The sequence below is a fragment of the Coregonus lavaretus genome (assembly GCF_964263955.1).
Source record: "Coregonus lavaretus genome assembly, chromosome: 15".
NCBI lineage: Eukaryota > Metazoa > Chordata > Actinopteri > Salmoniformes > Salmonidae > Coregonus > Coregonus lavaretus.
Genome location: NC_140002.1, coordinates 29032252 through 29176430, shown reverse-complemented (window position 1 = coordinate 29176430; position 144179 = coordinate 29032252). Strand labels below are relative to the sequence as shown.

General features: G+C 44.9%; 4 protein-coding genes and 2 pseudogenes across 11 annotated transcripts; 2 read left to right on the top strand and 4 right to left on the bottom strand.

Annotated features, from left to right (window-relative positions):
- The first annotated feature begins 8121 nt into the window (after positions 1 to 8121).
- Positions 8122 to 8669, top strand: LOC311143096 (olfactory receptor 13H1-like; annotated as a pseudogene). The gene has a single exon. The product of its transcript is annotated as an olfactory receptor 13H1-like (transcript).
- A 1009-nt stretch (positions 8670 to 9678) lies between these two features.
- On the bottom strand, positions 9679 to 15253 carry LOC311143095 (olfactory receptor 5J3-like; the record flags this gene model as incomplete). The annotated part of the gene is made up of 4 exons (XM_084178900.1): positions 9679 to 9843; positions 10522 to 11184; positions 11498 to 11717; positions 15192 to 15253. The coding sequence occupies 4 exons, from the start codon at positions 15251 to 15253 to the stop codon at positions 9679 to 9681; spliced, it is 1110 nt and encodes a 369-aa protein (XP_084035026.1).
- An 11522-nt stretch (positions 15254 to 26775) lies between these two features.
- Positions 26776 to 27359, top strand: LOC311143094 (olfactory receptor 52N5-like; annotated as a pseudogene). Its single transcript has one exon. The product of its transcript is annotated as an olfactory receptor 52N5-like (transcript).
- Positions 27360 to 28344: 985 nt separating this feature from the next.
- LOC311143093 (olfactory receptor 5J3-like) lies at positions 28345 to 31522 on the bottom strand (the record flags this gene model as incomplete). The annotated part of the gene is made up of 4 exons (XM_084178899.1): positions 28345 to 28509; positions 29202 to 29864; positions 30178 to 30397; positions 31461 to 31522. 4 exons carry the CDS (start codon positions 31520 to 31522, stop codon positions 28345 to 28347), a joined length of 1110 nt encoding a protein of 369 aa, XP_084035025.1.
- Positions 31523 to 66764: 35242 nt separating this feature from the next.
- On the bottom strand, positions 66765 to 84187 carry LOC311142508 (neuronal acetylcholine receptor subunit alpha-10-like; the record flags this gene model as incomplete). Its single annotated transcript, XM_084178168.1, has 6 exons — positions 66765 to 67531; positions 68416 to 68701; positions 70682 to 70928; positions 72382 to 72536; positions 72643 to 72788; positions 84127 to 84187. The coding sequence occupies 6 exons, from the start codon at positions 84185 to 84187 to the stop codon at positions 66765 to 66767; spliced, it is 1662 nt and encodes a 553-aa protein (XP_084034294.1).
- A 2776-nt stretch (positions 84188 to 86963) lies between these two features.
- LOC311142505 (nuclear pore complex protein Nup98-Nup96-like) lies at positions 86964 to 128692 on the bottom strand. 6 transcript variants are annotated; one of them, XR_014614330.1, is made up of 33 exons: positions 128522 to 128692; positions 127152 to 127258; positions 126877 to 126975; positions 125881 to 125928; positions 125132 to 125314; positions 124366 to 124508; positions 123279 to 123386; positions 122933 to 123119; positions 122671 to 122846; positions 122450 to 122593; positions 119110 to 119245; positions 112395 to 112487; positions 112000 to 112137; positions 111118 to 111439; positions 110761 to 110880; positions 110483 to 110666; positions 110125 to 110317; positions 109898 to 110036; positions 109444 to 109621; positions 109193 to 109348; positions 107428 to 107658; positions 107175 to 107301; positions 104698 to 104951; positions 102370 to 102551; positions 101440 to 101672; positions 100954 to 101226; positions 100569 to 100726; positions 100119 to 100402; positions 99646 to 99890; positions 89573 to 89814; positions 89328 to 89482; positions 88669 to 88780; positions 86964 to 88487 (listed from the first exon to the last, which is right to left on the bottom strand). XR_014614330.1 is itself a non-coding variant. In XM_084178162.1 (33 exons), exons 2-33 carry the CDS (start codon positions 127228 to 127230, stop codon positions 88300 to 88302), a joined length of 5487 nt encoding a protein of 1828 aa, XP_084034288.1. In that variant the 5' UTR covers positions 127231 to 127258; positions 128522 to 128692; the 3' UTR covers positions 86964 to 88299. The 6 variants fall into 6 exon arrangements, 5 of the variants coding, with proteins under 5 accessions (XP_084034288.1, XP_084034290.1, XP_084034289.1 ...); XM_084178162.1 differs by having other exon boundaries at positions 99669 to 99890; XM_084178164.1 differs by having other exon boundaries at positions 99669 to 99890; positions 100954 to 101223.
- Positions 128693 to 144179: the final 15487 nt, after the last annotated feature.

The following is a 144179-nucleotide window of genomic DNA, read 5'->3' as shown; positions in this document are numbered from 1 at the left end:
GGGACTAATCCACAACGTTAGACACGGACACGAACGATCTGCTTGCATGTTGATACACTGGTGGTTGTTGTGGCTGAGTATTGGCGCTAAACCCTGCTGTTGGAGACCGGCATGCTAGCTGGCTGTGGCGTCTTATGACGAGGTGACCGGACGTTTTTCACGGAATAATACTGCACCTAGTTAGCTAGCTGAATAAACTAGGTTAGTCTATTCCTAGAAAACATTGAACCGCTGTAGTTTACAACAATTATAGTTTCTGAGGTGGAAGTTGGGAGAGTTATATTTGGGAGTTGTGGTGAGGGAGGCCCCGCTCTCTCCTTTCCCAGATGTTTAGTTCATTTTATTCCGATCTCCTCTGCATTATTGTAGCCATCTGCTGCAGCCTGTCAACTATGCCTCTGCCTATCCCTGTTCTCTCCTCTCCGCACAGGCTACACAAACGCCTCACACCGCGTGGCTGCTGCCTCTCTAACCTGGTGGTCCCTGCACGCACGACCCACATGGAGTTCCAGGTCTCAGGCAGCCTCTGGAACTGCCGTTCTGCTGCCAACAAGGCAGACTTCATCCCAGCCTATGCTACCCTCCAGTCCCTCGACTTCTTGGCGCTGACGGAAACATGGATTACCACTGAAAACACTGCTACTCCTGCTGCTCTCTCCTCGTCTGACCATGTGTTCTCGCATACCCCGAGAGCATCTGGTCAGCGGGGTGGTGGCACAGGAATCCTCATCTCTCCCAAGTGGACATTCTCAATTTTTCCCCTAACCCATCTGTCTATCTCCTCATTTGAATTCCATGCTGTCACAGTCACTAGCCCATTTAAGCTTAATATCCTTGTCATCTATCGCCCTCCAGGTTCCCTTGGAGAGTTCATCAATGAGCTTGACGCCTTGATAAGTTCCTTTCCTGAGGATGGCTCACCCCTCACAGTTCTGGGGGATTTCAACCTCCCTACGTCTACATTTGACTCATTTCTCTCTGCCTCCTTCTTTCCACTCCTCTCCTCTTTTGACCTCACCCTCTCACCGTCCCCCCCTACTCACAAGGCAGGCAATACGCTTGACCTCATCTTTACTAGATGCTGTTCTTCTACTAATCTCACTGCAACTCCCCTCCAAGTCTCCGACCACTACTTTGTATCCTTTTCTCTCTCCCTCTCCTCCAACACTACTCACTCTGCCCCTACACAGATGGTAATGCGCCGCCGCAACCTTCGCTCTCTCTCTCCCGCTACTCTCTCCTCTTCCATCCTATCATCTCTTCCCTCTGCTCAATCCTTCTCCCTCCAATCTCCTGATTCTGCCTCCTCAACCCTCCTCTCCTCCCTTTCTGCATCCTTTGACTCTCTATGTCCCCTATCCTCCCGGCCGGCCCGGTCCTCCCCTCCAGCTCCGTGGCTTGATGAATCATTGCGAGCTCACAGAACAGAGCTCCGGGCAGCTGAGCGGAAATGGAAGAAAACTAGACTCCCTGCAGACCTGGCATCTTTTCACTCCCTCCTCTCTACATTTTCTTCATCTGTTTCTGCTGCTAAGGCCACTTTCTACCACTCTAAATTCCAAGCATCCGCCTCTAACCCTAGGAAGCTCTTTGCCACATTCTCCTCCCTGCTGAATTCCCCCCCCCCCTCCCTCTCTGTGGATGACTTCGTCAACCATTTTGAAAAGAAGGTTGACGACATCCGATCCTCGTTTGTTAAGTCAAATGACACTGCTGGTCCTGCTCACACTGCCCTACCCTATGCTTTGACTTCTTTCTCCCCTCTCTCTCCAGATAAAATCTTGCGACTTGTGACGGCAGGCCGCCCAACAACCTGCCCGCTTGACCCTATCCCCTCCTCTCTTCTCCAGACCATCTCCGGTGAACTTCTCCCTTACCTCACCTCGCTGATCAACTCATCCTTGACCGCTGGCTATGTCCCTTCCATCTTCAAGAGAGCGAGAGTTGCACCCCTTCTCAAAAAACCAACACTCGATCCCTCTGATGTCAACAACTACAGACCAGTATCCCTTCTTTCTTTTCTCTCCAAAACTATTGAGCGTGCCGTCTTTAGCCAACTCTCAGAGCTATCTCTCTCAGAAGTTTCCCCTAACCCATCTGTCTATCTCCTCATTTGAATTCCATGCTGTCACAGTCACTAACCCATTTAAGCTTAATATCCTTGTCATCTATCGCCCTCCAGGTTCCCTTGGAGAGTTCATCAACGAGCTTGACGCCTTGATAAGTTCCTTTCCTGAGGATGGCTCACCCCTCACAGTTTTGGGGGATTTCAACCTCCCTATGTCCACGTTTGACTCATTTCTCTCTGCCTCCTTCTTTCCACTCCTCTCCTCTTTTGACCTCACCCTCTCACCGTCCCCCCCTACTCACAAGGCAGGCAATACGCTTGACCTCATCTTCACTAGATGCTGCTCCTCTACTAATCTCACTGCAACTCCCCTCCAAGTCTCCGACCACTACTTTGTTTCCTTTTCTCTCTCGCTCTCCTCCCACACTACTCACTCTGCCCCTACACAGATGGTAATGCGCCGCCGCAACCTTCGCTCTCTCTCTCCCACTACTCTCTCCTCTTCCATCCTATCATCTCTTCCCTCTGCTCAATCCTTCTCCCTCCAATCTCCTGATTCTGCCTCCTCAACCCTCCTCTCCTCCCTTTCTGCATCCTTTGACTCTCTGTGTCCCCTATCCTCCCGGCCGGCTCGGTCCTCCCCCCCAGCTCCGTGGCTTGATGACTCACTGCGAGCTCACAGAACAGAGCTCCGGGCAGCGGAGCGGAAATGGAAGAAAACTAAACTCCCTACCGACCTGGCATCTTTTCACTCCCTCCTCTCTACATTTTCTTCATCTGTTTCTGCTGCTAAGGCCACCTTCTACCACTCTAAATTCCAAGCATCTGCCTCTAACCCTAGGAAGCTCTTTGCCACATTTTCCTCCCTCCTGAATCCTCCTCCCCCCCCCCCCCACCTCCTCTCTCTCTGTGGATGACTTCGTCAACCACTTTGAAAAGAAGGTTGACGACATCCGATCCTCGTTTGTTAAGTCTAATAACACTGCTGGTCCTGCTCACACTGCCCTACCCTATGCTTTGACTTCTTTCTCCCCTCTCTCTCCAGATAAAATCCTGCGACTTGTGACTGCAGGCCGCCCAACAACCTGCCCGCTTGACCCCATCCCCTCCTCCCTTCTCCAGACCATCTCCGGTGACCTTCTCCCCTACCTCACCTCGCTGATCAACTCATCCTTGACCGCTGGCCATGTCCCTTCCGTCTTCAAGAGAGCGAGAGTTGCTCCCCTCCTCAAAAAACCAACACTCGACCCCACTGATGTCAACAACTACAGACCAGTATCCCTTCTTTCTTTTCTTTCCAAAACTATTGAGCGTGCCGTCTTTAGCCAACTCTCTTGCTATCTCTCTCAGAATGACCTTCTTGATCCAAACCAATCAGGTTTCAGGACTGGTCATTCAACTGAGACTGCTCTTCTCTGTGTCACGGAGACTCTCCGCACTGCTAAAGCTAACTCTCTCTCCTCTGCTCTTGTCCTTCTAGACCTGTCTGCTGCCTTTGATACTGTGAACCATCAGATCCTCCTCTCCACCCTCTCCGAGATGGGCATCTCCGGCGCGGCTCACTCCTGGATTGCGTCCTACCTGACCGGTCGCTCCTACCAAGTGGCGTGGCGGGAAGCTGTCTCCGCACCACGTGCTCTCACCACTGGTGTCCCCCAGGGATCGGTTCTGGGCCCTCTCCTTTTCTCCCTATACACCAAGTCACTTGGCTCTGTCATATCCTCACATGGTCTCTCCTATCATTGCTACGCTGACGATACACAACTAATCTTCTCCTTTCCCCCTTCTGATAACCAGGTGGCGAATCGCATCTCTGCATGTCTGGCAGACATATCAGTATGGATGACGGATCACCACCTCAAGCTGAACCCTGGCAAGACGGAGCTGCTCTTCCTCCCGGGGAAGGACTGCCCGTTCCATGATCTCGCCATCACGGTTGACAACTCCGCTGTGTCCTCCTCCCAGAGTGCGAAGAGCCTAGGCGTGACCCTGGACAACACCCTGTCGTTCTCCGCCAACATCAAGGCGGTGACCCGCTCCTGCAGGTTCATGCTCTACAACATTCGGAGAGTGCGACCCTGCCTTACACAGGAAGCGGCGCAGGTCCTGGTCCAGGCACTTGTCATCTCCCGTCTGGACTACTGCAACTCGCTGTTGGCTGGGCTCCCTGCCTGTGCCATTAAACCCCTACAACTCATCCAGAATGCCGCAGCCCGTCTGGTGTTCAACCTTCCCAAGTTCTCTCACGTCACCCCCCTCCTCCGCACACTCCACTGGCTTCCAGTTGAAGCTCGCATCCGCTACAAGACCATGGTGCTTGCCTATGGAGCAGTGAGGGGAACGGCACCTCTGTACCTTCAGGCTCTGATCAGTCCCTACACCCAAACGAGGACATTGCGTTCATCCACCTCTGGCCTGCTGGCTCCCCTTCCTCTGCGGAAGCACAGCTCCCGCTCAGCCCAGTCAAAACTGTTCGCTGCTCTGGCACCCCAATGGTGGAACAAGCTCCCTCACGACGCCAGGACAGCGGAGTCACTCACCACCTTCCGGAGACATTTGAAACCCCACCTCTTTAAGGAATACCTGGGATAGGATAAAGTATTCCTTCTAACCCCCCCCCCCCCCCCCCCCCCCCCCCCAAATTGTAAAGTGGTTATCCCACTGGCTATAGGGTGAACGCACCAATTTGTGAGTCGCTCTGGCTAAGAGCGTCTGCTAAATGACGTTAATGTGCCCTTGAGCAAGGCACTTAACCCTAATTGCTCCTGTAAGTCGCTCTGGTTAAGAGCGTCTGCTAAATGACTAAAATGTAAATGTAAAATGTAAAATGTAAATGTAGAATGACCTTCTTGATCCAAACCAGTCAGGTTTCAAGACTGGTCATTCAACTGAGACTGCTCTTCTCTGTGTCACAGAGGCTCTCCGCACTGCTAAAGCTAACTCTCTCTCCTCTGCTCTTGTCCTTCTAGACCTGTCTGCTGCCTTTGATACTGTGAACCATCAGATCCTCCTCTCCACCCTCTCCAAGCTGGGCATCTCCGGCGCGGCTTACTCTTGGATTGCGTCCTACCTGACCGGTCGCTCCTACCAAGTGGCGTGGCGAGAAGCTGTCTCCGCACCACGTGCTCTCACCACTGGTGTCCCCCAGGGCTCAGTTCTAGGCCCTCTCCTATTCTCGCTATACACCAAGTCACTTGGCTCTGTCATATCCTCACATGGCCTCTCCTATCATTGCTACGCTGACGACACACACCTAATCTTCTCCTTTCCCCCTTCTGATAACCAGGTGGCGAATCGCATCTCTGCATGTCTGGCAGACATATCAGTATGGATGACGGATCACCACCTCAAGCTGAACCTCGGCAAGACGGAGCTGCTCTTCCTCCCGGGGAAGGACTGCCCGTTCCATGATCTCGCCATCACGGTTGACAACTCCGTTGTGTCCTCCTCCCAGAGTGCGAAGAGCCTTGGCGTGACCCTGGACAACACCCTGTCGTTCTCCGCTAACATCAAGGCGGTGACCCGATCCTGTAGGTTCATGCTCTACAACATTCGGAGAGTACGACCCTGCCTTACACAGGAAGCGGCACAGGTCCTAATCCAGGCACTTGTCATCTCCCGTCTGGATTACTGCAACTCGCTGTTGGCTGGGCTCCCTGCCTGTGCCATTAAACCCCTACAACTCATCCAGAATGCCGCAGCCCGTCTGGTGTTCAACCTTCCCAAGTTCTCTCACGTCACCCCGCTCCTCCGCACACTCCACTGGCTTCCAGTGGATCTGCTACAAGCATCTGCTACAAGACCATGGTGCTTGCCTACGGAGCTGTGAGGGGAACGGCACCTCCGTACCTTCAGGCTCTGATCAGTCCCTACACCCAAACGAGGGCACTGCGTTCATCCACCTCTGGCCTGCTGGCTCCCCTACCTCTGCGGAAGCATAGTTCCCGCTCAGCCCAGTCAAAACTGTTCGCTGCTCTGGCACCCCAATAGTGGAGCAAGCTCCCTCACGACGCCAGGACAGCGGAGTCACTCACCACCTTCCGGAGACATTTGAAACCCCACCTCTTTAAGGAATACCTGGGATAGGATAAAGTAATCCTTCTACCCCCCCCCCCCCTTTACTCCAACCCCCCCCCCCCCCAAAAAAGTGGTTTTCCCACTGGCTATAAGGTGAATGCACCTATTTGGTGAATGCACCTATTTGTAAGTCGCTCTGGATAAGAGCGTCTGCTAAATGACGTAAATGTAAATGTAAATGATTCTAAAATTGATTAAATTAATTTTTTCCTCATCTATCTACCCACAAAGCGAAAACAGGTTTTTAGAAATGTTTGCAAACGTATTAAAAATACAAAACAGAAATACCTTATTTACATAAGTATTCAGACCCTTTGCTATGAGACTCAAAATTGAGCTCAGGTGCATCATGTTCCCATTTGATTATCCTTGAGATGTTTCTACAACTTGATTTGAGTCCACCTGAGGTAAATTCTATTGATTGGACATGATTTGGAAAGGCACACACCTGTCTATATAAGGTCCCACAGTTGACAGTGCATGTCAGAGCAAATACCAAGTTGTGAGGTCGAATTGTCCGTAGAGCTCCGAGACAGGATTGTGTCGAGGCACAGATCTGGGGAAGGGTACCAAGAACCCAATGGTCACTCTGACAGAACTCCAGAGTTCCTCTGTGGAGATGGGAGAGCCTTCCAGAAGGACAACCATCTCTTCAGCACTCCACCTATTCATGTCTTTATGGTAGAGTGGCCAGACGGAAGCCACTCCTCAGTAAAAGGCACATGCCAGCCAGCTTGGAGTTTGCCAAAAGGCACCTAAAGGACTCTCAGACCATGAGAAACAAGATTCTCTGGTCTGATGAAACTAAGATTGAACTCTTTGGCCTGAATGCCAAGCGTCACGTCTGGAGGAAACCTGGCCCCATCCCTACGGTGAAGCATGGTGGTGGCAGCATCATGCTGTGAGGATGTTTTTCAGAGGCAGGGACTGGGAGACTAGTCAGGATCGAGGGAAAGATTAACGGAGCATAGTACAGAGAGATCCTTGATGAAAACCTGCTCCAGAGCAATCAGGACCTCAGACTGGGGCGAAGGTTCACCTTCCAACAGGACAACAACCCTAAGCACATAGCCAAGACAACTTAGGAGTGGCTTCAGGACAAGTCTCTGAATGTCCTTGAATGGCCCAGCCAGAGCACGGACTTGAACCCGACTGAACATCTCTGGAGAGACCTGAAAATAGCTGTGCAGAGCTTGAGAGGATCTGCAGAGAAGATTGGGAGAAACTCCCCAAATACAGATGTGCCAAGCTTGTAGCGTCATACCCAAGAAGACTTGAGGCTGTAATCGCTGCCAAAGGTGCTTCATCAAAGTACTGAGTAAAGGGTCTGAATACTTATGTAAATGTGATATTTCTGTTTTTTTATTGGTTATACATTTGGTAAAATTTATAGAAACCAGTTTTTGCTTTGTCATTATAGGGTATTGTGTGTAGATTGATGAAGGGAAAAAACAATTTTATCAATTTTAGAAAATGGCTGTAACGTAACAAAATGTGGAAAAAGTCAGGGGTCTGAAAACTTCGAATGCACTGTATGTAGAATATATAGCAAGCTAGCTAAATAGCTGATACAATCTGTGTAATGTAAACCCTTCCATAACAATATATAGCTTTCTTTGCTAGCTTGCTCTCACCTGACTGATGATAGCTATACAGCTGCCAGCTGGAGTTAGATAGAAGCTAATCAAACAATGACCCACCCCTCAACTGTTTACCAAAGGAAGTGGTAAAATTGTTTATCTGCTACTGTTACCAAAATAATCAGTAGATTGCTTTTTTAAGCACACAAACTTTGTGTTTTTAAACTGATTCCCCATGTTTTCCTACAAGTATTTTCAAATTCAGCGAAGATACCTTGTCTGTTAGGGGACATTTTGACCGCAGCTCCTAAGCGATATATCACTTACATAGAGTGTGCCATTCAGGCTTTCTATACTTATGTTTATGCTACGACATCACACACCGTTCTCATGATCATGGCCTTTGACAGGTATGTGGCCATCTGCAACCCCCTGCGGTACACTACCATCATGAACAGCAAAATTGTAATCAGGTTGTCTGTGACTGCCTGGGAGGTGGCCATAGTCTTAGTGGGATTCTGCTGGGCCTCACCATCCGCCTGTCACCCTGCAGGTCTAACATATTTAACCCGTACTGCGACAACGCCTCCTTACTCAAGCTCTCCTGCAACGGCGTGATTATAAATAACATATATGGCTTAACCTTTACTGTTGTGCTGTTTGTCTCGTCCATAGGCAGCATCAGTCTCGCCTATCTGAAGATTGCCATTGTGTGTCTGAGTAGTAGAAACAGCTCTTTAAACAGCAAGGCCCTGACAACCTGTAGCACACACTTACTGGTCTACCTTAACGTGCTGGGATGTGGGTTCACCATTATCATCTTCCATCGCTTCCCAGCCTATGCAGACCTGCGCAAACTGAGTAGTGTGCTGGGTAGTGTGGTCCCTACCTGTCTCAACCCCATAATATATGGTTTACAGACTAAAGAGACAGAGGATAGTTAGAGTGTTTCACACCGTGGCCGCATGATTTTGTGTTAAATCTGACAGGAAAATAAATCATATATCATGTGATGAGAACTGCAGTGTATGTGTGTGGCATTCATAAAACAAGGGTGGAGTTTCTTCTCAACCACCACCTGAGTGACTTGGTTCTGTTGAATTGGACCTAAACATTAGTTGAGAGCCATTATTTCATTAATGGAATGCACATTCAAAGCACGTTGTAACATTTTAAACATTCAGCTGCCCCGGTTTGTGTTAGTACTGCTGTAAAAACAAAATCCTAATTCCTGCCATAAAGCAAATCTACTGTAAAAGACGTAACTAGGAAGAACACCATGTTTTCAAACTGACATTTATTTTTAGGTGGTGCAAAGTTTTGGGGGGTGTTCTGTGAATCATTTATAGATTTAATTTCCACATGCAAACCATCATAGAGTTTTACTTCCAATTATTCCATCAAGATAAATAATTTATTGTGCAAAGTTTTATTTTAATTTGTGTCGCTTACAGAGAAGGCAGAGGCACAAAAACAAAATGTGTGGGTACACTTTATTTTACAATGTGCTATTTCCCTGATATAAAGAAATAATATTGCGAGATTGTAATTATACAATAATCACCTAACAATTACTCCTCTTTCTTTGTGATTGATTAAAAACAAGTATAATTACATACCATTTAGTACTGTATCTGGTAGTTTGTACAATGCGATTGAACAGGACTGTACAGTTGTTCTTTTCATTTTTGTGGTTCTTATCAATAAACTTAAAACTATTAAATCAGATGTATACAGTTGTGCAACTACACCATCAACCAAATGGTAAACAAGAATGTTGTTCGGTTTAGTTTCTAAGAGCATGATAAGTAAACATTAAGCTGTTCTGCCTTCTGAACAGCAAACAATAATTGGAAACAGTGACTTGGCATCATTTTGGAATCTCTGAAAATTATCACACTTTTTAGCCCATACTAAACTATTTTAAAGGAGATTGTATTGAATGTTTTGCGGTCAGGACAGTGTGTTGAGTGTTTTGCGGCCCTGCGGTGAGACGGCTCTATGTCGGCAGAAGACCCTCTTGATGGCCTCTCTCAGCTCCTTGTTCCTCAGGCTGTAGATCATTGGGTTCAGGAAAGGAGTCAGAGCCGAGTACAACACCGACACAATGATACGCACCTACAACAATAACACAACATGAATACAACATTAAGACAACTACAATGCAACAGTGATACATACCCCCCACCACATTATAATAAACGCAAAGATACCCATTATTATACAACAATGATACGCACCTACAATATCAACACATTGTTATCCAACCTTATCACAACAATATTAACAGCATGACCTTGATCATATTCACCCATAAACATATACATAGCATTATTAGGGATGGTTCTATTCCATTTAAATTCCAATCAATTCAGGAAGTACTCTGAAATTCCAATTATCTTCAATGCTTTTCAATTAGGAAAATGGAATTACAATTGGAATTTGGTTTACTTTCTTAATTGACTGGAATATAAATGGAATTGACCCCAACAGCCCTGGCATCATGACACAAACCTACAACAACTGAAGAGCATCAGTACAATATGTTACACACAATTAATACAACACTGCCATCTCCTGGTGGGAACGCCTTTTGCATACCAGTGGACATCAACAGTGAAATGACAAATCAGAGGACATTGGTAACCAGAGTAATGGCACAAATATCAGTCAAACTTTTCAACTGGTGAATGTAGAATTCCCAGTGTTGACTGAAGGTTGTCTGATGGCAGAGTTAAACAGTCATTAGAACAGAGAAAGGGGGAGGGGGAGAAAGAGGATGAAGAGGAGGGTCACCTCTGGAGAGAAGTTTCCCACACGGTAGGAGATGTAGACGAATGAGGCAGAGCTGTAAGAAATGGACACAACCGTCAGGTGGGCGGCACAGGTGGTGAACGCCTTCAGTCGCTGGGCGGCGCTCATTTTAGCTATTGTCACACCGATGAGGATGTAGGAAGTGAGGATGAGCACACCCGTGGTGAGCAGCGCTACGAGGGCAAAGGACAGTGACACGATACTGTCCACCTGAGTGTCCCCACACACCAGCAGCCTCACTGAGGATGGGTCGCACCAGCAGTGGCGCACCACGTTGGGTCCGCAGTATGAACGCCGCATTGACATGATAGTGGGCGGGAAGGTGCAGATGGCGCCGAATGTCCACGCCCCAATGATGAGGAGCAGGCAGACGGGGCGGGTCATCACAGCGGCATAGCGGAGAGGATTACAGATGGCCACATAGCGGTCGTAGGCCATGACGGTCAGCAGGGCGCGGCCGGTGACAGCCATGTGGATGAAGCAGTACATCTGGAGGAAGCAGCCGGGGACGGACACAGTCTTGACCTCAGTCAGGAAGCCTGACAACATGTTGGGGATTGTGACCGTGGTGTAGACCATATCCACGAAGGACAGGTTGTGGAGGAAGAAGTACATGGGGGAGCCCAGCTTCGGGTCGGTCCGCACCTGTAGGATGAGACAAAGAGAGGGATTAGACAGTGATGTCATAAATAGGCGAAGAGGAGAGTTTTTCCTGACAACATGACTCGACCAGGGGAAACTCTGGGCCCTAGCCGTAAATCTCAAGAGTTCAAGAGTCCTGACTCCTGAGGAGTATAGTGTAGTCTACGGGCCCTTAGAACAAATTCTCAGTGAGAGGACCTGAATGAAACCTTTTGATTACTTACACTTGCTACAACTCATGGTCTCTCTTATAACACAATCTCTATCTAATGTTGTTGTGATCTGGTTCTGGCTGTGCGTGTACAATGTACAGTACCAGGTAGATGATCATGATGTTTCCTCCTAGGATGATGGTGTAGGCCAGCAGGAAGATGATAAACAGGACCATCTTCTTCTCAGCCAGACTGGCCAGGCCCTGGATGATGAAGAAGGCGACAGGGCTGGGCTGGGTGCTGTTCATACCTCTGGGCCAGTGGGCCTGATAGGATCTCAGACAAACCTGGTGCAGACAGAAAGATACATTGATTCCGTGTAGCCTACACATAGAAGAAGCACATTCTAAATAAACATGGCTTAGTACAGTTAAATTCTGGTTACTAAAGTAGCTACATTAATACATGGTGTAAGGATAATTTATATGAAAAGTGTTGCCTATAGAAACAAAAAAGATCATTCGTATTATTTCAGATTCTCAACCTTGGTGGTGTCAGAGTGGGGACATATGATACATTCAATGTGATATGATATAACACAAACATGTATAATAATTTATAGCAAGTGGTTCTCAATTATGTTTAGCCCCAATGGAGTCAAAAATCTAGTTTTCATGTGTTTTGTATCATATTGTACAACAGCTGATGAAACGAAGACTGTAAAAGTGTGAAGAAATTTGATCAGTGTTATTTCCTGATAGTTGCTGGTTGAAAATACAATCTACACAGGACCTTCTAATCAGGAGGTTTTGCATGGGTGGAGTTTTGGCTTATATAATGTATAATGCCGCAATCCAAACAACTGGGAACTTGGAACTCGGAAATCTCCATCTTCCGTCTTCAATGTGTTCAAGTCAACTGGGAACTTGGGAAAAACTAGCTCTGACTGGGAAACAGTGTTTTGAACGGTCATCCAACTTGGAATTCCAGGTTGAAAACTCTGGCATCTTTCTAGCCCTCCGACTTTGCGACCTGAAGATCACTGACATCATGATTTTACCTTGTTTTTTTCAGAGTTCCCAGTTGTCTTGAAAGTAACATTATTATTATTATTATTAGGGGGTATATCAGCTTTAATATTGCAGATAGATTGTAACTTCCATCAACGTAATTGTCTGCATCATTTCCAATCCCCCGTATATATTTTTTGTAAATATATATATATATATATATATATATATATATATATATATATACACACATACACATACATACATACCCACATATACACAAATATACATACACATACATACATATACATATACACGTACATATACACATACATACATACATACATACATGTACATACATACATACATAAATACATACATACATATAAATACACACACATATACAGTTGAAGTCGGAAGTTTACATACACTTAGTTTGGAGTCATTAAAACTTGTTTTTCAACCACTCCACAAATTTCTTGTTAACAAACTATAGTTTTGGCAAGTCGGTTAGGACATCTACTTTGTGCATGACACAAGTAATTTGTCCATCAATTGTTTACAGACAGATTATTTCACTTATAATTCACTGTATCACAATTCCAGTGGGTCAGAAGTTTGCATACACTAAGTTGACTGTGCCTTTAAACAGCTTGGAAAATTCCAAGCTTGGCTTTAGAAGCTAATTGACATTATTTGAGTCAATTGGAGGTGTACCTGTGGATGTATTTCAAGGCCTACCTTCAAACTCAGTGCCTCTTTGCTTGACATCATGGGAAAATCAAAAGGAATCAGCCAAGACCTCAGAAAAAACTTGTAGGCCTCCACAAGTCTGGTTCATCCTTGGGAGCAATTTCCAAATGCCTGAAGGTACCACGTTCATCTGTACAAACAATAGTACGCAAGTATAAACACCATGGGACCACGCACCCGTCATACCGCTCAGGAAGGAGACGCGTTCTGTCTCCTAGAGATGAACGTACTTTGGTGCAAAAAGTTCAAATCAATCCCAGAACAACAGCAAAGTACCTTGTGAAGATGCTGGAGGAAACAGGTACAAAAGTATCTATATCCACAGTAAAACGAGTCCTATATCGACATAACCTGAAAGGCCGTTCAGCAAGGAAGAAGCCACTGCTCCAAAACCGCCATAAAAAAGCCAGACTACGGTTTGCAACTGCACATGGGGACAAAGATCGTACTTTTTGGAGAAATGTCCTCTGGTCTGATGAAACAAAAATAGAACTGTTTGGCCATAATGACCATCGTTATGTTTGGAGGAAAAAGGGGGATGCTTGCAAGCCGAAGAACACCATCCCAACCGTGAAGCACAGGGGGTGGCAGCATCATGCTGTGGGGGTGCTTTGCTGCAGGAAGGACTGGTGCACTTCACAAAATAGATGGCATCATGAGGAAGGAAAAGAATGTGGATATATTGAAACAACATCTCAAGACATCAGTCAGGAAGTTAAAGCTTGGTCGCAAATGGGTCTTCCAAATGGACAATGACCCCAAGCGTACTTCCAAAGTTGTGCCAAAATGGCTTAAGGACAACAAAGTCAAGGTATTGGAGTGGCCATCACAAAGCCCTGACCTCAATCCTATAGAAAATGTGTGGGCAGAACTGAAAAAGAGTGTGCGAGCAAGGAGGCCTACAAACCTGACTCAGTTACACCACCTCCCGAGTGACGCAGTGGTCTAAGGCGCTGCATCGCAGTGCTAGCTGTGCCACTAGAGATCCTGGTTCGAATCCGGCCATGACCGGGAGTCCCATGGGGTGGCGCACAATTGGCCCGGCGTCATCCAGGGAAGGGGAGGGAATGGCCGGCAGGGATGTAGCTCAGTTGGTAGAGCATGGCGGTTGCAACACAAGGGTTGTGGGTTAAAAAAATAATGTATGCACTCACTAACTGTAAGTCGCTCTGGATAAGAGTGTCTGCTAAATGAGGAATGGGCCAAAATGTACCCAACTTATTGTGGAAGGCTACCCGAAACGTTTGACCCAAGTTAAACAATTTAAAGGCAATGCTACCAAATACTAATTGAGTGCATTTACACTTCTGACCCACTGGGAAAACATTTCACATTCTTAAAATAAAGTGGTGATCCTAACCGACCTAAGACAGGGAATCTTTACTAGGATTAAATGTCAGGAATTGTGAAAAACTGAGTTTAAATGTATTTGGCTAAGGTGTATGGACACTTCCGACTTCAACTGTATAATTTATATAGTAAAATGTGTGAATATAGACCAACAACAAACAGTTTCAAACCTTTTTGCCAATAACAGATTACCTTTCAGATTACATATCCCTCCCCCTCCCCACTCAAACCACTCCCAGACAGTCCTAGCAAAAAAAGTATGCCTGCATTGGGCCTTTACCAACTCCAGCCAAAAGATTGAAGACTGAATTCAAATTTTTTTTGTGAATGCAAGTATTTTGCAGTAATCTGTTGAAATCAATCAATCAATCAATTTTATTTTATATAGCCCTTCTTACATCAGCTAATATCTCGAAGTGCTGTACAGAAACCCAGCCTAAAACCCCAAACAGCTAGTAATGCAGGTGTAGAAGCACGGTGGCTAGGAAAAACTCCCTAGAAAGGCGAAAACCTAGGAAGAAACCTAGAGAGGAACCAGGCTATGAGGGGAAATCTGAATACTATAACATAAAGGTCTGCAAACAAAACACACATTTACACTTAATGCTAATTTATAAAACATATCTCTATGAGTTCTCTATACAAATTCACATAGTGTTTCCTATGGAAATATTTTCAGACAAATCCACAAATCCAACTGTTAAAAAACAAAATCTATATGATAAGTGGAGGGTTAACCTCTTACCTGAGTGAGTGCAGGTCACACTCAGGGATCTTGAAGCTGAGCAGCACCTTAAATACAACCATTTTACCAGCGTCCCATAGTCCCTGTTTTTCCACAGGATGATGTGAGAGGCCGAAGGGACTTGTTATTTAACTAGTTTGTACATCTACATTCATTAAGAACTTTCCCTGGATTAATTAAACAAGAGAAAACGCCAATGCAACGTATGTTTACATTAAACTCCAGGTAAGTTGCATCATTACAGAATATGAATCATAAAAAGTCATTTAGCTACTGTATTTAACTCTAATTGGTGGTGTTTGTATGTGTTTACTTCTCTTGTGAGTAATTAGGTATGGCTCATTAGTTGCAAACAGGTGTTAAATTGGGATTTCGTTACTGGTGGATCTGTCCGCAAAATCATGTTTACTGCGCACTGACTTCTATTCCTACTATGATTGAACAAAGGCCAGAATTAAACTGTAACACATGGCCAGAATTAAACTGTACTTGTGATTCTGAGAATATACCATTTTTACTTAGTGAACAAAAAACAAATAACTACACAACTGGTCATAAGCAGTAAAAAAAGAGACCTCAAGGCAAATCTCAAATGACGCCCTCCACATTCAGTGTACAAGTTTTGGGCCTCATTTGTTCTCTTGTCAAAAGTTAGGAATAAGGGTTCATTTGAGACACAGACCTTCAGATAAAACAACAGGTTTTACTCTCCCACAGCCTTGTACAATATCAGTATTAGAATACCCTGCTGTAAGGTCATCTTCCTTTATGTTCTCTGGTTTATCATAGTTCTTGACTGTATTCCACTGAAGTCAAGTGTTAGATTCTCATGTATTGGTCACCTAAGAATATAAGGACACAGACAGAACGACAGAGAGTACATTTCTGAACAGGATTAGTTTCAGAATAAGGGGTGCTGTATGGGTCTGCTGGTTTTGCTGTTATGTCTGTTCGGGACATGGGCTCAGGGAGAGTGTGGAGGGGTCACAGAGAATGACATCACTCCACAGGGCTACAGCAGAGTGGGGTCAAGGAACTGAGGCTGAGGAGACAACTCACAAACAGACGAAAGGTCAGACCTCTGCTGACATCTGGGCTGAACTGAGAGTGCTGAGAGATATGATGGTGGAACAGAGAGTGGAGCTGAGGAACATGGAGGATTGGGGAGCTGCAGAGAGAGACTACAGGCAATACCCTGTTGGGATTTGAAGTACTGTTTAATTTTGTAACCTATTTAGTCATGATGAAGATTCACATACTGATCCATGTCATTGATTTTGTTTTCCAGCTCAGGTAGCAGCCTTGGAGGCCAGAGTGACCACCACTGAGAGAGAAAATGCGGGTAAGAATATGTGATATAATAATAATATGCAATTTAGCAGACGCTTTTATCCAAAGCAACTTACAGTCATGCGTGCATACATTTTTTTTGTGTATGGGTGGTCCCAGGGATCGAACCCACTACCTTGGCGTTACAAGCGCCGTGCTCTACCAGCTGAGCTACAGAGGACCACTATGTGTTAAGTAATATGTTTATGATAGGCTAACATATTTTGAGGGTGGGAAAGGTGCTCTACAAATTAATAATAATAATAACTATTATTACTATTATTATATTTTGATTAAGATGGTTAGGTTTGTCCATGTTTCTCTCCATTGCAGCATTAGCGGTCAGACTGAGTGCCAGTAAGAACCAGGTAGATGAGCTGAAGAGAGAGAATGCAGGAAAAATTACACAAACTTGAGTTAGGCCTATATAAATCACTTCAACAGTGTAATTGATTGTTATTCCAGCCCAAGAAGCAGAACTGTCAGCCTTGGAGGACAGAATGACAGAGTAAGAGTGAGACTGCAGGTAAAGCATTGCTAAACTTTGTTTTAATCTAATATTTGTGATGGGCTTAGAGAAAGAATCTTAGCTAACTATGCATTCAGTGTCAAGATTTCATAAATGTTTCTTTATTCTTGTGATTTTAGCCTTGGAAGGCTGCCAGTGAGAGTGAAGTGGAGATACAAAATAAAGAATGAAGGTATATTTATGCAATAAGGCCAGAGTAGGTGTCACGCCCTGGCTCTGAGGACTCTAGTATGTTGAGCCAGGGTGTGAGTTTTCATTTGTTTTTCAGTCTAGTTTAGTATTTCTATGTTGGCCAGTGTGGTTCTCAATCAGAGGCAACGTGTATCAGCTGTGGCTTGTTGTCTCTGATTGGGAACCATACTTAAGCAGCCAGTTTTCCCACAGTGTTTGTGGGATCTTGTTCCTGTATAGGTTTGTGTTTTGCACCTTTGGACGTCACTTATCGTTTTTGTTCGTGTTATCATTCAAATTAATAAAATATGTTCACCTTCCACGCTGCGCCTTGGTCCTCTGTACCCGACGATCGTGACAGATCGTGACACCTCCCACCAAAACTGGACCAAGCAGCGTGTCCAGGAGCCATCGCCAGGGGAATCTCTAGCGGATCTCCTTTGCAATCTCGACTGGGCCAAGCCAAGTGAAGAGCAGAAGGGTTGGACTTTGGAGCAGTGGAGTAAGAGTCTCGACTGGGCCAAGCCAAGTGAAGAGCAGAGAGGTTGGACTTTGGAGCAGTGGGGTGAGAGTCTGGCGAGAGATATGGAGGCCTGGTCCACGGGGAGGAGAGACACCCAGAAATTTTTTAGGGGGGGGGGCTCACGCCGTGGACGACGGGGCAGCAGGAGGCCGCGATAGAGCGGTCCAGCGGGTTGGCAGAGGAGGCCGCCAGGTTAAGGGGGCCACTGGACACAAAGGGGAAGGAAAGTGTAGAGGCACGGCGAGAGGTACTGGGGTGTGTTACCAGTCTGGTCCGGCCCGTTCCTGATCCCCGCGTAGGGCCAGTGGTGTGTGTCCCCAGTACGGTCCGGCCTGTTCCTGTTCCTCGCATCAAGTCCGTGGTGCGCTTCGTCAGCCCGGTCCGGCCCGTTCCTGCTCCCCGCACCAAGTCAGTGTTGCGCTTCATCAGCCCGGTCCGGCCCGCTTCTGCTCCCCGCACCAAGTCAGTGGTGCGCTTCGTCAGCCCGGTCCGGCCCGCTCCTGCTCCCCGCACCAAGTCAGTGGTGCGTGTCGTCAGCCTGGCTCGGTCCGTTCCTGCTCCCCGCACCAAGTCAGTGGTGCGCTTCGTCAGCCCGGTCCGGCCCGCTCCTGCTCCCCGCACCAAGTCAGTGGTGCGTTTCGTCAGCCCGGCTCGGCCCGTTCCTGCTCCCCACACCAAGCCAGTGGTGTGCGTCGTCAGTCCGGCACAGCCCGTGCCTGTTACACCGGTGCCTGGTTCGGCGCGGGTCAGCTGCTTCACGCCGGAGCTAGAGCAATCCGCTCCACCAGTGTGCAGTCCAGCTCCGGTCAGCAGGGCCAGACCGGACCAGGGGTTCTTTGGGGGGTTAGAGAGGGAGTGGGGATAATGCACGGAGCCGGATCCGCCGCCAAGGCGGAGTGCCCACCCGGTCCCTCCCCTGTGGTGTTTGGTTGACGCGGTCGGAGTCCGCGCCTTTGGGGGGGGGGGGGGTACTGTCACGCCCTGGCTCTGGGGACTCTAGTATGTTGAGCCAGGGTGTGAGTTTTCATTTGTTTTTCAGTCTAGTTTAGTATTTCTATGTTGGCCAGTGTGGTTCTCAATCAGAGGCAACGTGTATCAGCTGTGGCTTGTTGTCTCTGATTGGGAACCATACTTAAGCAGCCAGTTTTCCCACAGTGTTTGTGGGATCTTGTTCCTGTATAGGTTTGTGTTTTGCACCTTTGGACGTCTCGTTATCGTTTTTGTTCGTGTTATCATTCAAATTAATAAAATATGTTCACCTTCCACGCTGCGCCTTGGTCCTCTGTACCCGACGATCGTAACAGTAGGTGTGGTATATGGCCAATATACCATGTTGTCTAAGGGCTGTTCTTAGGCAAAATGCAACAAGGAGTGCCTGGAAACAGCCCTGAGCCGTGGTACATTGGCCATAAACCCCAGAGGTGCCTTATTGCAATTATAAACTGGTTACCAACATAATTAGAAAAGTAAAAAAGTAATTTTGCCTCATACCACTGGTATATTGTCTGATATGCCACAGCTTTCAGCCAATCAGCATTCAGGACCCAAACTACCTGGTTTATAAATTAAAATACAGTGCCTTCAGAAAGTATTCATACCCATTTACTTATTCCACATTTTGTTGTGTTACAGCCTGAATTCAAAATTGATTAAATTGCTTTTTTTCTCACCCATCTACACACAATACCCCATAATGACGAAGTAAAAACTAGTTTTTAAACATTTCTGCAAATGTATTGAAAATGAAATAAAGAAATAGCTCATTTACATAAGTATTCACACCCCTGAGCTCGGGGATTCAAACCAGCAACCTTTCGATTACTGGCCCAACGCTCTTAACCACTAAGCTACCTGCCGCCCAAATTGGTGTGCCTGGCACCTACATTGGTCAACCAGTTCAGTGTGGGAGGAGGTCGTCGGGTAAGTTTGGCTTTATACATAGCTTGGGCTTTGTCGAGTAAGGCTTAAACTATGTATTTAGATTGTAGTTAGGTATTGTAGGTAGGTATTGTGGGTTGTTGTAGGTAGTTGTTGTATGTAATTATTGTAGGTTAGTATTGTATTCGGCGGTGCCGGGTGTAGCACGAAGCTAGCTAGCTAGCTAACTCACCACCTGGACTAGCTGGTGAGTAGCTATTAGCAACGGTATAGTTGTTTCACGCCTGAGAGTGCCTGTAATTACGCCAGCTGGCTGCCTACAATGGTTACATACAATAACTGCCTACCATTCAGCTGTTTTCTAACCTCATTGTCTGAACCGTTAACGTTAGGTAGCAAGTGGCTACTGTGCTTGAAAATTAGCAAGCTTGTTGCAACCTGGATGGCTACTTGTAAACAATAGCTGGAACGACCGAGCGAACAGACGCGAACTGGCTGAGTCAATTCAGTGGCTAGCTTTGCACTTGGCTAGCTAACAGTAGCTGCTAGGGGTAAGTCATAACCTACACTTGTGTTTTGTTTTTTACATATTGATAGCCCGAGTCGCTCAAGGAATTCGGGACATGGGTGACTAGTCAACGTTAGTTTGGCTCTCTCTGTGTGTTCGTGCCGTGAAAGGAGGGGTTCTTCTTTGTCTGAAAGCAATGGCTAGCTAGTTTGCTAACTATTCTAGCTAACTAACTGGCTGAATAAGTTGACGACGGACTCGCTCAAGCTGTCGGGACTAACCCACAACGTTAGACACGGACACGAACGATCTGCTTGCATGTTGATACACTGGTGGTTGTTGTGGCTGAGTATTGGCGCTAAACCCTGCTGCTGGAGACCGGCATGCTAGCTGGCTGTGGCGTCTTATGACGAGGTGCCCGGACGTTTTTCACGGAATAATACTGCACCTAGTTAGCTAGCTGAATAAACTAGGTTAGTCTATTCCTAGAAAACATTGAACCGCTGTAGTTTACAACAATTATAGTTTCTGAGGTGGAAGTTGGGAGAGTTATATTTGGGAGTTGTGGTGAGGGAGGCCCCGCTCTCTCCTTTCCCAGATGTTTAGTTCATTTTATTCCGATCTTCTCTGCATTATTGTAGCCATCTGCTGCAGCCTGTCAACTATGCCTCTGCCTATCCCTGTTCTCTCCTCTCCGCACAGGCTACACAAACGCCTCACACCGCGTTGCTGCTGCCTCTCTAACCTGGTGGTCCCTGCACGCACGACCCACGTGGAGTTCCAGGTCTCAGGCAGCCTCTGGAACTGCCGTTCTGCTGCCAACAAGGCAGACTTTATCCCAGCCTATGCTACCCTCCAGTCCCTCAACTTCTTGGCGCTGACGGAAACATGGATTACCACTGAAAACACTGCTACTCCTGCTGCTCTCTCCTCGTCTGACCATGTGTTCTCGCATACCCCGAGAGCATCTGGTCAGCGGGGTGGTGGCACAGGAATCCTCATCTCTCCCAAGTGGACATTCTCTCTTTTTCCCCTGACCCATCTGTCTATCTCCTCATTTGAATTCCATGCTGTCACAGTCACTAGCCCATTTAAGCTTAATATCCTTGTCATCTATCGCCCTCCAGGTTCCCTTGGAGAGTTCATCAATGAGCTTGACACCTTGATAAGTTCCTTTCCTGAGGATGGCTCACCCCTCACAGTTCTGGGGGATTTCAACCTCCCTACGTCTACATTTGACTCATTTCTCTCTGCCTCCTTCTTTCCACTCCTCTCCTCTTTTGACCTCACCCTCTCACCGTCCCCCCCTACTCACAAGGCAGGCAATACGCTTGACCTCATCTTTACTAGATGCTGTTCTTCTACTAATCTCACTGCAACTCCCCTCCAAGTCTCCGACCACTACTTTGTATCCTTTTCTCTCTCCCTCTCCTCCAACACTACTCACTCTGCCCCTACACAGATGGTAATGCGCCGTCGCAACCTTCGCTCTCTCTTTCCCGCTACTCTCTCCTCTTCCATCCTATCATCTCTTCCCTCTGCTCAATCCTTCTCCCTCCAATCTCCTGATTCTGCCTCCTCAACCCTCCTCTCCTCCCTTTCTGCATCCTTTGACTCTCTATGTCCCCTATCCTCCCGGCTGGCTCGGTCCTCCCCTCCAGCTCCGTGGCTTGATGACTCATTGCGAGCTCACAGAACAGAGCTCCGGGCAGCTGAGCGGAAATGGAAGAAAACTAGACTCCCTGCGGACCTGGCATCTTTTCACTCCCTCCTCTCTACATTTTCTTCATCTGTTTCTGCTTCTAAGGCCACTTTCTACCACTCTAAATTCCAAGCATCCGCCTCTAACCCTAGGAAGCTCTTTGCCACATTATCCTCCCTGCTGAATCCCCCCCCCCCCCCCCCCCCCCCTCTCCCTCTCTGTGGATGACTTCGTCAACCATTTTGAAAAGAAGGTTGACGACATCCGATCCTCGTTTGTTAAGTCAAATGACACTGCTGGTCCTGCTCACACTGCCCTACCCTATGCTTTGACTTCTTTCTCCCCTCTCTCTCCAGATAAAATCTTGCGACTTGTAACGGCAGGCCGCCCAACAACCTGCCCGCTTGACCCTATCCCCTCCTCTCTTCTCCAGACCATCTCCGGTGACCTTCTCCCTTACCTCACCTCGCTGATCAACTCATCCTTGTCCGCTGGCTATGTCCCTTCTGTCTTCAAGAGAGCGAGAGTTGCACCCCTTCTCAAAAAACCAACACTCGATCCCTCCGATGTCAACAACTACAGACCAGTATCCCTTCTTTCTTTTCTCTCCAAAACTATTGAGCGTGCCGTCTTTAGCCAACTCTCTTGCTATCTCTCTCAGAATGACCTTCTTGATCCAAACCAGTCAGGTTTCAAGACTGGTCATTCAACTGAGACTGCTCTTCTCTGTGTCACAGAGGCTCTCCGCACTGCTAAAGCTAACTCTCTCTCCTCTGCTCTTGTCCTTCTAGACCTGTCTGCTGCCTTTGATACTGTGAACCATCAGATCCTCCTCTCCACCCTCTCCGAGCTGGGCATCTCCGGCGCGGCTCACTCTTGGATTGCGTCCTACCTGACCGGTCGCTCCTACCAAGTGGCGTGGCGAGAAGCTGTCTCCGCACCACGTGCTCTCACCACTGGTGTCCCCCAGGGCTCAGTTCTAGGCCCTCTCCTATTCTCGCTATACACCAAGTCACTTGGCTCTGTCATATCCTCACATGGCCTCTCCTATCATTGCTACGCTGACGACACACAACTAATCTTCTCCTTTCCCCCTTCTGATAACCAGGTGGTGAATCGCATCTCTGCATGTCTGGCAGACATATCAGTATGGATGACGGATCACCACCTCAAGCTGAACCTCGGCAAGACGGAGCTGCTCTTCCTCCCGGGGAAGGACTGCCCGTTCCATGATCTCGCCATCACGGTTGACAACTCCGTTGTGTCCTCCTCCCAGAGTGCGAAGAGCCTTGGCGTGACCCTGGACAACACCCTGTCGTTCTCCGCTAACATCAAGGCGGCGACCCGATCCTGTAGGTTCATGCTCTACAACATTCGGAGAGTACGACCCTGCCTTACACAGGAAGCGGCACAGGTCCTAATCCAGGCACTTGTCATCTCCCGTCTGGATTACTGCAACTCGCTGTTGGCTGGGCTCCCTGCCTGTGCCATTAAACCCCGACAACTCATCCAGAATGCCGCAGCCCGTCTGGTGTTCAACCTTCCCAAGTTCTCTCACGTCACCCCGCTCCTCCGCACACTCCACTGGCTTCCAGTTGAAGCTCGCATCTGCTACAAGACCATGGTGCTTGCCTACGGAGCTGTGAGGGGAACGGCACCTCCGTACCTTCAGGCTCTGATCAGTCCCTACACCCAAACGAGGGCACTGCGTTCATCCACCTCTGGCCTGCTGGCTCCCCTACCTCTGCGGAAGCATAGTTCCCGCTCAGCCCAGTCAAAACTGTTCGCTGCTCTGGCACCCCAATGGTGGAACAAGCTCCCTCACGACGCCAGGACAGCGGAGTCACACCACCTTCCGGAGACATTTGAAACCCCACCTCTTTAAGGAATACCTGGGATAGGATAAAGTAATCCTTCTACCCCCCCCCCCCCTTTACTCCAACCCCCCCCCCCCCATTTAGCGTCTGCTAAATGACGTAAATGTAAATGTAAATGTACCTTCAAAGGCACTTAAATATTTTGTCTTGCCCATTCACCCACCCTCTGAATGGCACACATACACAATCCATGTCTCAATTGTTTCAAGGTTTAAAAATCCTTCTTTAACCTATATCCTCCCCTTCATCTACACTGATTAAAGTGGATTTAACAGGTGACATCAATAAGAGGATCATAGCTTTCCCATGGATTCACCGAGTCAGTCTATGTCATGGAAAGAGCAGGTGTTTCTAATATTTTGTACACTCAGTGTATGTATGTAATTACGTATGTACCTGTGTGCATATATAAGTATGATCATTTAATTTTTTGTATACAACAAATACAGTGTCTTATAAGCCCATGTGAGCTGGGCATCATCAAGATGCATGACACTATAATAAATCATACGGACGTCTTTTCAAACAGGTTTTGCCCACTGGACACCTTCACTGGCTTGCTGCTTTTCATTATGTGATTGGAAAACTGTTAGTGCTGTAATGACATAAAGGGTCCTCTTTATTTATTTATTTTGTTGCAACAGCATTTTGTTGTATTTCATAGATGACACATATACACTTAAGAATGTAGCTGTAGGAGAAAGGGTCAGTTTACCATACCCCAATTAACCTGTAGCAGCATGCAGTGTGTGCGTTCATTTGTTTGTGTGTGTGTTTGTTTTGTGTGTGTGATAATGAGGTCATAAGGGTCTATGATAGTTAATGGGATTTTAATTAGTAGGTAAAGTGTGTTTATGTTGACACTGCCCTATTAGTCTTCACTTCAGAGAACATTCAATGCGGACACCTGGGGCCATCACCTCTCTTAATGAGCTATTACATCAAACAGACTCACGCTCATGCACACGTACACCCTAAGGACTCCACACACTACATGCTGCCCCAGGTTAACACTCAAACACTTACTTGTGTGTAACACTTAAGCTTGATTCCTCCCTGACCTTTGACAGCCACATCAAACAACTGTGTAAAGTGTCATTCAATACCTCAAGAACATTGCCAAACTTCGTCCCACCCTCACTCAGTCTGACGCAGAGAAGCTCCTCCATGCTTTGATCTCCTCAAGGCTGGACTATTGAAACATACCCTTCATCGGGATGCCTGGCAGGAGTCTCCAGAAACTCCAATACGTCCAGAACAGCGCTGCCAGGATCCTGATGAGAGTGTGGAAACACCATCACATCACCCCCATCCTGGCATCTCTGCACTGGCTCCCCGTCTCATTCTGGATTGAATTCAAAACCCTCCTGCTGACTTTCCAGTGTATTCATTGCAATGCCCTTCCTTATCTTAAAGAACTGCTCTCCCTCCATAACCCCACCCACACTCCCAGGTCAAGCGATAGCCTGCTCCTCCACGCCCCCAGGACCAAGCACCGCTCCTTGGGATATCGACTGCCCCCAGCCTCTGGAATTCCCTCCCGGACCACCTGAAGGCACCACAGACTCTGGGCTCCTTTAAAACGTTTCTTAAAGACATTTCTCTTTAGGAAGGTTTTCTGTTGATAGCTGTGCTCCTTGGTGTCCTTGTATGTTGTAGCATCAGCTGTGTTCTTTGTGTCAGTTGCCCTGTCTAGTTGTGTCCCCAAATAAAATAAAACAATTCAGGTGGGGGGGTAATTCTTGTATTTTATGCACTTTAAGATTACTCTGTATAATGAAAAGCGCTTTACAAATGTAATAGATTATTATTATTCACAGTATATCCACCAACACAAAGACAGAAACTGTATTTTGTAATAAGCAAACAAACACAACCATGATGTTATTCTGTTATTCCCTGCTACAGAAGAGTGTGTTTTTGGTAACAAAGTTATAATGACTGTTGATATGAGCTCGGAGGTGATGAGACACCCGCAGGACTCATTAGGACCCTATCTGGAAGAGGGAGGGGGTGTCAGTAGGGGGCAGTGTGTGTGTGTGGGAGGCAGGTGAGGGTAATTAAAGAGCGACTGCCACTATAAACCCACTAATCCCTTTGTGGCATCGATATGAGTCAGAAACATTTGTTCTAGTGTCAAAATTGACTACAAAGTGTAAATAGGATAATTTTGGTCATAAAGTCAGTCTCATCTAAAACAGAGTTTGGAACCTCAGTGCTTCACAAAGAGTAAATAAAGTGATGGTTTGGATTACAATTATGTCAACAATTCATGCCCCACTATGCCAAGCTCCACGTGCAAATCGCCCCACCGTCCACTTCGCTTCCCTTCATTGAATGGGGCTCCGTTGTTTCATCATCCCCAACCAACGCGTTCAAAGGATCACGTTTGAGACTGACAAGCCCTAGATGGATTGACCATGCAATTCATGCTTCCAGCATTTTAGTGGGGCCTTTCAGAACAGGTGTGTATATACTGAGATCATGTGACAGATCATGTGACACTTAGATTGCACACAGGTGGACTTTATTTAACTAATTATGTGACTTCTGAAGGTAATTGGTTGCCCCAGATCTTATTTAGGGGCTTCATAGCAAAGGGGGTGAATACATATGCACGCACCACTTGTCCGTTAATTATTTATTATAATTTTTTTGAAACAAGTTTTTTTTTCATTTCACTTCACCAATTTGCACTATTTTGTGTATGTCCATTACATGAAATCCAAATAAAAATCCATTTAAATTACAGGTTGTAATGCAACAAAATAGGAAAAACATGAAGGGGGATGAAAACCTTTGCAAGGCACTGTACATCTTCACAATGGTGGCCAACATCTGCCTTATAGTACTGATCTCCATGGAGAGGAGCCTGCATCATTCCATGTACATCCTTTTCTGAAACTTGCCTCTTAATTACATAGTCGGGGCTACAGCAATGATACCTCGTCTGTTAGGGGACATTTTGACCGCAGCTCCTAAGCGATATATCACTTACATAGAGTGTGCCATTCAGGCTTTCTATACTTATGTTTATGCTACGACATCACACATCGTTCTCATGATCATGGCCTTTGACAGGTATGTGGCCATCTGCAACCCCCTGCGGTACACTACCATCATGAACAGCAAAATTGTAATCAGGTTGTCTGTGACTGCCTGGGAGGTGGCCATAGTCTTAGTGGGATTCTGCTGGGCCTCACCATCCGCCTGTCACCCTGCAGGTCTAACATATTTAACCCGTACTGCGACAACGCCTCCTTACTCAAGCTCTCCTGCAACGGCGTGATTATAAATAACATATATGGCTTAACCTTTACTGTTGTGCTGTTTGTCTCGTCCATAGGCAGCATCAGTCTCGCCTATCTGAAGATTGCCATTGTGTGTCTGAGTAGTAGAAACAGCTCTTTAAAAAGCAAGGCCCTGACAACCTGTAGCACACACTTACTGGTCTACCTTATCGTGCTGGGATGTGGGTTCACCATTATCATCTTCCATCGCTTCCCAGCCTATGCAGACCTGCGCAAACTGAGTAGTGTGCTGGGTAGTGTGGTCCCTACCTGTCTCAACCCCATAATATATGGTTTACAGACTAAAGAGATTAAACAGAGGATATTTAGAGTGTTTCACAGAGCCAAGGTGGCCGCATGATTTTGTGTTAAATCTGACAGGAAAATAAATAACATATTGTGTGATGAGAACTGCAGTGTATGTGTGTGGCATTCATAAAACAAGGGTGGAGTTTCTTCTCAACCACTACCTGAGGGACCTGTAAGGGTTCTGTTGAATTGGATCCTAACATTATTTGAGAGCCATTATTTCATTGATGGTATGCACATTCAAAGCATGTTGTAACATTTTAAACATTCAGCTGCCCCGGTTTGTGTTAGTACTGCTGTAAAAAAAATCCTAATTTCTGCCATAAAGCAAATCTACTGTAAAAGACATAACTAGGAAGAACACTATGTTTTCAAACTGACATTTATTTTTAGGTGGTGCAAAGTTTTGGGGGGTGTTCCATTAATCATTTATAGATTTAATTTCCACATGCAAACCATCATAGAGTATTAGTTCCAATTATTCCATCAAGAGGAAAAATTTATTGTGCAAAGTTTTATTTTAATTTGTGACGCTTACAGAGAAGGCAGAGGCACAAAAACAAAATGTGTGGGTACACTTTATTTTACAGTGTGCTATTTCCCTGATATAAAGAAATAATATTGCGAGATTGTAATTATACAATAATCACCTAACAATTACTCCTCTTTCTTTGTGATTGATTAAAAACAAGTATAATTACATACCATTTAGTACTGTATCTGGTAGTTTGTACAATGCGATTGAACAGGACTTTTGTTGTTCTTTTCATTTTTGTGGTACTTATCAATAAACTTAAAACTATTAAATCAGATGTATACAGTTGTGCAACTACACCATCAACCAAATGGTAAACAAGAATGTTGTTGGGTTTAGTTTCTAAGAGCATGATAAGTAAACATTAAGCTGTTCTGCCTTCTGAACAACAAACAATAATTGGAAACAGTGACTTGGCATCATTTTGGAATCTCTGAAAATTATCACACTTTTTAGCCCATACTAAACTATTTTAAAGGAGATTGTATTGAATGTTTTGCGGTCAGGACAGTGTGTTGAGTGTTTTGCGGCCCTGCGGTGAGACGGCTCTATGTCGGCAGAAGACCCTCTTGATGGCCTCTCTCAGCTCCTTGTTCCTCAGGCTGTAGATCATTGGGTTCAGGAAAGGAGTCAGAGCCGAGTACAACACCGACACAATGATACGCACCTACAACAATAACACAACATGAATACAACATTAAGACAACTACAATACAACAACGATACATACCCCCCACCCCATTATAATAAACGCAAAGATACCCATTATTATACAACAATGATACGCACCTACAACATCAACACAATGTTATCCAACCTTACCACAACAGTATTAACAGCATGACCTTGATCATATTCACCCATAAACATAGCATTATTAGGGATGGTTCTATTCCATTTAAATTCCAATCAATTCAGGAAGTACTCTGAAATTCCAATTATCTTCAATGCTTTTCAATTAGGAAAATGGAATTACAATTGGAATTTGGTTTACTTTCTTAATTGACTGAAAATTAAATGGAATTGACCCCAACCATGTTATTAGGATTATCACAGCCCTGGCATTATGACACAAACCTACAACAACTGAAGAGCATCAGTACAATATGTTACACACAATTGATACAACACTGCCATCTCCTGGTGGGAACACCTTTTGCATGCCAGTAGACATCAACAGTGAAATGACAAATCAGAGGACATGGGTAACCAGAGTAATGGCACAAATATCAGTCAAACTTTTCAACTGGTGAATGTAGAATTCCCAGTGTTGACTGAAGGTTGTCTGATGGCAGAGTTAAACAGTCATTAGAACAGAGAAAGGGGGAGGGGGAGAAAGAGGATGAAGAGGAGGGTCACCTCTGGAGAGAAGTTTCCCACACGGTAGGAGATGTAGACGAATGAGGCAGAGCTGTAAGAAATGGACACAACCGTCAGGTGGGCGGCACAGGTGGTGAACGCCTTCAGTCGCTGGGCGGCGCTCATTTTAGCTATCGTCACACCGATGAGGATGTAGGAAGTGAGGATGAGCACACCCGTGGTGAGCAGCGCTACGAGGGCAATGGACAGTGACACGATACTGTCCACCTGAGTGTCCCCACACACCAGCAGCCTCACTGAGGATGGGTCGCACCAGCAGTGGCGCACCACGTTGGGTCCGCAGTATGAACGCTGCATTGCCATGGTAGTGGACGGGAAGGTGCAGATGGCACCGAAGGTCCACGCCCCGATGATGAGGAGCAGGCAGACGGGGCGGGTCATCACAGCGGCATAGCGGAGAGGATTACATATGGCCACATAGCGGTCGTAGGCCATGACGGTCAGCAGGGCGCGGCCGGTGACAGCCATGTGGATGAAGCAGTACATCTGGAAGAAGCAGCCGGGGACGGACACAGTCTTGACCTCAGTCAGGAAGCCTGACAACATGTTGGGGATGGTGACCGTGGTGTAGACCATATCCACGAAGGACAGGTTGTGGAGGAAGAAGTACATGGGGGAGCCCAGCTTCGGGTCGGTCCGCACCTGTAGGATGAGACAAAGAGAGGGATTAGACAGTGATGTCATAAATAGGCCAAGCAGAGAGTTTTTCCCGACAACATGACTCGACCAGGGGAAACTCTGGGCCCTAGCCATAAATCTCAAGAGTTCAAGAGTCCTGACTCCTGAGGAGTATAGTGTAGTCTATGGGCCCTTAGAACAAATTCTCAGTGAGAGGACCTGAATGAAACCTTTTGATTACTTACACTTGCTACAACTCATGGTCTCTCTTATAACACAATCTCTATCTAATGTTGTTGTGATCTGGTTCTGGCTGTGCGTGTACAATGTACAGTACCAGGTAGATGATCATGATGTTTCCTCCTAGGATGATGGTGTAGGCCAGCAGGAAGATGATAAACAGGACCATCTTCTTCTCAGCCAGACTGGCCAGGCCCTGGATGATGAAGAAGGCGACAGGGCTGGGCTGGGTGCTGTTCATACCTCTGGGCCAGTGGGCCTGATAGGATCTCAGACAAACCTGGTGCAGACAGAAAGATACATTGATTCCGTGTAGCCTACACATAGAAGAAGCACATTCTAAATAAACATGGCTTAGTACAGTTATATTCTGGTTACTAAAGTAGCTACATTAATACATGGTGTAAGGATAATTTATATGAAAAGTGTTGCCTATAGAAGCAAAAAAGATCATTCGTATTGTTTCAGATTCTCAACCTTGGTGGTGTCAGAGTGGGGACATCTATGATACATTCAATGTGATATGATATAACACAAACATGTATAATAATTTATAGCAAGTGGTTCTCAATTATGTTTAGCCCCAATGCAGTCAAAATTCAGTTGTTCCTGTGTTTTGTATCATATTGTACAACAGCTGATGAAACGAAGACTGTAAAAGTGTGAAGAAATTTCCTGAAGTGTTATTTCCTGATAGTTGCTGGTTGAAAATACAATCTACACAGGACCTTCTAATCAGGAGGTTTTGCATGGGTGGAGTTTTGGCTTGCCTGGTGACATCACCAGGCAGTATAATGCCGCGATCCAAACAACTTGGAACTAGGAAATCTCCAACTTCCGTCTTCAATGTGTTCATGACAACTGGGAACTCTGGAAAAACAAGCTCTGACTGGGAAACAGTGTTTTGAACGGCCATCTAACTTGAAACACTGGCATCATTCTAGCCCTTCCGACTTTGCGACCTGAAAATCACTGACATCATGATTTGACCTTGTTCTTTTCAGAGTTGCCAGTTTTCTTGAACGTAACATTATTATTATTATTGTATTTTTTTAGGGGGTATATCAGCTTTAATATTGCAGATAGATTAAATTCCATCAATGTAATTGTCTGCATCATTTCCAATCCCCCATATATATTTTTTGTAAATATATATATTTATATATATAAACACATACACATACATACATACCCACATGTACACAAATATACATACATATCCACATACATTTACATATACACATACGTATAAAACATATCTCTATGAGTTCTCTATACAAATTCACATAGTGTTTCCTATGGAAATATTTTCAGACAAATCCACAAATCCAACTGTTAAAAAACAAAATCTATATGATAAGTGGAGGGTTAACCTCTTACCTGAGTGAGTGCAGGTCACACTCAGGGATCTTGAAGCTGAGCAGCACCTTAAATACAACCATTTTACCAGCGTCCCATAGTCCCTGTTTTTCCACAGGATGATGTGAGAGGCCGAAGGGACTTGCTATTTAACTAGTTTGTACATCTACATTCATTAAGAACTTTCCCTGGATTAATGAAACAAGAGAAAACGCCAATGCAACGTATGTTTACATTAAACTCCAGGTAAGTTGCATCATTACAGAATATGAATCATAAAAAGTCATTTAGCTACTGTATTTAACTCTAATTGGTGGTGTTTGTATGTGTTTACTTCTCTTGTGAGTAATTAGGTATGGCTCATTAGTTGCAAACAGGTGTTAAATTGGGATTTCGTTACTGGTGGATCTGTCCGCAAAATCATGTTTACTGTGCACTGACTTCTATTCCTACGGTGAATGAACAAAGGCCAGAATTAAACTGTAACACATGGCCAGAATTAAACTGTACTTGTGATTCTGAGAATATACCATTTTTACTTAGTGAACAAAAAACAAATAACTACACAACTGGTCATAAGCAGTAAAAAAAGAGACCTCAAGGCAAATCTCAAATGACGCCCTCCACATTCAGTGTACAAGTTTTGGGCCTCATTTGTTCTCTTGTCAAAAGTTAGGAATAAGGGTTAATTTGAGACACAGACCTTCAGATAAAACAACAGGTTTTACTCTCCCACAGCCTTGTACAATATCAGTATTAGAATACCCTGCTGTAAGGTCATCTTCCTTTATGTTCTCTGGTTTATCATAGTTCTTGACTGTATTCCACTGAAGTCAAGTGTTAGATTCTCATGTATTGGTCACCTAAGAATATAAGGACACAGACAGAACGACAGAGAGTACATTTCTGAACAGGATTAGTTTCAGAATGAGGGGTGCTGTATGGGTCTGCTGGTTTTGCCGTTATGTCTGTTCGGGACATGGGCTCAGGGAGAGTGTGGAGGGGTCACAGAGAATGACATCACTCCACAGGGCTACAGCAGAGTGGGGTCAAGGAACTGAGGCTGAGGAGACAACTCACAAACAGACGAAAGGTCAGACCTCTGCTGACATCTGGGCTGAACTGAGAGTGCTGAGAGATATGATGGTGGAACAGAGAGTGGAGCTGAGGAACATGGAGGATTGGGGAGCTGCAGAGAGAGACTACAGGCAATACCCTGTTGGGATTTGAAGTACTGTTTAATTTTGTAACCTATTTAGTCATGATGAAGATTCACATACTGATCCATGTCATTCATTTTGTTTTCCAGCTCAAGTAGCAGCCTTGGAGGCCAGAGTGACCACCACTGAGAGAGAAAATGCGGGTAAGAATATGTGATATGTGTTAAGTAATATGTTTATGACAGGCTAACATATTTTGAGGGTGGGAAAGGTGCTCTACAAATTAATAATAATAATAACTATTATTACTATTTGTCACGTTCGTTTAAGGGCGGGTCAGACCAAGGCGCAGCGTGAAATGCATTCATGTTTATTAAATGATAAACACGCGACAAAACAACAAACCAACGTAACGTGAAGTCCTAAGGCTACACACAAAACAAGCCTACTCACGGAACAAGATCCCACAACCCATAATGGCCAATAGGCTGCCTAACTATGCTCCCCAATCAGAGACAACGAGTGACAGCTGCCTCTGATTGGGAAACACACCCGGCCAAACATAGAACTACAAAACCTAGATAATACACATAGATATACACAACATAGAATATTCACACCCTGACTCAACATATAAGAGTCTCCTGAGTCAGGGCGTGACAGTACCCCCCCCCAAAGGTGCGGACTCCGACCGCACAACCTTTACATAACAGGGTAGGGGCCGAGTGGGGATCCGGCTCCGGGCGTGACGACCACATACTCTCCGCCTCCCTATTGCGCCCCTTGTCTGGTCTGGACCTCGGCGCGCTGCTTCCCCTCTCCTTCCTCCCACGAAGTACCAAGCCCTGTCTGGACCCTGGTGTGGGAGACCCCGAACCTGGAGAGGGGCTGACGTCTGGGTCTGGACTGGAGCCGCTGACCGGAGCTGGACTAGGCACCGGTGGAGCGGACTGCTCTGGCTCTGGACTGGAGCCGCTGACCGGAGCTGGACTAGTCACCGGTGGACCGGACTGCTCTGGCTCAGGAGTAGAGCTGCTGACCGGAGCTGGACTAGGCACCGGTGGAGCGGACTGCTCTGGCTCCAGAGTGGAGCCGCTGACCGGAGCTGGACTGGGCACCAGTGGAGCGGACCGCTCTGGCTCCGGAGTGGAGCCGCTGACCGGAGCTGGACTGGACCCCGGTGGAGCAGACTGCTCTGGCTCCGGAGCGGAACAGCTGACCGGAGCTGGACCAGGCACCGGTGGAGCGGACTGCTCTGGATCCGGAGTGGAGCCGCTGACCGGAGCTGGACTAGACCCCAATGGAGCAGACTGCTCTGGCTCCGCAGTGGAGCAGCTGACCGGTGCCGGACCAGGCACCGGTGGAACGGGTACGGGCCGTGCCGGACTGGACACACGCACCACTGGTCTGGTGCGAGGAGCAGGCACGGGCCGGACCGGACTAGGAACACGCACCACTGGCTTGGTGTGAGGAGCAGGAACAGGCCGGGCCGGACTGGGAACACGCACCACTGTCTTGGTGCGAGGCGCAGGAACGGGCCAGGCCGGACTGGCGACACGCACCACTGGCTTGGTGCGAGGGAAGGAACGGGCCGAACTGGGAACACGCACCACTGGCTTGGTGCGAGGAGCAGGAACGGGCCGGGCCGGACTGGCGACACGCACCACTGGCTTGGTGCGAGGAGCAGGAACAGGCCGGGCCGGACTGGCAACACGCACCACTGGCTTGGTGCGAGGAGCAGGAACGGGCCGGGCCGGACTGGGAACACGCACCACTGGTCTGGTGCGAGGAGCAGGAACGGGCCGGGCCGGACTGGGGACACGCACCACTGGCTTGGTGCGAGGGAAGGAACGGGCCGAACTGGGAACACGCACCACTGGCTTGGTGCGAGGAGCAGGAACAGGCCGGGCCGGACTGGCAACACGCACCACTGGCTTGGTGCGAGGAGCAGGAACGGGCCGGGCCGGACTGGGAACACGCACCACTGGCTTGGTGCGAGGAGCAGGAACGGGCCGGGCCGGACTGGGGACACGCACCACTGGCTTGGTGCGGGGAGCAGGCACGGGCCGTACCGGACTGGGAACACGCACCACTGGCCTGGTGGGAGGAGCAGGAACGGGCCGGGCCGGACTGGGGACACGCACCACTGGCTTGGTGCGGGGAGCAGGCACGGGCCGTACCGGACTGGGAACACGCACCACTGGCCTGGTGGGAGGAGCAGGAACGGGCCGGGCCGGACTGGGAACACGCACCACTGGTCTGGTGCGAGGAGCAGGAACGGGCCGGGCCGGACTGGGGACACACACCACTGGCTTGGTGCAAGGAACAGGAACGGGCCGGACCGGACTGTGGAGGCGGACTGGAGGTCTGGAGTGGAGAGCTGGCACAACCCGTCCTGGCTGGCTGCCCACTTTCGCACGACACGTGCGGGGCGCTGGCACAGAACGCACTGGGCTGTGCATGCGCACTGGCAATACAGTGCGTTTCTCCTTATACCTGGGTTCCTCTATTAACCCCCGCTGCTTATATTGCCTAACCAGCTCCTCTCTCCGTGCCTCTACTTCCTCCTTTTCCCTGCGAGCCTCCTGCAGTGCTTCCTCTTGAATGGATCTCTCTCGCTCTATTCTATCTATCAGCCCCCGTAATATGGTGGCCTCCTCTCTTACCCCGCAGATCCGATCATTCTCTCTCTCTCGGCACTCCTCCTCCAGTGAGGACTCCTCCGGGAGCCCCCACGAGTTAGGGAACAGAAACTCACGTCGTCGTCGTCATCCTCCGACTCCTCAGTATAATATTGTTCCCACTCTTCTTCCCATGGTCGTAGGGAATCAATCTGCAAACCCACCGGGTGCAGTGGTCGGGGCTCTTCTCTTTCGCTCCCCGACCACCCCTTTAGCCCCCCCACATTTTTTTATTGGGGCTGCTTATCGGGCTTCCTCCTCGGCCGGCTTCTGTGTTGCCGTTGCTCCTCTCCTGCCTGGGCTTCCTTCTTCGCCCAGGGTCCTTTTCCCACAAATATCTCCTCCCAAGACCAAATCTTCCCCACCTGTGTCCAGGGTGTTCGGTCCTCCTGGGCACGCTGCTTGGTCCGTGTTTGGTGGGATCTTCTGTCACGTTTGTTTAAGGGCGGGTCAGACCAAGGCGCAGCGTGAAATGCATTCATGTTTATTAAATGATAAACACGCGACAAAACAACAAACCAACGAAATGTGAGGTCCTAAGGCTACACACAAAACAAGCCTACAAACAAGCCTACCTACTATTATTATATTTTGATTAAGATGGTTAGATTTGTCCATGTTTCTCTCCATTGCAGCATTAGCGGTCAGACTGAGTGCCAGTGAGAACAAGGTAGATGAGCTGAAGAGAGAGAATGTAGGCAAAATTACACAAACTTGAGTTAGGCCTATATAAATCACTTCAACAGTGTAATTGATTGTTATTCCAGCCCAAGAAGCAGAACTGTCAGCCTTGGAGGACAGAATGACAGAGTAAGAGTGAGACTGCAGGTAAAACATTGCTAAATATTTGTGATGGGCTTAGAGAAAGAATGTTAGCTAACTATGCATTCAGTATGCAGTGTCAAGATTTCATAAATGTTTCTTTATTCTTGTGATTTTAGCCTTGGAAGGCTGCCAATGAGAGTGAAGTGGAGATACAAAATAAAGAATGAAGGTATATTTAAGCAATAAGGCCAGAGTAGGTGTGGTATATGGCCAATATACCATGTTGTCTAAGGGCTGTTCTTAGGCAAAATGCAACAAGGAGTGCCTGGAAACAGCCCTTAGCCGTGGTACATTGGCCATAAACCCCAGAGGTGCCTTATTGCAATTATAAACTGGTTACCAACATAATTAGAAAAGTAAAAAAGTAATTTTGCCTCATACCACTGGTATATTGTCTGATATGCCACAGTTTTCAGCCAATCAGCATTCAGGACCCAAACTACCTGGTTTATAAATTAAAATACAGTGCCTTCAGAAACTATTCATACCCATTTACTTGTTCCACATTTTGTTGTGTTACAGCCTGAATTCAAAATTGATTAAATTGCTTTTTTTCTCACCCATCTACACACAATACCCCATAATGACAAAGTAAAAACTAGTTTTTAAACATTTCTGCAAATTTATTGAAAATGAAATAAAGAAATTGCTCATTTACATAAGTATTCACACCCCTGAGTCACCTTTGGCAGCGATTTCAGCTGTGAGTAAGTTTCTAAGAGCTTTCCACACCTGGATTGTACAATATTTGCACATTATTCTTAAAAAAATTATTCAAGCTCCTTCAAGTTGGTTGTTGATCATTGCTAGACAGCCATTTTCAAGTCTTGCCATAGATTTTCAAGTAAATTTAAGTCTAAACTGTAACTAGGCCACACAGGGGCGTTCAATGTTGTCTCGGTAAGCAACTCCAGTGTGTATTTGGCCTTGTGTTTTAGGCTATTGTCCTGCTGAAAGGTGAAATTGTCAGCCAGTGTCTGTTGGAAAAAAGACTGAATCAGTGTTTCCTCTAGGATTTTGCCTGTGCTTATCTCTAATCCGTTTCTTTTTCTCCCCCCAAAAACTCCCTAGTCCTTAACGACAAGCATACTCATACCAAGATGCAGCCACCACCATGCTTGAAAATATTAAGAGTGGTACTCAGTGATGTGTTGTGTTGGATTTGCCCCCAAACATAACGCTTTGTATTCACGACACAAAGTTAAGTTCTTTGCCACATTTTTGGCAGTTTTACATTTACATTTTACATTTAAGTCATTTAGCAGACGCTCTTATCCAGAGCGACTTACAAATTGGTGCATTCACCCTATAGCCAGTGGGTTAACCACTTTACAACAAAAAAAAATTTTTGATCTTTTTTTTTCTTTTCTTTTTTTTTTGGGGGGGGGGGGCTAGACGGATTACTTCATCCTATCCCAGGTATTCCTTAAAGAGGTGGGGTTTCAAATGTCTCTGGAAGGTGGTGAGTGACTCCGCTGTCCTGGCGTCGTGAGGGAGCTTGTTCCACCATTGGGGTGCCAGAGCAGCGAACAGTTTTGACTGGGCTGAGCGGGAACTATGCTTCCGCAGAGGAAGGGGAGCCAGCAGGCCAGAGGTGGATGAACGCAATGCCCTCGTTTGGGTGTAGGGACTGATCAGAGCCTGAAGGTACGGAGGTGCCGTTCCCCTCACTGCTCCATAGGCAAGCACCATGGTCTTGTAACGGATGCGAGCTTCAACTGGAAGCCAGTGGAGTGTGCGGAGGAGGGGGGTGACGTGCGAGAACTTGGGAAGGTTGAACACCAGACGGGCTGCGGCATTCTGGATGAGTTGTAGGGGTTTAATGGCACAGGCAGGGAGCCCAGCCAACAGCGAGTTGCAGTAATCCAGACGGGAGATGACAAGTGCCTGGATTAGGACCTGTGCCGCTTCCTGTGTAAGGCAGGGTCGTACTCTCCGAATGTTGTAGAGCATGAACCTGCAGGATCGGGTCACCGCCTTGATGTTAGCAGAGAACGACAGGGTGTTGTCCAGGGTCACGCCAAGGCTCTTCGCACTCTGGGAGGAGGACACAACGGAGTTGTCAACCGTGATGGCGAGATCATGGAATGGGCAGTCCTTCCCCGGGAGGAAGAGCAGCTCCGTCTTGCCAGGGTTCAGCTTGAGGTGGTGATCCGTCATCCATACTGATATGTCGGCCAGACATGCAGAGATGCGATTCGCCACCTGGTTATCAGAAGGGGGAAAGGAGAAGATTAGTTGTGTATCGTCAGCGTAGCAATGATAGGAGAGGCCATGTGAGGATATGACAGAGCCAAGTGACTTGGTGTATAGGGAGAAAAGGAGAGGGCCTAGAACTGAGCCCTGGGGGACACCAGTGGTGAGAGCACGTGGTGCGGAGACAGCTTCTCGCCACGCCACTTGGTAGGAGCGACCGGTCAGGTAGGACGCAATCCAGGAGTGAGCCGCGCCGGAGATGCCCAGCTCGGAGAGGGTGGAGAGGAGGATCTGATGGTTCACAGTATCAAAGGCAGCAGACAGGTCTAGAAGGACAAGAGCAGAGGAGAGAGAGTTAGCTTTAGCAGTGCGGAGAGCCTCCGTGACACAGAGAAGAGCAGTCTCAGTTGAATGACCAGTCCTGAAACCTGACTGGTTTGGATCAAGAAGGTCATTCTGAGAGAGATAGCAAGAGAGTTGGCTAAAGACGGCACGCTCAATAGTTTTGGAAAGAAAAGAAAGAAGGGATACTGGTCTATAGTTGTTGACATCAGTGGGATCGAGTGTTGGTTTTTTGAGAAGGGGTGCAACTCTCGCTCTCTTGAAGACGGAAGGGACATGGCCAGCGGTCAAGGATGAGTTGATCAGCGAGGTGAGGTAGGGGAGAAGGTCACCGGAGATGGTCTGGAGAAGAGAGGAGGGGATGGCGTCAAGCGGGCAGGTTGTTGGGCGGCCTGCAGTCACTAGTCGCAAGATTTTATCTGGAGAGAGAGGGGAGAAAGAAGTCAAAGCATAGGGTAGGGCAGTGTGAGCAGGACCAGCAGTGTCATTAGACTTAACAAACGAGGATCGGATGTCGTCAACCTTCTTTTCAAAGTGGTTGACGAAGTCATCCACAGAGAGGGAGGGGGGGGGGGGGGGGGGGATTCAGCAGTGAGGAGAATGTGGCAAAGAGCTTCCTAGGGTTAGAGGCAGATGCTTGGAATTTAGAGTGGTAGAAAGTGGCCTTAGCAGCAGAAACAGATGAAGAAAATATAGAGAGGAGGGAGTGAAAAGATGCCAGGTCGGCAGGGAGTTTAGTTTTCTTCCATTTCCGCTCAGCTGCCCGGAGCTCTGTTCTGTGAGCTCGCAATGAGTCATCAAGCCACAGAGCTGGAGGGGAGGACCGAGCCGGCCGGGAGGATAGGGGACACAGGGAGTCAAAGGATGCAGAAAGGGAGGAGAGGAGGGTTGAGGAGGCAGAATCAGGAGATTGGAGGGAGAAGGATTTAGCAGAGGGAAGAGATGATAGGATGGAAGAGGAGAGAGTAGTGGGAGAGAGAGAGCGAAGGTTGCGGCGGCGCGTTACCATCTGTGTAGGGGCAGAGTGAGTAGTGTTGGAGGAGAGCGAGAGAGAAAAGGATACAAAGTAGTGGTCGGAGACATGGAGGAGAGTTGCAGTGAGATCAGTAGAAGAGCAACATCTAGTAAAGATGAAGTCAAGCGTATTGCCTGCCTTGTGAGTAGGGGGGGACGGTGAGAGGGTGAGGTCAAAAGAGGAGAGGAGTGGAAAGAAGGAGGCAGAGAGAAATTAGTCAAATGTAGACGTAGGGAGGTTGAAATCCCCCAAAACTGTGAAGGGTGAGCCATCCTCAGGAAAGGAACTTATCAAGGCGTCAAGCTCATTGATGAACTCTCCAAGGGAACCTGGAGGGCGATAGATGACAAGGATATTAAGCTTAAATGGGCTAGTGACTGTGACAGCGTGGAATTCAAATGAGGAGATAGACAGATGGGTTAGGGGAAAAATTTAGAATGACCACTTGGGAGAGATGAGGATTCCTGTGCCACCACCCCTCTGACCAGATGCTCTCGGGGTATGCGAGAACACATGGTCAGACGAGGAGAGAGCAGTAGGAGTAGCAGTGTTTTCAGTGGTAATCCATGTTTCCGTCAGCGCCAGGAAGTCGAGGGACTGGAGGGTAGCATAGGCTGGGATGAAGTCAGCCTTGTTGGCGGCAGAACGGCAGTTCCAGAGGCTGCCTGAGACCTGGAACTCCAGGTGTGTGGTGCGTGCAGGGACCACCAGGTTAGAGAGGCAGCAGCCACGCGGTGTGAGGCGTTTGTGTAGCCTGTGCGGAGAGGAGAGAACAGGGATAGGCAGAGGCATAGTTGACAGGCTGCAGCAGATGGCTACAATAATGCAGAGGAGATCGGAATGAAATGAACTAAACATCTGGGAAAGGAGAGAGCAGGCCTCCCTCACCAAAAAAAAATATAACTCTCCCAACTTCCACCTCAGAAACTATAATTGTTTCACTGAACCACCCGAATAAAACTCTCCCAACTTCCACTTTAGAAATTAGAATTGTTGTAAACTACAGCAGACTGTTATCAGTAGCTGTAATTAAGTACAGCAGCTACCAACCACCTAACGTTAATGCCTCGGATAATGAGGTTAGAAAAACAGCTGAATGGTGGCAGCTAGCTGGCTCAATCACAGGTACTCTTAAGCATGAAATAACATTGGAAACAACTAACCACAGTTGCTAAAAGTTACCAGTAGCTACCCGCTAGCTAGCTAGCTAGCTTTGTTGGTCCAAGTAGTGGGTAAGCTAGCCTCGTGCTTCGCCGGGGTCCGCCGAATACAATACTTACCTACAATAATTACCTACAATAACCTACAATAACTACCTGAGTAAGCTACCTATAATACCTAACTACAATACCTACCTACAATCTAAATACATGGTTTAAGCTTTACTCAACACCATATAAGAAGCCAAGCTTACCTTTCATAACGCAGCAATGATTAAACGTTGGGTAGCTAGCACAAAGATATTGTATTTAGCTACTACAGTACAGCCAGCTGGTAGTGTTGGCTAGCTAGCAATGGCTGCTGTGTTGACTTTGTTTGAAAAACGGCGTCGCTGCGAACGAATGTAGCTGGCTAAAAGGATATTGTTTTTAGTTGCTACCGTTGCTAATAGCTACTCGCCAGCTAATCCAGGAGGTGAGTTAGCTAGCTAGCTTCGTGCTACACCCGGCACCGCCGAATACAAAAGTAACCTACAATAACTACACAACAACTACCCACAACAGCCCACGATGCCTACCTATACTACTTAATAATATACAGCCCACGATGCCTACCTATAATACCTAACTACAATCTAAATACATAGTTTAAGCCTTACTCGACAAAGCCCAAGCTATGTATAAAGCCAAACTGGCAGACTGCAATCAGTAGCCGTAATTAAGTACAGCAGCTACCAACCACCTAACGTTAATGATAATGAGGTTAGAAAAACAGCTGAATGGTGGCAGCTAGCTGGCTCAATCACAGGTATTCTTAAGCGTGAAATAACATTGGAAACAACTAACCACAGTTGCTAAAAGTTACCAGTAGCTACCCGCTAGCTAGCTAGCTAGCTTTGTTGGTCCAAGTAGTGGGTAAGCTAGCCTCGTGCTTCGCCGGGGTCCGCCGAATACAGTCCTTACCTACAATAATTACCTACAATAACCTACAATAACTACCTGAGTAAACTACCTATAATACCTAACTACAATACCTACCTACAATCTAAATACATGGTTTAAGCTTTACTCAACACCATATAAGAAGCCAAGCTTACCTCCTGCTAGAGAAAACACAACCTCTCCCGTCTCTCCCTTTTCTACATACCTTTTCATGCACCTCACAGTCGACGAAAGGGAACCTCCTTCACTTCGGAAAACACGACTCAACAATAGCCATCTGCTATCTTACATTCGATCCAAATTAAAAACAGCATACAGTACATATCACCAGGGGTTAAAATACAAACGACTGTCCAGTCAGTGATGACGCACCCCTCCCAAAACACACACACACGGTGTGGTAAAGTTGCACCTAAATGCTGATCTTGGGTCAGTTCTGCTTTTCCCCCACTAATTGTTAAGGTTAGTATTGTGGGAGGGGAAGCTGGTGCTAGATCTGTATCTAAGGGGAAACTTCACCCCGGAACGGTCCTTACCTGAGGGGACCAGTCCAGACAGGTGATTTTACTTTAGTGCCAATTGCAAACAGGATGCATGTTTTGGAATATTTGTGTTCTGTACAGGCTTCCTTCTTTTCACACTGTCATTTAGGTTAATATTGTGGAGTAACTACAATGTTGTTGATCCATCCTTAGTTTTCTCCTATCACAGCCATTAAACTCTGTAACTGTTTTAAAGTCACCATTCGCTTCATGGTGAAATCTCTGAGCGGTTTCCTTCCTCTCCGGCAACTGAGTTCAGAAGGACTCCTATATCTCTGTAGTGACTGGGTGTATTGATACACCATCCAAAATGTAATTAATAACTTCACCATGCTCAAAGGGATATTCAATGTCTGCTTATTTTTTATTATCGTTTGCCCATCTACCAATAGGTGCCCTTCTTTGCGAGGCATTGGAAAACCTCCCTGGTCTTTGTGGTTGAATATGTGTTTGAAATTCACTGCTCGACAGAGGGACCTTACAGATAATTGTGTGTTTGGGATACAGAGATGAGGTAGTCATTCAAAAGTAATGAGTCCATGCAACTTTTTACTCCTGAAATTATTTAGGCTTGCCATAACAAAGGGTTTGAATACTTATTGACTCAAGACATTTCAGCTTTTCATTTTTTATTAATTTGTACAATTTTCTAAATACATAATTCCACTTTGTCATTATAGGGTATTGTGTGTAGGCCATATGACACACAATCTCAATGTAATCAATTTTAAATTCAGGCTGCAACACAACAAAATGTGGAATAAGTCAAGGCGTGTGAATATTCACTGTTTATATTTAGATGCAGGAACTCTGCAATACATTTTAGCTTATATTCAATAAGAGGTGAAGGAACAAAAGCAGTAGGAAAGCACTGACAATCCTGCATGTTTTAATAAAATGTTGAAGGAATATTCGAGCTTCAGCAAATGAGGATGATGTTTGTTAATTACAGCAATTCCGGTAGATGTCTCTCATTGTACTCTCTCTCCTGTCTTCACATACAGACCAAAGGTGGCATTTTCTGCTGCTCTGGCTGACTCGGGAAGTATAGGCCCCTACAGTTATGACCATACACTGAAATACCAAAAAGTCCTCACTAACATCTGCAGTGCTTACAGCACAGCTACAGGTACTGGCTAGTGTCTAAACCAACCTACATGGGCACATGTGTCCACAGAGGCACGCAACAAAGTCCAATAATACTAATAGTTTACATTCTCCTGCTTTTCCTGTGATGCAGGTATCTTCACAGCACCAGTGAAAGGAGCCATGGATGCCCACCAGTCTCAGCGGTCCTATACAGTAGCTATCAGAGATGGTCCCTAATTTAGAGATTCTCCGATGCTATAAATGCTTTTGATTTTACTACAGGCTGTCGTCAAGGCAAAGGGTGGCTATTTGAAGAATCTCAAATATAAAATATACACTGCTCAAAAAAATAAAGGGAACACTTAAACAACACATCCTAGATCTGAATGAATGAAACAATCTTATTAAATACTTTTTTCTTTACATAGTTGAATGTGCTGACAACAAAATCACACAAAAATTATCGATGGAAATCAAATTTATCAACCCATGGAGGTCTGGATTTGGAGTCAACCTCAAAATTAAAGTGGAAAACCACACTACAGGCTGATCCAACTTAAAACAAGTCAAAATGAGGCTCAGTAGTGTGTGTGGCCTCCACGTGCCTGTATGACCTCCCTACAACGCCTGGGCATGCTCCTGATGAGGTGGCGGATGGTCTCCTGAGGGATCTCCTCCCAGACCTGGACTAAAGCATCCGCCAACTCCTGGACAGTCTGTGGTGCAACGTGGCGTTGGTGGATGGAGCGAGACATGATGTCCCAGATGTGCTCAATTGGATTCAGGTCTGGGGAACGGGCGGGCCAGTCCATAGCATCAACCTCACTTGAGTGGGTTGAGTTACTGACGTGATCTTCCTGTCTGGGTTGGCGCCCCCCCTTGGTTTGTGCTGTGGTGGAGACCTCTGTGGGCTATACTCGGCCTTGTCTCAGGATTGTAAGTTGGTGGTTGAGGATATCCCTCTAGTGGTGCGGGGGCTGTGCTTTGGCAGAGTGGGTGGGGTTATATCCTTCCTGTTTGGCCCTGTCCGGGGGTTTCTTCGGATGGGGCCACAGTGTCTCCGGACCGCTCCTGTCTCAGCCTCCAGTATTTATGCTGCAGTAGTTTATGTGTCGGGGGGCTGGGGTTAGTTGGTTATACCTGGAGTACTTCTCCTGTCTTATCCAGTGTCCTGTGTGAATTTAAGTATGCTCTCTCTAATTCTCTCGTTCTCTCTTTCTCTCTGAGAACCTGAGCCCTAGGACCATACGTCAGGACTACCGGGCATGATGACACCTTGCTGTCCCCAGTCCGCCTGGCCTTGCTGCTATTCCAGTTTCAACTGTTCTGCCTGCGGTTACGAAACCCCTACCTGTCCCAGACCTGCTGTTTTCAACTCTTAATGATCGGCTATGAAAAGCCAACTGAGAGACCTGAGCCCTAGGACCATACGTCGGGACTACCGGCCGTGGTGACTCCTTGCTGTCCCCAGTCCGCCTGGCCTTGCTGCTATTCCAGTTTCAACTGTTCTGCCTGCGGTTATGGAACCCCTACCTGTCCCAGACCTGCTGTTTTCAACTCTTAATGATCGGCTATGAAAAGCCAACTGAGATTTATTCCTGATTATTATTTGACCATGCTTGTCACTTATGAACATTTTTGAACATCTTGGCATGGTTCTGTTATAATCTCCACCCGGCACAGCCAGAAGAGGACTGGCCACCCCTCATAGCCTGGTTCCTCTCTAGGTTTCTTCCTAGGTTTTGGCCTTTCTAGGGAGTTTTTCCTAGCCACCGTGCTTCTACACCTGCATTACTAGCTGTTTGGGGTTTTAGGCTGGGTTTCTGTACAGCACTTCGAGATATTAGCTGATGTAAGAAGGGCTATATAAAATAAAATTGATTGATTGAATGCCTTCCTCTTGCAGGAACTGGTCTAGCATTGTCTTGCATTAGGAGGAACCCAGGGCCAACCGCACCAGCATATGGTCTCACAAGGGGTCTGAGGATCTCATCTCGGTACCTAATGGCAGTCAGGCTACCTCTGGCGAGCACATGGAGGGCTGTGCGGCCCCCCAAAGAAATGCCACCCCACACCATGACTGACCCACCGCCAAACCGGTCATGCTGGAGGATGTTGCAGGCAGCAGAACGTTCTCCACGGCGTCTCCAGACTCTGTCACGTCTGTCACATGTGCTCAGTGTGAACCTGCTTTCATCTGTGAAGAGCACAGGGCGCCAGTGGCGAATTTGCCAATCTTGGTGTTCTCTGGCAAATGTCAAACGTCCTGCACGGTGTTGGGCTGTAAGCACAACCCCCACCTGTGGACGTCGGGCCCTCATACCACCCTCATGGAGTCTGTTTCTGACCGTTTGAGCAGACACATGCACATTTGTGGCCTGCTGGAAGTCATTTTGCAGGGCTCTGGCAGTGCTCCTCCTGCTCCTCCTTGCACAAAGGCGGAGGTAGCGGTCCTGCTGCTGGGTTGTTGCCCTCCTACGGCCTCCTCCACGTCTCCTGATGTACTGGCCTGTCTCCTGGTAGCGCCTCCATGCTCTGGACACTACGCTGACAGACACAGTAAACCTTCTTGCCACAGCTCGCATTGATGTGCCATCCTGGATGAGCTGCACTACCTGAGCCACTTGTGTGAGTTGTAGACTCCGTCTCATGCTACCACTAGAGTGAAAGCACCGCCAGCATTCAAAAGTGACCAAAACATCAGCCAAGAAGCATAGGAACTGAGAAGTGGTCTGTGGTCACCACCTGCAGAACCACTTTTATATTGGGGGTGTCTTGCTAATTGCCTATAATTTCCACCTGTTGTCTATTCCATTTGCACAACAGCATGTGACATTTATTGTCAATCAGTGTTGCTTCCTAAGTGGACAGTTTGAAAATAGTAAAAATAAAGAAAATCTCTTGAATGAGTAGGTGTTCTAAAACTTTTGACTGCTAGTGTATGTACGTAATACGTATGTAGGTATGTACACTAAGTATACCAAACATAAGGAACACCTTCCTAATATTGAGTTGCACCCACTCTTTTGCCCTCAGAACAGCCTCAATTCTATGCGGCATGGACTCTACAAGGTGTTGAAAGCATCCACAGGGATGCTGGCCCATGTTGACTCCAATGCTTCCCACAGTTGTGTCAAGTTGGCTGGATGTCCTTGGGTGGTGGACCATTCTTGATACACATGGGAAACTGTGGAGCGTGAAAAACCCAGCAGCGTTGCAGTTCTTGACACACTCAAATTGGTGCGCCTGGCACCTACCTTCAAAGGCACTTAAATATTTTGTCTTGCCCATTCACCCACCCTCTGAATGACACACGTACACAATCCATGTCTCAATTGTCTCAAGGTTTAAAAATCCTTCTTTAACCTGTCTCCTCCCCTTCATCAACACTGATTGAAGCGGATTTAACAGGTGACATCAATAAGAGGATCATAGCTTTCCCCTGGATTCACCTAGTCAGTCTATGTCATGGAAAGAGCAGGTGTTTCTAATATTTTGTACACTCAGCGTATGTATGTAATTACGTATGTACCTGTGTGCATATATAAGTATGATCATTTTATTTTTTGTATACAACAAATACAGTGTCTTATAAGCCCATGTGAGCTGGGCATCATCAAGATGCATGACACTATAATAAATCATACTGATGTCTTTTCAACCAGGATTTTGCTCACTGGACACTTTCACTGGCTTCCTGCTTTTCATTATGTGATTGGAATACTGTTAGTTCTGAAATGACATAAAGGGTCCTCTTTATTTATTTATTTATTTATTCATTTTATTTATTTATTTTGTTTAAAGCAACAGCATTTTGTTCTATTTCATAGATGACACATATACAGTCGTGGTCAAAAGTTTTGAGAATGACACAAATATTAATTTTAAAAAGTATGAAAAAATGTATGCACTCACTAACTGTAAGTCGCTCTGGATAAGAGTGTCCGCTAAATGACTAAAATGTAAATGTAAAATTAATTTTCACAAAGTCTGCTGCCTCAGTTTTTATGATGGCAATTTGCATATACTCCAGAATGTTATGAAGAGTGATCAGATTAATTGCAATTAATTGCAAACTCCCTATTTGCCATGAAAATGAACTTAATCCCCCAAAAATATTTATACTGCATTTCAGCCCTGCCACAAAAGGACCAGCTGACATCATGTCAGTGATTCTCTCGCTAACACAGGTGAGAGTGTTGACGAGGACAAGGCTGTAGATCAATCTGTCATGCTGATTGAGTTAGAATAACAGACTGGAAGCTTTAAAAGGAGGGTGGTGCTTGAAATCATTGTTCTTCCTCTGTTAACCATGGTTACCTGCAAGGAAACACATGCCGTCATTATTGCTTTGCACAAAAATGGCTTCACAGGCAAGGATATTGTTGCTAGTAAGATTGCACCTAAATCAACCATTTATCGGATCATCAAGAACTTCAAGGAGAGAGGTTTGATTGTTGTGAAGAATGTTTCAGGGCACCCAAGAAAGTCCAGCAAGCGCCAGGACCGTCTCCTAAAGTTGATTCAGCTGCGGGATCGGGGCACCACCAGTGCAGAGCTTGCTCAGGAACGGCAGCAGGCAGGTGTGAGTGCATCTGCACGCACAGTGAGGCGAAGACTTTTGGAGGATGGCCTGGTGTCAAGAAGGGCAGCGAGGAAGCCACTTCTCTCCAGGAAAAACATCAGGGACAGACTGATATTCTGCAAAAGGTACAGGGATTGGACTGGGGTAAAGTCATTTTCTCTGATGAATCCCCTTTCCGATTGTTTGGGGCATCCGGAAAAAAGCTTGTCCGGAGAAGACAAGGTGAGCGCTACCATCAGTCCTGTGTCATGCCAACAGTAAAGCATCCTGAGACCATTCATGTGTGGGGTTGCTTCTCAGCCAAGGGAGTGGGCTCACTCACAATTTTGCCTAAGAACACAGCCATGAATAAAGAATGGTACCAACACATCCTACGAGAGCAACTTCTCCCAACCATCCAAGAAGAGTTTGGTGACGAACAGTGCCTTTTCCAGCATGATGGAGCACCTTGCCATAAGGCAAAAGTGATAACTAAGTGGCTCGGGGAACAAAACATCGACATTTTGGGTCCATGGCCAGGAAACTCCCCAGACCTTAATCCCATTGAGAACTTGTGGTCAATCCTCAAGAGGTGGATGGACAAACAAAACCCCACAAATTCTGACAAACTCCAAGCATTGATTCTGCAAGAATGGGCTGCTATCAGTCAGGATGTGGCCCAGAAGTTAATTGACAGCACGCCAGGGCGGATTGCAGAGGTCTTGAAAAAGAAGGGTCAACACTGCAAATATTGACTCTTTGCATAAACTTAATGTAATTGTCAATAAAAGCCTTTGACACTTATGGAATGCTTGTAATTATACTTCAGTATACCATAGTAACATCTGACAAAAATATCTAAAAACACTGAAGCAGCAAACTTCGTGAAGACCAATACTTGTGTCATTCTCAAAACTTTTGACCACGACTGTACACTTAAGAATGTAGCTGTAGGAAAAAATGGTCAGTTTAGGAAGAAAGAGAGAACATAAGAGAAAGTATATAAAGAGGTAGAAAGAAGCAGACAGACAACCAGAGCGGGAAGGAGAGAGAGAGAGAGAGAGAGAGAGAGAGAGAGAGAGAGAGAGAGAGAGAGAGAGAGAGAGAGAGAGAGAGAGAGAGAGAGAGAGAGAGAGAGAGAGAGAGAGAGAGAGAGAGAGAGAGAGAGAGAGGGAGCAGGTTTCTGAGTCAGGGGATCAGGCTCTAGTGGTAATCAGGGCAGAAGTGCAGCATGGCTGTTTCTCCTCTTCTGGCACCCTCTGCTAAGACTGAATATTAGCAGAGATATTAAGGAGTAAGCAAGAAACGGTGAGAACCATCTCAAGGTCGAAATCCCCCCTCACTGATTTAAAACACCCATTCAATAGAACCACAGAGATTTAGACAACTTACAGGAGCACTGACCCTCTCTCAACACAATGACTGACTGATTTACCATGGTTATTCATTAGAGATATATAGATTTAAAGAACTTACTGAGGCAGTGACCCGTATCGGAGCTATATGACAGAATGATTTAGAAGGGTAGGTCTAGTTCTGGGAACACTTAGTGAATGTTAAACCTGTAGACTTCCATTTGGAAATGGTGGGGGAATTAATCTGAAGGGTAGTTCACTTGTAGGTACAGATGTAGGTACAGATGTAGGATCTTAATATGATCACTCTTTTGTTGCTGAGAATTTTCCTGCAAAACAGGAAATGCAAACTTCTAAAGTTTGTCATTTCCACTTTCAAATTTCAGACTTGATTTGCCCTAACAAAACATTTATCAACCCCTACATTTTTTCCCCATTAATTATAATCCACATAATAATTCACATTTCCTGTTGCTGCAGCATTATTTTCCTGCTGTAGCAAACTGGCTGAAAATAAGATCCTATATCTGTAACTATAGCTCTGTGCAGAATAGTGTGTCTGCCATGGGGAGGGCCAGACACATCAATAGCAGAGGGAACACTCACTGCACACAAAGCACAAATCAGTGTTTTAGTCAGTTTGTTATATACTGGAATTACAAGATAGATTTAAGGCTTTATTTGCATGATTTTCCAAAGAGACAGAGACAGAAAGATGGAGAGCGATAGAGAGATAAATAGACAGGGAGAGAGAGAGAGAGATTTAGCCAGCGAGAGAAGGGGTGCCAGAGATAAAGAGAAACAGAGAGAGGGGAGTTTGCCATACCCCAATTAACCTGTGGCAGCATGCAGTGTGTGCGTTCATTTGTTTGTGTGTGCATGTGTGTGTGTTTGTTTTGTGTGTGTGATAATGAGGTCATAAGGGTCTATGATAGTTGATGGGATTTTAATTAGTAGGTAAAGTGTGTTTATGTTGACACTGCCCTATTAGTCTTCACTTCAGAGAACGTTCAATGCGGACACCTGGGGCCATCACCTCTCTTAATGAGCTATTACATCAAACAGACTCACGCTCGTACGCACACACGTACACCCTAAGGACTCCACACACTACATGCTGCCCCAGGTTAACACTCAAACACTTACTTGTGTGTAACACTTAAGCTTGATTCCTCCCTGACCTTTGACAGCCACATCAAACAACTGTGTAAAGTGTCATTCAATACCTCAAGAACATTGCCAAACTTCGTCCCACCCTCACTCAGTCTGACGCAGAGAAGCTCCTCCATGCTTTGATCATCTCAAGGCTGGACTATTGAAACGTACCCTTCATCGGGATCCCTGGCAGGAGTCTCCAGAAGCTCCAATACGTCCAGAACAGCGCTGCCAGGATCCTGATGAGAGTGTGGAAACACCATCACATCACCCCCATCCTGGCATCTCTGCACTGGCTCCCCGTCTCATTCTGGATTGAATTCAAAACCCTCCTGCTGACTTTCCAGTGTATTCATTGCAATGCCCTTCCTTATCTTAAAGAACTGCTCTCCCTCCATAACCCCACCCACACCCTCAGGTCAAGCGATAGCCTGCTCCTCCACGCCCCCAGGACCAAGCACCGCTCCTTGGGATATCGACTGCCCCCAGCCTCTGGAATGCCCTCCCGGACCACCTGAAGGCACCACAGACTCTGGGCTCCTTTAAAACGTCTTAAAGACATTTCTCTTTAGGAAGGTTTTCTGTTGATAGCTGTGCTCCTTGGTGTCCTTGTATGTTGTAGCATCAGCTGTGTACTTTGTGTCAGTTGCCCTGTCTAGTTGTGTCCCCAAATAAAATAAAACAATTTGGGTGGGGGGGGGGGGTAATTTTTGTATTTTATGCACTTTGAGATTATTCTGCATAGTGAAAAGCGCTTTACAAATATAATAAATTAGTATTCACAGTATATCCACCGACACAAAGACAGAAACTGTATTTTGTAATAGGCAAACAAACACAACCATGATTTTATTATGTTATTCCCTGCTACAGAAGTCTGTGTTTTTGGTAACAAAGTTATAATGACTGTTGATATGAGCTCGGAGGTGATGAGACACCCGCAGGACTCATTAGGACCCTATCTGGAAGAGGGAGGGGGTGTCAGTAGGGGGCAGTGTGTGTGTGTGTGGGGGGGGGGGCAGGTGAGGGTAATTAAAGAGCCACTGCCCCTATAAACCAACTAATCCCTTTGTGGTATCGATATGAGTCAGAAACATTTATTCTAGTGTCAAAATTGACTACAAAGTGTAAATAGGATTATTTTGGTAAAAAGTCAGAGTTTGGAACCTCAGTGCTTCACAAAGAGTAAATAAAGGGAGGATTTGGATTACAAATATGTCAACAATTCATGCCCCACTATGCCAAGCTCCACGTGCAAATCGCCCCACCATCCACTTCGCTTCCCTTCATTGAATGGGGCTCCGTTCTTTCATCGCCCCCAACCAACACGTTCAAAGGATCACAGCCGCTTGACACTGAAAAGCCCTAAATGGATTGACCATGCAATGCATGCTTCCAGCAGGATGCACAGCCAACAACTATGGTTTGCATGTCCTGCCGAAGGACCCTGTCATCATGCGGATTAGGTGGTTGGTGTTTGTTGTTCCCCAGTGGTGGTGAGTATACCGGTAGCTAGACCATAGACAGCTGGTTATGTATATTTTGATCATCATTATCACTATCATCGCTGGCATAGCTGACGTTAGCTAGCTAGCTAACAACTGGCTAGCTAGATACCTAACTAGCAATCTAGATACCTAACTAGCTAGCTGGCTAGTGTTAGCCTACCTCAATACAACTCGGATTTGGCGTGGAAACACGATAACATTTCAAAATAAGGCAAATGATTAGTAGGAAACCCTTTTGTCATGATTGTGATGTCACTAGATTGACTTTAGATGCAGTCTAACTTTAGCCAGCTAACTAAGATTGAGGGGAACACAGTATTTTTGCTAGATAACATTAGCATTGCTAGCTATTTTTGACAAACTTTGCTAGTAACAGTAATGGCAACATTGCCATCTCTCTAAAGTAAATTTGACAACGTCATAATATGGCAAAGTTGTTTCCTACTAATTATTTGCCTACTTTAGCAATGTCATCGTATTTCCATGCCACTCTAAGTTAGGGGCGGCAGGTAGCTTAGTGGTTAAGAGCATTGTGCCAGTAACCGAAAGGTCGCTGGTTCTAATCCCCGAGCCGACTAGGTGAAAAATCTGTCGATGTGCCCTTGAGCAAGGCACTTAACCCTAGTTGCTCTGGATAAGAGCGTCTGCTAAATGACTAAAATGTAAATGTGTAATTTAGACTAAACAGTCAATAGCCTCCAAGGTGCAACCCATGTCTAGAGCACAAATAATTATTGGATGCAGTTATGGTGGTACTAGCTAACACATGTCTGACTCCACAACAGTGTACTAACTAGCAGTAACAAACTCAAACCAACCCAGGGCCATAGCAAAAAATGTCAGATGGTTGCATAGTGTAACGGCGGCCTGAATCTAATCCAATCTGGAGCCAGTCAGTCTGTAAAGCATAGAATTAGCTTCCAAACGAGATTACATTATTTCTCGAACTATGTTTATAATTGAGGGATGATGACACGTTTTTACCCCTGTTTTTGTGTTAGACAAAGTGCACATTTGGGTGCCAGACTGATCCCCTGGTTATGAAAGGATTCTGGGACCTACCAGAAGGAGCAAAGGTGGGAATCATAGCATGTCCAGCAATGTGATTGCAATGGTTTAGCAACCTCCCCCAAAGAAATTCACTTGCTATTGTCAGACAAGACCTCCCGAATAAAAGTGTGTCATGCGACACAAATACCCTTGTAACACCTCCTCCGTTGTTGCGAAAGTATCCTATAAAAAGGACATGCCCTCTTGAGGCCTCTGGTAGTGACCCAAGTTACTGCCCTGATGACACAAACCGCTTCATCAACAATGACAGGTAATGTGTGAAATGTGGAAAGTTGTATAAAAAAAATACCCGGCTTGATAAAATAGTAGGCTAATTCCCCAGCCAAGCAAATACAACTAGTAGAGTCATTTTGGTTGTGAAGTGCATTAGCAAAAAGCTTTGTCCTTTCTTTAGAACAAAATGCAATTTACCACTTGGCTGTCTATTATATCACCCAGTCACAGGCCCTCCCAGTCAACACCACCTCATAAGATTGCCTGCTGCAGTTGTTCGAGAGATGTCCAGTTTGCAGCCAAACATGCAGCATAGAGAAGACCAGCAAGGGGGCCCTCATCAGCATCATGCAGACATGGCCTGTTGTGAGCATTCCTATGAATGGAACGGTCAGTCACATGTTGGCAAGTATCCGGCCATAAACTGTCACCTGTCAGCGGCAACAGTTTTCACAGGCTCATAATTTGTACAAATACAGAAGGTAACCCACTTCATTACTTTGATACATTTGATAACCCAGTTGTGAAACATAATTTATGTAAACTGACATTATTTGTTGCTTATTTTCTACTTCTTAGATGCATATAATGTCCAGGGCATAACCTAGCCTGGTGGAACCAGCCTGGTCGCTGTGTTCACCATTCTATTTCACTTCACATTTTATGATATCTGAAGTGAAATAGAAAGGTGAACGCAGCGATCGGGTTAGTTCCACCAGGCTATACATAACCACCATTGATAATGTAACCAGTGTGTGTGTGTGTGTGTGTGTGTGTGTGTGTGTGTGTAGTGGGCAGTAATATTTGATGTGTTTATACAGTATATTATATATACCTCACATGTGACTCATAATAACACTAAGGAATTAGCCTATTAAAATGTTTAGTGGGCAGTAATATTTGATGTGTTTATACAGTATATTATATATACCTCACATGTGACTCATAATAAGACTAAGGAATTAGCCTATTAAAATGTTTATCTGACTCCATAAAGATAATTAAAACATACAAGGTCTGAGAATTGTCTATATAAAAGGCAGATATTTAGTTAACATTAATAATGAATTGATTCACATACAAGGCATACAGCTTAAGCTACAAGCATTAACAAGCATTACAATACATTATTCCATGCATATATATCCTAAAGGTGAACTTACAGGACAAAGCATGAACAAAGAGATGCTTACTAGGCCAGAGGCCTATAAGCCTATGAAATGAGAATTGATCATACAACCTTCTTCCATGGACTGGATACAGGATAAGAGAGAGAACAAAGGCACTTAATTATATTTATAACATCTGAAGGTGTAACCTTTCAACCCAAAACCAACCACCATTGGCCAATCAAACGATACCAAGTTTACAGTGTAACCTGACCACCAAGGCCCAATCGCCACAGGGTGTCACAGCATCGAAGAGCTTGTGATGGGGATGACACCAATGTAAATAAGACAGAATTCCTGAGAAGACAATAAAACCCCTTTCCATAGAGTAATTCAGAGTTCACCCTGTACAGATACAAGTAACCACAGAGATAATACAGTCGTGGTCAAACGTTTTGAGAATGACACAAATATTAATTTTCACAAAGTCTGCTGCCTCAGTTTTTATGATGGCAATTTGCATATACTCCAGAATGTTATGAAGAGTGATCAGATGAATTGCAAAGTCCCTCTTTGCCATGAAAATGAACTTAATCCCAAAAATAAACATTTCTACTGCATTTCAGCCCTGCCACAAAAGGACCAGCTGACATCATGTCAGTGATTCTCTCGCTAACACAGGTGAGAGTGTTGATGAGGACAAGGCTGGAGATCACGCTGTCATGCTGATTGAGTTAGAATAACAGACTGGAAGCTTTAAAAGGAGGGTGGTGCTTGAAATCATTGTTCTTCCTCTGTTAACCATGGTTACCTGCAAGGAAACACGTGCCGTCATCATTGCTTTGCACAAAAAGGGCTTCACAGGCAAGGATATTGCTGCTAGTAAGATTGCACCTAAATCAACCATTTATTGGATCATCAAGAACTTCAAGGAGAGAGGTTCAATTGTTGTGAAGAAGTCCTCAGGGCGCCCAAGAAAGTCCAGCAAGGGCCAGGACCGTCTGCTAAAGTTGATTCAGCTGCGGGATCGGGGCACCACCAGTGCAGAGCTTGCTCAGGAATGGCAGCAGGCAGGTGTGAGTGCATCTGCACGCACAGTGAGGCGAAGACTTTTGGAGGATGGCCTGGTGTCAAGAAGGGCAGCGAGGAAGCCACTTCTCTCAAGGAAAAACATCAGGGACAGACTGATATTCTGCAAAAGGTACAGGGATTGGACTGCTGAGGACTGGGGTAAAGTCATTTTCTCTGATGAATCCCCTTTCCGATTGTTTGGGGCATCCGGAAAAAAGCTTGTCCGGAGAAGACAAGGTGAGCGCTACCATCAGTCCTGTGTCATGCCAACAGTAAAGCATCCTGAGACCATTCATGTGTGGGGTTGCTTCTCAGCCAAGGGAGTGGGCTCACTCACAATTTTACCTAAGAACACAGCCATGAATAAAGAATGGTACCAACACATCCTCCGAGAGCAACTTCTCCCAACCATCCAAGAACAGTTTGGTGATGAACAATGCCTTTTCCAGCATGATGGAGCACCTTGCCATAAGGCAAAAGTGATAACTACGTGGCTCAGGGAACAAAACATCGACATTTTGGGTCCATGGCCAGGAAACTCCCCAGACCTTAATCCCATTGAGAACTTGTGGTCAATCCTCAAGAGGTGGGTGGACAAACAAAAACCCACAAATTCAGACAAACTACAAGCATTGATTCTGCAAGAATGGACTGCCATCAGTCAGGATGTGGCCCGGAAGTTAATTGACAGCATGCCAGGGCGGATTGCAAAGGTCTTGAAAAAGAAGGGTCAACACTGCAAATATTGACTCTTTGCATAAACTTAATGTAATTGTCAATAAAAAGCCTTTGACACTTATGGAATGCTTGTAATTATACTTCAGTATACCATAGTAACATCTGACAAAAATATCTAAAAACACTGAAGCAGCAAACTTTGTGAATACCAATACTTGTGTCATTGTCAGGGCGTGTTGTAGGTGTAGTGTAGGAATCAAACGCAGGACGCAGACTGAATGTTCCAAAGGCTGTATTACTGGCCCAACACAGGCAACAGGACAACTAAGCCCGACAGCAAAAACACGCACGAAGGCGAAAGGTAAATGCGCACTAACAGGTGCGACAAAATGTAACGGTGCACACACAGGTGCAAATAAGCTCCAGCACAGTGGAGAAATACGCTCAACCGAGCAAAACACAACACTGACGGAAACAATCACACACAACACTAGACAAACACAACGAGAAACTTATAGGACACTAATTACGTCAAAACAGAAACAGGTGTGGAAACAAACAGACAAAAGCAAACGAACATGAAACATATAGCGGTGGCAGCTAGAATTCCGGAGACGACGAACGCCGAAGCCTGCCCGAACAAGGGAGAGAGGCAGCCTCAGCCGAAACCGTGACAGTACCCCCCCCTTGACGTGCGGCTCCAGACGTGCGCCGACTCCGGCCTCGGGGACGACCAGGAGGACGCGGCGCAGGGCGCGTCGGATGCCTCCGATGGAACTCCGTCAGGAGCGACGGGTCCAACACGTCTCTCCTCGGCACCCAGCACCGCTCCTCCGGACCGTCAAAATGAGGAAAGGGTGTTGAGCCCCCTCAAGCCAGTGCCTCCACACCTTTAGAGCCTGTACCACGGCTAACAGCTCCCTGTCCCCTACGTCATAGTTCCGCTCCGCCGGACTGAGCTTCTTAGAATAAAAAGCACAGGGGCGGAGTTTAGGTGGCGCGCCAGACCGTTGTGAAAGCACGGCTCCTAAACCGGCCTCCGACGCGTCCACCTCTACTTGGAACGGCAAAGAGGGATCCGGATGCGCCAGCACCGGGGCCGAGGTAAACAGGTCCTTCAGCCTCCCAAACGCCCTGTCCGCCTCGGCCGACCACTGCAGACGCACCGGACCCCCCTTCAACAGAGACGTGATGGGAGCTGCCACCTGTCCAAAACCCCGGATAAACCTCCTGTAGTAATTTGCAAACCCCAAAAACTGCTGCACCTCCTTCACAGTGGTTGGTGTTTGCCAATTACGCACGGCCGACACCCGGTCTACCTCCATCTTCACCCCTGACGCAGACAACTGATAACCCAAAAAGGAGACCGACTCCTGGAAAAACAGACACTTCTCTGCCTTCACATACAGGTCGTGCTCCACCAGCCTCCGCAACACCCTGCGCACCAGGGCCACATGCTCGACACGGGTAGGTGAGTACACGAGAATGTCATCAATGTACACCACCACCCCCTGCCCCTGCATGTCCCTGAAGATCTCATCCACAAATGATTGGAAAACTGACGGAGCGTTCATCAACCCGTATGGCATGACCAGATACTCGTAATGGCCCGAGGTGGTACTAAAGGCTGTTTTCCATTCATCACCCTCCCTGATGCGCACCAAGTTGTACGCGCTCCTGAGATCTAATTTCGTGAAGAAACGCGCCCCATGCAACGACTCAGTCATGGTCGCAATCAGCGGGAGTGGATAACTATACTTCACCGTAATCTGATTGAGACCACGGTAATCGATGCACGGACGCAAACCACCATCCTTTTTCTTCACGAAAAAGAAACTCGAGGACGCGGGGGAAGTGGACGGCCGTATGTATCCTTGTCTCAGCGATTCGTCTATGTAAATCTCCATAGCTTTCTTCTCCTCCTGAGACAGAGGATACACATGGCTCCGTGGGAGCGCAGCTCCTGCCTGGAGGTTTATCGCACAATCCCCCTGCCTATGGGGTGGCAACCGCGTCGCCCTCGCCTTACTAAACGCAATAGCCAAATCCCCATACTCAGGTGGAACGTGCAATGCGGGCACCTGGTTTGGACTCTCCACCGAGGTAGCCCCTACGGAAACGCCCAAACATCTACCCACACACTGAGCAGACCACTCCATCAGAGCCCTCTCCTGCCACGAAATCGCTGGGTTATGGGTACTCAACCAGGGCATGCCCAGCACCACCGGATACGCAGGAGAGTCAATCAGGAACAGCTGAATCATCTCCTGATGATCCCCCTGCGCACACATCCTAAGTGGCGCCGTGACCTCCCTGATTAAGCCCGTACCCAACGGACGACTATCTAGGGCGTGAACGGGAAAAGGAACATCAACAGGAATGAGGGGAATCCCTAACGCTAAACAAAACTTTTTATCAATAAAATTCCCAGCCGCGCCTGAATCTACCAGCGCCTTATGCTGGGAATGAGGTGCTACCTGTGGAAAACGTACAGGCATACAAAAATGGGCAACAGTGAGCTCTGGGTGAGTGGGGCGCCTACTCACCTGGAGGGAATCCCCAGTGCGGGACCTGTCGTCATCTCCCCTAGGAGGCCATCCCCAGCACCTAGCCGCGGTGTGTCCTCCCCGACCACAGTTGGTGCAGTGGATGGACCCCCTAGCCTGCCGACTCCTCCTCTCTCTAGCGCCAGCGCCCCCGAGCTCCATAGGACACGGCTCGGAGGCGCTGGAGGGTGGAATGGACGGACCCTCCGCAGGACGTCCGCGGGTAGCCAGCAGGGTATCCAGCCTGATGGTCATATCAACCAGCTGGTCGAAAGTGAGGCTGGTGTCCCTACAAGCCAGCTCCCGACGGACGTCCTCTCGTAGGCTACATCGGTATAGATCGATGAGGGCCCGATCATTCCACCCTGCATCTGCCGCTAGAGTACGGAATTCGAGCGCGAATTCCTGGGCACTTCTCCTCCCCTGCCGGAGGAAGACCAGACGCTTCCCCGCCGCTTTCCCCTCCGGGGGATGGTCAAACACCGCCCTGAAGCGGCGGGAGAACTCGGTGTACGTAATCGTCGTGGCGTCGATCTTCCTCCACTCCGCGTTGGCCCACTCCAACGCTTTTCCGGCCAGGCAGGAGATCAGGGCGGACACGCTCTCATGCCCTGAAGGTGCCGGGTGCACTGTGGCCAGGTATAGCTCTACCTGGAGCAGGAATCCCTGACACCCAGCCGCGGTCCCGTCGTAGGCCCTCGGGAGAGATAGTCGGACTCCTCGAGGTTCCGGCGCTGGAATGGGCGGGCTGGCCGATGGTGCTGGCAGGGCGGGCGGCGGTGGAGGCGAACCCCAGCCTCGGAGTGTGGTAATCACCTCCTGCAGGGCGGTCCCCATCTGCAGGAGCTGCTCTTGCTGGTCCCGAACCTGGGCTTCCAGTCTCGTCTGGGCTGCTTCGGCTCCTGCTGATTCCATTGGTGGTGTGTGATTCTGTCAGGGCGTGTTGTAGGTGTAGTGTAGGAATCAAACGCAGGACGCAGACTGAATGTTCCAAAGGCTGTATTACTGGCCCAACACAGGCAACAGGACAACTAAGCCCGACAGCAAAAACACGCACGAAGGCGAAAGGTAAATGCGCACTAACAGGTGCGACAAAATGTAACGGTGCACACACAGGTGCAAATAAGCTCCAGCACAGTGGAGAAATACGCTCAACCGAGCAAAACACAACACTGACGGAAACAATCACACACAACACTAGACAAACACAACGAGAAACTTATAGGACACTAATTACGTCAAAACAGAAACAGGTGTGGAAACAAACAGACAAAAGCAAACGAACATGAAACATATAGCGGTGGCAGCTAGAATTCCGGAGACGACGAACGCCGAAGCCTGCCCGAACAAGGGAGAGAGGCAGCCTCGGCCGAAACCGTGACAGTCATTATCAAAAATGTTGACCACGACTGTACATCCATATAGATAGCATCAGAGTTATCCTCAGTGAACAACTTCAGATAGATACCAAACATGGATAATATAGTATTATTATATCACTCATTCAATAGTCAGTCCTCTGAACACTGTAACAGAGATATTTTGGCCCCTCAGAGGGGGAAGAGCTTACTAGTACTTGGGCATAGTCCTTTGTGCTTTCCTTGTGTTCCTGGACCATATTCCATGCAACTCCAGGTGACAGAGAGCACATAAATTAGAGCCTACATATGTGTTTGTGTGTGACCGACCACTATCTTTGATGAGGGGCCGGGAGCTGATCTATGCCCATCAATGGGGCTCTGGCAAAGACATCACCTCCAGCCTCACCGCTTGCCTGCTCACCAATGGTTGTCGATGGGGAGAACAAGAACTAGGTAGGTTTAGTCTGACCTGTTCAAACTTCAACATTGTACCTGTTTGTGTGTCAGATATTACCTATCGTAACTGCCATTGGTAATAGAACAGTGACTATGTGTGTATGTGTTCATAGAAACATGTATGGAGCCAGCACATGGAGACTTGCAAGATGATGTGATGAAGTCCAGACTGACAGACGGGCTTGATAGTGATGTCTCTGAATGGAGAGACCCAGCACTCGGCATTACAATTTTACTAGACACAACTTTTACTTGTATTGTCTTTTTTAAAATAATTGAATTGAATGGTATCAGTCAATATGGGGAGGGAGAAACCCTTTGTATTCTGCATCAGGATGAGGGCATACCAAACACTACACTGAGTATACCAAACATTAGGAACACCTTCCTAATATTGAGTTGCACCCCCCCTTTTGCCCTCAGAACAGCCTCAATTCGTCGGGGCATAGACAAGGTGCATTGACAAGGTGTCAAAAGTGTTCCACAGTGATGCTGGCTCCATGTTGACTCTAATGCCCCGTTCAAAGGCACTTAAATATTTTGTCTTGACCATTCACCCTCTGAATGGCACACATACACAATCCATGTCTCAATTGTCTCATGGCTTAAAATGCCTTCTTTAACCTGTCTCCGCCCATTCATCTACACTGATTGAAGTGGATTTAACAAGTGACATCAATAAGGGATCATAGCTTTCACTAAGCATTTTTAGGTCCACTATATAAGAGTTCTGTTTATCTCTGTATGTCAGAGCTCTCGGCCCAACACTCAAGAGTGTTGGGTCGACCAGCCTCATTATTGCAGAGCATTCACTCTATTCACTTGTGTGTGTGGTGTGACCTGCTCCCTTAATAATAAGTTTAGAATAAAGTAATATCCTGATTGGTGATTGACCTTGTCTCTCCTCATTGTTAAAGTAGAAATTCCACAACACTGACAAAATAATGGAAACACTTGAGTGACTGACAGATACAAAGTATATTGAAAACAGGTGCTTCCACGCGGGTGTGGTTCCTGAGTTAATTAAGCAATTAACATCCCATCATGGTTAAGCTCATGTATAAAAATGCTGGGCAGGCCATTATTTTGGCAACCATGTCTATGCCCCTATAGAATGACAATGCCCCTATCCACAGGGCATGAGCGGTCACTGAATGGTTTGATGACTATTAAAAGGATGTAAACCATATTCCATGGCCATCTCAGTCACCAGATCTAAACCCAATTGAACACTTATGGGAGATTCTGGAGCAGTGCCTGAGACAGCTGTCTTGTTTTGTATGCTTTATACAAAATAATAAAATGCAGGATGACAGGATCTTTATAAACGTAGTTCTTTATTAACTAGCTTTAAGTGGCATGTTCTTGTGTCTCTGGCCATGATCATCTTTAGAATGACCTCACCACCTGGGTAGTCTTAACCAATCATAGCGCAGTATGATATGACGGTAGAATGCTTCCAATTACAATTCAGTATGCTGACACATATGATTATTACATCCCCCTTCTTCATTTAAGCGTTTCTTTTGAATACATGCTCTGTAGTTTGAACTCGAGGTAAGTAACCATTTAAACTGCACCAACTGCATCAACATAACAGACAAACAATGATTCAGCATACTGTTACTTTTAGAACAAATATTTCTCAGCAACTCAGCTTTTCACTGTAGCAATGACATCTCAACATTTCAAACAAATACAATACCAAAGCATTTCAAGTTAACTTTTCAATAACAAGTTTACAGTCCAGAACTCTTTTAGGGCAGCGATCCGCCTACACCCTTTGACATTTCACAGGTCTAGGACAGCTCTAGGCTTGACCTCTCTTCCTGACCTTGTGTGATATGAAGCTGAGTATGCTTCTGTGTCAGTCAACAGTTGTTGTGGTGTTGCAGGTAAGTATGGTGTATGTTGTGTTGTGTGTGTGTGTTTAGTCCATCCCGTTCTCTTTCAGGGGAACAGTTCATCTCGTCAGTGTGTTGTTCTTTTGTGTTCAGTAGGTGACGACGATTGCACTCCTTCTGCGGTGCGAACGTGATATGAACGTTCAGTGTCAGCTGGTTGGATGACGACTGCTGGCTTCCAGTAGCCATGCTCCTGGATTCTAACTGACTCTCCGTCATTCAGTGGTGGCAGTGGTCTAGCTGACCTGTCGTAGTATCGCTTTTGGTGTTGTTGTCTCTGTGCATGTTTTGCATGCATTTCCTTGTAGCTGACGACCTCAGGTTGCAGCTGTTGGTTGGTGCTGGGAAGGAACGAGCGAAGTCTGCAGCTCATCAACAGCTGGGCTGGTGATGTGGAGTTGTCAACTGGAGTGTTTTCCACCACCATCAACAAAATACCAAATTATGGAATGTCTTGTGGAACAATGGTGTTGCATCCCTCCAATAGAGTTTCAGACACTTGTAGAATCTATGCCAAGGTGAATTGAAGCTGTTCTGGCTCATGGTGGCCCAAAGCGATATTAAGACACTTTATGTTGGTGTTTCCTTTATTTTGGCAGTTACCGTGAGCTCCAAAAGTATTGGGACAGTGTAACATATATGCCGGGAGTCAGGAAGCAGAAGGTGAGTTTAATGATGAACCGATACAGCTGAACAAACGTGAGCCGCATACTGAACGTGAGAGAAAACAATACTACCTAATAACTGACACTACTGAGGGCTAAATAAAGGGAGAGTAATCAGGGTGATGATGAAGTCCAGGTGTGCATAACGATGGGGAGCAGGTGTGCACAATGATGGTTGCCAGGTGTGCGTAATGTGGGTTGCCAAGCCTGGTGGTTAGTAGACAGGTGATGTCGAGCGCCGGAGAGAGGGAGCAGGAGTAGGCGTGACAGACAGTGACATTTCCTTTTGTTTTTTTGGCTCTGTACTCCAGCACTTTGGATTTAAAATGATACAATGACTATGAGGTTAAAGTGCAGACAGACAGCTTTAATTTGAGAGTATTTTCATCCTTAACAGATTAACTGTTTCGAAATTACAGCACTTTTTGTACATAGTCCCACCATTTTAGGGGACCAAAAGTATTGGGTACAAATTCACTTGTATTAAAGTAGTAAAAAGTTTCGTATTTGGTCCCATATTCATAGCACGCAATGATTACATCAAGCTTCTACAAACTTGTTGGATGCATTTGCTGATTGTTTTGGGTTGTTTCAGATTATTTTTGTGGCAAATAGAAATGAATGGTAAATAATGTATTGTGTCATTTTGGATATAACATAAGAATATAATGTTTCTAAACACTGCTACATTAATGTGGATGCTACCATGATTACGGATAGTCCTGAATGAATTGTGAATAATGATCAGTGTCTCCTGAAGTCCAAAATCAGCTCCTTCGTTTTGTTAACATTGAGGGAGAGGTTATTTTCCTGCCACCACTCCAGTAAGCAAGTTTAAGCGGTCCGGTTCATAGAGTCGTCATCTGAATTCAGTCTATGAAAATCCTGTTTTCTACAGTGTGTGTAGTTTGGGAGTGTATGTGAATGGTTGTCATCGTGAGCAGGATTAGTGTCTGGCAGTGGATGAGGGAGATTACCCTTGTACCGTCATTACAGGACTCTCCAATGTGTTTTAAAGTTAAATGGCTTTTCCAATTAATTCACGAAGCCCTAATGATGTTAAAGAGTTATTGGATTACACTACGACATGTCCTAATGTACCTTCCCCCTCATTCTCTCCCATGTATCCTGACCTATTCCTCACAACTGGAACGTATGAGTGTATTACAGTATTCCTTTTAATAATAATAATATGCCATTTAGCAGACGCTTTTATCCAAAGCGACTTACAGTCATGCGTGCATACATTTTTTATTTTTTTTTGTGTATGGGTGATCGAACCCACTACCTTGGCGTTACAAGCGCCGTGCTCTACCAGCTGAGCTACAGAGGACCACTTTTCATGGCTCACTCTGAAAGGTTTGCCTGGGGTTATAAAGTGAAAAACGTCAGAGGGATTTGAAAAGTATGAAATATTTAATTCATTTAATGGCGTAGTTGTACATATTCAATATTCTTTATGGTACAAGACAAGTGATAAACATTGGATACATTAGTCTTCTTAAGCATGGACCATACCTATTATTTTAGCATTGTCATACTATACCATATCTACACATCAAATCTTCAACAGTGTCAAGAGCACTCAAATAAAGTGTGCACTTCTCAGGTGTGCACTCAAAGTGCTGTGGTTCTCATGCAGTGACAGGCAGGCCTGAGAAGTACACTTAAAAATACAATTGTCCAATGGATTATTCGCATACAGTAAATCAGTAAAAGGACGAAGAGCGGTAAAAGTTACATTGATCTAAAAATGTAGACTTGCTCCTGTTAAACTGTTTGTGTATGTGTATGTGTGTGTTTATAATAGTCTCCAGGTGGCAGCAGAATTGGTTTGGCTCCATTTCACAGATTAAGTTAGTTCCTGTCTCCCCTACAAACACTAGACTCACATAGAAAACCACTTCTGTATGAAAAGAGATCAATTAAGTCTCTTCCTCACAGTGTTGAACATAAACAGCTAGTATACACTACCGGTCAAAAGTTTTAGAACACCAAGGGTTTTTCTTTATTTTTACTATTTTCTACATTGTAGAATAATAGTGAAGACATCAAAACTATGAAATAACACATATGGAATCATGTAGTAACCAAAAAAGTGTTAAACAAATCAAAATATATGTTATATTTGAGATTCTTCAAATAGCCACCCTTTGCCTTGATGACAGCTTTGTACACTTGGCATTCTCTCAACCAGCTTCATGAGGTAGTCACCTGGAATGAATTTCAATTAACAGGTGTGCCTTGAATTTCTTTCCTTCTTAATACGTTTGAGCCAATCAGTTGTGTTGGGACATGGTAGCGGGGGTATACAGAAGATAGCCCTATTTGGTAAAAGACCAAGTCAATATTATGGCAAGAACAGCTCAAATAAGCAAAGAGAAATGACAGTCCATCATTACTTTAAGACATGAAGGTCAGTCAATACGGAACATTTCAAGAACTTTGAAAGTTTCTTCAAGTGCAGTCGCAAAAACCATCAAGTGCTATGATGAAACTGACTCTCATGAGGACCGCCACAGGAATGGAAGAGCCAGAGTTACCTCTGCTGCATAGGATAAGTTCATTAGAGTTACCAGCCTCAGAAATTGCAGCCCAAATAAATGCTTCACAGAGTTCAAGTAACACACATATCTCAACATCAACTGTTCAGAGGAGACAGTGTGAATCAGGCTTTCATGGTCGAATTGCTGCAAAGAAACCACTACTAAAGGACACCAATAATAAGAAGAGACTTGCTTGGGCCAAGAAACACGAGCAAAGGACATTAGACAGGTGGAAATTTGTCCTTTGGTCTGGAGTCCAAATTGGAGATCTCTGGTTCTAACCGCCTTGTCTTTGTGAGACGCGGTGTGGGTGAACGGATGATCTCCGCATGTGTATTTCCCACCGTAAAGCATGGAGGAGGTGTTATGGTGTGGGGGTGCTTTGCTGGTGACACTGTCTGTGATTTATTTAGAATTCAAGGCACACTTAACCAGCATGGCTACCACAGCATTCTGCAGCGATACGCCATCCCATCTGGTTTGGGCTTAGTGGGACTATCATTTGATTTTCAACAGGACAATGACCCAACACACCTCTAGGCTGTGTATGGGCTATTTTACCAAGAAGGAGAGTGATGGAGTGCTGCATCAGATGACCTGGCCTCCACAATCCCCCGACCTCAACCAAATTGAGATGGTTTGGGATGAGTCGGACCGCAGAGTGAAGGAAAAGCAGCCAACAAGTGCTCAGCATATGTGGGAACTCCTCCAAGACTGTTGGAAAAGCATTCCAGGTGAAGCTGGTTGAGAGAATACCAAGAGTATGCAAAGCTGTCATCAAAGCAAAGGGTGGCTACTTTGAAGAATCTCAAATATAAAATATATTTTAATTTGTTTAACACTTCTTTGGTTACTACATGATTCCATGTGTTATTTCATAGTTTTGATGTTTTCACTATTATTCCACAATGTAGAAAATAGTAAAAATAAAGAAAAACCCTTAAATGAGTAGGTGTTCTAAAACTTTTGACCGGTAGTGTAAGTACAAAAACACACACAGAGTATCTCCTGTGGTGAACTCTGTGAATGGTTTAGTTGGCCTACTGCCCCTCGGAGTAGGATAAAGTTACCATTAGACACTGATCTAAGGTCCGTTTGGGATCCACCTTAATGGTTAAGGTCAGCATTTGGGAAGGGTAGGATCTGATCTCCCTCTTCTCTCTGCACGTGCTCAGACGGCCTTGCCCATGATGAGGAGGCTCATGAGGAAGACCATGATGAAGAAGAGCCACATGAAGAGTCGGTCCATGACCTTGGCCACCTTCCTCCACTCACCCGTACGTCTCTGGGTGGAGCGCTGGTCATGATAGCAGCTGGCGATGTACTCGATGTTCCTGCGGAGCGCCTGGTGCTGACACACACACTGGGCCCTCACCACCACCTCCCTCCTACCCCTAGCCTCTGCACCTCCTATTGATCCTTTTCTTCGTTCTCCACCTCCTCCCACACAGCCTCTCTCTCCTCCTCCTCCTGCTTCCTCCACCTCCTCTTCAGCATCTATACTTACAAAAAGGTTGTCTTTCCACCTACTGGGCTCAAACATTTGGTATGATCCTTTTTTCACATCCAGTCTATTCCCCTCCTCTTTCTCTTCCTGTGTCTTTACGCCCACCCCTCCCCCTTCTTCTCCACGCCTCTCTCCCATGCCTCGCCAGGCCTGCCCGTTCACATCCCAGTTGGTACCTCTAGTTTGGGGGTTGCTATTGTGGTCAGGTGGGTGCTCAGGCTCGGGCGGGGCCTGTTTCTTGGGGATGCCGGTGAAGCAGTTCTCTCCCACCTCGTAGACGAAGCAGATCCGTGCCAGGTAGTGCAGGATGAAGCGGCGGGCCCATTCAGGGACAGGACGCGCCTCCGGACCACAGTGATGGATATTCATGATGAAGATAGTCAGGGCGGTCGATGCGGTGATCATCGTCATGGTGGCAATGTAGTACTTCCCTGTGGAGAAGTAGTGATCAGCAATACAGTCTATTTAATGTATAACGACTCAAACATAATCATTCAATGTAATAGTGTACATTGGCTTACATAACATCACTGCCTTGCAGGATTCTAGACAGTGTTAAATAGCCAGACAAGCATAATTGCTCCAGAGTGAGTAGGCAGGGTATAGGTTATCAAGCTGTGACTGCAGCACATTAAATTAGCTGGACAGCCAATATCGACTTGCCTGTCCTCTGTACCATTGAATCAACATTATCCCACAAACACCAACACAATTTAGTACAGCAGCTCTCTAAGCCAAGCACACACAAATACTACAACTCAACTCATTCCTGAATTGAAACACAACTGCAAAAATGCCTACACTCTTGTTTTACGCTGCATGCATTTCAAAGTTGATTCAAATTTAATAAGCGCTCTTTGCTCTTCCCAATACTATCACAATAAAATATGGAATAATATATTGAATAAACATACAAAATATGCTTCTTCAGTATTCATAAGGTCTCCCTACTCTGTATCACATCTCATCTATAGCCAGGCAGTTAAATGGCGCAGCAGAGAGAGGCTGTATGAGGATGTTGTACTGAGCAAGACCCATTCAATATTTACTAAACATTTCTGCCTGAGTTTATTGGAGGAGAAGATCTATAAAAGTCTGAGGCGAGCTGGTCAGTCTCTGTTAGTGTTGGAGAAGGAGCTAAAATGACCACAAAAGCCCAGAGAAGAGCATATTTCTAATGTGTCTCTTTCTCTCTGATTGCTGTACTCATGGCAAGCAGTTTCTCTCTCCCTTTCTTGTTCTCTTGTTCTCCCTCCCTCCTCCATCACTCTCTCTCTCTCCCCCTCTCTCTCTCTAACATCCCCAAGCCACTCACCTATGAGTGGTACGTTCTCCGAGGGTGGCATGCTCTCTGCCACCAGCAGCTGAAACACAGTCAGGGCCAGCAGCACGGTGACCCCCAGGGACACTTTCTCCCCAGAGTCAGCCGGCAGGTAGAAGCCCAGCGGGGCCAGGAAGGAGATCATCATACAGGGGATAAGCAGGTTGAAGATGTAGAAGGAGGCCCTGCGTTTCAGGTGCAGGGTGTAGGTGATGTCTGGGTAGGGGTCTGAGCAGCAGCCATACAGGACCACGTTCTTCTTGGCTGGCATACCTAGAACCTGTTATTAGGATAGAATGGAATAGAAATGTGTGGCCTGGGGTGGTCTGGCAGTCTAAGAACACACGTACACTATAAATACAAAAGTATGTGGACACCCCTTCAAATTAGTGGATTCAGCTATTTCAGCAACACCCATTGCTGACAGGTGTATAAAATCGAGCACACGGCCATGCAATCGCCATAGACAAACATTGGCAGTAGAATGGCCTTACTGAATAGCTCAGTGACTTTCAACGTGGCACAGTCATAGGATGCCACCTTTCCAACAAGTCAGTTTGTAAAATTTCATCCCTGCCAGAGCTGCCCCAGTCAACTGTAAGTGCTGTTATTGTGAAGTGGAAAGGTCTAGGAGCAACAACGGCTCAGCCGCGAAGTGGTAGGCCACACAAGCTCACAGAACGGGACCGCCGAGTGCTGAAGCGCGTAGTGCGTAAAAAATAATCTGGCCTCAGTTGCAAAACTCACTACCGAGTTCCAAACTGCCTCTGGAAGCAACGTCAGCACAAGAACTCTTCGTCGGGAGCTTCCTGAAATGAGTTTCCATGGCCGAGCAGCCGCACACAAGCCTAAGAACACCATGCGCAATGCCAAGCGTATGCTGGAGTGGTGTAAAGCTCACCGACATTGGACTTTGGAGCAGTGGAAATGCTGAAGTTATGAATCATGCTTCACCATCTGGCAGTCCGACGGATGAATCTGGGTTTGGCGGATGCCAGGAGAACGCTACCTGCCCGAATGCATATTGCCAACTGTAAAGTTCAGTGGAGGAGGAATAATGGTCTGCGGCTGTCTTTCATGGTTCAGGCCCCTTAGTTCCAGTGAAGGGAAATCTTAACACTACAGCATAAAATGACATTCTAGACGATTCTGTGCTTCCAGCTTTGTGGCAACAGTTTGGGGAAGGCCCTTTCCCGTTTCAGCATGGCAATGCCACCGTGCACAAAGCAAGGTCCATACAGAAATGGTTTGTCGAGATCGGTGTGGAAGAACTTGACTGGCCTGCACAGAGCCCTGACCTCAATCCCATCGAACACCTTTGGGATGAATTGGAACACCGACCGTGAGCCAGGCCTAATCGACCAACATCAGTGCCCAACCTCACTAATGCTCTTGTGGCTGAATGGTAGCAAGTCCCCGCAGCAATGTTCCAACATCTAGTGGAAAGCCTTCCCAGAAGAGTGGAGGCTGTTATAGCAACAAAGGGAGGACCAACTCCATATTAATGCCCATGATTTTGGAATGAGATGCTCGACGAGCAGGTGTCCACATGCTTTTGGTCATGTAGTGTACTATGAACCTCTGCCAGCATGGGTTCAAATCCAACCCACTGCTCCTCGTTTCTCTCTATCCTATCCAATAAACATATACTGAATATAAATATAAACACAACATGTTGGAGGCAGCTTATGATAGAGAAATTAACATTCAATTCTCTGGCAACAGCTCTGGTGGACATTGCTGCAGTCAGCATGGCAATTGCATGCTCCCTCAAAACTTGAGACATCTGTGGCATTGTGTTGTGTAACAAAACTGCACATTTTAGAGTGCCATTTTATTGACCCCAGCACAAGGTGCACCTGTGTAATGATCATGCTGTTTAATCAGCTTATTGATATGCCACACCTGTCAGGTGGATGGATTATCTTGGCAAAGAAGAAATGCTCACTAACAGGGATGTAAACAAATTTGTGCACAAAATTAAGCATAATTTTGCAGAGAAATAAGCTTTTTGTGAGTATGGAAAATGTCTGGGATCTTTTATTTCAGCTCATGAAACATGGGACCAACACTTTACATGTTGCATTTATATTTTTGTTCAGTGTAAAAAAAAAAAAAGATAAGACAGTCTTATAAATGTGTTTTCAATCAATAAAGTGCAAAAAGGGAATAAAGATCAGGCTTTGCCGTATAAATAGCACCGAAAGCACTGCTATAAATAAAGGATAGAAAAATTGCAAAATAAACTAATCAATCTGACCTCCCACTCCACGTTGGCCACAAAGTCGGCCAGGTCAGCGCTGTCCAGGGCGTTGACCAGGTCCATCTGGTTGCCGTTGTGTGTCCAGGAGCCGAAGGTTAGGCGACACTGCTGGGCATCAAACGGGAAGAAGGACACGTCCACGGAGCACGAGCTCTTAGTGATGGCCGGCTGGTCCCACATGATCTGTCCGTCGTTACGGATCACCACGTTGGTCTCCATAGAGCTGGAGAACTGGTCATCAGCACTGAGAGGGGTGCGAAGGAGAAGGAGGAGTAGGGAGATAGGAAAGAGGGGGGAGTGTATGGGGGACAAGAAGCACAGGGATGGTGGGAGGAGGGGAGGCGGAGGGAGAGAGAGAGGGAGAAGAGGCAGGGGAAAGAGTGTGTGAGGAATTCATTGGCGAACAAAGGCGGCAATTAAAACCATAGAAAATGATTTCTTATCTACAATTGATATGAAAGAAAAAGAGAAAAGATATACTTACTGTCAAGTGACTAAAGACTCTTTAGAGGTGTGACTGGGAAAAGACAGACGGTGGAAATGTAGGGAAGGATGATAGGCATGGAGCGTCTAATACCCTAATGACAGACAGACAGACACAGTTAAAGACAGATGGAGTGGTTAAAGAGGCAGATGAGAGGGTTAACAACAGTTAAGGACAGGAAACCTGAATGACTCAGAGAGATAAAGGATGTCATGATGGTCAGGTAGGATGATTGAAAGGTGATTGTCGAGGCACAAAGAGAGTGGGGAGGGCAGGAGTGGAGCCCTCCTCTCAGAGCCAACTCCTACACTCAGCACTCTCACTACATTTCTGACCTTGATCACAGGGACTGGACTGAACATAGAACTTTAATAGTCACCACCCTCAAAGTTGGAATTTTCTCAGAAACCATATTTTAGGAACTGAATCTGCATTCTGTGGCATCCCCCTGATACCAACCATCCTCCAACAGGGATTAAATATTTAAACAGGTAGAGTGTTAGCTCAGGTAGGGGATTAATGTGAGTCTCATGTAACACACAACCCTCACACCTGTCCAGGTATAATCTCTGGAAAATGATATAGAAAAGGTTCAAGTCCATCCTAAAGGGATTACTGATTCAGTTGTGTGTTGTAATTACAACAAAGAGAGATTAAAACATAACAAAATAAATGGAGAATAAGATACTGTGAAAGAATAAATAGAAGGATTATTCCGCTTATACAGTGTTTACCAATGCAAAACCATGTGCACAGCAGTACGTCTAGAACCATGTCCTGGTTTTGGCAAGAACAACTAATTTAGTATCCAAAAACAAGTGTAAAAACCGCATACTAGAAAAGACAGGCGACCAACCTTGTCTTTAGTTCTATTTACTTTTCATTTCAGGTTGACATTGCCATAAATTATAACTAGTGCCAGGAAACCGTCCTGTCTACGTAACCTATCCAGGAAGAACCCCTGACACTAGTAAAAAAAACTACTGCTCCAATACACTGTGATGAGCATCAGAAGCACACCTGTTGCCTGGACACCCCCTGAGTAACGGAATCTAGTGTCCAGCTTGTGTCCATGGCAACATTACAGAAATTCAATGATGAGGGTGAGAAAGAGGAGGGTGAGGAAGAGGAGGGTGAGGAAAAGGAGTGTGAGGAAGAGGACAACAAACCCGTGCAGGAAGAACCGATGTGTCTCAATACCAGCCAGACCTACTTGTTATATAGGACAATATCAGGCCTCCATACATAACTACTAGGTATACGGATGGTATCGAGACCATCGTAGTCGTCCTTCTTCCAGGTAAGGTAGGCGTCCGTCCACACCATCCGGATCCACAGGTACGTGGTCAGGATCTGGTTACGCTCATCCTGCAGGGAAAACAGTATCAGAGGAGGCCTATACAGAGTATAAGTAGTGCATGTGGGGTCATCGTGGTGACCTTGTGTATGTATGTATTTGTGTGTGTGTATTTACCATGTCGATAATCTGTGAGAGGGTGATCTGCAGTGTGACGTTGATGATGTGGTCTGTGTCCTCCACCGGTCTCAGAGCGTTGGTGTAGTTAGCGAACAAATCAGTCAACAACTTCTGAGCATACCTCCCATGAGCACCCAGACACACTGTCAGAGAAAGAGAGAGAGAGAGAGAGAGAGAGAGAGAGAGAGAGAGAGAGAGAGAGAGAGAGAGAGAGAGAGAGAGAGAGAGAGAGAGAGAGTTGGACACACAGTAAGTAAAAGCCTAGCAGAATTTAAGGAACCACATTAAATCCACATCACTCACAACCTTCATTATTATTCAAATTAAAGTCTCAGTTCCTCAAAAGAATGGGGGAAATTGACTCAACAGCATCCCAAGCTTGATTAACCTAAGAGGCACCTTGTAATCCACTAAATGATGTCCAGTCAGTCTGGTCCTCCATGCATGACTCACTACAGCCATTACATTTGATAATGTTACAGTAACTTTTGGTTAGACCTCTTCCTATACTTAACAACACATTTTCCATACACTCAAAAAGCTTATTTCGCTCAAATTTTGTGCACAAATTTGTTTACATCCCTGTTAGTGAGCATTTCTCCTTTGCCAGGATAATCCATCCACCTGACAGGTGTGGCATAAGCTGATTAAACAGCATGATCATTACACAGGTGCACCTTGTGCTGGGGTCAATTTAAGGCCACTCTTAAATGTGCAGTTTTGTCACACAACACAATGCCACAGATGTCTCAAATTTGAGGGAGTGTGCAATTGGCATGCTGACTGCAGGAATGTCCACCAGAGCTGTTGCCAGATAATTGAATGTTCACTTCTCTAACATAAGCCGCCTCCAACGTCGTTTTAGAGAATTTGGCAGTACATCCAACCGGCCTCACAACCGCAGACCACGTGTAACCACGCCAGCCCAGCACTTCCACATCCGGCTTCTTCACCTGTGGGATCGTTTGAGACCAGCCACCCGGACAGCTGATGAAACTGTGGGTTTGCACAACCAAAGAATTTCTGCACAGACTATCAGAAATCATCTCAGGGAAGCTCATCTGCGTGCTCGTCGTCTTCACCAGGGTCTTGACCTGACTGCGGCGTAACCAACTTCAGTGGGCAAATGCTCACCTTCGATGGCCAGCTCACCTTCGATGGCCACTGGTACGCTGGAGAAGTGTGCTCTTCACAGATGAATCCCGGTTTCAACTGTACTTGGCAGATAGCAGACAGCGTAGCGTGTATGGTGTCGTGTGGGCGAGCAGTTTGCTGATGTCAACGTTGTGAATAGAGTGCCCCATGGTGGCGGTGGGGTTATGGTATGGGCAGGCATAAGCTACAGACAACGAACACAATTGCATTTTATCGATGGCAATTTGAATGCACAGAGATACCGTGACGAGATCCTGAGGCCCATTGTCGTGCCATTCATCCGCCGCCATCACCTCATGTTTCAGCATGATAATGCACAAGTCATGTCACAAGGATCTGTACACAATTCATGGAAGCTGAAAATGTCCCAGTTCTTCCAAGGCCTACATACTCATCAGACATGTCACCCATTGAGCATGTTTTGGATGCTCTGGTTCGACGTGTACGAAAGCATTTTCCAGTTACTGCCAATATCCAGCAACTTCGCACAGCCATTAAAGAGGAGTGGGACAACATTCCACAGGCCACAATCATCAGTCTGATCATCTCTATGTGAAGGAGATGGGTTGCGGCAAATGTCGTGTTGAGGCAAATGGTGGTCACACCACATACTGACAGGTTTTCTGATCCAATTCTGTGGGAATTTCAGTACATCAGCATAATGTTTCCTACAGGTTTCTTTAATGGTTTTATTTGAAGTCATGTTCTCAAATTGTTCAGAGAACGGTAAGAAAACATTCCATAAGAACACTTTAGTAACGTTCAGAGAACATTCTAAGAATAGCGTGTTCAGGTGTGTTGGCCTCCCACACTAATTGGCCACGCCTGATCTTAATGAGTGCTTGTTTCCTTTGAGATGGGGTCTGTTTGAACAGACTAAAATGAACAGCTTTGTATGAGTAAAAAAACATGTTGTGTTTACATTTTAGTCATTTAGCAGATGCTCTTATCCAGAGCGACTTATAGTTAGTGAATACATTTTTTTCTTTCATACTGGTCCCCTGTGGGAATCGAACCCACAACCCTGGCGTTGCAAACACCATGCTCTATCAACTGAGCTACATCCCTGCCGGCCATTCCCTCCCCTACCCTGGACAACTGTGCGCTGCCCATGAGTCTCCCGGTCACGGCCGGCTGCGACAGAGCCTGGATTCAAACCAGGATCTCTAGTGGCACAGCTAGCACTGCGATGCAGTGCCTTAGACCACTGCGCCACTCAGGAGACTGAGGCAAATGGTGGTCACACCACATACTGACTGGTTTTCTAATCCACGCCCCTACGCCCCTACCTTTTTTAAAGGTATCTGTGACCAACAGATGCATATCTGTATTCCCAGTCATGTGAAATCCATAGATTAGGGCCTAATGAATTTATTTCAATTGACCGATTTCCTTATATGAACTGTAACTCAGTAAAATCTTTTAAATTGTTGCATGTTGCGTTTATTATTTTAACTGCAGGGTCATTAATTCATTGATGGAAGTGGTGGGATAATCCTGCAGTCTCTCAAGCCTTTGTTGGAAGAGTTGCTGTTGGGGTTTGGGACAGCTTCTTGAGGCCCGTTATATTTGGAATTGGTTTGGCAACAAACAATACAATTGCACCCTCATGTGAATTTGAATTTAATTAGAAATTCAATTTGACAGAGAGAGAGAGAGAGAGAGAGAGAGAGAGAGAGAGAGAGAGAGAGAGAGAGAGAGAGAGAGAGAGAGAGAGAGAGAGAGAGAGAGAGAGAGAGAGAGAGAGAGAGAGAGAGAGAGAGAGAGAGAGAGAGAGAGAGAGAGAGAGAGAGAGAGAGAGAGAGAGAGAGAGAGAGAGAGAGAGAGAGAGAGAGAGAGTAATGAGGGAGATGGATGGAGACAGAGAAAGTGGGAATATTGGAATGATAAACATGGAGTAGTAAATTAGGAGTGAAAAGGACAAGAAGATTAGGGGTGACTTTAGGGTAAGGGGAGGAAAGACAGAGAGAAAGGGATGGAGGGAAGGAGGTCATTACTGAACGCTCTGGAGAGGGGAGGAGAGGGGGAGGGATGGATGGAGATAAGCAGGTAGGTAATTACAAACAGTAAATGAGAGTGTGTCCATCTAGAGCTGCTAAATGCCTGTCCATTCACTTCCTACTGCAGACAGCACAGTGCATCACAGCCACGCCCTGTGGCACTACACCATTGCAAAACGTTATCGACACACTCATTGCCTCTACACAAAGGGAAACCCAGCCAAGATCTGCCCAGTGACATGAGCCTACCAGACGAGCTAAATGCCTTCTATGCTCGCTTCGAAGCAAGCAACACTGAACAATGCGTGAGAGCACCAGCTGTGTGATCAAACTCTCCGTTGCCGATGTGAGTAAGACCTTTAAACAGGTTAACATTCACAAGGCCGCAGGGCCAGACGGATTACCAGGACGTGTCCTCAGAGCATGCGCTGACCAGCTGGCAAGTGTCTTCACTGACATTTTCAACCTCTCTCTGACCAAGTCTGTAATACCTACATGTTTCAAGCAAACCACCATAGTCCCTGTGCCTAAGAACAAGGTAACCTGTCTAAATGACTACCGCCCCATAGCACTCACATTTGTAGCCATGAAATGCCTTGAAGGGATGGTCATGGCTCACATCAACACCATCACCCCAGAAACCCTGGACCCACTCCAGACCCTGGGACTGAACCTCTCCCTCTGCAACTGGATCCTGGACTTCCTGACGGGCCGCCCCCAGGTGGTGAGGGTAGGCAACAACACATCCGCCACGATGACCCTCAACATGGGGGCCCCTCAGGGGTGCATGCTCAGTCCCCTCCTGTACTCCCTGTTCACCCACGACTGAGTGGCCGCGCACGACTCCAACGCCATCATTACGTTTGCCGACGACACAACAGTGGTAGGCCTGTTCACCGACAACGATGAGATAGCCTATAGGGAGGAGATCAGAGACTTGGCAGTGTGGTGCCTGGACAACAACCTCTCCCTCAACATGGGCAAGACAAAGGAGCTTATCGTGGACTACAGGAAACGGTAGTTTCAGAAGCCCGGACCTCATTTACTCTGGCTCATCACTATCTGGCCATAATGGACAGAATTAACAAGCTTTCTAACCACAAATCATTTTTTATATCACTAACTTTAAACCTTACCCCTAACCTTAAACCTTACCCTAATCATAGCAGGTAACATAGCAGGTACATGACCAAAAGTATGTGGACACCTGCTCAACGAACATCTCATTCCAAAATAATGGCCATTAATATGGAGTTGGTCCCCCCTTTGCTGCTATAACAGCCTCAACTCTTCTGGGAAGGCTTTCCACTAGATGTTGGAACATTGCTGCGGGTACTTGCTTACTTTCAGCCACAAGAGCATTAGTGAGGTCGGACACTGATGTTGGGCGATTAGGCCTGGCTCGCAGTCGGCATTCCAATACATCCCAAAGGTGTTCGATGGGGTTGAGGTTAGGGCTCTGTGCAGGCCAGTCAAATTCTTCCACACCGATTTCGAAAAACCATTGCTGTAAGGACCTCGCTTTGTACACGGCATTGTCATGCTGAAACAGGAAAGGGCCTTCCCCGAACTGTTGCCACAAAGTTGGAAGCACAGAATGGTCTAGAATGTCATTGTATGCTGTAGCGTTAAGATTTCCCTTCACTGGAACTAAGGGACCTAGCCCGAACAATGAAAAACAGCCCCAGACCATTATTCCTCCTCCAAACTTTACAGATGGCACTATGCATTGGGGTAGGTAGTGTTCACTTGGCATTGCGCATGGTGATCTTAGGCTTGTGTTCGGCTGCTCGGCCATGGAAACCCGACAAAAAGTTATTGTGCTGACGTTGTTTCCAGTGGCAGTTTGGAACTCGGTAGTGAGTGTTGCAACTGAGGACAGACCATTTTTTACTAGCTACACGCTTCAGCACTTGGCGGTCCCGTTCTGTGAGCTTGTGTTGCTCCTAGACGTTTCCACTTCACAATAACAACACTTACTGTTGACCGGGGCAGCTCTAGCAGTGCAGAAATTTGATGAACTGACTTGTTGGAAAGGTGGCATCCTATGACTGTGCCACGTTGAAAGTCACTGAGCTCTTCAGTACGGGCCATTCTACTGACAATGTTTGTCTATGGAGATTGCATGGCTGTGTGTTCGATTTTATACACCTGCCAGCAACGGGTGTGGCTGAAATAGCCGAATCCACTAGTTTGAAGGGGTGTCCACATACTTTTGTATGTACACTGCATTGGGAAAGTATTCAGACCCCTTGACTTTTTCCACATTTTGTTACGTTACAGCCTTATTCTAAAATGGATTACATTACTTTTTTCCTCATCAATCTACACACAATACCCCATAATGACAAAGAGAATACACTTTGCTATGAGACTCGAAATTGAGCTCAGGTGCATCCTGTTTGCATTGATCATCCTTGAGATGTTTTTACAACTTGATTGGAGTCCACCTGTGGTAAATCCAATTGATTGGACATGATTTGGAAAGGCACACACCTGTCTATATCAGGTCCCACAGTTGACAGTGCATGTCAGAGCATAAACCAAGCCATGAGGTCGAAGGAATTGTCTGTAGTGCTCAGAGACAGGATTGTGTCGAGGCACAGATCTGGGGAAGGGTACAAAAAAATGTCTGCAGCATTGAAGGTCCCCAAGAACACAGTGGCCTCCATCATTCTTAAATGGAAGAAGTTTGGAACCACCAAGACTCTTCCTAGAGCTGGCTGCCCGGCCAAACTGAGCAATCGGGGGAGAAGGGCCTTGGTCAGGGAGGTGACCAAGAACCCGATGGTCACTCTGACAGAGGGCCTTGGTCAGGGAGGTGACCAAGAACCCGATGGTCACTCTGACAGAGGTTCTCCTCCTCTGTGGAGATGGGAGAACCTTCCAGAAGGACAACCATCTCTGCGGCACTCCACCAATCAGGCCTTTATGGTAGAGTGGCCAGGCAGAAGCCACTCCTCAGTAAAAGGCACATGACAGCCCGCTTGGAGTTTGCCAAAAGGCACCTAAAGTACTCAGACCATGAGAAACAAGATTCTCTGGTCTGATGAAACCAAGATAGAACTCTTTGGCCTGAATGCCAAGCGTCACGTCTGGAGGAAACCTGACACCATCCCTACAGTGAAGGGTGGTGGTGGCAGCATCATGCTGTGGGGATGTTTTTCAGCGGCAGGGACTGGGAGACTAGTCTGGATCGAGGGATAGATGAACGGAGCAAAGTACAGAGAAATACTTGATGAAAACCTGCTCCAGAGCGCTCAGGACCTCAGACTGGGGTGAAGGTTCACCTTCCAACAGGACAACGACCCTAAGCACACAGCCAAGACAACGCAGGAGTGGCTTCAGGACAAGTCTCTGAATGTCCTTGAGTGGCCCAGCCAGAGCTCGGACTTGAACCCGATTGAACATCTCTGGAGAGACCTGAAAATAGCTGTGCAGTGACGCTCCCCATTCAACCTGACAGAGCTTGAAAGGATCTGCAGAGAAGAATGGGAGAAACTCCCCAAATACAGGTGTGCCAAGCTTGTAGCGCCATACCCAAGAAGACTTGAGGCTGTAATCGCTGCCAAAGGTGTTTCAACAAAGTACTGAGTAAAGGGTCTGAATACCTATGTAAATGTGAAATTTCCGTTTTTTATTTGTAATACATTTGCAAAAATTTCTAAAAACAGGTTTTTGCTTTCTCATTATGGAGTATTGTGTGTAGATTGCTGAGGAATTTTTTTTATTTAATCAATTTTAGAACATGATTATTATAATAACTTATTATTATTACTATTACATTCATTGATGTTAATACTACAATTAATATTATCCTCATTATTGGTATTATCATGATTGATATCATGGTTACTATCACTATTATTATCAATATCATTACTTCTGATCCTACTTATCTTTATTATTGGTACGAGGTATGACCCGAAACACGGACTACATTGAATCTCATCTCAATATAAAATAATATCTGTTTGCTTAAATACTGAATTTCAACTGACTGCTGCTCCTGGTTAAAGGTCATTATCTTGTTGTAAGAAGTGGCTACATTATTATGTGTATTATCTGTCTAATTTGAAAGGAATTCATCCATTCAGGGATTTATTTCTATAATTGTATAAAAGTTATATATTACAACCGAGGTGAAAGGGTTTGAAACGCTTACTGCTGCCAACCTGTTTTTGTGTTATACAGTGGGGAAAAAAAGTATTTAGTCAGCCACCAATTGTGCAAGTTCTCCCACTTAAAAAGATGAGAGAGGCCTGTAATTTTCATCATAGGTACACGTCAACTATGACAGACAAATTGAGGAAAAAAAAATCCAGAAAATCACATTGTAGGATTTTTTATGAATTGATTTGCAAATTATGGTGGAAAATAAGTATTTGGTCACCTACAAACAAGCAAGATTTCTGGCTCTCACAGACCTGTAACTTCTTCTTTAAGAGGCTCCTCTGTCCTCCACTCGTTACCTGTATTAATGGCACCTGTTTGAACTTGTTATCAGTATAAAAGACACCTGTCCACAACCTCAAACAGTCACACTCCAAACTCCACTATGGCCAAGACCAAAGAGCTGTCAAAGGACACCAGAAACAAAATTGTAGACCTGCACCAGGCTGGGAAGACTGAATCTGCAATAGGTAAGCAGCTTGGTTTGAAGAAATCAACTGTGGGAGCAATTATTAGGAAATGGAAGACATACAAGACCACTGATAATCTCCCTCGATCTGGGGCTCCACGCAAGATCTCAACCCCGTGGGGTCAAAATGATCACAAGAACGGTGAGCAAAAATCCCAGAACCACACGGGGGGACCTAGTGAATGACCTGCAGAGAGCTGGGACCAAAGTAACAAAGCCTACCATCAGTAACACACTACGCCGCCAGGGACTCAAATCCTGCAGTGCCAGACGTGTCCCCCTGCTTAAGCCAGTACATGTCCAGGCCCGTCTGAAGTTTGCTAGAGTGCATTTGGATGATCCAGAAGAGGATTGGGAGAATGTCATATGGTCAGATGAAACCAAAATAGAACTTTTTGGTAAAAACTCAACTCGTCGTGTTTGGAGGACAAAGAATGCTGAGTTGCATCCAAAGAACACCATACCTACTGTGAAGCATGGGGGTGGAAACATCATGCTTTAGGGCTGTTTTTCTGCAAAGGGACCAGGATGACTGATCCGTGTAAAGGAAAGAATGAATGGGGCCATGTATCGTGAGATTTTTAGTGAAAACCTCCTTCCATCAGCAAGGGCATTGAAGATGAAACGTGGCTGGGTCTTTCAGCATGACAATGATCCCAAACACACCGCCCGGGCAACGAAGGAGTGGCTTCGTAAGAAGCATTTCAAGGTCCTGGAGTGGCCTAGCCAGTCTCCAGATCTCAACCCATAGAAAATCTTTGGAGGGAGTTGAAAGTCCGTGTTGCCCAGCGACAGCCCCAAAACATCATTGCTCTAGAGGAGATCTGCATGGAGCAATGGGCCAAAATACCAGCAACAGTGTGTGAAAACCTTGTGAAGACTTACAGAAAACGTTTGACCTGTGTCATTGCCAACAAAGGGTATATAACAAAGTATTGAGAAACTTTTGTTATTGACCAAATACTTATTTTCCACCATAATTTGCAAATAAATTCATTAAAAATCCTACAATGTGATTTTCTGAATTTTTTTCCTCATTTTGTCTGTCATAGTTGACGTGTACCTATGATGAAAATGACAGGCCTCTCTCATCTTTTTAAGTGGGAGAACTTGCACAATTGGTGGCTGACTAAATACATTTTTCCCCACTGTAAGTGTCACACCACAAGGGAAGGGTTCCCATTTCTTATGGGCCCTAGGATCCATGTGATGGAACACACATGGAAAACCAAATAATGCTACCCAAGGGAAGTGGTAGCACCGTTGGAGATCATTTTATTTATGATTTTGAATAGCCTTTGGCTTGGTAATGTCTTAATGTACAGTACGAACAAAACAATTTATAAAGACAGTGTTGAAAAAAAATACAGGCAACGAAACAAATACAACTACAATAAATACAGTATTATGGGGAAATGGGAGGAGACCAGTGCATTATGGGTACTACAAGAAACAAAGACAATGACACCAGTTAGGAAGAGTTCTAAATACTTACAGTATATATTTAAATGGCTGGCAGAATAAAAAGTACTTTGTTTAATGTAAATGGCCTTGATAGCCCCATAAAAATATCATTTTTTAAATGTTAAAACTGAAGATGGATGGAGGTGATATCATCTTTCTCCAAGAAACACATGTATCTAAAGAGGAACATAGAAACTAGAACGACTGGCATCAGCACAGGTGTTTTCCTCTTCCTACTGTTCAGCAAGAAGAGGGGTAGCAATAGTGAATATAAAAAAAAATACACATTATACCTTGCCATACACTTGTCATGCACTGCGCTCTTCTGCTGTGACTCCATCATAGTCCGTCCCATGCATCCCCAATACATTTGTAGTTCAGTTTAAATTCTGTAACGCTTGTATATCAGTCTATCAACCCTCAATGAGTGAAAGAGACTCAGTTACTGAATTATCACTGATCAATGATTTGGAGGAACTAAAACTGTTTAGGCCTATACTAAATAAGAATCGGACTCCTGGAATATAATGCAATCCTTTTTTATTTTATTATGTTGTATTATATTCTATTCTGTGAATCTTTGAGCATTTTCCAGACAAATTGCTAGCAATAAAGTGCAGAATATGTCCAAACGGATGCGTAAAGGCGCATAGCTTTCTGTAAGCATGAGCGAGGCCACTGTCCAATTTGATGTACAATACGAAGGACTCTTTAGACTACTTTTAGACTGACACTTTCTTCATTTATAAAGCCATAGTATTTGCTCTACATGCATGCTCCTTTGCACTTTCTACCCATTGCCACTTTTATAAATTTTCATAATTTGACCACGCGTCTTGCAATAGGTTACCATATTAGAGGTTCTTCAAAATACAAACTTCTTAAGACCTTCCTAAACACAACTAATGCACTTAGGCCTACAAAGCTGTTTTACTGTTTTGAAAACAGGAGGATATATGAAATATTTATTTGTATGGCTGTGGACAGGTGGAGGATATCGGGACAGTAGCCTATTATGCCCAGTCTTAAATCGTTGGATAACAAATATAGGCTGTAATAATCAGTGTAAAACTATTGACTATAAAAGTGTGCGGTTGTGTCATAAGGAAGGTCCAAGGCAGGTTGGATTAATTTGCATACAGGGAGGGACCAGGGAATCTGCTCACGATACGGACACTGTGGGCAGATAAGAGACACATTTTATTACCATAGTTATCGGATCATCTTGATCGGATGACCATAACCACGTTAATGCAAGGTGTAACCACGGCTCCTGTTTCCCCTTTATTCATCTGCTATCTTTTGTCTCCTGTCAGTATCTACAGGACCAGGCATGAGTCTGGGTTAGAGGTCACAGGGATGACAGCATAAACCCATTGACTGCTGGTATATATCACGTGTCCAGACAACAGAGAGTTTGTAGTTGTAACGGTGTAATCTGTCATTCTCTCATCTGATCTGATCTCTTGTGTGTGTGTGTGTGTGTGTGTGTGTGTGTGTGTGTGTGTGTGTGAGTGTGTATGCATGCGTGCATTTGCTCTTTCAGCCCAGTGGTCACGTCAGAACACGCTAACTGTGGGTTTGAGACCCAGATGGTGGGGATTATCATGGGATGATATTGAGAGAGAGCGAGAGAGAGAGGAATTATGAGAGGAACATCTTGCCATGAGTACAATCAATCAAATTTATAAAGCCCTTTTTACATCAGCAGTTGTCACAAAGTGTTTATACAGAAACCCAGCCTAAACCCCCAAAGACTCCAAAGAGCAACCAATGCAGATGTAGAAGCAATCAGGTATTAATGCACAAACACACCATCTCCACAGGTTTGTGAAGAGTGAAACCAGCAATAAAAGCAATAATAGGGTCAGGCACTATGACATGGTAGACCATCAAGTACATCATATCAGGTTAATTCCATTCCGGTGGGATACAACACCTAAGTCCTCATCCTGAAATCACCAACCCAAAGTGCATAGTGACAGTCCATGCATGCATGTCATTTCCACAGTCCACCTTTGCCCCTTAATACATATTTGAGGGGTTGCTCATTCATTCACGAACTGGCCTAAAGTTAGGCTACAGGCTGCCAAAATTAGGAAAATTGCCCTCAAAGTCTGCCAATTGACTGAAACTGGTCAAGCCATCGATAAATAATCAGAACCTCGTCTCTAATACAATACATGTTGTCAAATTGTTAAGCAAAAAAATAACACGTACCTGGAAGAAAACTTAAACCGAGGAAGAACAGCGACGTAGAAAAGACGCTCCATAGATGCATGGTGCTGAACTGGCACAACGTGCCGCTTTATGTTTGATACTGTGAGCAGAAGAGGAGCAAAACAGTCCACTACATCTGAGATAATTTACCGTATCTGGGGAGTTTAGCGCAGGCCTGAAACGCGACGCGAAGAGACAGCTGCGCACACAGACCTGATTTTGGATGAACTGCCGCTGTATCCAGTCTTCTTACCGCGCTGTGGTGCGCGCCACAGCGCGGTAAGAGAAGGCATGGCGCGCCCCGCGCTTTTATACTTGTATATACACTGCCTTCAGAAAGTATTCTCACCCCTGAACTTTATCCACATTTTGTTATGTTACAGCCTGAATTTAAAATGGATTAAATAGAGATGTATTTGGTCACCGGCCTACACAGAATACCCAATAATGTCAAAGTGGAATTATGTTTTTCGAAAAGTGTACAAATTAATTAAAAATGAAAAGCTGAAATGTTTTGAGTCAATAAGTATTCAACTCCTTTGTTATGCTAATCCTAAATAAGTTCAGGAGTAAAAATGTGCTTAAGTCACATAAATGCACGGACTCACTCTGTGTGCAATAATAGCGTTTAAGATTTTTTAATGCCTACCTCATCTTTGTACCACACATAACAATTATCTGTAATGTCCCGCAGTCGAGCAGTGAATTCCAAACACAGATTCAACCACAAAGACCTGGGAGGTTTTCCAATGCCTTTCAAAGAATGGCACCTATTGGTAGATACATTTTTTTAAACCAGACATAGTTGCAGGTAGCTTAGTGGTTAAGAGCGTTGTACCCGTAACCTGAAAGGTTGCTGGTTCTAATCCCCGAGCCGACTAGGTGAAAAATCTGTCGATGTGCCCTTGAGCAAGGCACTTAACCCTAATTGCTCCTGTAAGTCGCTCTGGATAAGAGTGTCTGCTAAATGACTAAAATGTAATTGAATATTATTTTGAGCATGCTGAAGTTATGAATTACACTTTGGATGGTGTATCAATACACCCAGTCACTACAAAGATACAGGCGTCCTTCCTAACTCAGTTGCTGGAAAGGTGGGAAACCGTTCAGGGATATCACCATGAGGCCAATGGTGACTTTAACACAGTTACAGAGTTTAATGGTTTTTATAGGAGAAAACTGAGGATGGATCAACAACATTGTAGTTACTACATAATACTAACATAATTGACAGAGTGAAAGGAAGGAAGCCTGTAGAGCACGTGTCATTCCACAGAGGGCCGAATATCTGCGAGTTTTCGCTCCTCCCTTGTACTTGATTGATTAATTAAGGTCACTAATTAGTAAGGAACTCCCCTCACCTGGTTGTCTAAGCCTTAATTGAAAGGAAAAAACTAAAACCAGCACACACTAGGCCCTCCATGGAATGAGTTTGGCATCCCTGCTGTAGAGAATATACATATATGAAAACATGCATCCTGCTTGCAACAAGGCACTAAAGTAATACTGCAAAAAATGCAGCAAAGCAATTTACTTTTTGTCCTGAATACAGTGTTAAGTTTGGGGCAAATCCAACACAACACATTACTGAGTGCCACTCTCCATATTTTCAAGCATAGTAGTGGCTGCATCATGTTAGGTGTTTGCTTGTAGTCGTTAAGGACTGGGGAGTTTTTCAGGATGAAAAAGAAAAGTAATGGAGCTAAGCACAGGCAAAATCCTAGAGGAAAACCTGGTTCCGTCTGCTTTTCACCAGACATTGGGAGATGAATTCACCTTTAAGCAGGACAATGACCTAAAACACAAAGCAAATATACACTGGAGTTGCTTACCAAGAAGGCAGTGAATGTTCCTGAGTGGCAGAGTTACAGTCTTGACTTAAATCTACTTGGAAATCTATGGCAAGACCTGAAAATGGTTGTCTAGCAATGATCAACAACCAATTTGATGGAGTTTGAAGAATTTAGAAAATTATAATTGGCAAATGTTGCACAATCCAGGTGTGGAAAGCTCTTAGAGACTTAACCAGAAAGACTCACAGCTGTAATCGATGCCAAAGGTGCTTCTATAAAAGTATTGACTCGGGGCTGTGAATAATTATGCAAAAAATATTTATGTATTTCATTTTTCAATAATGAATTAAACATTTTTAAAACATGTTCTCCCTCATTATGGGGTATTGTGTGTAATGGGTGAGAAACAAAATCCATTTAATCCATTTTGAATTCAGGCTGTAATAAAATGCGGAATAAGTCATTGGGTACAAATACTTTCTGAAGGCACTGTAATAATGTGCAGAATGAATGAAAGGTAGGCTACATGCAATACTGTAAATCAGTTTGAAACAAACTCCAATCAAAGACATAACACGAAGCACCGGAGAAGGGTCCAACTGGCACTGACTCCATAACTTCTGTAACATACGAGTATGACACGCCATTAGGTTTTTAAAGATGCATCTGCAAGGAAGGGCAGGTGATGTGAATAATTGAACAGAGAAGGTAGGCCACTTGTCCGATTTCAATGTAATGGTAGCTAAAGCTGCTTGTACCGTGGACACGTCAGGTGGCAGGTACTTAACGCATCCGTCCATCCATTGACACGCATGGTCCCACTCAGCAACCCCCTTCATTGCAAAAAAGCAAGGCACTTCATCTTGAGAAAAGCAAGCACTATAAAAATGCATAAGGCCTTTTAAAAATAGAAAGTAAATGCAGATTCTGCACGATATAGAATAGACTAACTATAGCCTAGAGAAGAATGGCTGCATTACAATAATATGACTAGAAATAAATCTAGTGACGGGTTCAAGATCTGACACGTCGGAGTGCATGAGATAAGGTATAGTATTGAGCATAATTGTTTAATACAATTCTTGACAAAATAGAATGCATTTTATTCAGACTAATAAAAACGTTATCATCACCATCATCACAATCGTGCACAGAGCAACGGCGGCAACAAAAGTCCGGAGACCCTCCTCGTAAAAAGCACTGTGCGCGAGGGCAGCGGTCTCCCGCCCAAAATATACTGCGGCAGCAGCACAACAATCAATAAGTACATACATTTCTCTTGAAAAATCAAAATACAGAAAACTGGAGGTTAAGGGGGAACAAAGGATGAGAATGGAAGCTGTGTTAGTGAAGGTAAGACCAAGTACACCAAGGAATTGTAAATTATAATATGATATATTTCAAACAGACTCCTTGCAAAGACCACAGAGAAAATGGATTGACTCATTAAAACAAACAATTGTTGGATGGCTGATTACAAAAAAAAAAAAAATTCCAATTTTTTTTTTTTACAAACATAGCTCCCATAAAATAGAAATCTGAAACCATATATTTGTGATGAAGTGCTAGTTAGATTCCATTCTCTATCTTTCCATTCGAATACACTCACATACTCTGGGTTTCACCCAAAATACAAAAGAAAACTACAAAAATATATGTTTATCCATTCTCATTTTACATTTTCTCAAGATCTGTTTTGGCATTCAAAAACAATTGTTGATTTCAAGCCTGCTATTTGTACAATATTACATCACTAAAATGAGTCTCCTCCATTTTAAGCTAGATAGATCTTCCCTATGTATACACATATTGACAGTTCATCCCTGACATCTCCCTAACAAAATTGTAAACAATCTTACTATAATGACCTTTATGTTTACATGGGGATGGATGTAAGAGTCAAACAAACACAGTTTGCAGAATGCATTTATACTGAAAACAGATTAATTGCAGGGCGTTACACACACCAGTCAATGAGATTGTCCCTTTAAACAGGGTCAAAGTTTGGGAAAGGAGAGTATCAGGAGGGTTCAGCAGTTCAATATTTAAACACACATCTTACACAAACAAGCGTTTTAGGCCTCTAAGTACAACAAAGCTATACAAAAACATAATGAAATAAAAAACGTACAAGTCATTCATTTCCACACAAACACACACTGAGGAATGCTTCATCCAATAATCTTGTACCATTTTCTTCAGGAGAAACCAAAGCACCAAAGGAGCACGCTGCAAGTCCATCGCTGCATTCTCAAACAAACCCCAGTAGTCCTACTAAACAGTCCCAGATAGTCCCCTCCTACTCCCACTGTTCTCATTGGCTTCAAACAAACTACCTCAGTTGCTATTGGGCGGGGGGCTGTGGGTTCAGGGCAGATCATTAGCTGACAATGAGCTGTCTCAGGTATGATTGGGTGAGGCTGCGGAGCTCCTCGACAGCATAGTCCTCGGGCATGGGCAGACGGCCGATGTGGGGCGCTAGCTGGGACAAGGGGATCACGCCACCCTCACCACCCTGCTGCAGACTCAACACCACACGCAGGATGTTAGCCACACGCTTGGCCATCTCTGGAGACAGGAGAGAGAACAGGGTTAGATAGATCTAGGAACACACACAACCCTAAAGATACAGGAGAGAGAATAGGGTAAGACAGGACCCCACACAGAACATTATATGAACGTTTTGTATCATAGCACTGTCTTAAGATCAGCTGCCCTCTGATTGGCGCAGACAACTCGATCTCCTCACCTGATTGGGCAAGGCGGTCCTTGGCGGTGGAGCAGGGGAGGAGCTCTATCCTGCTGCAGAGAGACGTCACCTCAGTGTGTAGACGCTCCAGCTCATAACCAGCACTGTCCATCTGAATACACACAGAGAGAGAGAGACACATTAATATACCATTCCAGCTGATAAACAGCAATGTTAATCTGAGTACACAGTAGAAACACACTACCATTAACATGCCCAAAGAAGCCTAAATCAATGTGCAAGTGCTCTAGCTCATATCCCACTATTGTCCATCATTATATGACAGAGACAAATAATCAGCAGATTAGCAGCATAGCTAATTGGCTAACATAATTAACAGTAATGGAGTCAACATAATGAAGAAGAAAGACAAGTTGAGCTAGCTGATGCGCTGTGGGACTAGCTTTCAAATGTCTGGACGTGCTGATTATTTTGCCAATTTCAAGGTGAATTTTCGGTTAATTGAGCTGGGATACTGTGGTGACGACTTTTTCTGTGTCTTTTGGGGATTGTGACGGCACATGGCTACAGCTAGCTCAACTGATTAATTTCAATATTGGGGTGAGAAATCTCTTTAGCGCACAAAATTCCACACACTCACAGTATGGTATGTATGGTGTGTTTGTCTGATGTAGTCTAGTCCAGACAGACACACGTACCTGTTGTATGGCGTGTAGGGTCTGCATGACTCTGATGTAGTCCAGGTAGACTCTGCCTGCCGTATCCCAGTCCTGGATCACAGCACTGCGCTCAGGAACCGCAAGCCCCTCCAGGAACTCCAAGAGGTACTCATGGTTATCATTAATTATACACTCTACAGGGGAATCGCACAGAGACAGGGGAACAGGGTTAGAGTGTGTGTGTGTGTGTGTGTGTGTGTGTGTGTGTGTGTTTACAAGCACACCTGAGGCAAGGTGCTGTATGACCAGACTGTGGCAGAGGTTCCAGTGTCCTGCTCTGTACAGGTGAAGTGCCTCTCCGTGTCTGTCTGCGTCTCTTCTGGCTCTGGTAGCCTTGGCCTGGTGGAGCCACTGTTCTGGGATCAGTAGTCTCTCTGTGAGGAAGTGCTCCTTCTGGGCAGACTCCTCCGTCTCCAGCAGGGGGCAGTGCAGCTGCAGCATCTCCCTCACCGCATGCTCACGCAGCCTGGACAGAGGAGAAAGACATGGTAGCTTGTTAACTTTATTACTTTACATGTTGTAAGTTTTCCAACAGCACATGCTCACGTAGTAATGTGTAAGCTTGCCTGAGACATGATTACTTCCTTTAGCTCCCAGAGCACAGAGGGCTAACATTGCGCGGACAAGTCGGGGTTGAACTTTGAACTCAGCTGGTCACAGTAGCACTTGTGAGATTATGATGAATCATTGTCAGCCCGTCTGTCCATCCAGGTCATTTGCTGAGAGCACTGACCCTCAAATTCTCCACTGACTCATCAACTTAACCATCCTCATGACTAGGCGGCAGGTAGCCTGGCGGGTAGGAGCATTGGGCCAGTAACCGAAATGTTGTTGGATCGAATCCCCGAGCTGACAAGGTAAAAAAATATGTCGTTCTGGTGCTGAGCAAGGCAGTTAACCCACTGTTCCCCGGGCGCCGAAGACGTGGATATCGATTAAGGCACCTCTCTGATTCAAAGGGGTTGGGTTAAATGCGGAAGACCCATTTCAGTTGAATGCATTCAGTTGTACAACTGACTAGGTATCCCCCTTTCCCTAATAAGTAAACAACGTTGAGTGTGGGAAGTCTGTGTGTGTGTCTATGAGTGTGATACACTATATACACTACCGGCCAAAAGTTTTAGAACACCTACTCATTCCAGGGTTTCTTTATTTTTACTATTTTCTACATTGTAGAATAATAGTGAAGACATCAACACTATGAAATAACACATATGGAATCATGTAGTAACCAAAAAGGTGTTAAACAAATCAAAATTCATTTTAGATTTGAGATTCTTCAAAATAGCCACCCTTTGCCTTGATGACAGCTTCGCACACTCTTTGGATTCTCTCAACCAGCTTCATGAGGTAGTCACATAGAATGCATTTCAATTAACAGGTGTGCCGCCTTCTTAAAAGTTATATTGTGGAATTTCTTTCCTTCTTAATGCGTTTGAGCCAATCAGTTGTGTTGTGACAAGGTAAGGGGGTATACAGAAGATAGCACTATTTTGTAAAAGACCAAGTCCATATTATGGCAAGAACAGCTCAAATAAGCAAAGAGAAACGACAGTCCATTATTATTTTAAGACATGAAGGTCAGTCAATATGGAAAAGGTTGAAAGTTTCTTCAAGTGCAGTCGCAAAAACCATCAAGCGCTATGATGAAACTGGCTCTCATGAGGACCGCCACAGGAATGGAAGACCCAGATTTACCTCTGCTGCAGAGGATAAGTTCATTAGAGTTACCAGCCTCAGAAATTGCAGCCCAAATAAATGCTTCACAGAGTTCAAGTAACAGACACATCTCAACATCAACTGTTCAGAGGAGACTGTGTGAATCAGGCCTTCATTACGTTTTTTTTTGGGCGGGTCATGTTTCGGAGGACGCATGACTCGACCTTCACCTCCTGAGCACGTTGGGGAGTTGCAACGATGAGACAAGATCGAAATTGGGGAGAAAAAGGGAGTATTAGGCTTAATCTGTGTCCGGGAAACTGCCCCTAGAGTTTTTAATTATTTTTGACTGCTTTGGTCCTCCATATATAATGAGGTCTGTAGGTGACTTTGGCAAATCTAACGCTTACAAAACTGTCAATATGGGGAAGGTCGAAGGATAGTGAGGGTTTCTGGATACTGGTCAGGTGAGGTTGTGTTTCTCTAGCGGGAGGTAAGCTTGGCTTCTTATATGGTGTCGAGTAAAGCTTAAACCATGTATTTAGATTGTAGGTAGTTTATCTAGGTAGTTATTGTAGGTTATTGTAGGTAAGTATTGTATTCGGCTGAGCCCGGTGAAGAACGAGGCTAGCTAACCCACTACCTGGACCAATAAAGCTAGCTAGTTAGCGGGTAGCTACTGGTACCTATTAGCAACTGTGGATAGTTGTTTCCAATGTTATTTCACACTTAAGAGTACCTGTAATTATGCCAGCTAGCTACCTACCATTCAGCTGTTTTTCTAACCTCATTATCGGAAGCGTTAACGTTAGGTAGTTAGTAGCTACTGTACTCGAAATGTAGTTAGCTTGCTGCTACCTGGATAGCTAACAAAACAATAGCTGGAACAACCTAGCTGTAATATTTGGAGACGCTTTCTCTTCGTTGGGACAGACGCGAACTGGCTGAATCGATTCAGTGGCTAGCTTTGCACTTAACTGGCTAACAGTAGCTACTAAAGGGTAAGCTATAACCTACATTTATTTTTGTTTTGTTTTTACATACTGGTAACCAGAGTCGTTCAAGGGAATTCGGGACATGGGTGACTAGTTAATGTTAGCTTGGCTCCCTCTGTGTGTTTCGTGCTGTGGGAGGAGGGGTTGGTTAGTTGGCAGAGAGCAATGGCTAGCTAGTATGCTAACTATTCTAGCTAACTAACTGACTGAATAAGTTGACGACGTACTCACTCAAACTGTCAAAACTTTACACAACGTTAGACACGGACACGAATGATCTGTTTGGCGTGTTAACACACTGGTGGTTTGTTGTAACCGAGTATTGGTGCTAAACCGTTTTATTGGAGGCTGGCATGCTAGTTGGCTATGGCGTCATAGGATTCGGTGCCCTGGACGGTTTTCACGGAAGAATACTGTACCAAGTTAGCTAGCTGAATAAACTAAGTTGGAGTCTATTCTTAGAAAACATTGAACTGCTGTAGTTTACAACAATTATAATTTCTAAAGTGGAAGTTGGGAGAGTTATATTTTTGTGTTTCAGTGACACGTAAGTGAGGGAGGCCCCGCTCTCTCGCTTTCCCAGATGTTTAGTTCATTTCATTCTGATCTCCTTTGCATTATTGTAGCCTTTTTCTGTAGTCTGTCAACTATGTGACTTTCTATCCCTGTTCTCTCCTCTCTGCACAGGACATACAAACGCTTCACACCGTGTGGCTGCTGCCACTCTAATCTGGTGGTCCCTGCGCGCACGACCCACGTGGAGTTCCAGGTCTCCGTCAGCCTCTGGAACTGCCGTTCTGCGGCCAACAAGGCAGAGTTCATCTCAGCCTATGCTACCCTCCAGTCCCTCGACTTCTTGGCGCTGACGGAAACATGGATTACCACAGAAAACAATGCTACTCCTACTGCTCTTTCCTCGTCTGACCATGTGTTCTCGCATACCCCGAGAGCATCTGGTCAGCGCGGCGGTGGCACAGGAATCCTCATCTCTCCCAAGTGGACATTCTCTCTCTCTTTCTCCCCTGACCCATCTGTCTATCTCCTCATTTGAATTCCATGCTGTCAGTCACTAGCCCATTCAAGCCATTCATCCTTGTCATTTATCGCCCTCCAGGTTCCCTTGGAGAGTTAATCAATGAGCTTGACGCCTTGATAAATTCCTTTCCTGAGGATGGCTTACCCCTCACAGTTCTGGGTGACGTTAACCTCCCTACGTCTGCCTTTGACTAATTTCTCTCTGCCTCCTTCTTTCCACTCCTTTCCTCTTTTGACCTCACCCTCTCACCGTCCCCCCCTACTCACAAGGCAGGCAATACGCTTGACCTCATTTTTACTAGATGCTGTTCTTCTACTAATCTCACTGCAACTCCCCTCCAAGTCTCCGACCACTACTTTGTATCCTTTTCTCTCTCGCTCTCCTCCAACACTACTCATTCTGCCCCTACTCCGATGGTAATGTGCCGTCGCAACCTTCGCTCTCTCTCTCCCGCTACTCTCTCCTCTTCCAGCCTATCATCATTCCCTCTGCTAAATCCTTCTCCCTCCGATCTCCTGATTCTGTCTCCTCAACCCTCCTCTCCTCCCTTTCTGCATCTTTTGACTCTCTTTGTCCCCTATCCTCCCGGCTGGCTCGGTCCTCCCCTTCTGCTCCGTGGCTTGACGACTCATTGCAAGCTCACAGAAGAGGGCTCCGGGCAGCCGAGCGGAAATGGAGGAAAACTAGACTCCCTGCGGACCTGTCATCTTTTCACTCCCTCCTCTCTACATTCTCTTCCTCTGTTTCCGCTGCTAAAGCCACTTTCTACCACTCTAAAATTCAAGCCTCTGCCTCTAACCCTAGGAAGCTCTTTGCCACCTTCTCCTCCCTGCTGAATCCTCCTCCTCCTCCTCCCCCTCCCTCTCTGTGGATGACTTCGTCAACCATTTTGAAAAGAAGGTTGACGACATCCGATCCTCATTCATTAAGTCAAATGACACCGCTGGTCCTGCTCACACAGCCCTACCCTATGCTTTGACTTCTTTCTCCCCTCTCTCTCCAGATGAAATCTTGCGACTTCTGACAGCCGGCCGCCCAACAACCTGCCCGCTTGACCCTATCCCCTCCTCTCTTCTCCAGACAATTTCCGGAGACCTTCTCCCTTACCTCACCTCGCTGATCAACTCATCCTTGACCGCTGGCCATGTCCCTTCCATCTTCAAGAGAGCGAGAGTTGCACCCCTCCTCAAAAAACCTACACTCGATCCCTCCGATGTCAACAACTACAGAACATTTCCCTTCTTTATTTTCTCTCCAAAACTCTTGAGCGTGCCGTCTCTAGCCAACTCTCCTGCCATCTCTCTCAGAATGACCTTCTTGATCCAAACCAGTCAGGTTTCAAGACTGGTCATTCAACTGAGACTGCTCTTCTCTGTGTCATGGAGGCTCTCCGCACTGCTAAAGCTAACTCTCTCTCCTCTGCTCTTATCCTTCTAGACCTATCCGCTGCCTTTGATACTGTGAACCATCAGATCCTCCTCTCCACCCTCTCCGAGTTGGGCATCTCCGGCGCTGCTCCCTCTTGGATTGCATCCTACCTGACAGGTCGCTCCTACCAGGTGGCGTGGCAAGAATCTGTCTCCGCACCACGTGCTCTCACCACTGGTGTCCCCCAGGGATCAGTTCTAGGCCTTCTCCTATTCTCTCTATACACCAAGTCACTTGGCTCTGTCATATCCTCACATGGTCTCTCCTATCATTGCTACGCAGACGACACACAATTCATTTTCTCCTTTCCCCCTTCTGATAACCAGGTGGCGAATCGCATCTCTGGCAAACATATCAGTGTGGATGTCGGGTCACCACCTCAAGCTCAACCTCGGCAAGACGGAGCTGCTCTTCCTCCCGGGGAAGGACTGCCCGCTCCATGAACTCGCCATCACGGTTGACAACTCCATTGTGTCCTCCTCCCAGAGTGCAAAGAACCGTGGCGTGACCCTGGACAACACCCTGTCGTTCTCCACTAACATCAAAGCGGTGACCCGATCCTGCAGATTCATGCTCTACAACATTCGCAGAGTACGACCCTAATTTACATAAAAAGTAGCACAGGTCCAAATCCAGGCACTTGTCATCTCCCGTCTGGATTACTGCAACTCGCTGTTGGCTGTGCTCCCTGCCTCTGCAATTAAACCCCTATAACTTATCCAGAACGCTGCAGCCCGTTTGGTGTTCAACCTTCCCAAGTTCTCTCATGTCACCCCGCTCCTCCGCACACTCCACTGGCTTCCAGTTGAGGCTCGCATCTACTACAAGACCATGGTGCTTGCCTACGGAGCTGTGAGGGGACCTCCTTACCTTCAGGCTCTGATCAGACCCTACACCCAAACAAGGGCACTACGTTCAATCACCTCTGTCCTGCTAGCTCCCCTACCTCTACGGAAGCACAGTTCCCGCTCAGCCCAGTCAAAGCTATTCGCTGCTCTGGCACCCCAATGGTGGAACAAGCTCCCCCACGACGCCAGGACAGCGGAGTAACTGACCACCTTCCGGAGACACTTGAAACCCTCCCTCTTTAAGGAATACCTGGAATAGTATAAAGTAATCCTTCTTCCCCCACCCCCCCAAAAAAAACAACTAAAGTGGTTGTCCCACTGGCTATCATACAGTGGGGGAAAAAGTATTTAGTCAGCCACCAATTGTGCAAGTTCTCCCACTTAAAAAGATGAGAGGCCTGTAATTTTCATCATAGGTACACTTTTTTCTCCAGAAAATCACATTGTAGGATTTTTAATGAATTTATTTGCAAATTATGGTGGAAAATAAGTATTTGGTCACCTACAAACAAGCAAGATTTATGGCTCTCACAGACCTGTAACTTCTTCTTTAAGAGGCTCCTCTGTCCTCCACTCGTTACCTGTATTAATGGCACCTGTTTGAACTTGTTATCAGTATTAAAGACACCTGTCCACAACCTCAAACAGTCACACTCCAAACTCCACTATGGCCAAGACCAAAGAGCTGTCAAAGGACACCAGAAACAAAATTGTAGACCTGCACCAGGCTGGGAAGACTGAATCTGCAATAGGTAAGCAGCTTGGTTTGAAGAAATCAACTGTGGGAGCAATTATTAGGAAATGGAAGACATACAAGACCACTGATAATCTCCCTCGATCTGGGGCTCCACGCAAGATCTCACCCCGTGGGGTCAAAATGATCACAAGAACGGTGAGCAAAAATCCCCCACACGGGGGGACCTAGTGAATGACCTGCAGAGAGCTGGGACCAAAGTAACAAAGCCTACCATCAGTAACACACTACGCCGCCAGGGACTCAAATCCTGCAGTGCCAGACGTGTCCCCCTGCTTAAGCCAGTACATGTCCAGGCCCGTCTGAAGTTTGCTAGAGTGCATTTGGATGATCCAGAAGAGGATTGGGAGAATGTCATATGGTCAGATGAAACCAAAATATAACTTTTTGGTAAAAACTCAACTCGTCGTGTTTGGAGGACAAAGAATGCTGAGTTGCATCCAAAGAACACCATACCTACTGTGAAGCATGGGGGTGGAAACATCATGCTTTGGGGCTGTTTTTCTGCAAAGGGACTAGGACGACTGATCCGTGTAAAGGAAAGAATGAATGGGGCCATGTATCGTGAGATTTTGAGTGAAAACCTCCTTCCATCAGCAATGGCATTGAAGATGAAACGTGGCTGGGTCTTTCAGCATGACAATGATCCCAAACATACCGCCCGGGCAACCAAGGAGTGGCTTCGTAAGAAGCATTTCAAGGTCCTGGAGTGGCCTAGCCAGTCTCCAGGTCTCAACCCCATAGAAAATCTTTGGAGGGAGTAGAAAGTCCGTGTTGCCCAGCGACAGCCCCAAAACATCACTGCTCTAGAGGATATCTGCATGGAGGAATGGGCCAAAATACCAGCAACAGTGTGTGAAAACCTTGTGAAGACTTACAGAAAACGTTTGACCTGTGTCATTGCCAACAAAGGTTATATAACAAAGTATTGAGAAACTTTTGTTATTGACCAAATACTTATTTTCCACCATAATTTGCAAATAAATTCATTAAAAATCCTACAATGTGATTTTCTGGATTTGTTTTTCTCATTTTGTCTGTAATAGTTGACGTGTACCTATGATGAAAATTACAGGCCTCTCATCTTTTTATGTGGGAGAACTTGCACAATTGGTGGCTGACTAAATACTTTTTTTCCCCACTGTAAGTTGAATGCACCAATTTGTAAGTCGCTCTGGATAAGAGCGTCTGCTAAATGATGTAAATGTAAATGGTCAAATTGCTGCAAAGAAACCACTACTAAAGGACACCAATAAGAAGAAGAGACTTGCTTTGGCCAAGAAACACGAGCGATGGACATTAGACCGGTGTAAATCTGACCTTTGGTCTTGAGTGCAAATTTGAGATTTTTCGGTGTCTTTGTGAGACGCGGTGTGGGTGAACGGATGATCTCCGCATGTGTATTTCCCACAGTAAAGCATGGAGGAGGAGGTGTTATGGTGTGGGGGTGCTTTGCTGGTGACACTGTCTGTGATTTATTTAGAATTCAAGGCACACTTAACCAGCATGGCTACCACAGCATTCTGCAGCGATACGCCATCCCATCTGGTTTGGGCTTAGTGGGACTATAATTTCATTTTCAACAGGACAATGAACCAACACACCTTCAGGCTGTGTAAGGGCTATTTTACAAAGAAGAAGAGTGATGGAGTGCTGCATCAGATGACCTGGCCTCCAAAATCCCCCGACCTCACCCAAATTGAGATGGTTTGGGATGAGTCGGACCGCAGAGTGAAGGAAAAGCAGCCAACAAGTGCTCAGCATGTGGGAACTCCTTTAAGACTGTTGGAAAAGCATTCCAGGTGAAGCTGGTTGAGAGACTGCCAAGAGATGTAAAGCTGTCATCAAGGCAAAGAGTTTCTATTTGAAGAATCTCAAATATAAAATATATTTTGATTTGTTTAACACTTTATGGGTTACTACATGATTCCGTATGTGTTATTTCACAGTTTTGATGTCTTCACTATTATTCTACAATGTAGAAAATAGTAAAAATAAAAGAAAAACCCTTGAATGAATAGGTATTCTAAAACTTTTGAGGTAGTGTATAGACAAAAGTATGTGGGGACACCTTCAAATTAGTGGATTGGGCTATTTCAGCCACACCCGTTGCTGACAGGGGTAAAATCGAGCACACAGCCATGCAATTTTCATAGACAAACATTGGCAATAGAATGGCCCGTACTAAAGAGCTCAGTGACTTTCAATGTGGCACCGTCATAGGACGCCACCTTTCCAACAAGTCAGTTTGTCAAATTTCTGCCCTGCTAGAGCTGCCTGGTCAACTGTAAGTGCTGTTATTGTGAAGTGGAAATGTCTAGGAGCAACAACGGCACAGCCGCGACGTGGTAGGCCATACAAGCTCACAGAACGGGACCGCAGAGTGCTGAAGCTCATAAAAATCGTCCGTCCTTGGTTGCAACACTCACTACAGAGTTCCAAACGGCCTCTGGAAGCAACGTCAGCACAATAACTGTTCGTCGGGAGCTTCATGAAATGGGTTTCCATGGCCGAGCAGCCGCACACAAGCCTAAGATCACGATGCGCAATACCAAGTGTCGGCTGGAGTGCTGTAAAGCTCGCTGACATTGGACTCTGAAGCAGTGGAAACGCATTCTCTGGTTTAAGTCAGTAATCCACTCTGCGTACTCGTGCAGGGAGGCCACACCGCTCTGGGGCTGGATGAAGGGGCAGACCCCCTCTGTACTGATGCTGCTGTGCTTCAGGCCGATCTCCAGGGGCCGCTGGTCCACCGCCTGGCTCTCCTCGCTGTCCCGCGGCTCCAGACCAACCACCTGCTCGATCACCACCTTGAACGGACTGTCTGACAGTCTGTATAGTGAAAGATAGAAATATGGGGGAGAGAGAGATGGAGACAGAGGAAGGAGGAATGTTGACACGACACTCCTACAGTGCCTGTGTAGATATTTACATTTTAATGAAGAAACGCGTTCTCTGGAGTGATAAATCACGCTTCACCATCTGGTAGTCCGACGGACGAATCTGGGTTTGACAGATGCCAGCAGAAAGCTACCTACCCGAATGCATAGTGCCAATTGTAAAGTTTGGTAGAGGAGGAATATGGTCTGGGACTGTTTTTTATGGGTCGGACTAGGCCCCTTAGTTCCAGTGAAGGGACATTTTAAAGCTACAGCATACAATAACATTCTAGACGATTCTGTGCTTCCAACTTTGTGGCAACAGTTTGGGGAAGGCCCTTCCCTGTTTCAGCATGACAATGCCCCCGTGCACAAAGCGAGGTCCATACAAAAATTAGATCGGTGTGGAAGAACTTGACTGGCCTGCATAGCCCTGACCTCAACCCCATCGAACACTTTTGGGATAAATTGGAACGCCGACAGCGAGCCAGGCCTAATCGCCCAACATCAGTGCCCAACCTCACTAATGCTCTTGTGGCTGAATGGAAGCATGTTCCCACAGCAATGTTTCAACATCTAGTGGAAAGCCTTCCCAGAAGAGTGGAAGTTGTTACAGTATAGGAGCAAAGGGGGGACCAACTCCATATTGATGCCCATGATTTTGGAATGAGATGTTCGACGAGCAGGGGTCCACATACTTTTGGTCATGTAGTGTACGTACGCGTTGTCAGGTATGTGCAGCAGTACGTAGATGGCCATGTCCCAGAGGCCAGCACTCTCCAGCTGGGCAGCGTAGCTGGTGTGTATGAGGCCTTGTCGGGCGGGGCTGAGGTGTGTGTAGTGCAGCGCCTGCAGGACCGACCACAGGTGCCAGCTCAGACGGTAGTCCAGACGCTTCCACGTCACCGTCAGGGGGTCCAACAACTGCTGCAGGCTGTAGTGCCTGGGAGAGAGAGGGAGGCATCACTTATCATTTAAACTCCACTCTAGAGGTAGTTTACTTTTATTCTGTTAATCTGCTTGAGAATGATAATGTAGTATTTGTTCTAGTCAGAGAAACCTACAGCCCCACTCCAGCCCTTAGTAAAGCACAATAATTTATTTTGAGAAACCTATGCAGTGCATTATGGGAAGTGTATGTAGGCGCAGTGTGTTGTGGGTAGTGTAGTACCTGTCGCTGTAGAGTTTGAGCAGGTGGAAGCAGATATCGTAAAGCGGCCGTTTAGACTCTTCCTCCTCCATGTCCAGCTGGTCTGATTGGTCAAGGTAGGGGGGCAGGGGGGCGCAGGCGTACTTCTGACCCTTAGCAGAGCCCTGGAAGGCAGCCTCGTACTTGGCCAGGGCGTCAGCGATGGAGGCAGTGGGAGGCAGCACGTACCACAGGTGGACCGCCACACAACGCTTCCAGTCCAGCTCTGAACACACGTTCACCACACAGTCTGTAGACTGCCACACCTAGAGAGACAGCACATACAGCTCAGAAAACATTTATTGTTCCTGTATTTTACAACAAATTATGTGGACTGCAAAACCTACACACACACACGACAATCCAGTTAATGGCGGTCTGAACACAACACACAACGAACGGCAACAGCTGGACACACACCGGGTTACTTACAGGTTTCCCAGCGAGAAGGGCAAAGATGCGTAGCCTCTCCTCTGGCAGGAAGGAGTCTGTCTGCATCCTGTTCCAGTCACTAAGCTGCAGCGCCAGCAGCTCCCGGCCGTACTGAGAGCCCACCGCCTGGGACAGCAGCAGAGAGAGACGGTGGTCCCCTACACACAGGTTAAAGACAACAATGAGATCCTACAACCTGGCCCAACGGTTTCGTAAGACGCCACAGGTCTGCAGCAGGGTTTATCTTCCTACCCCTCCCCTCATCCATTCCTTTGTCTTCCCGATCTCTGTCCCCCTGATCCCCCTTCCTTTCCTCAACATCCCCTCAATTTCCAATTCCAATCCCCCCCCACCTCTGTCACCCCTCCAATCCCCCTCTCCTCACCACTCTTCTGAGCCAGCCTGCAGGCGTCACTGATGCCGTGTCCAGTCAGGTAGCTGAAGATGGCCTCCACGTTTCCTCCCCCCTGGTTCAAGCCCACCTCCTGCTCGATCCTCTGGGTGGCGCTGTGGGACAGCCAGGCTGAGAAGCTCCTTCTCCTCTCCAGCCGCTGCAGGTAGCCACTGGTACCAGGCTCTGGCTCAGTCTCTGCCGAACCCAGTCGGCCCCACAGGGCCTCACACAAAGTCCACACCTGAGCCCAGTGACCCAGGACTGCTACAGAGAGAGAGATAGAGAGATAGAGAGATAGAGATAGAGAATAGCATTAGCAAGCATATATTTTTAAATATCTGAACACATTGAGACAGCCATGGGAGAGAGGATTAAAACAGATATATACAGGGTTGATGTCAGAATCATAGGGAAGTTTTGGAATTTGACCAATAATGAATGTGCACCATCTACCATCGTGTGTGTTGCATCTCTTACCATCTCCAGCGCCAGCCTCCTGGTTGAGGTCAGTAATCCAATCTGCGTACTCGTGCAGGGAGGCCACACCGCTCTGGGGCTGGATGAAGGGGCAGGCCCCCTCTGTACTGATGCTGCTGTGCTTCAGGCCGATCTCCAGGGGACGTTGGTACACCGCCTGGCTCTCCTCACTGTCCCGCGGCTCCAGACCAACCACCTGCTCGATCACCACCTTGAACGGACTGTCTGACAGTCTGTATAGTGAAAGAGAAAGATGGGGGAGAGAGCGAGATGGAGCCAGAGGAGAGGAAGGAGGAATGTTTAGGCTTTAGTTTCGATCTCTCTAAACAAACCTCAAAACACTCCTTTCATACAAGTCTGGATCCCATTCCGACACGACACTCCTACAGTGCCTGTGTAGATTTTGTAATTTAATTGTATCCTTATTTTACCAGGTAAGTTGACTGAGAACACATTCTCATTTACAGCAACAACCTGGGGAATAGTTATAGCGGAGAGGAAGATGAATGAGCCAATTGGAAGCTGGGGCTGATTAGGTGGCCATGATGGTATGAGGGCCAGATTGGGAACTTAGCCAGGACACTGGGGTGAACACCCCTACTCTTATGATAAGTGCCATGGGATCTTTAGTGACCACAGAGAGTCAGGACACCCGTTTAATGTCCCATCTGAAAGACGGCACCATACACAGGGCAATGTCCCCTATCACTGCCCTGGGGAATTCAGATATTTTATTAAATTTTTGACCAGAGGAAAGAGTGCCTCCTACTGGCCCTCCAACACCACTTCCAGCAGCATCTTGTCTCCCAGCCAGGGACCGACCAGGACCAACCCTGCTTAGCTTCAGAGGCAAGCTAGCAGTGGGATGCAGGGTGGTATGCTGCTGGACAAGTGGTCTGATGACAGTGGTCTGGTGTGTGTGTTGCTTACGGTTTGCTCTTGGCAGGTTTGGGCAGGAATCCAAAGCCTCCAGCTCCTGTGTCTCCGTGGTCCTGCTCCTTGTCCCCGGCCCCACTCAGCCCGTCTCCACAGTGGACCAGAGTCCAGCCAGGACCCCAGCCCACCCGAAACGACCGGCCCGTGAACAAAGCTGCATCCATCAGCAGACGGCCCTGGATGGACGGAATGGATTTATTATCACTACCCATACTGTACAGCCATATTCACACATAATAAACAGTCGATTCGTTAAAATTACCCAGCAAATCTCCTTCATATTCTTGATGTAAAGTTTCATTGCTTTGCCCCATGTACCTCTGTATGTATCCTTGTGTAATCGGTCTACTGTACCATCTGATATTTCAACTCTTAACTATTACAATTGTATCATGATGTGTCTAGAAAGGCACCTGACAAATTAAATGTATTATTACTATTAGTATAGGGATGCAAAATTCCAGTAACTTTCCCAAAATTCCCAGGTTTTCCAGAAATCCTGGTTGGAGGATTCCGGATGTCCTGCTTAGTACTTTTTTTAAAAATGTATGCACTCACTAACTGTAAGTCGCTCTGGATAAGAGCGTCTGCTAAATGACTAAAATGTAAATGTAAAATGTACTTAATTCCGTTAACCTTCCAACCGGGAGTTCTGGAAAAATTAAGGAATTTTGGGAAAGTTACAGGAAATGTAGTACATTAGAAGTACAGTGGGGAAAAAAGTATTTAGTCAGCCACCAATTGTGCAAGTTCTCCCACTTAAAAAGATGAGAGGCCTGTAATTTTCATCATAGGTACACGTCAACTATGACAGACAAAATGAGAGAAAGAAATCCAGAAAATCACATTGTAGGATTTTTAATGAATTTATTTGCAAATTATGGTGGAAAATAAGTATTTGGTCAATAACAAAAGTTTCTCAATACTTTGTTATATACCCTTTGTTGGCAATGACACAGGTCAAACGTTTTCTGTAAGTCTTCACAAGGTTTTCACACACTGTTGCTGGTATTTTGGCCCATTCCTCCATGCAGATCTCCTCTAGAGCAGTAATGTTTTGGGGCTGTCGCTGGGCAACACGGACTTTCAACTCCCTCCAAAGATTTTCTATGGGGTTGAGATCTGGAGACTGGCTAGGCCACTCCAGGACCTTGAAATGCTTCTTACGAAGCCACTCCTTCGTTGCCCGGGCGGTATGTTTGGGATCATTGTCATGCTGAAAGACCCAGCCACGTTTCATCTTCAATGCCCTTGCTGATGGAAGGAGGTTTTCACTCAAAATCTCACGATACATGGCCCCATTCATTCTTTCCTTTACACGGATCAGTCGTCCTGGTCCCTTTGCAGAAAAACAGCCCCAAAGCATGATGTTTCCACCCCCATGCTTCACAGTAGGTATGGTGTTCTTTGGATGCAACTCAGCATTCTTTGTCCTCCAAACACGACGAGTTGAGTTTTTACCAAAAAGTTATATTTTGGTTTCATCTGACCATATGACATTCTCCCAATCCTCTTCTGGATCATCCAAATGCACTCTAGCAAACTTCAGACGGGCCTGGACATGTACTGGCTTAAGCAGGGGGACACGTCTGGCACTGCAGGATTTGAGTCCCTGGCGGCGTAGTGTGTTACTGATGGTAGGCTTTGTTACTTTGGTCCCAGCTCTCTGCAGGTCATTCACTAGGTCCCCCCGTGTGGTTCTGGGATTTTTGCTCACCGTTCTTGTGATCATTTTGACCCCACGGGGTGAGATCTTGCGTGGAGCCCCAGATCGAGGGAGATTATCAGTGGTCTTGTATGTCTTCCATTTCCTAATAATTGCTCCCACAGTTGATTTCTTCAAACCAAGCTGCTTACCTATTGCAGATTCAGTCTTCCCAGCCTGGTGCAGGTCTACAATTTTGTTTCTGGTGTCCTTTGACAGCTCTTTGGTCTTGGCCATAGTGGAGTTTGGAGTGTGACTGTTTGAGGTTGTGGACAGGTGTCTTTTATACTGATAACAAGTTCAAACAGGTGCCATTAATACAGGTAACGAGTGGAGGACAGAGGAGCCTTTTAAAGAAGAAGTTACAGGTCTGTGAGAGCCAGAAATCTTGCTTGTTTGTAGGTGACCAAATACTTATTTTCCACCATAATTTGCAAATAAATTCATTAAAAATCCTACAATGTGATTTTCTGGATTTTTTTCCTCAATTTGTCTGTCATAGTTAACGTGTACCTATGATGACAATTACAGGCCTCTCTCATCTTTTTAAGTGGTAGAACTTGCACAATTGGTGGCTGACTAAATACTTTTTTTCCCCACTGTATATCTATCAATACCTTCCCCAGTGTGACTGAGTTCTCTAGGTCCACAGGTCCCCCCAGGCGTCGAGCCCCCACCGTCCGTACAGTGGCCTCGGCCGTTGGGGCCGGCAACAGGAAGGAGGGCCAGGGGGAGACCCGCGAGGGATCAGGCACCGCCGGCGACGCCCGAGACATGGACTGCCTCCCGGGAAGGCCCCTACCGAAGGGCACGTCATGGTGCTGAAAGAAGAGACCTGTACCGCTGAAACGAGTCTGCAGGAGACCACCAACTGGAGAGAGAGAGAGAGCAAGGGAGAGACAGGAAAGAGGGGAAAGAGAGGGAAGAGAGGGGAAAGAGAGCTCAATGAGCAAAATCAAACTGAAAGACAGTCCACACTATCTAAGTAAACCACCTTTAATTCATCTAATAGTAAAGCTTCATGCAAAAGGACTGCTATATTAACATATTAGATATGTTAGGGTCTGTAAGTGAAGGATGGCTGACATTTTTGGGGGTAGATCAGCTTAATATTGCAGATATATTGTAACTATATATAAAGATTGTAATATATATATAAAGTATTTGATCCCCTGCTGATTTTGTACGTTTGCCCACTGACAAAAAATCCAGAAAAACGCATGTCAAAAATGTTATAAATTGATTTGTATTTTAATGAGGGAAATAAGTATTTGACCCCTCTGCAAAACATGACTTAGTACTTGGTGGCAAAACCCTTGTTGGCAATCACAGAGGTCAGACGTTTCTTGTATTTGGCCACCAGGTTTGCACACATCTCAGGAGGGATTTTGTCCCACTCCTCTTTGCAGATCTTCTCCAAGTCATTAAGGTTTCGAGGCTGACGTTTGGCAACTCAAACCTTCAGCTCCCTCCACAGATTTTGGCTAGGCCACTCCAGGACCTTAATGTGCTTCTTCTTGAGCCACTCCTTTGTTGCCTTGGCCGTGTGTTTTGGGTCATTGTCATGCTGGAATACCCATCCACGACCCATTTTCAATGCCCTGGCTGAGGGAAGGAGGTTCTCACCCAAGATTTGACGGTACATGGCCCGTCCATCGTCCCTTTGATGCGGTGAAGTTGTCCTGTCCCCTGAGCAGAAAAACACTGCCAAAGCATAATGTTTCCACCTCCATGTTTGACGATGGGGATGGTGTTCTTGGGGTCATAGGCAGCATTCCTCCTCCTCCAAACACGGCGAGTTGAGTTGATGCCAAAGAGCTCCATTTTGGTCTCATCTGACCACAACACTTTCACCCAGTTCTCCTCTGAATCATTCAGATGTTCATTGGCAAACTTCAGACGGCCCTGTATATGTGCTTTCTTGAGCAGTCCCCACCTTGCGGGTGCTGCATGATTTCAGTCCTTCACGGCGTAGTGTGTTACCAATTGTTTTCTTGGTGACTATGGTCCCAGCTGCCTTGAGATCATTGACAAGATCCTCCCATGTAGTTCTGGGCTGATTCCTCACCGTTCTCATGATCATTGCAACTCCACGAGGTGAGATCTTGCATGGAGCCCCAGGCCGAGGGAGATTGACAGTTCTTTTGTGTTTCTTCCATTTGTGAATAATCGCACCAACTGTTGTCACCTTCTCACCAAGCTGCTTGGCGATGGTCTTGTAGCCCATTCCAGCCTTGTGTAGGTCTACAATCTTGTCCCTGACATCCTTGAAGAGCTCTTTGGTCTTGGCCATGGTGGAGAGTTTGGAATCTGATTGATTGATTGCTTCTGTTGACAGGTGTCTTTTATACAGGTAACAAACTGAGATTAGGAGCACTCCCTTTAAGAGTGTGCTCCTAATCTCAGCTCGTTACCTGTATAAAAAGACACCTGGGAGCCAGAAATCTTTCTGATTGAGAGGGGGTCAAATACTTATTTCCCTCATTAAAATGCAAATCAATTTATAACATTTTTTACATGCGTTTTTCTGGATTTTTTTGTTGTCATTATGTCTCTCACTGTTCAAATAAACCTACCATTAAAATTATAGACTGATCATGTCTTTGTCAGTGGGCAAATGTACAAAATCAGCAAATACTTTTTTCCCCTCACTGTATACACACACACACATACACATCCTTAAAAAAATAATATATATATATATTCCCCTTTATTACTTTCCAAACCCGCCACCCTTTCCCTACTTAGAGTAAACTAGTGAACAACAATGCTTAGGCCTCTACTTCCAGTTTATACTTAGTTTCTACATTTTATGGACACAGTCAATTTTACAATAATTATATTTTGTTAGTTTTTTCTCCTGAACTTCTTCTACTCTCAACCTCTCCAATCATTTTCATTATGTCCATCCGGTTTGCTTCTATATGCCATATCTTTCTAACTGTGCTCTTTCACAAAAGCTCCCAACCGACAACCTATATACTTATTATGGACACAGTATGCTTACATTATTAGTTATCTTGTTATTATTTGTTGTTGGGTGACTGTTTGTGAGGGTATAAATCAGAGTGTTTGGGCTGTGTGTGACACTTACTGGAGGGCCTGCCCTGCGTGCCAGGCAGGTGGATGTGAGGAGAGGTCACGTCTAGAGAACTTTTCATCCCTCCCTGCTCCTGGAACATATCATCATCATCCTCAGCAAACAGGGATGCCTTCATGATCTGAGAAAAGAGAAACACACATCACAAACACTCTACCTTCATGATGTGAGTGAGGGAAAACACACCACCCACCCACACCATTATCCTTAAACAGGTGGAGTGTGAGGGTGTACAGTAGTATGCTACCTGTAGTGTGTGAGGGTTGATCCCCAGCGAGGAGGCGATCTGACTGGACGCTGAGACAGAGTCGTGTTCCACAGGGGTCACAGTCCCCAGCCGACTTCCCTTCTCCTCCCCCATGACACTCTCCCCTTCCTCACCCCCCAAAATGCTCTCGCCTGGGGCATCCTGGGTAATGTCAGCCATATCACTGTCCACCTCCGACACACGATTCAGCAGCTCCAGCACTGCTGTGGACTGGACACACACAGCAGGGAAAGTGCCGCCAAACACACACAGCAGTGAAACACACCAAGAAGAAACACACACACACACACACACCCCCCAAGAAGAAACACACACACAAAATCAGTTTAGCGTAATCAGATTATGTAAGTAGGTAAAATGTAAAATGTCAGTATCTGTATTCAGAGCAGTTGGTTCCAGGACAGTGAGCTCCACTGGTCAGAGCAGATGGTACAGGTGTGTGGACAAGAAGACCACATATGGTGGACATCACTCTCAATAAACATGCTTTTCTTCTCTACATAAACAAGTCTGACATACCAGAAAAATGTGTTATCTTTAATCAGTTTATTTCATAACATTATCAGATACAAGATATCACAGATGTATATAGGAGCAGGTTTTACATAATAAGAGAAGTCGTAGGGTGACTCAATAATACCCCAAGAGTAGTTGTTGAGTTTCTTAAACCCTCAACCAGACAGAAGACCTAACCCTGAATATATTCTGCAGGACTGGCAGAGTTGCCCAAGAACTGCAGGTTATCGCACATCACTCATCTTTCGTCAATTTTTAAAAGCTTGTTTGAAAAAGATAAACAAAAGCAACTATGAATCAAAAATATATTCTGTGAACAGAAATTGTCATGTTTAACATCTCTGCATAAATACTGGCTTTTTATTAGGTACAACCATGGTAATGTGATGTTTTCTGAAGTTACCATAATCAGTATTAAACCATTTGTACATTGTATTTGACTTTAAACACCTAGCAGATGGGACAAACAGTCTGCAAATAAAACTAAAATGTTACAATACAGATTTCATTTAAGGAATCTCACAAACTCTACTTCAGAGTTAGACGTCACGTCAAACATTTCCTTAATCAGTTTGATTTATTTTGATCTAAAAACCTCATTCAACACTCAGCCCTTAAAACATCTTATTTTCAATCCACTGATTACTTCATGCCATTGCTACGGATCCAGGCTGATGTTAAGCTCAGGATAGTTAAGATTTAGAGCACAGATGAAGGTGCTCATTCTTAATTGGTTGCGAGGGACAGAACGTAACCACTAAGCAGGACTGACAGACTTGCGCAATCCAAGTGATTGGTGCGTTGTGGCACCTCAGGTACCGGTGAACCTGGGAGGATAGGAGAACCCATATCTCCCCACACCACTGATATATAGAACATGTGGGTGTTTCCCATCTGATCATGTGATGTCAGATCGATGTTTAATAGCCTTATTTGGGGGTGCAGAGACCACCAAGACCATCATCCTGGGCTACCAAACTTAAAACCATTTTCATAGAAACCTATTGAATTACAACCCATAATAGGAGTGGGGAAACAGCAGAGATCTAGGCAGAAGGCCTCACACACTGCATGTGGTAGTAATGGTAGTGGAAAGGAAACACTGCTTCTGTTCAGATCATCGTGTATATTTAGGTTGTATATTGACTAAGGCCATCCAGGTGATGTAGAAAACAGCGAGTCTGACTGTCAGTGTGGGTGGGTGGGCGTGCTGTGCTGCGCCGTCTACCTGAGCTTGTGGCGCCTCCTGCTGCTGGAAGGTAGGCAGCTGCTGCAGCCCTGGTGGAAGTGTTGTGGCAGTCTTCAGCTTCTTGGGGTCCACTTTGAGAGGGACGTCCTCATCCTCGTCAGAGTCGTGCAGGCCGTACTTAGAGAAATGGGCCACCTGCAGACACAGGGAGAGGGGAGTTAGACATGGAAGGGAGAAATAGATACACACAGAAGGTGTGTGTGTGTGTGTGTGTGTCTAGGCATGCTTACCTCAAACACCCAGGAGCCGGTCTCGGGGCGGTACTCGAGGAAGCGGGCGCCCTGTTTGCGTGAGGCGTTCTCCAGGCGGCCCTCGTAGTTAATCTCAGACAGACGCTCAGGGCTCTTTATCTGAGTACAAGTGGTCTTATCATTAGGCCACACCCCATCCAGAGTCACCTCTGCTCGCCTAGGAGAGGGGAGGAGTGAGGGAGAAAGAGATAAAAGAACATGGGGAAGTAAAGAGTAGAGGTAAAGGATGAGAGAAAGGAAGAGGAAATAAGGATAATATTAACTTGAGTTATGCCTCAGCTGTGATCACTATCAGAATATGTCAAATCAGTTTATTACATCTGTGATGATGGCATTACAAGGAAACTGATAACAACATTGTCCCCAGTGTGAAAGGGAGAACGTTTCCCTGTCCCGGTGTAGCTGTGTCTCCCTGTCCCATCCTGTCACTGACCTGTTGAGCCCCTCCCCCTCAGCGGGCTTGTTCTTGTCGTCGAGGTAGACTATGACCTCTTTACGTCTGAAGTGAACAATCTCATCCAGGTTCAGCCCCGTCACGTTCACCTCACCATGGAAGAACACTGAGCCGTAACCTGAGAGCCAATCAGAGAGCAGAGCAGTGAGCTACCAACCAATTGTTTTAAAGAGCGGTGCCCACCCGACCAATCAAGAGTCTTTTACCTTTTCTGCCCACGGTAAAGTTCTCCACAACACACACTCCGTTTTCGTCCACCATTTTGGCCAGCTCGTCCATGGCGGGGATTGTGTAGTAGCCCACACGGCCCAGAACGATACCTGCAGGGTGGGGGGGCACCTCTTCCTCTCGCTCCTCCTGTATGGAGTCATCTCCCAGCGATATGTCCTCGCTGCTCACCTGAAATCAGAGGAGGCAGGTTCAGAACAGTCATGTCAAAAATCTCTAAAGTAGTGCACTATCTGAGGAGCGTGACTAAAAAAGATGTGCCCTTTATGAGGAATCAGGTGTCATTTGAGACAACCATATTCACTGTCTGTCTACTCCTTTTCACTATCAGCTCACCTCCAGCCCGTTCCTGCCCCTAGCCCCCACCCTATGGGCGTTGAGCTCTGAGATGGTGTCCTGCAGGCTGGGCTGGGGGATGGGCTTGGCTATGGGATTGGTGTAGAACTTGTTGATCTCCAGGTGGTCCTCGGCTCCTCCCTCCACCACCTCCCTCACATCATCATCCTCGTCCACACTGGCACTGTAGGGGAGAGACGGGAGAGAGACATGGTCAGCAACCAACACCCCATAGATAAATATTTGAAATGTTAACGGAGTGTGTGTGAGTTTCTGACCCGAGTCCGTTGAGGGGGTACTCTGGTGGAGAGGACAGGTCGTCGGAGTCTCTGTTGATTGGGCTGCTGTACAGGCTGCTGCCATTCAGGTTCTTCAGCACCAGCTTCTTGATGCTCTTCCTGGTATATAACACCACAGAAAAACACACAGATCAGATACCATACACCAACATCACGGTCAGCAGACAGACAAAAGCATATAGATGCACCTCATACAAGACGTTACATACAAGAGGTGAAAAGCTATTGAAAACCACAGAAAACCAAGTTGTAGTATCCGCTAACAAAAATTCAGTAAATCAGTGGAAACCGAAACATGTGAACTAGTTAGAAGCAAATTTCCAGACGGACACCTACCTGGGAATGAAGGCTCCGTTGGTGAGAGAAGGCTCGTCGTCATCCAACCCATCAAACAGCTGGGACTTGGAGGAGCCCGATGATGTCAGAGCTTTGGGCCGCACACGTGTCGCAGGCCGCGGTGTCAGCTTGTAGTGAGTTGGCGTGGTCAACGCCTTCTGGGCCGCCGGATTGGTGGGCTTCAGACGCTCCTCCTTCTTCTTGGGGTCAGAGAGGGGGTTTCTGAAGAGGGGGGAGTCTCCGAAGGGGGAGTAGGCCAGAGCATTGATCTGCTGCTGCAGCACTGCCTGCTGGGCCGCCACCGCGTTAGGGTCCATCAGCGCTGAGAAGAGAGAGAAATGAAAGAGGCGTAAGAATTAGGATTATAGATTCATCGAGCCTTCAATGGCTATGGGAAGTTCACACCACATTGTGTAATTTTATCCAGACAGTTTCTTCAGTACACTGAAAGAGTAATACGACTAGGTACTAGAGCAGAGGTATTCAAAGTAGGGCACGCAGGGAAACTGCAGTGGGGAAATTAAGAGTACAGATTATTGTGTGGGACAATATACAAACGTTTTTGAGAAAGATAATTTGAAAAGATAACATTTTATTGAGTAAATGTATTAATTGGTTTCTTTTCATTTTGATAAGAGATTAAAAAAATGCAATGAATTTAAGCTTATTTGTTGATGTAAAAATGTACTGATTTTAAGGTTGTGTCATTAGATTTGGGGTGTGGTGGCGTCGCAATAAATTATTGGGAAGAAAATAGGGTCCCCGCTGAAAACATTTGAATACCACTGTACTAGAGAAAAGGGCGAGGGATGTGTTATCACATTCAGCTTCAGACTGGACAGAGAGAGGTGGTGATAGGTGGTAGACAGAAGTGGTATTTACCGACGGGCTGTTGTGGCGCTCCGAAGCCTAGAGTGTTGGTTCCTGTGCTGAATCCCTGCACTCCAAACCCTCCCATTGTTCCCAGAGTGGAACCCAGCGTCTTGTTATTCCCAAACAGAGACATCGGCCCAGTGCCTACTGTTGACAAACACAGAACACACACTCAGAGAAACACACACAGACTAATGACTGACATCATAAAGATTTAGATAAAACACACCCAAAAAGGCAGGTCTTTGTTTTTGCTATTTTTTTTAAATGATGGATATTTGATGCATTTGTGGTTTATTTATTATCTTCCATACGATACATGAGAAGATGTTAACATTACATTTCACTATCAAATGTATGCCAGGCCTATTGTGCTCTGGAAGTGTCATCCGTTCTGTTCATACCTGCTCCAAAGCCGGCTCCCAGCCCGGACCCTAGTCCTCCTGCTGCCGTCTTGTTCCCAAAGAGGCTTCCGCCAGCAGCGGTGGGTCCAAAACCTTCACACAACACAGAACATGGTCACTGACATAGCCAATACTATCATCTATAAGTAGGGCTAGGCGATATGGCCAAAATATCATATCACAATATTTGTAATATGTTTTTACAGTATAATGGGATCTTATATTTTTTAACAATAAAAGTTCTAAATATGCTTTATGAGTAGTTCATGACCATTGGGTGGCAACATAAATTAGAAGTGATTTTAATGGGTCTTCCTCCATTCTGCTTGTTTTATACACTTCAATTGAACTTCAAAAAAAATGGTGGCATTTTCATCCATTTTTGCATTTTTGTTATCTTTTCCACACTGCCACGCAGAGCAACATGATATGTGCAAAGCATTTAGGCATAGTAAATTGGTGAACTGTTGGAATCATGGAACTCTATAGTTGGAATATAGTGGGCAGCACCTTGAATACATTGTTGTTTGACATGACAACGAATGAATAAGCCAGAGAGGAATTATTGACAGGGTAGGAACCAAAGTGTTGGTCAGTGTTATATTATATTACATTTTCTTACCTCGTGTAACATTTGTATTTATTACGGATCTCCAATAGCGGTTGCCAAGGCAGCAGCTACGCTTACATACAATAAAACAATACCATATTACACACTACTCTACCATAACATATTTACAATACAAAATAACAATATTAAAGTGTGTGTGTAGAGTGCGTGTGTTAGCATGTGATTTCGAATGCAAGCTTCGCCGATTCCTCTCTGATTTAGAAGATACCGTTGCACAAACATGCTCATCAAGGCCTACACCAGTACTGGTACCAGGCTGTATTAGCTGGCTACATTTGCGTGGACAAATGTAGCCAGCTAACTAGCAATTAGTGGCCAACACGATTTATTTGGGCCAGAACTTGCTAAGAAAATACAAACTTGCTTTGACTCTAGTGTTCCATTTGTACATGTTCATTTAAGGGGCGAAACAAAAAAGAAACCAAGCCAAGCATCACAGTTCTTCTCACTCAATTGCATTCTGATCGCTCCCCACAAGCTCCTGTTAGGGCTACAGAAATAAATGCCTATAAAAACGTATCTAACTGACAGGATACAGAAGCTACATTCCTTGCCAAATGGCGTGAGTTTTATCACAAATTCAAAATGGAATGGTTGATTGAAGTAGGGAAATCCTGTATGTGTTCCAACAACTAGCTGCAGTTTTAGAATAATTGCATCCTGTCTTTTTTCCATTTAGGCTACTTTGCGAACTGCTAGTGCCATTTAGAATTGGTTAGCCTAGGCTATAACCCCATAAACATAGATAGGTTCCACACTGAAAATATGCACACAAAATTTAAAATAAATAAATAAACTGCTTGATAGATTCACAAGAGCGGAATGCAGGCCAGAGACAGAGTGCAGAATTCCACCAAAGCAGTGTAAAATATCCAGTCAGAAATTGTTTCTCTCATTCTCTCTGTTGGATGCATAGGCATTAGGCTATAGCATACACCTATTGTTTTTATATAACATATACTCCTTACCTACCGTATCTTGTGTCTAGCGGTAAAACAAAAAATAACTTGCCTATATTCCGTTATTACATTTACATTTTAGTCATTTAGCAGACGCTCTTATCCAGAGCGACTTACAGTTAGTGAATACATATATATATTTATAATTTTTTTTGTATATATATTTTTTTTTTTCAAACTGGTCCCCCGTGGGAATCGAACCCACAACCCTGGCGTTGCAAACGCCATGCTCTATCAACTGAGCTACATCCCTGCCGGCCATTCCCTCCCCTACCCTGGACAACGCTAGGCCAATTGTGCGCCGCCCATGAGTCTCCCGGTCGCAGCCGGCTGCGACAGAGCCTGGATTCGAACCAGGATCTCTAGTGGCACAGCTAGCACTGCGATGCAGTGCCTTAGACCACTGCGCCACTCAGGAGACTATCTCTCCATTTGATAGGCTATGACTCAGCGTTTTATGTATGGCTTTCTCACGATCGGGAGTTCCATCTCAAAGGGTTACTTGCATAGCTTAAAACATAGGGAAGCCAGGGGACTAATAATGAGAGAGAACAAACAATATCAAACATCTAATGACAACCTTAAGAAATAAATTATCCTTGCGGGCTGTGAAAATCCCTCCATGCGTGGTTGAAAACCAAGTGGCCAATAACCTATCCTCCTATCCTTTTAGGCTAGTTAAAGTTATGAACAGTAGCTTATTTAAGTTATAATGCCCTCGAAGCCGGTGTTTGGAGGATATTGGCATGGGTGTTGTTAGGCCAGAGACAAACATATTCAAATAATGATTGACATATCTTCATAAAAAACATTGATTCATTTATTCATACCATTTCATCCTTCCACAAGATATAGTCCCGACACAAATGTAGGGTTGCTAGAGACGCAACCCTGTTGTTCAGTCTTTTTGTTCTATATCTATGGACGCGACCCAGCCGTTCGTTCTAAATGTTCCATTGCCATACTGCCTGGCAACGTTCTTATCCCTTGCTTGCCAGCTAGCTAACTACGGCTAACTTAGTCACGTCAAAAAGTGCAGCCAGAATAACAGCAAAGTAGCTGCATTTGCATAAACTGTTTTCCAGTGACATTTATTATGGATACATCCATAACAATGAGCCAATGAGGTGCGATTTCACCTGGCATAGAAAATGTGCTCACTTGTCAGGACACTGTTGTTCAGAGGAGCTAGCCAACACAGCAGCTAGTAACACAATCACTTCAAACTGAAGCTGGAAAGACTTCAAATTAGCTGCGTTTAGTTTTTTAAAGCTTTTTTCAATTGACATTTTTTGTATATATCCATAAAATTGATGCCAGCTGATTCATGATTATGACTGGGTGAGAAACGCTGCCTGTCTCGTCCCGACACGTTCATTACTATGGGACAGCAGGAAATCGAATTTGAATATTGAAACAACGTTGCAAATGTTGGAGAGACAGACAGCAAGGTTTATACAATTCTCCGCTGTTGAAAACGAAATGTTAGTCTAAAAGAAATGTGAGACAATGTCTAGATGCTTTTTATAGTGGAGATCAAGTTTATAAATTGCCTGGCTGGGCTGATGAGAGAGTGGATTGCGCAGTCAGATGGAACAGAATAAATAGGCATTTTAACGTCATAGATTTAGCGGATGGCAACTTGTGGAATAGACACCGTCTGGAATGCGGTTTTAACCAATCAGCATTCAGGATTAGACCCTCCCATTGTATAATTCTCAAATACTCTAGCCAACGAAAGGTGTTGTCCTAAAGTTGTTGTGACTTTCAAAAATAACAATGAAAGTCTAAGCTATTCTCAATCACAGCTTGATGAGAGATGGAATAAACAATATTTATTTTGAGGCAAATAAAGCAATTATTATTCAATTCTGAAGAACGTATGCACGCACTACTGTAAGTCACTCTGGATAAGAGCGTCTGCTAAATGTCTAAAATGTGTATGTTTAGACTGCGTCTTTCCAGACCATGATGTAGGCCTATAACCGAGCTTACTACGGTAAGACAGCCCGTTCCTCAGACAGTCACTGCTCCATCGTGTGCCTGCCACACAGATAGAAACAGACACGCACCTGTTCTGCTCTTTCACCCGAAAGGAACATAAAATAAAATATTTGGCATTGCCTGCACTTAGCCTCTACCCAGGCTTTCAACAACACATTTCTTCATGATTGCTCCAGTTGAATTTGATTTCGCGCTATAGCCAAACTGTCGTAGTGGGGTTATGAAATATATATTATTACTTTTAAATAATTTTTTGGGGTATATCAATGTTTTATAGGTAGATCGTCACAATAGGACAAAGGTTGACATCGCCCAACCCTAATGCCATTGCACAGCCACAGGCTTCTACAAGCAAGCACCACTCCTGAGGTTACTGCCTTTTTGAAGATTGTGTTCCACGATATAATATAACCAGTTGATATTATGGTTTCAATAAATTAATTTAAAATGGCTTTATTTTATTTTATTGACAATATATAAATGGGGCAATTTAGCCATTAGGATTTGTTATCGGTAATGGTTATGATTAATTAGGCATTGTTGCGCACTGTTGGCATACCAATACAGTGCCTTTAGAAAATATTCACACCCACTGACTTTTTCCACATTTTGTTGTGTTACAGCCTGAATTTAAAACGGATTACATTTAGATTGTTTGTCACTAGCCTACACACAATAGCCCATAACGTCAAAGTGGAATTGTGTTTTACATTTTTTATTACCAATTAATAAAAAATGAAAAGCTGTTATGTCAAGCCTAAATAAGTTAAAGAGTAAATAAATATGCTTAACAAGTCACATAATAAGTTGCATGGACTCACTGTGTGCAATAATAGTAATTAAGAAATGGTTAAACACTACCTCATCTATGTACCCCACACAAACAATTATCTGTAAGGTCCCTCAGTCGATTAGTGAATGTCAAACACAGATTCAACCAAAGACCAGGGAGGTTTTCCAATGCCTCGCAAAGAAGGGAACCCATTGGTACAAATAAAAAAGGCAGACATTGAATATCCCTTTGAGCATGGTGAAGTTATTAATTACACTTTGGATGGTGTATCAATACACCCAGTCACTACAAAGATAAAGGAGTCCTTCCTAACTCAGTTGTCAGAGAGGAAGAAAACCAGCAGGGATTTCACCATGAGGCCAATGGTGAATTTACATTTACATTACATTTTAAACAGTTACAGAGTCTAATGGCTGTGATAGGAGAAAAAACTGAGGATGGATCAACAACATTGTAGTTCCTCCACAATACTAACCTAATTGACAGAGGGAAAAGGAAGCCTGTACAGAATAAAAATATTCCAAAATATGCATTGATGTAACAAGGAACTAAAGCAATACTGCAAAAAAATTTGACAAAGCAATTCACTTTTCATCCTGAATACAAAGTGCTGTTTGGGGCAAATCCAATACAACACATTACTGAGTACCACTCTCCATATTTTCAAGCATAATGGTGGCTGCATCATGTTATGGGTATGCTTGTAATCGTTAAGGACTGGGAAGTTTTTCAGCATAAAAAATAAACAGAATGGAGCTAAGCACAGGCAAAATCTGAGAGGAAAACATGGTTCCGTATGCTTTCCACCACACTGGGAGATGAATTAACCTTTAAACAGGACAATAACCTACAACACAAGGCCAAATCTACACTTGAGTTGCTTACCAAGAAGACAGTGAATGTTCCTGAGTGGCCGAGTTACTGTTTTGACATAAATCTACGGCAAGACCTGAAAATAGTTGTCTAGCAATGATCAACAACCAATTTGACAGAGCCTGAAGAATTTTGAAAAGAATAATGGGCAAATGTTGCACAATCCAGGTGTGGAAAGCTCTAAGAGACTTACCCAGAAAGACTAAACTATAATTGCTGCCAAAGGTGCTTCTACAAATTGTTGACTCAGGGGTGTAAATACTTATGTAAATTAGATGTGTATTTCATTTTCAAAAGATTTGAAAATAAATGTCTAAAAACATGTTCTCACTTTGTCATTATGTGTGTGTGTAGATGGGTGAGATAAAAATATTTTTAATCCATTTTGAATTCAGGCTGTAACAACAAATTGTGGAATAAGTCAAGGGGTATGAATACTTTCTGAAGTAACTGTAAATGTGCACATTGTTTTCCAGTGCAGGATTTGTGCTCTAGAATCTTTTAATTTTTTTGGTAGAGTAATCGTAAAAAAATGATGAGAGTACTCGAACAGTTGAAACATTTCAAATCCCCATCCCTACAAACTAAGTGGAATTATAGAACGCTTTTAGAAAGCAGCATCTTTGTCACCAACATCTTTCTGCATCCACAGTGCTGTAAAAAGTATTTGCCCCCTTTCTAATTTTCTCTACGTATGCATATCTTTGTTACTGAATGTTATCAGATCTTCAACCAAAACCTAATATCAGATAAAGGGAACCTGAGTGAACAAATAACAATTACATACTTATTTCATAAACAAAGTTATGCAACACTCAATTATCTTGTATGAAAAAGTAATTGCCCCCTTACTCAATAACTGGTTGTGCCACCATTAGCTGCAATGGCTGCAACCAAATGCTTCCTGTAGTTGTTGATCAGTCTCTCACAATTTTTTTAATAGTTATTTGTAAACTCAGGTTCCCTTTATCCAATATTAGGTTTTGGTTGAAGATCTGATAACGTTCAGTATAAAAATAAATATGCAAAAAATAAAGAAAATCAGAAAGTGGTGAAAACTTTTTCACGGCACTGTATCTGACCATGCAGACTGCAGAGTGAATGGCAAGAAAGTGCTCGTGACTCCGTGGTCGAGCAACTGCTCACTCCTTGATTAACAGGGGGCAGGGCTTGGTGTGGGAAACGGCATGCAGCAAGAGGAGAGGGAGAAAGACGACAAGTAGCAACCGGAGTAAACTATAAAAACAGACATTACACGTGCCGGAGTTGCGGATCACATTTCACAAACCAAACATTGAAATACCGTTATAGAAGGTAAAAACCCAAACCGATCCATGCAACAATATTGGTATATAGTCTAATACGGTATACCGCCCAGCCCTACAGACGGTTTATTAGCATGTACTAGCATTTATCACACAGGTGCATTCAAATAAGGGCAGATTATCAACTCACCAAAGTTGGATGTGTTGGTAGCTGTTCCGAGAGTGAGGGCGGGTTTGTTGCCGAAGAGGCCAGTACCCGTGCCAAACGACGGGGCACTGGTGGTGGTGGCACCAAACCCTGCCGTCTTATTACCAAACAAGCTCTGCTAGGGACAAGAGTACAGACAGACAGAGACCGAATTACTATACAACCATCACACTGTCCCAAACACGAGCACATCTACTGCTGCTAAGCTTCCCAGTAAAGCAATAAAAACAAGTAAGCATCCCAGAAGAAAAGTGCTCAAAATAGCCCACTTTAACATATGTAGCTAAAGAAACAAGGTTCACGAAATCAATAATTTGCTAGTAACAGATTACATTCATATTCTGACTATCTCCGAAACTCACTTAGATAATACTTTTGATGATACAGTGGTAGCAATACGAGGTTATAACATTTACAGAAAATATAGAAATACTAATGGTGCAGGTGTTGCTGTTTATATTCAGAACCACATTCCTGTGAAGATTAGAGAGGATCTGTTGAAGTAATATGGCTACAGGTTCATCTGCCTCACCTGAAGACCATTCTGGTGGGAAGCTGCTATAGACCACCAAGTGCTAACAGTCAGTATCTGGATAACATGTGTGAAATGCTTGATAATGTATGTGATATCAAGAGGTATACTTTCTGGGTGATTTAAATATTGACTGGCTTTCATCAGGCTGCCCACTCAAGAGAAAGCTTCAAACTGTAACCAGTGCCTGCAACCTGGTTCAGGTTATCAGTCAACCTACCAAGGTAGTTACAAACAGTACAGAAATTAAATCATCAACATGTATTGATCATATCTTTACTAATGCTGCAGAGATTTGTTTGAAAGCAGTATCCAAATCCATTGGATGTAGTGATAACAATATAGTAGGCATATCTAGGAAAACCAAAGTTCCAAAGGTTGGGCCTTATATAGTGTATAGGAGGTCATACAATACGTTTTGTAGTGATTCCTATGTTGTTGATGTAAAGAATATATGTTGGTCCGTGGTGTGTAATGAGAAGCAAACAGACACTGCACTTGACACATTTATGAAATGTCTTATTCCAGTTACTAATAAGCATGCACCTATTAAGAAAATGACTGTAAAAACAGTTGAATCCCTGTGTTGATGAGGAATTGAAAAATGGTATGGTTGAGAGGGCAAAAGGAATGGCAAATAAGTCCGGCTGCACAACCGATTGGCAAACAAATTGCAAATTGAGAAATCATGTGACTAAACTGAATAAAAAGAAGAAACTACACTATGAGACAAAGATAAATGACATAAAGAATGATAGTAAAAAGCTTTGGAGCACGTTAAATGAAATTTTGGGAAAAAAGGCAAACTCAGTTCCATCATTCATTGAATCAGATGGCTCATTCATCACAAAACCAACTGATATTGCCAACTACTTTAATGATTTTTTCATTGGCAAGATTAGCAAATTTAGGCATGCCATGCCAGACAATTGCTGACAGTACACATCCAAGTATATCTGACCAAATTATGAAAGACAAACGTTGTAATTTTGAATTCCGTAAAGTGAGTGTGGAAGAGGTGAAAAAATTATTGTTGTCTATCAACAATGACAAGCCACCGGGGTCTGACAACTTGGATGGAACATTACTGAGGATAATAGCGGACGAAATTGCCACTCCTATTTGCCCTATTTTCAATGTAAGCCTACTAGAATGTGTGTGCCCCAAGGCTTGGAGGGAAGCAAAAGTCATTCCGCTACCTAAGAATAGTAAAGCCCCCTTTACTGCCTAAAATAGCCGACCAATTAGCCTGTTACCAACCCTTAGTAAACTATTGGAAAAAATTGTGTTTGACCAGATACAATGCTATTTTACGTAAACAAATTGACAACAAACTTTCAGCATGCTTATAGAGAAGGACATTCAACCAGCACATCACTTACACAAATGACTGATGATTGGCTGAGAGAAATTGATGATAAAAAGATTGTGGGGGCTGTTTTGTTAGACTTCAGTGCGGCTTTTGACATTATCGATCATAGTCTGCTGTTGGAAAAACCTGTGTTATGGCTTTACTCCACCTGCTATATTGTGGATACAGAGTTACCGGTCTAACAGAACACAGAGGGTGTTCTTTAATGGAAGCCTCTCCAACATAATCCAGGTAGAATCAAGAATTCCCCAGGGCAGCTGTTTAGGCCCTTTACTTTTTTCAATCTTTACTAATGACATGCCACTGGCTTTGAGTAAAGCCAGAGTGTCTATGTATGCGGATGACTCAACACCATACATCTCAGCTACTACAGCGACTGAAATGACTGCAACACTTAAAGAGTTGCAGTTAGTTTCAGAGTGGGTGGCAAGGAATAAGTTAGTCCTAAATATTTCTAAAACTAAAAGCATTGTATTTGGAACAAATCATTCAATAAACTCAAAATCTCAACTGAATCTTGTAATAAATACATGTGGAGAATGAGCAAGTTGAGGTGACTAAAACGGTTGGAGTAACCCTGGATTGTAAACTGTCATGGTCAAAACATATTTATACAACAGTAGCTAAGATGGGGAGAAGTCTGTGCATAATAAAGCGCTGCTCTACCTTTTTATCAACAAGGCAGGTCCTACAGGCTCTAGTTGTATTGCACCTGGACTACTGTTCAGTCGTGTGGTCAGGTGCCACAAATTGCAATTGGCTCAAATAAGGGCAGCAAGGCTGGCCCTTGGATGTACACAGAGAGCAAACATTAATAATGTGCATGTCAATCTCTCCTGGCTCAAAGCGGAGGAGAGATTGACTTCATCACTGCTTGTGTTTGTGAGAGGTGTTGACATGTTGAAAGCACCGAGCTGTCTGTTTGAACGACTGGCACACAGCTCAGACACCCACAAGACATGCCACCAGAGGTCTCTTCACAGTCCCCAAGTCCAGAACAGACTATGGGAGGCGCACAATACTACATAGAGCCATGACTACATGGAACTCTATTCCACATCAGGTAACTGATTAAAATACACCTTATGGAACAGCGGGGACTGTGAAGCAACACAAACATAGGCACAGACACATGCATACACACACACGATAACATACGCTCTATACACACACGTACACATGGATTTTGTGTTGTAGATATGTGGTAGTGGAGTAGGGGCCTGAGGGCACACACTTAGTGTGCTGTGAAATCTGTTATGAATGTATTGTTATGTTTTTATTTTATTTTTATGTATAACTGCTTTAATTTTGCTCGACCCGAGGAAGAGTAGCTGCTGCCTTGGCAGCAGCTAATGGAGATCCATAATAAATACAAATACAAACTGTGCAAAGGCGTGAGCAGTTGAGTCCATTAATACCTGTGTGCCGACGTTGCCGAAAGTAGTGTTGGTTTGTCCGAAGAGCCCGGTGCCCGTCCCAAAGCCCGTAGCTGGTGTGGTCTGAGCGGTGTTTCCAAACAACCCCCCTGCCTGGGACGCTGCCGTGGCCCCAAACAGACCCCCCTGGGATGGAAAGAAAGTTACTCTACTGGAATGGTACTATGTTAGGCTTGTATTAACATGTGCGTGTGGGCTCTCACCATGGTGCTGGTTTGTTGGGGCTGGCCCATGGTGCTGGTGTTGCCGAAGGAGAAGCCTGTGTTGGGGGTTGTTGTGGCCTGGCCGAAGGGCTTGAACAGGCTGGCTGCCTGCTGGGCCTGCTGGGGCTGCTGCTGCCCAAACAGACTGCCTGTGGCTGTACCAAACCCACCCGTACCTGGGGACAGAGGGAGTTACAACATTCCGATATAATACGTATTTATATTTTCTTTAGGGCTCTGTCTATGGGCCTGTGTGACTTACTAGTTCCGAAGGAGGTTTTGGCCTGGCCGAAGGAGAAGCCTGTGTTGGTGGCTGAGGAGCCGAACAGCCCTGTAGCCCCTGTACTGGGGGTGGCTGCGGCTGCAGTCCCAAAGAGACCCCCTGTTGGTGCAGCCATAGGGTTAGTGGGTCCCTTCCTCCCTGCCTGGTAGTCCTCAAACCTCAGCTCCTACACAGAGACAACACCACACAGGAGAGAGGGGGTGAGAGAGGGCTGGCTGTATCTCAATACTCTAAAGTGGATCCCTCTCCTCATCTCTTTCCCTTCCATTTTCACTGATCTGAAAGATAGTGACCAGGTGAAAGTAAATGCCTAATGATGACCCACCTCCAGTGATTTGTTCTCATACTCCTTCATGGCCGTGATGCACTGGTGCTTGGTGTTGATGCTCGCGGTCACACCCCCTTTCACCATGGTGTCACTTCCTGTTGGAGGCTGGAGAACAGAAGAGGACATTCAATGGGATACAAACTCCTCTACTGTATTAGAGCAGGATGAACTGATTACTCGTACACATAGCAGAGAAAGCTGACCTCTGAATTAGGATTACAGTAAAGAGTTGCATAGACATACAACATTAAGTACATTCCTGATAAAATAATATTTGGTATACGACACATGGCAAAGAGTCCTAGTACAGCAGTTTGGCCCAGGTGTAGTGGGCTAGCCTAGGTCACAGGGATGAAAACTAGTGAGGGTCCAAAAAGGTGAGAATAAATAAATGTGCACAGAAACGTCAAAAATCTGTAAACTGCAATTAATTTGGCCTATTTTCAGAATGAGGTTGTCATAATACCAACATTTTACTAACGATGTAATACCAGGCCAAGTATCACGATACCGAGTGGTAGTGGGTGTGGCCAACGGAGCGGTCTCCGACAGCACATTTTAGAGGCCCTCCTCTTGGCCGCAGAGACTGTTGCTGTTTTAAAGCTAATTTCATGCAATGCTACACATTTTGCCATGGCTTATGACGTATTCTTATGCTAGCTGAGTGACTCACAACAAAATGACATTTTTTGAATTTTTTATTCTCCCTGACTGTCCGTATTTATTTTGGTGATTGTTAGTTCTCAAAGATGATCTTATTAAATATATATATAACAAAGAAAATGTTTTACCATCATATTTTTTGGAGTGGCGGCAACTATAAATTAATATAGGGGAAACACTGTACTTTTTACTGTATAATAGAAAAGGCTACGCATAGGCCTAGGATGCATATGCATCCTACCTTTGAAGCATCTCTGAGTACTATCCCTTCTCCTTTTTTCCTGTGCCATCCAAATGTGTGATAGTCAAGGGTGTTAGCTTGCCAGGTAACATGACTAAACAAGGCTGTTTGTTATCAAACCAAAAACTCGCAGCCCACGAGTCAGACCCCCCCCATACACCAAACTCAGGCCAAACTCACGTTGAACTTAACGGTGGTGCCTGGCTGGGCAGCCTGCTGGGTAAACCCTGATGCTCCGAACAAGGAGGTAGACGCCCCTCCAAAGGGGTTGGAGTTGGTCGTCCCAAACAGCCCCCCACTGCTGGCCGTGCTCGTGCCGAACGCTGAAAATAAAATGAAAAAAAATATGATCTAGACAGATATCTATGATGATGTAGATGTGACCAGACCAAGAAAACACATGCCCCTCCTCATGAGTGATCTAAAACCCTTCTGAAATGTTATAATTAATTTAATTTCTATATCGATTTTCATAATCTCAATGCGCTTCAAAAGCAAAACACAAACAAGCAATACATCATCATGAGTAGCTTAGCTATAAAAATACCAAAAATATATATATTAAAAGAAAATAAATGAACGGTATTCCACATCATGATCTCATTATACACCAGCATAGAATCACAATTACTAGAACGGACCTTAGCCCTCTATTTACTACTATTTTGTAGGCTAAATAGAAGGCTCTGGAGTGGCCATAGGAGTGCCAGTACAAAATAATCAAAATCCAAAACAGGTTCTATTTGCCATTATTGCATACATGTAACTCTGAGAAAGGCACAGAACTCTAAGCTTACACTCCATATAGAACACCTAATATGACCATTGTCCCACCGGCCACAGATAATTTATTTGAATGGGAATGCCTGTTGTTACTACTGATTCTAATTCTATGGTAAACCAGTTTAAAAGACATCAACGCTAGAGAGTAAAAAGAGACACTGACTGCCAAAGGAGGCTGGTTTGGCGGCTCCGAAGGCATTGCTCTGCTGGGAGAAGAGTCCTCCGCCGCCCGTGTTGGTGCTGCCGAACAGGCTGGTGGACGTGCCGCTGGACGCGCCAAAGCCAAAGCCGCTACTGGTGGATGACGTCACGGGCTGGCTGAATGTACTGGAACCAAATAGGCCACCTGGGGAGGGACACGCACCACATCAAACCAGCTCACACACAGGTCTCTATGGCTTATTGTAGGAGTGCTCAACTTAAAGTATTGTAGGACCCGAGCCAATCGTTTGGTTTCATGTTCACCGAGGATCCTCTAGAACTGTAGTTGTGCATCTGTGATCTAAGCCAGTACATACATTTAGGTCCAGCTGAACTAGTTTATAGGAGCCCTGATCATTTCATTCATCACAAGGAGAGGTCGTCACAAAACATGCAGCCCTTCATTCCTCTCTCCACACCTCCTTTTTCTTCCTCTCAATCAGCACAAATACACCACTCACTCTCTCACATATAAGACACAACAGGGCCATAAACAGTGCCACCTGTCTACATGATCACACTCCCTTTAAGAGCAGAATACAGACTGTGGCTTTGCTCCAAACCAAATACTACATATTGTATATACTTTGTATGCACGGAAGCCCCTTTTCAAGAGTATAACAGCAACTGTGGGTGCGCTGCCTTTTCGTGTGTGCACAGCCGCCTGTTTAAGAGCGGGTTGTGTGTGCGCGCGCGGCAGCCAATGCTTACCTCCTCTACCTGCACCAGTGTGGATTTGCTGAGGATTGGCTGTCACCACTTTTGAGAGAGTAAAGCATTACAGGGTGGGGTTAGACACATATATTTAACCACCGCATGTCAGTAGCAGCATCACGGCGGCCACAGATAACACTCACCATTGTATATTGAATAATGGTAAAATGTATAGAGCACAGTCAGCTCTCGGGCTACTGCGAGTGGCAGTGTGATCATGCAGGTTCACTGTTCAGGTAGACGTGACAGAACAAAAGCTAGTCTTAAACATGCCCAACATCATACTTTATCAGTCCTATCATATCGACACATGTAAAACCTCCTGAAACTATTTTGTTAATACACCAGTGGGAAATGTAACAATGGAGTCTGTAACTTTGCTGTGGTTATGCAGGTTATACAATTAAGCAATAAGGCACTATGGGGTGTGGTATATGGCCAATATACCACGGCTAAGGGCTGTTCTTAGGCACGACGCCCTTAGCCGTGGTATATTGGCCATATATCACAAACCCCCTAAGGTGCCTTATTGCTATTATAAACTGGTTACAAACGTAATTAGAAATGTTTTGTCATACCTGTGGTATACAATCTCATACCACAGCTTTCAGCCAATCAGCATTCAGGGCTTGAACCACAACATTTAAAAAAATACCTTATACCACAGACACCTTTCTTCTGTGGCTTTTCATTCAAATGAAGAACATGATCATCCTAAACCCTCAGATGTCAGCAACGTTAACCCCTAAACCACTGCAATGGAGAACACTGGCCTGCTCCTAAACCCAGAATGTAGTGGCAGAAACCACACTGCTATTGGGCCTCAGCTGAGATTGTAATGAAACAAAGTCTAAAGGAAAGCAGTAAAGGAAAGCAGCTATGGACCCTGTACTACAGGATGTCAAGCAGAAGCAAATCTGAAATATTCACCAGGACTAGGTGGGCACTGAGTGAGTAACGTGTTAAAGTCAGGATCAAGGAGATGTGGCAAACCTGGTTTATTCTGCGTTGCCCCAAAGAGTCCTCCAGTGTTGTTGGTCGCCCCAAACGCTGAGGCTCCGAAGCCACCTGTTGCCGCCCCAAAGCTTGTGTCTGCAAACACAGGGTCAACACCACCCCTCTTATAATCCACAACAAGTTAACTTGACTTGAGCGTGAATGCCGAGGCGAAGACATTGATGAGACAAGCTTGAAACCATAGGGGTACTCAACTTGTCAGGACATACATTAAAGCTAACTGTACACTTGCACCCACTGTTGTTACTTACTTTGTTGCCCAAATGTGGATGAAGTCCCAAATCCTCCAGTCCCTCCCCCAAAGGGAGCCCCAAACGACTTGTTGAACATATTCTCCTGCTAGCAGGACTGCATATGTCTGCTCAGTATGACAGACAGAAAAACATCAGTTGACATCCCCAGAATTGACAAACAAATGACAGTTAGAGCAATTACAGTAATCATATACATGTTTTAAGTTACCAAGATCTAGCTCGATATAGCTTGCCTTCTATGTATGATTTTTGGGTGTGTAAAAAAAATTGTATTTAGGTATTCTCGTAGCCATGCAAGCAGTAGATGGCTCTGGCAGAATGCAATAACTTGTTTACTTCAGGGTGTAAATGACGTTTAGCTTCCAAAAGAGGCTAGTTAAGGACTTCAGGTTACGAGACAGCTGATCGGGCTCAGCAACTGGTGTTTAACCTGTCTTCTATGGCAGTTACGACACGTTCGCCAACAACAACAAAAACAACTGATTCACTTTAGCTAGTTGCTATTTTGAACTGAGAGAAGCGGTGTTGTTAATTCGTTCTGGTGTGAGATTTACAGAATAATTCCTGTCATGAAAACGTAACTAACTAACGTTCGTCAGCTACTAGTAGCTAGCTAGTTAACTAACCACCGTCCGCACATGTTAAATGCATACCATCTGTCAGTCTCCCTTGTATATATTTCAGAGGCAAGATCAAGAGTCCATTTAGAAAGCTTTATAACAATTTAGGTAACTAACATTAGATATCTGTAACATAGCGTCTATCAGTCGGTTTGCTAGCTAACGATTAGATTTCAAGCCAGTTAGGCGCCATTAGAATGTTATTACGCTGTGGCCTTCCTGGCATTCGTCGTTAGGCAACGTTAGCTATATAAACTACCTAGCTGGCGCACTAGCAACAGCCTGATATTATTAGTAACAATCGACGTTAGCCAGTTAGCTAAATAACCCAACTCCAATTGTCAAAAAATTGCATGAAAGGAAATTATTAGTCACACTAACACACCGTCGCACAAGACCAAACCAGATATGACCAGTTTAGCCTGATAACATTAGTTGTACAAATCCGAAATGTCGCTGGTGAGTCAGAACCACAACACTGCTAACGCGTAACGTTGGCTAGTTAACTTAACCAACTCTGCCATGAATGATATCCAACCAAATTCAATATGAAGACGTTCATGTGATTGTGTTGAAACGGTGATTATAAATAGATAGACATTTAACGTTAAACCGGCCAGAGTTACAAGCTAGCTAACGCATAATGCTATCTAAGATAGCTAGCTAACGTTAGCTAATTGTGATGTTGTGCTAACGCTTTAGCTAACTTGGTTGAAAAAGGGATGTAAGGACAACGTTATAACTCACCGTAAATAAGATTATGGTCGATGCAATAGCTACGTGTCTTGTGATCCAGTCACAGTATGGGTGAAAATAAGGTCGAAGTCTCTAAACTGGAATAGCTAGATAGCTAACAAGGTATGTTAGTTTCCGTAACTAATCTCGTCGCACAACGAGAGAAACTGCTGTAATGAGGCCAAAATGCGTCACGTTTTGAAAATGTAGATGAGCTTCAACATCTTCTACTTCGATTAGATTAACGGCGGTTGGCATCCAATATGTTGTATTACCGCCACCTATTAGACTGGAGTACAACTCCCTTATATTTGCATGAAAAATAAAATAAAGAAATACATTTACATTTACATTTTCGTCATTTAGCAGACGCTCTTCTCCGGAGCGACTTACAAATTGGTGCATTCACCTTATGGGACACCAGTGGGACAACCACTTTATTAATTTTTTTGGGGGGGGGGTGGATTACTTTATCCTATCCCAGGTATTCCTTAAAGAGGTGGGGTTTCAAGTGTCTCTGGAAGGTGGTGAGTGACTCCGCTGTCCTGGCGTCGTGAGGGAGCTTGTTCCACCATTGGGGTGCCAGAGCAGCGAACAGTTTTGACTGGGCTGAGCGGGAACTGTGCTTCCACAGAGGTAGGGGGGCCAGCAGGCCAGAGGTGGATGAACGCAATGCCCTCGTTTGGGTGTAGGGACTGATCAGCGCCTGAAGGTACGGAGGTGCCGCTCCCCTCACAGCTCCGTAGGCAAGCACCATGGTCTTGTAGCAGATGCGAGCTTCAACTGGAAGCCAGTGGAGTGTGCGGAGGAGCGGGGTGACGTGAGAGAACTTGGGAAGGTTGACAGGCTGCAGCGTTCTGGATGAGTTGTAGGGGTTTAATGGCACAGGCAGGGAGCCCAGCCAACAGCGAGTTGCAGTAATCCAGACGGGAGATGACAAGATGAAAACTCTCCTGGTAAATAGTGTGGTCTATAGCTTATCATGGGGTACTCAACCTCAGACGAGCAAAACCTTGAGACTTCGTTAATATACAGTGGGGAGAACAAGTATTTGATACACTGCCGATTTTGCAGGTTTTCCTACTTACAAAGCATGTAGAGGTCTGTAATTGTTATCATAGGTATACTTCAACTGTGAGAGACGGAATCTAAAACAAAAATCCAGAAAATCAAATTGTATGATTTTTAAGTAATGAATTTGCATTTTATTGCATGACATAAGTATTTGATCACCTACCAACCAGTAAGAATTCCGTCTCTCACAGACCTGTTAGTTTTTCTTTAGGAAGCCCTCCTGTTCTCCACTCATTACCTGTATTAACTGCACCTGTTTGAACTCGTTACCTGTATAAAAGACACCTGTCCACACACTCAATCAAACAGACTCCAACCTCTCCACAATGGCCAAGACCAGAGAGCTGTGTAAGGACATCAGGGATAAAATTGTAGACCTGCACAAGGCTGGGATGGGCTACAGGACAATAGGCAAGCAGCTTGGTGAGAAGGCAACAACTGTTGGCGCAATTATTAGAAAATGGAAGAAGTTCAAGATGACGGTCAATCATCCTCGGTCTGGGGCTCCATGCAAGATCTCACCTCGTGGAGCATCAATGATCATGAGGAAGGTGAGGGATCAGCCCAGAACTACACGGCAGGACCTGGTCAATGACCTGAAGAGAGCTGGGACCACAGTCTCAAAGAAACCATTAGTAACACACTACGCCGTCATGGATTAAAATCCTGCAGCGCACGCAAGGTCCCCCTGCTCAAGCCAGCGCATGTCCAGGCCCGTCTGAAGTTTGCCAATGACCATCTGGATGATCCAGAGGAGGAATGGGAGAAGGTCATGTGGTCTGATGAGACAGAAATTGAGCTTTTTGGTCTAAACTCCACTCGCCATGTTTGGAGGAAGAAGAAGGATGAGTACAACCCCAAGAACACCATCCCAACCGTGAAGCATGGAGGTGGAAACATCATTCTTTGGGGATGCTTTTCTGCAAAGGGGACAGGACGACTGCACCGTATTGAGGGGAGGATGGATGGGGCCATGTATCGCGAGATCTTGGCCACAACCTCCTTCCCTCAGTAAGAGCATTGAAGATGGGTCGTGGCTGACAACGACCCGAAACACACAGCCAGGGCAACTAAGGAGTGGCTCCGTAAGAAGCATCTCAAGGTCCTGGAGTGGCCTAGCCAGTCTCCAGACCTGATCCAAATAGAAAATCTTTGGAGGTAGCTGAAAGTCCGTATTGCCCAGCGACAGCCCCGAAACCTGAAGGATCTGGAGAAGGTCTGTATGGAGGAGTGGGCCAAAATCCCTGCTGCAGTGTGTGCAAACCTGGTCAAGACCTACAGGAAACATATGATCTCTGTAATTACAAACAAAGGTTTCTGTACCAAATATTAAGTTCTGCTTTTCTGATGTATCAAATACTTATCTCATGCAATAAAATGCAAATGAATTACTTAAAAATCATACAATATGATTTTCTGGATTTTTGTTTTAGATTCTGTCTCTCACAGTTGAAGTGTACCTATGATAGAAATTACAGACCTCTACATGCTTTGTAAGTAGGAAAACCTGCAAAATCGGCAGTGTATAAAATACTTGTTCTCCCCACTGTAGCTGTTATTGACAAATAGACACAGACCACCACCCCTCGTCTTAACGGAGGTAGCTGCTCTGTCTTGCCGATGCACGGAAAACCCAGCCAACTGTATATTATCCATGCCGTCGTTAAGCCACGACTCGGTGAAACATAAGATATTACAGTTTTTAACGTCCCGTTGGTAGAATAGTCTCGAACAGAGCTCATCCAGTTTATTCTCCAATTATTGCACATTGGCCAGTAGGATGGATGGTAGAGGCGGGTTACCCACTTGCCAACCAATTCTCACAAGGCACCCGAATCTGCGGCCCCTGTATTGGTGTCTCCTCTTCATGCAAATGACGGGGATTTGAGCCTGGTCCAGGAGCAGCGTAAATCCTTCGCGTCTGACTCATTAAATAAAAAAATCTTTGTCCAGTACAAGGTGAGTAATCGCTGTTCTGATATCCAGAAGCTCTTTTCGGTCATAAGAGATGGTGGCAGAAACATTATGTACAGAAGCAGTTACAAACAATGCGAAAATCTGGACAGAAAATGCATTGTTTATGATAACACAAACCCACCTTGGACCATGTGACAAGTGGTCCCTCAACACCCAATCATCATGCCTCATTGTTTGTTCTTGTTTCCCAATCAACAGCTACTTCTCTGATGAGTGGGTCTTGGAGGTTTACAAGTGCACAGCAAGTCTATACCAGCACATAATTATAACAACGCAGATAAGGTGGGATGAATCTCAGGATTTTAAAATCTTTTAATTGAGCATTTTCCCTCACAACATGGATCCTGTTTCTGGATGTGTCTGGATCTTCCTCTTCTGCCATGGTGGATAAGTCTGGATCCTCCTCTTCTGTCATGGTGGAGGAGCTACCTTTTCTGGTAAATATAGGGCTGCAGACCTGAGTGTTGTCACTGGGTTTCCAGTCCGTCCGTCTGAAAGACAAAAACAATGTTACTTTTACTAGCTATCTAGGTTGATTACTAAAATGGTAACATCTATAATTAAATACCATAACCCACAGACTTGACTATAGTAACGGTAAAATAGACTGGGCTTTGGTCTATCTGCACATCTAAAATCCTACTATGTGGATGGGACATTTCTGCTGGGATGGAGGAATTATCTGGAATACTCAACTAGATGATCAGGACAGTCTAGGGTACTATTTGTAAGTAATGCGATGAGCTATAGGACTGTACTTCTGATTCTAATTCTCATGAGGAAAGTTAAAACCCTCAGCCGTTAGGTCACTGATGAGGACCAACAGTGATAGGGGGATCATCTGAAAGGGACTGACATGCATGGATGTAACGTAAAGATTTTGGGCACTGGCCAGCAGACCACGGTTTCTACATTCAGGTCCTAAATCTGTGGCAAGTGATGTTTATAAAGGCAAAATTTCACTGCTGTGTAAGGCTAGTTTGGCACGTTTTCTACTAGCCATTTCACTGCTGTCTCAGGCTAGTTTGGCACATTGTCTACTAGCCCAGTCTGAAAAGTACTAGTGTTAGAAATTGCGTAATTCAAATCTGGTATTGGAATAAGAATCAAGAGATCTTCAATCCAAGCTTAATTTATTATATGCAAAATGTATGTATGATAAGTATGAAGGTTCGTATATACGGGTCCACTGAAATACCTCGCAGGGCACTCAGAGAACTAAAACATTGTTTACAGGTTATTTCTCAAATACTCTGACAGATAGTTCCCACCTCTTCTGTTGGCCAATCAGAGTAAAGGACTGAGTGTGGTTTAGACTATACTCAGCCAATCCGTTGGCGCAGGGGTTGGTCCCAACTCCTCGGCGCTTCATTTGTTGCACACTGTTGCCAGGCACAAGTTTATCATAACAACCTGTGGAGTCAGCACCCAAAAGACACCATTCCACTGTACTCCATGTACCCACGTTCAAGGACGGTTTCACAGACAACAAAGAGAGAGTGTTCGTATCTGTGAGAAATACAAGTCTTATCTCATCCTAGCCCCTAACGTTCCCCACATGAATCACAGCCTGCTATGTGAAACAATCCATATCAGTACAGTTCAAACCTATGCTCCTCATTAATGCATTCCTTCCAAGCTATTCATCACATACAGATCCAATTATGAGAAAAATAGAACCCAACACTAGACTCGGGCTAGCTTAATTTCCATGCCTGCTGACATGTATAACTGACTTCACAGGTCATTTGATTAATCGAACAAAAACGTTTGTGTTTTGTATGGGAAAACATTCTGCCCACAAGTCCTTTGTGAGCTAGCTAGCCAACTTTAGCTAATGTAGCTAACTAGCCAACCAAGGTGCCTAACTAGCTAGCCCACCTGGAGATATTTAGCTAGCTAGCCAGTTAACATTAGCTCACCGCCGTTCGTGTAGTCAGACTTTTCTAAGTGGTGAAATGCTAGCTAACCAACTACCCTAGCCCACCTGGCGATATTTAGCTAGCTAGTTAACATGATGTTTGGCATGATGCTCTCAAGGTGTCTCTTTCTCATGTTGTGTGGTATTACCTATAGATGACACTTTCACATAGTTTGCCTCTGAATTGGTGTCCACATCAGGCTATTTACTTGTTACCTGTGCGTTAGAATACTGCGTCCCTTTCACATAGTTTTAATGATTCCTCCACTGCCACACGCTCTCTCTTTCTCTCCAGGATACATTAGGGGAAGTTGCTTTGGTGTTGGCACCAATCCCACACTACCAAGCTGCCAGACAACATCAACAACTTAATCCCCCTCATCCTAAACTTTGCTAACTCTTGTTCAACTTCTCTTTGATTTAATCGGTTTAATTCAATATTTACACTCACTTCAAGTGTGCTTTTTTTACTGAAAGTTGACAGATGACATTGTATGGAGTTCGACATTTCAAAGGGTAACTTTAAGCATAAAGCCCATTTTTTTTGGTTTTGGCTCAGTAAAACACACCAATCCCTGTCCTAATTACAACAACGTGTACCAATGTGGTATATCTGGTATTTTTTGTAGTAAATCTCGTTCATTTGTGCCCCTGGTCTGGAAACTCAGTCATATTTGTAGACCTATTTCCCCATAGGATATAGTAATTACAAAAGTGTACAACGCTGAAAGTAGGGCTTAGGTATAAAAGCTCTCGTATTGTGTTTGTCAATAGAATTTTGGTGGGCACTATGCTGGCCCAAAGGTTCCATGGCCACAATAAAGCTACAGTGGGGGAAAAAACTATTTAGTCAGCCACCAATTGTGCAAGTTCTCTCACTTAAAAAGATGAGAGAGGCCTGTAATTTTCATCATAGGTACACGTCAACTATGACAGACAAATTGAGGGAAAAAAATCCAGAAAATCACATTGTAGGATTTTAAATGAATTTATTTCCAAATTATGGTGGAAAATAAGTATTTGGTCACCTACAAACAAGCAAGATTTCTGGCTCTCACAGACCTGTAACTTCTTCTTTAAGAGGCTCCTCTGTCCTCCACTCGTTACCTGTATTAATGGCACCTGTTTGAACTTGTTATCAGTATAAAAGACACCTGTCCACAACCTCAAACAGTCAAACTCCAAACTCCACTATGGCCAAGACCAAAGAGCTGTCAAAAATCCCAGAACCACACGGGGGGACCTAGTGAATGACCTGCAGAGAGCTGGGACCAAAGTAACAAAGCCTACCATCAGTAACACACTACGCCGCCAGGGACTCAAATCCTGCAGTGCCAGACGTGTCCCCCTGCTTAAGCCAGTACATGTCCAGGCCCGTCTGAAGTTTGCTAGAGGGCATTTGGATGATCCAGAAGAGGATTGGGAGAATGTCATATGGTCAGATGAAACCAAAATATAACTTTTTGGTAAAAACTCAACTCGTCGTGTTTGGAGGACAAAGAATGCTGAGTTGCATCCAAAGAACACCATACCTACTGTGAAGCATGGGGGTGGAAACATCATGCTTTGGGGCTGTTTTTCTGCAAAGGGACCAGGACGACTGATCCGTGTAAAGGAAAGAATGAATGGGGCCATGTATCGTGAGATTTTGAGTGAAAACCTCCTTCCATCAGCAAGGGCATTGAAGATGAAACATGGCTGGGTCTTTCAGCATGACAATGATCCAAAACATACCGCCCGGGCAACGAAGGAGTGGCTTCGTAAGAAGCATTTCAAGGTCCTGGAGTGGCCTAGCCAGTCTCCAGATCTCAACCCCATAGAAAATCTTTGGAGGGAGTTGAAAGTCGGTGTTGCCCAGCGACAGCCCCAAAACATCACTGCTCTAGAGGAGATCTGCATGGAGGAATGGGCCAAAATACCAGCAACAGTGTGTGAAAACCTTGTGAAGACTTACAGAAAACGTTTGACCTGTGTCATTGCCAACAAAGGGTATATAACAAAGTATTGAGAAACTTTTGTTATTGACCAAATACGTATTTTCCACCATAATTTGCAAATAAATTCATAAAAAATCCTACAATGTGATTTTCTGGATTTTTTTGTCTCATTTTGTCTGTCATAGTTGACGTGTACCTATGATGACAATTGTAGGCCTCTCTCATCTTTTTAAGTGGGAGAACTTGCACAATTGGTGGCTGACTAAATACTTTTTTTCCCCACTGTAGATTAGGATTCAGAAGGTCATGGGAATTTTCTACGACAATTAATTTGACCAGGATAACAGAGGACCTACTGCCTGATGCCTCTGGATCTGCAGATAGATACAGAGAAGACATTGGCTCAACACTCACCTTCCAATCGGTGTTGGCAACTCGATAGCATTGAAAATTACATCCTGAGCAAATGTCCAAATTAATTAAATGCCCTTAATTTGCATTGCAAATGTTGCTTTGATGGTTGTGATCAACAGAATGAATGTCCCCTGTAACTCAGTTGGTAGAGCATGGCGCTTGCAACGCCAGTGTTGTGGGTTCGTTTCCCACGGGGGGCCAGTATGAAAAATTTATGCACTCACTAACTGTAAGTTGCTCTGGAAAAGAGCGTCTGCTAAATGACTAAAATGTAAAAAATGTAAGAGTGGTAATGAAATGAATTACAGCAATATTTGTATGATCCAGCAGATGGCAGTAATCCACCTTCAATAACTGAGCAGCCCAAATGAGTAGGGGCAGAGAGCAGGGTGCAGGAGGTTTAGGCTTGATATCCAAAGGCTATGAATTCACACAAAATGTGCCTATAATCCAGGGTTTCCCAAACTCGGTCCTCGGGACCCCAAGGGGTGCACGTTTTGGTTTTTGCCCTAGCACTACACAACTGATTTTAAAAATCAACTAATCATCAAGCTTTGATCATTTGAATCAGCTGTGTAGTGTTAGGGTAAAAAACAAAATATGCACCCCTTGTCCCGAGGACCGAGTTTGGGAAACGCTGCTATAATCCAAATCGAGCAGCTTGAGTGCCATTACTCAGTGTTGAAGTCATTAAACCCACACCCACATTTCTGAAACGTTTTACCTGCTGTGCTCTGCTCACTGTACTATCAACCTAAAGTGTAACACATCCTCCTGTTTCGTAAAAATAAATATGAACACAGAGCAGTTTACAAGCTACATGTAAAATAAAAACACCAGAATTGGATGAACCTAAATCAACACAAAAAATACACTATAGATCTGGAGAAAAAGTGACTTTGCCAAATATGCGAGAGGTCTATCTCTAAACCTGTGTTGGAAACACTTATGACATATTTATTAATCATAACAGATAATGGAAATGCACCATTCTACACATATCTATCAGTGATATCAATGCTGTGACAATACATCTTAAATTGGCCTATAGTGGTGACAGACTACTGTCAAACAAAACTGCTAGAGAGTGAAAGATTACTGAATAATTAGCTTCATCCAACTCACTGCAGTTAGCCAGTAAATTAGTCTGGCATCCTTTCAAAGCTTTTATGCTCTCTATTAACCTGATTTGAAGTTTAACTGTGGTACAATAATACACTGAGTCCACCGTGATATGGAATAAGGGTTTATTAGACACATACATGAACATGTACAGTACATGAGTAAGTCTTTGTCAGAGCTAACAAGTCACAACTGAATGACGTATGTAATTTTGTTTCTAAACCCAATAAAAAAAAACAAGGCCAGCAAAGCCATTACACAACACTAAACAATACATTAATTGCACTATAAAGGTGACAAATGGTGCCCACAAACTGTTAGGGCCTACATAAAGCTGTTCCAACAGCAGAGCTTTCCTTTCAGCCCCATGGAGGCAAGTCAGTTAAGAACAAATTCTTATTTACAATGACGGCCTACACCGGCCAAACCCGGACGGCGCTGGGCCAATTGTGCACCGCCCTATGGGACTCCCAATCACGGCCGGTTGTGATACAGCCTGGAATCGAACCAGGGGGTCTGTAGTGACACCTCAAGTACTGAGATGCAGTACCTTAGACCACTGCGCCACTCTGGTTATTTGTTTTCTGTTACTGGATGCCCAATTTGGAAACCATTAACGAGAAAACCAGTTTATATCCAATTTTCGTTTTGGTTTTCAACTAGAAAATGATTCAACGATTCATTTCCTCTTGTTTGGCATGGCAGAGATGAAAGGAAATAGGAATTATCCATTAGCACACAGACCCATGTGCTTATGGATAATTCATATTTCCTTTAATCTCGGCAAGAACAAACAAGAGGAAATTAATCGTTTTATAATTTTTCAAGTTGAAAACCAAAACGACAATAAAGAAGATGGCAATTTTTCCTATGGCCAATTTCAAAGGCAAAAATTGTCAAATGCTTTGATTTCCCACTTTTCCATTTATTTCTAAATGTGATGAGAGACAAAATAGAAAAACAACTGGATTGTTCTATTTCGAGGGTAAGAATTCATTTATGTTCATTTTCATTTCTTCAAATCCGAAATACCCCCCAAAAAACAAGTGGTTTTGTTTTTAAGTTGAAAGATGTCATATTGCAGAAAACACATTTTCAAAGAATATAATGAGAGAAAATAAAGCAATTGGTTCTATTTCTCATTACTGGTGATGTGGGTGTAGTCCTGTCTCATATACCCATATCCTGTCCAACCTTCCAAAATAAGAGTTGAGTGTTAGTTTGTTGAGTGAAACCAAAGCATTAGGATATACGTTTGGACAATGAGAAAGATACTCCTTCCTATTTGATTTATTTCCTATCTGTAATAAAATATGTGGGGCTTTTTGTTGGAACAGACCCTCTGGGATTTCTTAAAATGTGTCTTGTTCCGCAGTCCAAAACATGAAACGTCTTAGTGTGTTCGGAAATTCACTCTGTAGTGCCAGAGTGCACTCGTGGTGCGCTCTGTGCGTTTGTAAATTCAGCGCATTGTCAGATTGTCCTTTCTTAAATTCAGAGCATTTCACTCTCTTAGCGTTCAGAGCGCACACTGGACGCTCTGGCAGAGGAGTCGGGTTGATCTGAGCGTTCTGACCTCACAACGAAAGTCAAGCTTGCTAGCTACTTCCAGACACAAATGAGAACACCTCACTATGACCATTTTACTCGCCCTAGCAGAGCTGGTTAGGCTGTTTTCATGTTATCTAGAGCGTTGGTGACAGTAGCGGTGCGTGGGTAAAATCACTGGGGAAGCCAAGCCAGAAAAAATGCCATATTACAACATACAGTGGCTTGCAAAAGTATTCACCCCTCTTGGCATTTTTCCTATTTTGTTGCCTTACAACCTGGAATTAAAATGGATTATTTGGGGGTTTGTATAATTTGATTTACACAACATGCCTACCAATTTGAAGATGCAAAATATTTTATATTGTGAAACAAACAAGAAATAAGACAATAAAACATAACTTGAGCATGCATAACTATTCACCCCCCCAAAGTCAATACTTTGTAGAGCCACCTTTTACAGCAATTACAGCTGCAAGTCTCTTGGGGTATGTCTCTGTAATCTTGGAACATCTAGCCAATGGGATTTTTGCCCATTCTTCAAGGCAAAACTGCTCCAGTTCATTCAAGTTGGATGGGTTCCGCTGGTGTACAGCAATCTTTAAATCATACCACAGATTCTCAATTGGATTGAGGTCTGGGCTTTGACTAGGCCATTCCAAGACTTTTAAATGTTTCCCCTTAAACCACTCAAGTGTTGCTTTAGCAGTATGCTTAGGGTCATTGTCCTGCTGGAAGGTGAACCTTCGTCCCAGTCTCAAATCTCTGGAAGACTGAAACAGGTTTCCCTCAAGAATTTCCCTGTATTTAGCGCCATCCATCATTCCTTCAATTCTGACCAGTTTCCCAGTCCCTGACGATGAAAAACATCCCCACAGCATGATGCTGCCACCACCATGCTTCACTGTGGGGAGGGTGTTCTCGGGGTGATGAGAGGTGTTGGGTTTGCGCCAGACATAACATTTTCCTTGATGGCCAAAAAGCTCAATTTTAGTCTCACCTGACCAGAGTACCTTCTTCCATATGTTTGGGGTGTCTCCCACATGACTTTTGGCGAACACCAAACGTGTTTGCTTATTTTTTCTTCAAGCAATGGCTTTTTTCTGGCCACTCTTCTGTAAAGCCCAGCTCTATGGAGTGTACGGCTTAAAGTGGTCCTACGGACAGATACTCCAATCTCCACTGTGGAGCTTTGCAGCTCCTTCAGGGTTATCTTTGGTCTCTTTGTTGCCTCTCTGATTAATGCCCTCCTTGCCTGGTCCGTGACTTTTGGTGGGCAGCCCTCTCTTGGCAGGTTTGTTGTGGTGCCATATTCTTTCCATTTTTAATAATGGATTTAATGGTGCCCCGTGGGATGTTCAAAGTTGTGGATATTTTTTTATAACCCAACCCTGATCTGTACTTCTCCACAACTTTGTCCCTGACCTGTTTGGAGAGCTCCTTGGTCTTCATGGTGCCGCTTGCTTGCTGGTACCCCTTGCTTAGTGGTGTTGCAGACTCTGGGGCCTTTCAGAACAGGTGTATATATATACTGAGATCATGTGACAGGTCATGTGACACTTAGATTGCACACAGGTGGACTTTATTTAACTAATTATGTGACTTCTGAAGGTAATTGGTTGCACCAGATCTTATTTAGGGGCTTCATAGCAAAGGGGGTGAATACAAATGCACGTACAACTTTTCCGTAATTTATTTTTTGAATATTTTGAAACAAGTTATTTTTTTCATTTCACTTCACCAAATTGGACTATTTTGTGTATTTCCATTACATGAAATCGAAATAAAAATCTATTTAAATTACATGTTGTAATGCATAAAAATAGGAAAAATGCCAAGGGGGATGAATACTTTTGCAAGGCACTGTATGTGTTGTGATTATCCAGGCTCTGTCGCAGCCGGCCGCGATCGGGAGACTCATGGGCGGCGCACAATTGGCCCAGCGTTGTCCAGGGTAGGGGAGGGAATGGCCGGCAGGGATGTAGCTCAGTTGATAGAGCATGGTGTTTGCAACGCCAGGGTTGTGGGTTCGATTCCCACGGGGGGCCAGTATAAAAAAATTATAATAATGTATTCACTAACTGTAAGTCGCTCTGGATAAGAGCGTCTGCTAAATGACTAAAATGTAAATGTAATAATTGCTTCATTTGCTCTATAACCTTTAGTTCATATGCCTTGCGACCGTGATATATGCCTAAGGCCGAGACAATAAGAAGACACAGTGGCAGAATAAATTCAACCACACCTTTGTTTCATCACAAAACTGGAGAGCAACCTCTGTCTGGTGAAGTCCACAAAGCATATTGCATGTAACAAACAGTTAGGGTACTAGGGGGTAACTAGCCCCCACTAAGAGCAATGTATAATTGCTGACACAAAAAAGCAACGTTTGGGGAAAAAAATGGTATGTGGATGAAGTTCATGCTTAGGCGAATAAACTATAAAGGGAAATAAATGGCTACAGTTAACACTTTTTTTGTTATTTCATGAAATGCTGTTTTTAGAAAAGGGGCGTTTTTTTTTAAAGTACCGGGGTACCAGTTATCCCGATAGAAGATTATGCCATAGGGTTTCACACAAGTGTGTTAAAATCCATTTAATCCGTTTTATTTCCAAATGTTTCAGTAAGTTATAGTTAAAAGCTAAGTCTAGTTGTCTTATTTTAATTATTTAAATAAAATATGGGGGGGGGGATGGTGTTGCACATGTCACCATTAATATCCACACTATGAGGAGATTTGATGTAAAGTCCCTCTTTTTAACTCATCTGCACATTAATTTTCTTTGTTCTTTCTTTGTTGATCCTTTTCCATACAATACATTATGCACAATTGCACTAAATATTATTTGAATAATGCAAGATTTTAAATCCCAGTCTTTAAAATGACATTCAGGAGCAAAAGGTTTTCAATAGTTGTTTTTAATTCATAAAAAAAACATATTCATTGGAATATAAATTGGAATCAAATATAACTAATAACATTAAATAACATTGGACTATAACATTTAATAATAACTTAACTAATTAAGTCAGTGTAAGATTGATGTGGCAACTCTCTTATGCTCTGCTATTGCACGATTCTAATTTGTGCATAGGTCACAAATAAAGCTATCCCCAGTAAAATTGCCCCCAACATATTACTACTTTACTCAAAAATTATCTAAATTTTTCTCTCTAAACAAGTGGATTGTTTATCGTAAGGCTTTCCTACTTGTATATTTAAAAAACAATTGGAATATATCTACAACTTAAAATAAAAAATAAACTTACCACAAGATCATTTTGTTGAAATATCTAAAAAAGTTGTGATGACACAGAGGACATTTTTTGTTAAGCAAGAGCAGTGGCAGCTAGGGAAAGTGTTGGGAAAATAAGTGTTGGTCTTCAAGTGAATTACGGAGGGGAGGGGCTGCCTCCACTATTCCAGCACCATTTCAACTTCAACATTTCAACATCATCAAATCTAAAAGATACCAAAAACAATTTAGTCCAATCAACGTAAGCTAAATATGATGTGGCTGTCCATGGTTGTGATTTGTGTGTGTGTGTATGTGTGTGTGTGTGTGTGTGTGTTCGTGCAAGTAGAAAAAACATGTTGACTCACCCTACTTGTAGAGAAACGTCAATGCCATCCTCCTCTCTGTCATGTTGACGAAACGGTCTATGACTCTGTCATACAGTACACGCTTTTATTTTGTGTTGTCCTAGGGTACCTGGCGAAAACTTCCTTTCATTGGCAACGTTAGCTACTTAACATTAGCCTTCTACATCTAGCTACATATTGAACTTCCATCCTCTCAGTCCAGGGGCACAATGTACTGTATTTTATGGTTGGATCAGAATCGCCGTTATAATCATTGGCCAGTCCGGAGAATTAAGTAAAAATTACACCCTCCATCCATGGCTAATTTAGGAAAGGGACAATTTTTGCTAGCTAGCTAGCCACCAGAGGACAACAACGAGATGCAACAATTCAAGCTGTTTCTATCAATTATGTATTTCTCTGATAGGAGTGAAGCCAAATCCAAACTGGCTTCTGTTGACACTTGTTTTTAATGCTCCAGGACCATTCACAGTTGAGATCACTCAGTTTAGCTCAATGCTGATTGGCTATTATTTTATACTTTTTTTTTATCAAGGGAGGCCAAATGCTCATTGGCTTCACTTGCTACATGTCCCATGTGGCTCAGTTGGTAGGGCATGGTGATTGCAACGCCAGGGTTGTGGGTTCGATTCCCACGGGAGACCAGTACTAAAATGTATACACTCATAGCTGTAAATTGCTCTGCATTAGAGCGTTTGCTAAATGACTAAAATGTAAATAATGTCATACTATTTATGACCAGATACATGGCTGACAGAGGGGCGCTGTTTCGCTCGCTCGGATGCTTTCTCCAGTATGATACATTAAGCGAATTGAAGGAAAATGATGAAACACAGAAAGATAAATAATTATTATAATAATTTTTTTCTTGGTACATTTATTTAGGGAAGCCTGGTTTACCTTAGCATCCATGAATACACGCCTCTGGTTGGTGACTGTAACTGTGCTGCTGGCAACAATTTAATAACCTTTTTTTGTCAGTAACGTTTACTGACACCGGTCATATTCAACGGGTGTTGCGCGTTTGTAAATTCATCAGTTATTCTGAGCACTGGCACACACAATAATAATATAATATGCCATTTAGCAGACGCTTTTATCCAAAGCGACGTACAGTCATGTGTGCATACATCTTAGTGTATGGGTGGTCCCGGGGATCGAACCCACTACCCTGGCGTTACAAGCGCCGTGCTCTACCAGCTGAGCTACAGAGGACCACAATCAGACGAGAGTGCCCTGAAATCAGAGTAGATAGCCAGAGTGAATTTACAAATGCACCCATAAACAGATTTGAACTCTTACACTAGCGGTCGGGTCGGGAAGGGAACCGGCGAGGGTGCGGTTAGAGCACGTAGGTTACCTGGCCTGTCTAACACCTCCTGCGGCCTCCTCTCCTGCGATGCCTGGACTGGACACCCTGGGACGGCAGCGCCTACAGACAGGGCGACTGGTGGATTGTCTGCGTCTTCTGGGCATTGTGATTGATAGGCTAGGTTAGACTATGAATGACTTTGAGACTGGCAAGGCGTCTGTTATGTTGGGGTGGTGACGTCATAGTGGGGATAAATGATTATGCAATAACTTCCATGCCTTTATAAAACACAAAACCGGGAAAATACACAAAAATACAAAACACAGCAAAATATAAAGTGGCCCCGGATGTAAGAGCCTAAAATGAAGAAAATCGGCCCAACATTCTAGGAGGAGATAGCCCCTCAGCTAGAATCCTTAGCGTAATATAGGAAATAGCCTAAAGCTATGGCTGCAGCAGACAGCCCTAAAGGAGGCAATGCAAAGTCAACAGCCACTGCAAAAAAACTAAAACTAATTTAAAAAACTTTGCCATAAGACCATAAGTAGAAACCCATTACATATCCATATAGAACAAATACAGCCATTTAGTCTCGACAAGCTTTCATGCATTGTATATTTGTACATTTTTGAAATAGTGAAATAAGCTATTTTGCTTCCTGTTTAAGAATGATGCATATCCAGAATAGTGGGATTTCACTGTGAAGCTAATATTGGATTGCATTAGGACTGCACATGTTTTATTTCCAACGAGCAGGCTT

Bases quoted from the DNA above. Each gene is read 5' to 3' on its own strand.
- LOC311142505 (XM_084178162.1), bottom strand. From the start codon at position 127,230: ATGTTCAACAAGTCGTTTGGGGCTCCCTTTGGGGGAGGGACTGGAGGA. The intron at 124,509-125,131 runs GTCAGTGTCTCT...TTTTATTTTCAG, and splicing joins CAAACCAGCCTCCTTTGGCA to CGTTCGGCACGAGCACGGCC. The intron at 122,847-122,932 runs GTAAGTCACACA...CTCTGTCCCCAG, and splicing joins CAAAACCTCCTTCGGAACTA to GTACGGGTGGGTTTGGTACA.